The sequence below is a fragment of the Panthera leo genome, chromosome A3 (assembly GCF_018350215.1).
Source record: "Panthera leo isolate Ple1 chromosome A3, P.leo_Ple1_pat1.1, whole genome shotgun sequence".
Taxonomy (NCBI): domain Eukaryota; kingdom Metazoa; phylum Chordata; class Mammalia; order Carnivora; family Felidae; genus Panthera; species Panthera leo.
The window spans coordinates 11968281-12099208 of record NC_056681.1 but is presented as its reverse complement, the minus strand read 5'-3'; the positions used below and the strand labels follow the sequence as shown (position 1 = coordinate 12099208).

The 130928-nt window shown below is 46.8% G+C and overlaps 1 protein-coding gene and 1 long non-coding RNA gene across 11 annotated transcripts in view; both read right to left on the bottom strand.

Annotated features, from left to right (window-relative positions):
- Positions 1–32271: 32271 nt before the first annotated feature.
- B4GALT5 (beta-1,4-galactosyltransferase 5) lies at positions 32272–108551 on the bottom strand. Of its 9 annotated transcripts, XM_042930703.1 has the most exons (11): positions 105228–107392; positions 92136–92194; positions 87059–87176; positions 51521–51655; positions 41665–41778; positions 40922–41046; positions 39815–39931; positions 39036–39223; positions 38202–38324; positions 35891–35992; positions 32272–34933 (listed from the first exon to the last, which is right to left on the bottom strand). In XM_042930703.1, exons 3-11 carry the CDS (start codon positions 87090–87092, stop codon positions 34786–34788), a joined length of 1086 nt encoding a protein of 361 aa, XP_042786637.1. In that variant the 5' UTR covers positions 87093–87176; positions 92136–92194; positions 105228–107392; the 3' UTR covers positions 32272–34785. The 9 variants fall into 9 exon arrangements, with proteins under 9 accessions (XP_042786637.1, XP_042786639.1, XP_042786645.1 ...); XM_042930705.1 differs by lacking the exon at positions 92136–92194; XM_042930711.1 differs by lacking the exons at positions 87059–87176; positions 105228–107392 and adding an exon at positions 52319–52403 and having other exon boundaries at positions 92136–92433.
- Positions 108552–128645: 20094 nt separating this feature from the next.
- The window catches only part of LOC122215436, a 10428-nt gene continuing 8145 nt past the window's right edge, over positions 128646–130928 (bottom strand). For both annotated transcript variants that reach the window (XR_006200377.1, XR_006200374.1), the window contains exons 4-5: positions 130856–130928; positions 128646–129104 (exon numbers count right to left, since the gene is read on the bottom strand). The exon at positions 130856–130928 is cut by the window's right edge and continues 77 nt beyond it. This is a non-coding gene — a long non-coding RNA (uncharacterized LOC122215436). The remainder of the gene's footprint in view (positions 129105–130855) is intronic.

The following is a 130928-nucleotide window of genomic DNA, read 5'->3' as shown; positions in this document are numbered from 1 at the left end:
CTAGGGATGCAGCAGGGAAGAAAACGAACAAAAATCCCTGCCTTTGTGGATCTGACATTCTTGTGGGAGAGACAGACAAGAAATAAATGAGTAAAACCTCAATACATAAGATGGAGCAAATTGCTTGGAAGAAAAATTAGGCAGGGAAAGGGCTGGGGTGGGGGGCTCGGGCCAAGGTGGGGACTTTACAGCCTCAGTATAATGGTTTAATTTCTTAGAAGAAAAATAGTTCCATGTTGTTGACTGGTTTTAGATTCTTTAAAGACTGGGTGGGCCTGGCTCCCGGCAGATGTGACAGCCTTCATGGGATTGCACTGCCGTGCCTGAGAAGCAGCTGGCCCAGCGCCTCCTTCCTTCCCCACATCCTCCCAACTTTGGGCAATAAACCTGACAGATACCCTCAGCTGTAGATGACAGCTGTCAGGCCGGCCAGACACATGGAGACCTCATGGTGCTATAAAATAATACTAATGCTCCTTGGGGCCCTGAATGTCTGGTCCCTCCTACCCCTCTGACTTCATCCCCCACTTTCCCTCTGACTCACGAGGATCCAGCCATGCTAACTTTCCTTCTGCTCCTTGAATATTCGAGCTGGGCCCTGCCTCTGGGCCTTTGCACTTGCTGTTTCCTGTTGCCTGGACTGCCTTCCCCATGATCTTCCCACGGCCTACTGGTTCTCGTTAACCACGTCTCGTCTCGGATGTCACCTCCCCAGAGAGGCCTCCTCCGACCACCCCAGCCAGAAGAGGTCCGTCCTCCAAATCTCTTTCCACGGCCCTCTTCCCAGGCATGCTGCCTTCATTGGACTTGTTACTTGATGACATGATTCGGTTTGATTATTTGCTGGATGGTTATTGTTGGTGTTTTCCACTAGCATGCCTGTCCCTTAAGAAAAGAATCTTAGGGGCGCCTGGGTGGCGCAGTCGGTTAAGCGTCCGACTTCAGCCAGGTCACGATCTCGCGGTCCGTGAGTTCGAGCCCCACGTCAGGCTCTGGGCTGATGGCTCGGAGCCTGGAGCCTGTTTCCGATTCTGTGTCTCCCTCTCTCTCTGCCCCTCCCCCATTCATGCTCTGTCTCTCTCTGTCCCAAAAATAAATAAAAAACGTTGAAAAAAAAAAATTAAAAAAAAAAAAAAAAAAAAAAAGAAAAGAATCTTATCTCTTGATAAGGCATCCGAACAAGTGCCTGGCACATAGTAGGTGTTCAATAAATACTCATCAGCATATGAGTGAAAGGATGAATGAAGAAACAAGCGTCATCACAAGTATGATGACTGCCTATCGTATGCTGAGTAAACCTTCCTCTGTTAACTCTGGGTTCTTTTTGTCATTGTTTTGTCATATCTGTGTACTCTCTGTACTATTATTGCTTAGCATTTCTCTTTAGATCAATTCCTTGATTTAAAGAAACTGATAGAAAGGCATCTTGACAATAACACCCTGTAGGGGGGAGAATCACCATATACTTTCTATAAATAGCAGAAAAATGGCACAAATAAATTCCATGAAGACACAATAACATCATCAAATGTTGGACATTTGCTATTGCAGGTGCTAAGCCAGGAGCACTCTGTTGTTGTTTTTTAAATTTTTTTAATGTTTATTTTATTTTTGAGAGAGAGCATGAGCGGGAGAGGGGCAGAGGAAGAGGGGGACCCAGAATCCGAAGCAGGCTCCAGGCTCTGAGCTGTCAGCACAGAGCCCCACGCACGGCTCGAACCCACAGACCGCGAGATCATGACCTGAGCTGAAGTCAGTTGCTTCACCGGCTGAGCCACCCAGATGCCTCCGTTTTGCTCAAAAGGAGGCTGGCAAGTATCAGAGAGGCGCTGGAGACAGGGTGACCCCAGTCTGCGGCTTTCTCCTTGCCGCCATCAGTAGGACCGAAGGAGAACTCGAGTAGAACTGGCACCCTCACTGCACGACTTACCATCATGCGAAGTCAAATCCATAGACGGCCTCAGCCCGCCTACCACAGCGGTGGCTTTCGAACTTCAGGGAAGGCCGTGCTATCGCGCGTTACTTTATGAGAGGTTCCTTCCCCCTTTTACAGCCGGGGAGGCTGACACTCACTGGAGCCAGTCACACAGCCAGCAGAAGGTAGGGCCAGGATTCGAACCACTCAATTCACATCTCAAGTTCTTGCCCCATTCTATAGAAAGCATGACCTCTGATCCCAAGTGGACCATCTACTTTCTGACCTCTGAGTCGGGCCGGTCCCGGCTCCCCTGCTGTAGGACGAAGCAGGGCTCCAAGGGTAACTGCGAGGTGGACAGAACTGAGGATCTGGAGGTGCCCAGCCCTGCTGTGAACCTGGTTCTTTCCCTACCAGCTGCAGGGCCAAGAGCCAGGCCACTTCCCCTCAGCGAGCCTCCGCTCTCCCACCCTACACGGAAGCAGCCTCAGGACCTGCCTTGAGGCTTCTTGGGAGTGTGATGGTCGGTTCGAGACTCTGGTGCCCAGTTAGTCAGTCAAACACGGGCACAGATGGGGCTGCTGGGAAGGTGTTTGGTGGATGTCACTGGCATCTATAATCGTTCCCTATATGGACAGGAGATTATCCTGGATCATTGGGTGGGCCTGGTCCAATCAGTTGAAAGACTTTCAGAGTAGGTCTGAGGTTTCCCTAAAGAAGAAGAAATTCCACCTGTGGACCGGTGTCTGCTGTGTCTGCTCCTACCTGAACCTCCAGTCTGCCCTTCCTGATGTCCTGCCTGGCTTTGGACACGTTTAACCAGACTGCCACCACATAAGCCAAGCCCTTAGAGTCGACCCCTCTCTCACTCTCTCTCTTTCTCTCTCTCTCTCTCTCTCTCTCTCTCTCTCAATCCTGGATCTGCTTCTTTGGCAGAACCTTGACTGACTCAGGAAGGATAAATAAGATAATACTTAGAAGGTCTGGCACAGGGGCGCCTGGGTGTCTCAGTTGGTTAAGGCGTCTGACTTCGGCTCAGGTCATGATCTCGTGGTCTGTGAGTTCCAGCCCCGCGTCGGGCTCTGTGCTGACAGCTCAGAGCCTGGAGCCTGCTTGGGATTCTGTGTCTCCCTGTCTCTCTGCCCCTCCCCTGCTCGTGCTCTGTCTCTCTCTCTCTCTGTCAAAAATAAAAATAAACATGGGGTGCCTGGGTGGCTCAGTCGGTTGAGCGTCCGACTTCGGTTCAGGTCGTGATCTCGCAGTTCATGGTTTCGAGCCCTGTGTCGGGCTCTGTGCTGACAGCTCAGGGCCTGGAGCCTGCTTCAGAATCTATGTCTCCCTCTCTCACTCTTTGTCTCTCCCCTGCTCACGCTCTGTCTCTCTGTCTCTCAAAAATAAATAAACATTAAAAAAAATTTTTAAAAATAAATAAAAATAAAAATAAACATAAAAAAAAAAAGGTCTAGCATATGGTAAATGCTCAAGAAATACTTGTGCCATTATCATTGCTTATTCTCCCCTTCTCCCTCATCTGAAAGAGCAGACCTCGCTGAGGCCATTCTGAGACCAGCAGATGTGGCTGACAAGACTCTGACCTGGGAGTCGGAGGACATCGGCTCCGGCTCAGCGCCACCCCCCCACCCCCCGCCCCTTCCTAGCAGTGACCTCCTTTGAGCCTCAACCTCCCTCACCTGTAGAGTGACAACAATCTTACCCCCCACAGGCTTGCTGTGGTTTGATGTCACCCTGACTGTGTAGCACCTGGGACACCAGAGATACCGTGAAGAGGCCTCACGGGCCTCCACACCTGTCTGCTGACTCAGCACGCCATAGGCACAAGTGTGCTAGGCATTGTGGGGGATTACAACCCACATGGAAGTCGGGGCATCGCACGGCCCGTCTCTGAACTGAGACACACACAGATGTCTCTGAAGGAGCACACCCCTGTCCCTGGAGATCCTGGGATGGGAGAAGGCCAGGAGGGAGGGAGGTAGAGGTGGCCTGGGTGACTGAGGTTGGGATCATATGACCCATAATTTCTCTTCAAGATCAGTGTTCTCAAGATTAACTCCTAACCACCCAGCCACTGGCCCATTCATCAAACTTCCACCAAGGGCTTACTACCTGCCTGCACTGTGCAAATAAGGGACAGAATATGGGCTAGACAGGCCTCTCTCGACCCCGAGCCTCCTTCATCCCTGCTTCCGGTCTCTCCTTCTGGGGAAAATCCCTCTCCTGGGACATCAGGGGACAAAGACATCCAGGGACTAGGAGGAGATCTAGGGGCGGCCTCTCTGCGGAGAGATCCAGGCCCTTCCCACCATGTGGAAAAAAGTAAAAACCTGTGGTTTCCCTCCAGGGCCAGAGGCCAGGGCGCCTGGGGCTGGGGCTGGGCTCCTAGAGCGCCAAAAGTGGCTGGTGGTGACATTTCCCCTGGGAGCTTTCCAACGGGAGTGGGAAGAAGTAGGGGGGTGGACGGGGGAAGGGGGGCAGGGAGTACTTGTATCACCAGATGGGGGAGGGGGAGTAGAGGCTGACTGCGACTGAGAGACAGAGCCGGTCAGGGAGAGAAAGACTCAGGAGGACAGCTGGACGTAGAAATAGATCTGGGAGAGGGGACGGAGAAGGGGAGAGGCTGAGACAAGGAAGAGAGGTGAATCTCCACGGATTGTGAGGTGGTGCCCTGGGTCCTGTCCCTCCTGGTCTCAGGCCCCCCGGGACCCCCATGAACCTCAGGACAAGCCCAACCTCCCCTCACCCCAGCTTGTGCCCTGGCCCCTCCCAGACTCCCTCCTGCCCCTCTCCCCTCACACCCCAGCGCCTCACTGACCAGGCCGCCATCTCTCCCCGGCTTTTGGGACTTGGCCCAGGCTGTGCCCTCTGCCTGGAACCCTTCCCCTCCTCCTCCCCCTGCACATCCTGCATGTCTCAGCTCAGACCCTGCCTCTCCCAGGAAGCCCACCCTCAATCCCTCTCCAGGGGCAGATGTCCCCCTACCCCCGGGCTCCCACAGCCTCTGGGCTTTCTTCCCCCTTCCCAACACTGGCTTCTGTGTGGGGGGATTGTCTGGGTCCCTGTTTGTCCCCCCACTTGACCAGCGGCTCCAGAGGACCATGTCCTCTCCGTGGGCCTCAAGGTCAGGCACTCGGTGGGCGCAAGGGACTGGAGGGGTGACCGGGATGGGGTCACCTTTGGCTGAGGGGCTCAGGGCAAGCGTGCATGAGAAAGACGGGGAGAGAAAGAGAGTAAGAGACAGAGAGAAACAGATGTTCAACAAAGCCCGTGCTCTGGCAATCTGGCTCTAGAAACTACAGTATCAGCCCATGAAGGCAAGAGCTTGTCTGTCTGGTTCAGGGCCTTGGCCTGGCGTCGGGCCTATGGTCAATACTCAGTAGCTTTTGGCCAATTGTCAGTTGATCAGTCCACTGTGGCTCAGAGGCAGCCCCCACCACTGACTCTGTGACCCCGGCCGGCCACGGCCCCTCCCCGAGCCTCCCTTCCCACATCTGTAAGTGGGCACTTTAAGACTTGGCTCTTAGGTCCTACACATATTAACACTCAAGGACGAGCTATTGAGTGAGTGAATGGACTCCGAGCTGGAGGGGCCACGAGAGTCCAGGGCTGTGAACTCAATCATCCCGACATCACAGGACGAGAGTCACAAATGACCAAGTGAGCCGAGTGCGGACTGCCGTAGCCACCACTCAGCTCCAGTCACCAGCCACCGGATCTCCTGGTTTCTCAAGGGCAGCCGTAAATACAGTCTTACGAGAACTTTCCTAACTTTTAAGTGGTGACAACTGATTTATAACACTTAGACACATCTGTGAGCAGGATGTAGTTGCAGGCTGTTGGTTTGAGCCTCCCCAAAGGCCAACTGCTGCGGCTCAGAGGGGGGGCCAGGTCACAGAGTACAGGAACTGGAGGGAAAGTGGCCATCTTTCTCCCCAGGCCTCAGCCCCGCTGCCCAGGCTCAGGGCGCAGGCTGGACTACTTGGCCACAGTCCCGAGGGAGGCAGCCCTGCCTTCTCCACCCAGGCCTGGCCGTCCTGGGACGAGAGGTTACCACATTTCTGCCCACCCCACCTAGACCAGGCCGTATCAGGCACTGAGATCCAGAGAATAAGTCTAAGCAACAGGCTGGCCTAAGAAGCAAGAGCTGGGGTGGGCTGGGGGGTGGGCACATTCCTTCCTTACTTCAGCAGAGCTGGGAAAGGGACAGATCTTGGTTCAATGCCTGCTTGGAGAAGTGTGCTCTGCTTCCAAAACTGGACCCCCCCCCCACCCCAAGCCCAACACCACCTTTATAGATCTTGTCGGGCGATACCTGTACCAGGCCCATCTCACCAGAGCTCATTTGACCCCTACACCCTCCCTGACCTCCTCTCTCCATCTCCCCCACATCTGCCCCAGTCACAACAGCTAGTCCAGACATGCCCCCACCTCAGGGCCTTTGCACTTGCTGTTGCCTCCACCTGGTATACTTCCCCCCATTGTCCACATGGCTCATGTCCTCACCTCCTTCTAGGCCTCTGTGAAGTGTGACCTTCTCAGTGAGGCCCTCCCAGCCTGTTCACCCGGTTGAAAATCACAAACCATCCCAACATCCCCGTTCCCCATCTGGCTTTGTTTTTCCCCATAGGACGTCTCACTAACATCTTATACGCTACACTTGTTTATTTGTATATTGGTTTCCTGTTGCAGCTGTCACAAATCACTGCAGCTTTGTAGCTTACAACCGTGCAAGCTTATTATCTCATAGTTGTGGCGATCGGAAGCTCAAGCTGGGTCTCATTAGGCGAAGCTTAAGGGGCAGGAGTGAGCTCATTCTGGAGATGCAGAGAGAAAATCTGCTTCTTTTCCTTTTCAGCTGGCTACAGGCCACCTGCCTTCCTTAGCTCTGTCTTCCATCATCAAAGCCAGCAGTGGTGAGTCTGGTCTCTCGCGTGCTGCCTCCCTCTTGGACTTAGAGGGACCTTTATGATTCCACTGGGCCCACAGGATGGTCGAGGATCATCTCCCAGCTCAAGGTATGTTGATTCGCATCTTTGATCCCCCCTTGCCGTGTCACCTAGTGTGTTCATTCTCAGGTTCCAGAGATCAGGCCGTGGACATTGTGGGGTGGGGTCTCACATTATTCTGCCTAACACACACACACCCCAAATTGGCTCCAGGAACACACAGGTTATTGTCCATCTGGTCTATACTAAGCCAGTGCCTGGTGCTTAGTGGGTGCTCAATAAACATCTGGTGATGGATGGGTGGATGGATTATACTGTGGTGGCTGAAGGAATGACAGGCATGAGGAGATTCGGACACCCCAAAACTACCCCTATCTGACTCATGAGGAGACCTTGGCTCAGACGGACCCAATATGCCAAAGGTGAGGGAGCTCTGACTTAGCCTCTGGCCTTCCTACGCCAGCCAGAGCGTGCCCATGTTGTCATCCTGTGCCCACAAAGACGGGGTGGACACGGGTGTTTTCATTCCCTTATCGCTTAGCTCTGCCCATTCCAGGAAGGAACTGAGCTCCTTGTCCCCTGACAGGCTGTGGGCAGCGTGTGAGAGCCCCAGGGAGAAGGCCTGAGGTCTGGGCAGCTCAGACAGGGGAGAGGCGTGGCCCTGAGCCCACTCTCCAAATGCCCGCTTACGACCTCAAGCTCTCTCCCCAGGCCGTGCCAGGCTGTGCGTGCAGACAGCTGCCGGGGCCCAGCTTGCCCATCTGGGGGCTGCGGCAGCAGGTTGGGGGGGCTGGTTGGGGGGGGGGGTGCAACAGGACCCCACATGAGTCACGCAGGGAAAATCTCTCCCTCCCAGCCCTGCCTGTCTTCCCGACTTCAGAGAGGACGGGCTCGGGCCCAGGTTTCCTCATGACTGAAAAATGTTCCACCCCAAAGGACGTGAGCAATTGGGCTGCTGGAAAAGATGCAGAAATAAATGGCTTTTCGGCACCGGGAGGGATGCTCAGCCACATGCGGCAACGTGTGGAGACCGTGGGAACAGCATGTCGAGTCAAAGAGGCAAGAAACAGAAGGAGAACCTGTCCTAACGTAGAAACGCTCACGCAGAAAATAATACTGCTCGTTTCACAAAGACACGTATGCACCCAGGGACACATGTCATGGGCCTGGGCATCAAGAATGAAGGGAGAAATCAAACAAAATAAGATAAAAAGCAGTGGAAATCCCTGACACAAACCAATAATGACAGGTTTGACTCCACAGCTAAAAAGAGCTCCGCTTCACCCTCAGTTTATAAAGAGAAGTTTATGGGGCGCCTGGGTGGCTCAGTCGGTGAGCGTCCGACTTCAGCTCAGGTCATGATCTCGGGGTTCCTGGGCTCGAGCCCCGCGTCAGGCTCTGTGCCGACAGCTCGGAGCCTGGAGCCTGCTTTGGATTCTGTGTCTCCCTCTCTCTCTGTTCCTCCCTCGCTCACACTCTGATTCTCTCTCTCAAAAATAAATAAACATTAAAAAAAAATTTTAAGAGAAGTTTAGGGGCACCTGGGTGGCTCAGTCAGTTCAGGGTACAAGCAGAGCCTGCTTGGGATTCCCTCTCTCCCTCGCTCCCTGCCCGCCCCCCAACTCTCTCTCTCAAAACGAATTAAAAACACTTAAAAAGATCTTTAAAAAATAATTAAAGTAAATAAAAAGAGAAGTTTAAACTACATTAAGATACATGCTTTCATCTATTAGAGTAACAAAAAATCAAAAAGCTCCTAACGCACAGTGTTGGCAAGCTTATGGGGAAACGGGAACCCTCACACGTTGTTGGGGGGAGAATAAATTGGTACGACCTCTACAACGTGCAATTTGATCCTATGGACCTCAAATGTCAAATGCACAAATTTGTCCTAAAATCTGACCTCAGGGATTTTCCCCACAGATCTTCGCGCCCGCGCACACGCACGCACAAAGGCGTTAAAGGAGGAAGACAATGACTCTGGTATTGCTTGGAAATGGCAAAGAGCTGGAAATAACCGAATGGTTCAACAGTAAGGGAATGACTAAGGAGGATAAGGTCCCGCCACACAGTGGAATACTGCGCAATTGTAAGATAAGAAAGGATGACGCCCCCGCATAGGTGACAAATTAAGATCAACAAGACGTGCAAGGGCGCCCTCTGGTGGCTCAGTTGGTTCAGCATCTGACTCTGGGTTTCGGCTCGGGTCATGATCTCACGGTTCGTGGGACTGAGCCCCGAGCTGGGCTCTGTGCTCACAGCGTGGAGCCTGCTTGGGATTTTTTCTCTCCTTCTCTCTCTGCCCTTCCCCTGCTCATGCATGCTCTCTCTCTCTCTCTCTCTCTCAAAACAAGATATGTCATGTGAAAACAAGCAAGATGTGAGACAGCGGGAACGTCATGCTTCTATTTGTGTATAAAGACCATCTACGGTCACGTCTATTTGCATGCGTATGCTTTCTCTGGAAGAGCCCACAGGCAGCTGAGCACAGGCCTGCTTGGGGGTGGGGCTGGGAAAGCTGGCGGCTGAGGGTGGGGAAAAGACTTCATTTTCACTACATACCTTCTTGTGCCATTGGAATATTTTACCATTTACATGTCTTACCAATGTTTTGAGCATACTTTTTTTTTTAAGTTTATTTATTTATTATGGGAGGGAGGGGCAGAGAGAGAGAGAGGGAGAGAGAGAATCCCAAGCAGGCTCCATGCTGTCAGGGCACAGGCCGACACGGGACTTGATCCCATGAACCGTGAGATCATGACCTGAGCCAAGATCGGACGCTTAACCGACTGAGCCACCCAGGTGCCCCTGAGCATAATTTTTAAAAAATAGAAAAGCCACACTCATTTCTCCCCAAATTTAGTGAAATGCAGATAATATGAAACCAATCGTCTCTAACCCCTCCCCTGAAACAACGACTATTAACAGCTTTCCAGATTTAGTAAATGATCTCAAATTTTGACATGCTTCTGTATTGTTTGAACTTGTATGACAGGGGCATGACCCAAAATTAAACATAAAGTCTTTTCCCGTTTAAGTCAGAACAAGCAAGAAGTCTGTTGTAGTGGCAAAGGTGAGAGAAAATGGTGGCCTGGACAGGCCGTGGAGGCAAAGAAGTGGCTGGCTTCAGGAGACAAGCATCAGGGACAGTTGCACAGGCAGGCGAGCAGGGACGGTGGGCCACAGGCTCCCGCGTCCAAGTCCACACGGGGCTGGTAGGCCTGTCCCCGCCAGATGGGGCTGAGTACAGGGTCCCGGATAGGAGCCCAGACAGGATCACAAATTCAGGGATGGTGGTGGGTCTGGGGGCACGGGGAAGGGGTACGTGGGTCCTGGATATTAGAGTCTGGAACCCTCAAGCTCAGAGCAAGATTCATGGATGACGCACTCAGTTTCAAGAGTGAAACTCCACGGGTACATGGAGTTCCGGAGTCTGGACTCATTGCTGTGAAGTCTGGAGGGAGACGGTGGTGACAATAATATTAACGATCACAATAATAATTACAATAGCCAACACTTTGTAGCACTAACTAGAAGCCAAGTGCTTTATACGTGTTAACTCACTTATTTTTATTTTTTGATATATATTTTTACATTTATTAGAGACAGTTAAGTAGGCTCTAGAGCTCAGCATGGGGGTGGACACAGGGCTCGATCCCACGACCCTGGGATTACAACCCGAGCTGAAGTCCAGAATCAGATGCTCAACCGACTAAGCCACCCAGGTGTCCCTGTTAACTCTTTTAGTCCCCATAACCATTCTCTAGAGAGATGCTGTCATCCCCATTTCACAGATGAGAAAACCGAGGCGCAGAGGGGTAAAGCAAGTTGCCTAAGGTCACACAGCTTGTTGACATGCACACCACTCAGGGCACACCGCTGAGTAAAAAGGAGGTCCCTTCACCCTAGCGCCCCAAATTCCACCTTCCTCACTCTGCCTCTCCAGCCCACCACAGCGCGGACAACAGCAACAGCCCTCTCCTCGGCTGCCCGGCTTCTGCCCTCCTCCCCCATGGTCCCTTCTCTACCCAGCAGCCAGAGAGGCAGTCCTAAAGTGTAAATCTCCTCGTCTCTTGGCCTGGTCCCTGGTAGGGCCGGGGATTCAGGTGAGGCAAGGCCCAGGGCACATAAATCTCAGGAGACCCTCACTTTCAGGTGAGACCCTGCACCTGCCCGGCCCCATTAGTGAGGCCCCCTAACTTCTCACCCTCGGCTTCTCACAGGTCCTGGTCTTGGGCCTGCTATTCTGTACCCTTCTCTGGCTCCCCATGGCCTTCTAGAAATGTCCAAAGTCCTGAGCAGGTCTTGGAATTCCTGATCCGACCTGCTGGCCTGCTTCTGTCTCCATCCCCCTCCCTTCTCCTCTCCACTGGCCCAGCTCCCGGTGCCCTGAATCTCCCACATCCTTCCCACCTCTGGGCCTTTGCTCAGGCTGTACCCCGCCCCCACCCCCCGCCCACTCCACCTTTCTCCTGATAAAATACTGTTCAATGATCAACTGTTCCTCACTTGATATCCACCCCCCTTGTCGCCCCCCCCCCCCCCCGCCGTCCCCATAGCCAGAATTAACCTCTTGGCTGCATGGATCCCCCATGGGGTCTGTTCCCTGGGGACCTTCCAGAGCGTGAGTCCCATATTCCTCTGCGTCCTCTCGCCTCCCTGGGCCCCTGCACAGGCTCTGCTCAGAGCAGTCTCGGTCACCGCAGCAGGAACAGACCCTCATTTTACGTTCTCTCCCAGCAGAAGGGGCTTCTGAGGCACAATCTTCAACTCAGGGTGGAGAGATGGAGATCAGAACAAAGTCCGGGAGAGGTTCTCGGGCCGGTACCCTGGCCTGCCTCAGCCCTCTCCCCTCTTGCCCTCGGCCCTGGGCTCTTTCTGTAACCGTCTCACTGACAGAGGCATCCGGAAGGAAGGAGTGGGCTTCCAAGGTGGTGCCGGGGAGACCCATATATCCACTGCACCTGGCACTCCTCCCCCAGGCTCCCCGAGAAGCTATCCTGTGCCGGGTGGGGGACGGGGTGGAGAGGAGATGTGGGGGTGGCCGTCAGAACCCCCACCTGTATTCACTGGGCACTCACCAGTGCAGTCCACGCCCCAGTGCCCTGCAGCGGGCCCCTGCTGTCTCTTGAAGGCACGAGGCCAGCAGCCCTCGTAAACTAACAGACTCTTTCCCTACTCACCCAAAAAGGTCCCAGGGAAGATGCTCATTGACGTGGCTTTGGTCACTCTCCACGAGTTGCCAACCGCTCTGGTCACAGGATACTGACTTCTGGAGCCAGAGGTGGGTTCCGCCCATCAGTCTGGATCCCCGTGTCCTTGCCTAGTTATAAGTAAAAATTCAAAGCAAGTGAAGGCAAGCCAGAGGCTATACATCAACAGTGATTACTTCTTCCAACCTAGAGCCCAAGTTCTTACATAGAAGTTGTATTTTTTTTTTTTTTTTCTGATTCCCCTTGAAGCTCTTCAAGTTCCCCTCTCAGGATTCTTGGTTCTAATTCCCTAAGGTTCAAGTCTCCATCCCTGCAGGGGACATGAAAATAAAGCCCCCAAGTAATGATTAATTAAAAAGGGAAATAGTATTTACAGGAAAACTTTTGTTCAGCTTAGCCAAATGATCAAAGTGAACATCACCAATAAATGATAGCAATAATAATCAACAATCGTTGGGGCGCCTGGGTGGCTCAGTCAGTTAAGCATCCGACTCTTGATTTCCACTCAGGTCATGATCTCACGGTTCAGGAGTTCGAGTCCCACATCAGGCTCCGCGCTGACAGTGGGGAGCCTGCTTGGGATTCTCTCTACCCCTCTCCCTGTCCCTCCCCCGCATGTACACACACACCCTTTCTCAAAAATAAATAAATAAACTTTTTTAAAAATCAACAATTGTTAATAACAACCAGCATCCCGTGTCGCCTGGTAAGATGTACCCAGAAGGTTCCGACATTCACTCCACAGCTCCGGACAAAAGCACACAACCTGAGTCTACACATGAGGAAACACCAGGCTGACCACCGAGGAGGGACAGTCTGCTCAAGGGGTATCCAGATCAAGGACAGAATCTCTCAGATTCAAAGAGACCAGAGAGGCACGATGGCCAAGTTAGACTCGGGATTGGGGAAAAACTCGCTGTGAATGACGTTACTGGCACAGTTGGCAGAGTGGTTATGGATTTTAGATAGTATCTGTGCCACAGCTGCTGAATTTGATAGCTATGTGGTTGTCCAAGAGGATGTCATTACCCTTAGGGAAAACACCCCAAAATATTTAGGGGTAAAGGAGTATCCCGTCTACAATGTATTCTCAAATGATTCAGGGTGGGGGGTGGGGTGGGGAATGATCCCGAAGAGAGAAAGAATGAATTGTTAAGGAAATGGCAAGGTGGTAACAACTGGTAAGTCCAGGTGAGGGGTTTTAGGGTTCTGCATCATCACATTCTTGAAACCTTTATTTATCTCAGAATTGAAAGTCTTTTCACAAGTTCCTAGGATCCCTCCCTTGTCATCAGCTTAGGCGGCATTTTCTACTCTTGTGCCATCCATTTACAAGGCTACTTGTCACGTTTTATCCAGAATCCCTCCGTGCTCTGGCAGGAGGGTTTCCCAGTTCTCTGACCTGTCCCCAGACTCAGCCTCAGGGCTCCCTGAGGGCAGGAATGCGCCTCTCGGCAGGAATGTGTCCCTGTAGCCCCTGCAGCCCAGATGTGGGCCTGGCGAATATTTGCTGAATGAATGAACAAAGCCACTGGTTACCCGCTGGGTTCAAATTGCAGCTCTGTACTTCCCCACTGGAGAGCTTCTTTGCTCAGAGGAACCTCCCTTTCTCCCTCTGCAAGGAGGATATTTCCAGGTTTTTTTAAATCTTTTTTCTTTCTTTTTTTAAAAATAAACCACAGGTACAGAAAACCATGTGGCACGAATCAATACCTTAATAACTACGGTAAAAAGAATACACTTTCTTGAGATCACCTCCAGGTGGAGAACAGGACTCGGCTGGCTCCCAGAAGCCCCAGCAGGAGCCCCGTCCCCCAGCCCCTCCTCCCTCCCAGCAGGAACCACTACCCTGGTTTAGGGTCCTCACTTCTGCTTCTTTCTCTACGGAGGTCCCCAGACAGGACACTTGGTCTTGCCCATTTTGAAAAAACTCCGTGTCTTTTAAGTCTCTCTCCCTGTTTCCTGCCCCATGCCTTTCTCGTCCTTGCCATCTGTCTGCTGCAGCCCCTGTGCCCTGTGATCTGCAGACTCTCCCAGGGGCTGGGGGGCTGCCGGGGGGGGGGGGGGGGGAGGGGGCTGCTGGTAGCACATGCTTCAGCTTTGGCATTTCCTGCAAAACAGCAGCTGCATCCAGAGGCTTGATCAGGGTATTTGCAAGGAATGAGGGTGTGTAGGCAGTGCCTGGCTTGGGTGGGCAGCCCGAAAACCGAGACTATTTGGGGTGCCCACGTGGCCTGACCGCAGCTCAGCCAGGGCAGACATCCGGGCTCCACAGCCCCCAGCTCTGAGTCCTGCCCACCCCACCGTCGGCAGGCTTATCCCAGTGGGAGCTGGTGGCAGAATGGCCAGTAAGTTTAGCCCTTTCTCTTCCCTAAAATTATTTCTCATCTGGAAACGGTTTCCAAACCCTCCCCAGGAAGGAGTTAGTGGCACAGGAAACGTTTTTCTATTAAAAACCAGAAAAGAGGGGCGCCTGGGTGGCTCAGTCGGTTAAGCGGCCGACTTCGGCTCAGGTCATGATCTCGCGGTCCGTGGGTTCAAGCCCCGCGTCGGGCTCTGTGCTGACACCTCAGAGCCTGGAGCCTGTTTCAGATTCTGTGTCTCCCTCTCTCTGACCCTCCCCCGTTCATGCTTTGTCTCTCTCTGTCTCAAAAAATAAATAAATGTTAAAAAAAAAAAAAAAAAAAAAACAGAAAAGAGACACTGAGCACAGGGTCTCTGCATCCCCGGTTCTGGAGGACTGGCCAGCTTCTACCTTGCCGGAGCGACTCTGCCAGGGAGAAGCAGAAAGTGACCTCCGTTGCCAGGATCCCCCATCCCAACCTGGGCACGGACGCAGGGTCTGTGGGTGCAGGGCCTACAGGGACCAGAACGAGCTGGGGAGAAACATGTGGCCTGGGGTCGAGCGGCTTCCTCAGCTGCTGGGAGACTTGAGGACTGTGGATTGTTCTAGGTAATGTAGGGCATCAGGTCACAGAGGGGCTGTTTTCCCCACAGGGATTCTCTCATAGCTGCTCTGAGCATCTCAAGGAATAAAGCTCTCTTGCTGTTGGCATGTTCTTATCACCTGGATAACTAACCCTCTCTCGTGTCCTTTCTTTCTTTCTTTCTTTCTTTCTTTCTTTCTTTCTTTCCTTCTTTCTCTTTCTTTCTTTCTTTCTTTCCTTCTTTCTCTCTTTCTTTTTCTTTTCTTTCTTTCTTTCTTTCTTTCTTTCTTTCTTTCTTTCTTTCTTTCTTTCTTTTTCTTTTTAAGGTTTTGTTTTTAAGTAACCTCTACACCCAATGTGGGGCTTGAACGCACAACCCCAAGATCGAGAGTCACATGTTTCTCAAACTGAGCCAGCCAGGCACCCCTCTCATGTCCCTTTTCACAAAGCTCCAGCAGGCCTCCACTCCCAGGCCGGACCAGCGAGAGTATCTGGCAAGAATGTAATGACATTATTTCACTCTGACTGTATTTATTCCCACCTTTATCTTCGTGATAAATGACATGGGATTTCCATTTCTGCTAATGATATATAGTTTCCTTTGTACAGAAACAGATTCACCTACAAAAAAAAAAAAAAATGTGGGTGGGCGTCCATTCAAAATCTACATTAAAGAAGGCAGAGCACAGCACGAAACTCAGAGCCGACTGGAGATTGGACAACTGGGTGCCCCGGGTTAGAAGTCAGACTACAGAGCCTGAGGGAGGGAGGGCCTGGGCTCAAATCCTGCTTCTGACATTCGTGGGCTGTGTGATCTTGGGCAAATCACTTGCCCTCTCTGAGCATTGGTTCTGTATGTGTGAAGGAAAGGAAAGTAATAGCTCTTCCCTCATAAAATTATTTCTGAGGATCCAGTAAGACAACGCTGGGAAAAACACTCCACACAGCGGGGATGTGAAAGATTCAATAAATTCATCCATTCAGTCAGAGCACACTGAACCTCTCTCCTGAGTTCATAGTGTTTCCTCAAGAAGCCGCGAAGCATCGGGGCAGCTGGGTGGCTCATCCAGTTAAGCGGCGGAAGTCGGCTCTGGTCACGATCTCCCAGTTGGTGAGTTCAAGCCCCGCATTGGGCTTGGGACTCCCCCCCCTCCCCCCCTCCCCCCGCTTGCTCACTCGTGTTTGTGCGTGTGTATGCACGTGTGCTCCCTCTCTCTCTAAATAAATAAATAAGTAAAAACTTAAAGGAAAAAAGAAGCAGCAAAGCGTGGAGGTTTGCCCAGCCGGTTCAACCCCAGCCACTTCCTGGTTGTCTGGGTAACCTGCACCCGCCTCTCTGAGCCTCAGCTTCCCTGTCTGTAAAAGGGGAGGCTGATATCCCCTTGAGGTTCCCGAAGGAGGTGGAGGGCCATTTTCTGGGACCCCATGTCTCCCTGTGTGTCCTGTGTCTGACCCCAGGCCCTGCCTCTGCCGCTCAGAGAACTCAGCCCCACAATCTCTCTGCCCCATCCTGCCTTCTTCCCATCCTTTTTAAAAGTTTTTTTTTTTTTAATGTTTATTTATTTTTGAGAGACAGAGCTCGAGCAGGGCACGAGCAGGGGAGGGGCAGAGAGTAGGGGAGGCACAGAATCCCAAGAAGGCTCCAGGCTCCGAGCTGTCAGCACAGAGCCCGACGCGGGGCTCGAACCACCAACCGTGAGATCATGACCTGAGCCGCCCAGGCGCCCCCTCCCATCTTTTTATGCCACTTTAGCAGACTCAGCTATTGGGGCTCCTGGAGTCACCCCGGGGCTTCCGTGCGCACCGTCCCCTCAGCCTGAAGTGTCCCACGGCTTCCACACGGAAACTTGTTCCTCCCGAAAAACCCAGTGGGCTTCCCCCCTTCCCCTGCGGCATCCCCTGAGGCCGGGTGAAGCTGCCCCTCTCTGGGCCGCCCCAGCTCCCCGGTTCTCTGAGCCTTCCTGATTCCCCGATACGGCGGGCCCACAAGCGTGTTAAACAAACGACTGTGCTCTGCCTTAACCCACCCTCTTGGGCACAAGTGTCCGCCTCCCTCCCTGTGGTCAGCACGCGGATGCGCTCATCCCCTCCTCGCAGGGGACCTGCCTCCGTGCACCGTGGAAGGGCGTTGTGTCTGCCCAGGGACCTCACTCGCCCGGCCTCAGTTACCACCTCTGAATAATGGGGGCAGTGACAGTACCCGCCTCATTCCGGTCATCCTCAAGAAAGCTCATGCCCACAGCCCCTTGCTCTACGCAGAGCAGGAGGAACGCCTATCTGGGAGGACAGAGCCTCTTAGACCACAGCCTGGGCTAGTGTGAGGCGAGTGAGGTGCCAAGGGTGCAAAATTTAAGGTGGCGCTCACTCCTGTGGCCGTGCTGGTCCTGCGAGCCACGGTCGTCCCAGAGCTCCGTTCGCCCCCTGCTGGCCCCTCTGCAGAATGACATCCCTTCCTTCTGCTCCCGTGGGTCTCCCACCCTCATGGCCAGAGCTGGCTGGAAAGAGGGCACCTCACCAGCCTCTGCCCCCTGGGAGCCTCGGTTTCTTCACCCGTAGACCAGGAAAGCCTGCCTCACAGCGCATGACAAATAGAAGGCATGCCTCAAACATTTATGCGCTTCCCTTCCCGCAACACCACTATTTAATGAGCACCTACTATGTGCAAAGGACTGAAGAACATGACTGAGATTTGTCTTCCCCTTCAGGGGCTTAGGGCATGTAAGGCAAGGAGGCAGAAGGCTGGGAATGGTGACTGATGTGAGGCACTGTCTCTGCTGAGCATGTCTACAGTGCCACATACGGTTCTAAACGCTTGTGGATTAATGGTCTCAGAACACGATGAGCGGGTGCTATTGTTACTTCTTTTAGGAAGCTCAGGCCCAGAGAAGTTAACTAGCCTACCCAAGGTGGCACAGCCTTGGTGGTGGGGGTGAGATTAGAACCCACAGATTTCTAGTGTGAGGCTGTGATCCATTCAGCAAATACTTGTTGAGCACCTGTTGTCAGAGCTGGACATGGGGAGAGTGCAGTGACTGAGCAGACACACCCCTGCCCCCCAGGAGGCTGTTCACAAGGAGCGGGTGGGCAGGAGGGGAGATAAGTAAGCAAAACATGTCCCTGCCGATTCTTGCTGTATATAAAAAATAGAGGGCAGAGGGCAAGGAGGCAGGCAGGGATGCGTTTCGATTTTAAATAGCGGGCAGGGCTTTGGCTTTCACTGTGAATGAGGTGGGAGCCATGGGGGGTTCTGAGCAGGGAGGGACATGGGGGTGACCGAGAGGAGTGGGGACAGCTCCCTGAGCCTCCCTCCAGATGGAGCTGCCTTTGAGCCAGGGAAGGTGGGGAGTTTGATGGGTCCATTCTCGGTTGCCTGTTAGCGTGGGGGCGGAGCTTGGGTTTCTCCGCATGAAACACCTCGCATTAACCCGGCACATCGTGAGCAGCCGGGGGCGAAGCGGGATCGCTGCCACCATTGATACTTGTCATCACATGAACCCTGGAGGGATCGGTTCTGAGTCTTGGCTTCTCCCGAGGCTGCTGCATTGTCCCGCGGAGCCACCAGGTGGCGCGAGCGCGCGTGCCTCCCAACCAGCGCGGTTCGGGCGGGAGCTGTGCCCTGCGCGTCGCTCAGCAGCGTCTCTGGTCTCCACTCATCCCGGGTCAGCAGCATGCGCCCTCCTCCCGGCTGACAACCCAGACTGTCTCCAGACATTGCCAGGCATCCCCTGGCGGGAAAAATTCCCCGGAGCAATCAGAGCCGAGACCTTGGTGCCTGCTCCATTTACTGAGAGCGCCCACTGTGTGCCCGAGCCCGGGCTCGGCTGGAACTTGAAGCCCAGAGTAGGCTGCCAGCAGAGACCACGGCCAGACACAGCTGGACCCCAGGTCACGGTGAGGCCGACATTCAAGACAGTGGGACACCAGGAGTCAAGTTCATCCACCCCCTGGGGAAGAGGAGCCCTGGGTTCCATCCAGGGGGTGCCATCTATTAGCCACGTGACTCTGGGCAAGGCGCCGTAGCTCTCGAATTTCCCCGGAGGTAGAATGAAGCAGGAGCCCGTTTCGGAGCCAAGCCCCACGCCGGGGTCTGGGATCCAGCCGCAGGGAGGCCACCGTCCCCCTCCGGAGCCGACAGGCTTGGACACGCGGCATCTGCAGGGTGAATCCTGCTTGTGCCAGTGCCTGCGTGCTCCCCGACGCTCCCAGACGCTTCCCGGCCCGCGTTTTCTCCACTTCGTCACCCGACACACTGTTCTATTCACTCACTTCTCGGGTTTATCCCCAGGCTTCTATCTCAAGCGCGTGAGCTCCCTGAGGGCAGAGGTTTTTGCTACAGTGACTCACTGCCCTGTCTCCAGTGCCAGGACTGTGCCTGGCACACAACAGGGCCTTCATTTGGTTGGGTGAATAAATTCCCTTCTTCCGTTTTGGCCCCACCTAGTCCGTTATCAACAAGGCAGCTTAAGGGGGGCTGTGGAAACCCACCGCAGATCATGTTCCATGGAACTCTTCTCAGAGTAAAAGGCAATGTTCTCCCTATGGCCTGTAAGGCCCAGCATGATCTGCCCTCCCTCCCCCACCAATCTTATCTTCCTGACTTCATCTCCCGCCATCCTTCGCCCAGTCTCTCTGTGCCAGACACACTGGCCTCCTTGCTGTACCTCACACACATTGGCATAGTCCTGCCTCAGGACCTTTGCACTTGCTGTTCCCTCTGTCTGGAAATCTCTTTCCGCCAGATATTAGCATGGCTCCTCCCTTCCATCCAGGTCTCTGCTCAAATGTCACTGCCTCAGAGAGACCCCCCAGCCCAGGCACTGGTTATTTTTACAACACGTATCACTAGCAGAAAGGATTTTATTGGGATATTAACTTCTTTATTGTCAGTTTTCACCCCACAAAAGACAAACACCTTCCCTCTTGGAGCTCATATTATAGTGAGCCAGATGGTCAGGAAGGGCCTCTTTGAAATGGTGACGTTTGAATTGTGACTTGAAGAATGAGAAGGGACTGGTCATGGGAGACTGAGGAAAGTCTCTTGGAAGGAGGAATGGCAAGAGCAAAAGCTCTGGGGCTGCTCAACCCTCAGAGCCTGCCTCAGAGCAGGCTCTATCTAGGCGCTGCTCATTTGGGTGGTGGTTTCCCAGGCCAGGCCCACTTTTGGCTTGAAAGCCCTTAAGTCATCAGGAAGCCGTATACCGTGGACAGGGGCTGGGCCAGACCTGGCCGCACAGAGGCTTATGGACAGCCAGACAGGAAGGGCCTGAGGTGGCCCGAGCGGTGGCTCCTTCTTGCCAGCTCCCAGGATGCTCTGGCTGGAACAACGGAAAGCCTGGAGCTTCTCAGTAGATTTGTGTTTCCCAGAGTAAGGGAGAGAAACGCAGGTGGCCTGGTCCCTTGGACACACAGGGCGGGTGTGCAAGGGCTCTGAGTTCCCACGGCACCGTTCTAAGTCCAGCCCCGCCCTTCGCTAGCTGGGTGACCTTGGCCGCGCCCTCTCACTCTCTGAGCTTCAGTTCCCCCTCCCCAAAATGGGGTGATAAACAGGCCTGGCACTACAAGGATGGTGGAGGTCGCATGGGGGAGCAGCAGGAACCAGACATGAGCCGGGAGGTGTTTGACAGCAGGGGGTCCGCTGCGGTGGCCATTGTGGGGTAGGCTCCCGTGGTTCTAAGCATTAAGACCAGAGGGGAGCATGACTCGGGTTTCTGGTTTGGACCAACCTGGGTCCGGCTCAGGTTTCCTGCTTTCTGGCTGAAGGCAGGTATGATCTCCCCGGCCATGCCTCAGTTTCCCCATCTGTAAGGCAGGGATAACAGGAGCCTTACACGGGACAATGACTAAGGCAGCCACACTGAAGGCCCCCTCTGGTGACAGAGAACAGAGAAAGCATCAAGGCGCACCGGAGACGAGAGGAGAGCGCAGATGTACTCAGGGCCTGGAGGCAGGTGGGCGACCCCTGCACGTTCATGTGAACAGATGTACAAGCTCGACCGCAGGTCAGGGTGGTTGAGCACGTCTCAGGCTCGGGGAGCCGCAAGAGCTGAGACCCTGAGAACAGAAAGCCACACGGCAGCGGCCGAGGCCACGGGCACCTTGAGAAGTCCTGCTAGAAAAGTCGGCAGGCCCCAGGAAGGGGAGCGCAGACACCCCGAAATCAGGAGTGTGGCCATGGGGAGCTGTGGGAGGCTGGGGAACTGAGAGCCAGACCGTTGTGCCCTTGAGAGCTGGCCCAGAGAGGAGGGAGACCGCACTTCACAGCTTCGTCTCCAGCACCCAGCTCGGGGCCTGAGGGACAGCTGGTGCCCGGGGAGATGGTTTGGGATGAATACGAGAGTCAATGGGGGAGGGGGAAAGCTGAGCCTTCCCTGGCCCTTCTCCACCGCATAGCCCGGGGTACCTTGAAGGACTTAGCGGTAGTTTTTCAAAAGCTATAGTAGCTGCTGTTTGTAGAACATGGTTTACTGTGTATCTCCTATGTGCTAGGTATTGGCGAGAGCCAAGAACTAAGCAGACCTAGTCCCAGCACTGGTGGAGCTCACGGTTCAGTGACAGGTAAACCGACAAATAGGATGCCTTCAGGTAGAGTGCTCAGTGCTTGGGAAGAAGCAGGGTGGGCGTGTGAGGGAGCGAGGAGAGAGTTGAGGACACAGCCGCAGGAAGAGCTGAGGGAAAGGCATACCAGGCAGAGGGACCGGCACACGCAAATGTCCTGAGGTGGGAATGGGCTCAGTGAGACGGGAGGAGCAGCGAGGAGGCCAGGGAGGCTCGGCAGAGAAAACCAGAGGAGAGGAGCCTCGTAGGGTGACGAGATAGGAGGGCACTTCTGCAAGGTTTTGCACAGGGGAGTGAATGGCTTGATCTTATCTGCACTTTAAATCCTCCTTTCTAAGGGTTTAATCATTGCTGTCCCCATTTTACAGATGAGAAAACTGAGGCTGCAGAGTTTTCATGATTTACCTTAGGTCCCACAGCTAGTAAGAGGCAGAGCCAGGGTGCAAGCCCAGCCTATTTGTGTCTGGGGTCTGCAGGGATGAAAGGGATTAAAAGATGCCTGCTGTGCCCACAGGGCTCCTGAGTCATGGGTCTGGGCCTGGGGCTCACCTGTAGCAGCCAGGAACTGCCCTGGGAGGTGTCCCTCACAATGCGCCAGGGGTCTGTCAGGTGCTTCCACACCCTTTCTACTCTCCGGGCAGTTCCTGTCGCTGACACCAGCGCTGAATGCCTTGTAGGAGACTGAGTGACAAGCCGCTGCCCCATCTGCCCCCCTGCTTTTGCCATGTGGCCTTGAGCGAGCACCCCACCCTCTCTGGGCCTGCCCTGTGCCTGCTGCCTGGCCCCACCCAGTGCACCATGCCCCTCCCTTTGCACCGTGAGTCCTGGCCGATTGCTGATACTGGGTCCGGGCTGAGGACAGAAGGGCGGGGCAGATACATGCAGGCAGTGGAAGGCGCCCCCGGCCCCACAAGCCTAGATGCCTGTGAGAGCGGCCGAGGCTCAGGCCCCACCCGGATGACAAGACCCAAGAAGCGAGAGACTCCTGCACCGGAATTTGGCCGCCCCGTTCCTCCATTCGGTCCCACGTCAGGTTTCTGACCCACTTCTCACTCTACCACCCTCCTCAGCGTCCTCCAACCAGGTTTCCACCCTCTGTGCCACCAAATGGCTCTTGATGTCACAATTCTCGCTGCCAGGTCCAAACGTGGCACCCTGTGCTCAAGACATTCTTGCTGTGCTCTGTCTTTGGACCTCCTTCCATGTCCTTGGTGACCTCCCCCATTCCGCTGCTTTAAATAAACGTGCGTGCGTGTGTGCGTGCGAGAGATGACTCTAAGATTCCCATCAGCATCCTGATCTCTCTCCTGGACTCTGGACTTGAAACATCCTAAAAAGACATCTTAATTTCCCCAAACACGTATTTCCCTCCATCCCAGCCTGAGCCTCCAGTCTTTGTTCTTCTTTTGCTTCTGTCCAGCTCTGTTGCCACCACCCTGGCCCAAGCCACCACCATGCTTGCCTACGGCCCCCTTGCTGGGTTCTCTGCCGCCGGATTTGCTCCCCACAGCAGCCAAAACATGCCATTTCCCCGCTGAAACTTTGCAGTGGCCTCTGGCTGCTCTCCCCCAAGCTCCAAAGTTCCGGACGCGGCCTACAGGATCCCACCTTTTCCTCCTCCCCTCCCTTTCAGCCATACTGGCTTCCTCGCTTCCTTTCATTTTCTCCAACAAGCCAGATTCTTTCCTGCCTCAGGGCCTTTGCATTTACCCTTCCTCATCCTGTAACTCTCTTCACTTTTCTTGCCATAACCGCCTCATTTCTTTTATAAACCTCAGCTGAATCATTAGCTCCCCAGCGGTGTCCTCCCTGACCATCTAACCAAAGGAGCCTTACCTGTGTCTGGTCACTGTCAATGCCGTCACCCTGTTCATTTCCTTCACAGCTTTTAGCGTGTCTGGAACCTGCTTATATACTTCTATATTGTCTATCTACCCCTCCTCCCCAGACTGTTTGTTTGAACTGTCTTGTTCACTGCCAGAGGTGGAAACCAGGAGTACAGCACAGTATCTGGCACATAGTACATGCTCATTAAATATCTGTTGGATGCAAGGATGGCTACATGGATGGATATATATGCAACCAAGTAAGTGAACCTCAACTACACCTTTATTCATGCCACTCTCCCGCTCAAGAACATTCTTTGGCTCCTTACTGTCTATAGAATGAACAACAGATTTTTTGTGCATTCAACGCTTTCCGAATTGTCTCCAGATAGGATGGTTACTGCACCCTCAGAAGATAAATGATCCATTCATACTTAACCCTTAGGGAGTGGATCACTTAGCTCAGAAGATAAACGATTCATTTATACTAAGCCCTTAGGAAGTGGATCACTTAGCTCAGAAGATGAACAATTCATGCATACTAAGCCATTAGGGAGTGGATCTGCCTTCCCCACCTGGCCAGGAGCCATTTGAGAGCAGGGTCTTAGTACTCTGCATCTCTGTATCTCAGCATGTAGCCCCTGGCCAGCAACATCAGAAGTTTGACGAAGAAACACAAGGATCAGTGAGTGAGTGAGTGAATGAGTGAATGAGTGAGTGAGAGAGTGAGTGAAAGAACCCGTGGTGACCCTAGAAGCCAGCAAGCAGGAAGGCTCAGAAACAGAAGCTTCAGACCCAGACAGATGACCTTTTCAAATTTAGAATATGGGAGTAGTTTCGCCATTTCAGGTGACTGCTCCTGGTCGGGGTTTCAAAGTGTATAAAGCTGGAAAGTGTGGTGACAGGGAAACTTTGAAGCCTGCCTGAAATGAGGCAGGCAGTGTCTCCTCACTCTCTCGGGAGGGGATGATTTGACTAACAGCTCCGATGATAAGACCCCGGCGGCGCTGGTTCAGAAAAACACACTACGGCACCGGGAGCAGAGGTTCTTGAGGCTTCTGGAAGGTCTTGTGGACTTGCTTTCTGTCTTTGCATGCCTCTAAGCCTTTCAGACTCAATTCTTTGGTCCCCGGGTGGGGTGGGTGCAGCGCTGCGATGGAGGGCAGGCAGCTGGGTGACCGCGGGTGCGGCCTGGCCTCCTCTGAGTCACCAGCTCTGGAGAACGGACCTGCCCCACAGAGCGGCTTTGTCCTTTTTTATTGCTCGTTGGCTCAGTCCCTATCTTTGGCTGGGTTCACTGGAAGGCAGACTCAGAGACAGGTTTGCACGCAGGCCTTGTTTGTCAGGCCCTTTGCACCTGCTGTTCCCTCTGCCTGACGCTCCTTCGGATCTCCCATGGCTGATTCCACACCCTTCAATCTGCCATGTCCCCTCCCTACAGCCCTGAGCTGCCCGGACGTCACCACTGACCACCAGGAGAAGGAGGACCCCATCCCCCAGGCCTGCTTTGAGGCTCCTGGTGTGGGACAGACACAAAGGCTCCCCATAACCTGGCACCCATAATACCGCAGCCATACGTAGTCTGTTCCCCTAATGACCATGATCGCTGAGTAATGATTCATATTTACCATCATGTGCAAATTTGCTGTGAGGACAAACTCTTAAGGTCAGTTTATGCCACGTATGCGATGAATTCTGCTTATTGTGGGCAGAAAATTGCCGGGGAGGGTATGAACCGTGCGGCTCCCTTATGAGCACAGCCTTCCGCCCTTTTCTCTCACCCCTAAAGGCGGGCCTTTCCTCTCTGCCACCTGGCCCTGCCCCTCCACTCCCCACTACTGCTGGCCAGGCACCGACAGAAGCGGTGTGCTTTATTTCCAGAACACTGGTGGGTGGCTTAGGGAAGGAGCCAAATAGGAAAGAGGTCCCTGCTTTGCGGAGAGCCTAGAGGTAGGAGGAGGGGAGGTCGGGGAGTAAATCTCTTGCTCTTAATTCTAGAAAGAGCAGGGATGTGGAAAGATGTTTGACAGCGAGGGGCGCTCGGGTGGCTCAGTCAGTTAAGCATCCGACTTCAGCTCAGGTCACGATCTCGTGGTTCACGAGTTTGAGCCCCGTATTGGGCTCTATGCGGACAGCTCAGAGCCTGGAACCTGCTTCAGATTCTGTGTCTCCCTCTCTCTGCACTTCCCCCACTCACACTTTGCCTCTGTCTCTCTCTCTTAAAAATAAATAAACATTAACAACAACAGCAAAAACAGATGGCCGAAAGCCAGATTCTACCTTCTACAACCAGAGCTCCACAGCCTGGAGAAGTTCCTTCACTTCTCCGTTTCCTTCGCTGTTAGAGAAAGAGAAATTAGATAAAACCAGGGGTGGCCCATAGTTTTTGTAAGAAGGACAAATTGAAAAGTCTAGGAATCTGGGTAGATAGCCATCCCATCCCATCCCCCCCTCCTACACATACCTCCTGTCTCTCTTTCGGTTTCTCTCTCATTTAACACATTTTTTAGAGTTTATTTATTTAATTCGAGAGAGTGTGTGTGTGCAAGCGTGAGCAGGGGAGGGGCAGAGAGAGGGAGAGAGAGCATCTCAAGCAGGCTCCAGCACGCAGCCCGATGTGGGGCTTGAGCCCACGAACCGAGAGGTCATGCATGACCTGAGCCGAGATCAAGAGTCTGAGGCCTAACCGACTGAGCCTCCCAGGCGCCCCATCCTACAGATATTTTCACCCCATGTACTGGCACATGCAGCTGTGGATGATGGGGAGTGTGCAGCTTCTTTGTCGTCCGGAAGCTTACAGTGTCGAGGGGGGAGGCAGCTAATAAACCAGTGAACGACCAAATGAACAAGGAACTTCTTCTAATGACGTGGTGTGAAGAAAAACTAGCCAGGATGGGGACGGTCAGCTGTTTCAGACTGGGTGTTCCGGGAAGACATGTATCATATCTGAAATCAAAGAAGTGCTCCCAGCAGAGGGAGAAGCACGGGGAAACCCCCTGGAGGCTCATGTCCCAACGTCAGCTCTACACGCATTCCAATTCTTTCCCTACCACCCTGCACACGAAGTGTCGGGCTCACGTACAAAATTTAATACTTTGTACAGGAAATGAATCAGTTAGGCAAGAAACTGGCACAAGAAGCTGTCAAGGCCAGAGGGTAAACATTTTATTTTTAAATGTTTGTTTATTTTTGCAGAGGGAAAAAGTGGGAGAGGAGCAAAGAGAGAGAGAAGGGGACAGAGGATCTGAAGCGGGCTCTGTGCTGACAGCAGGGAGCCCGACGCAGGGGCTTGAACTCACGAACGGCAAGATCGCGACCTGAGTGGAAGTCAGACACTTAACCGATAGAGCCACCCAGGCGCCCCAATAGTGACTATTTTAGATATGGGGGCCATACGTAGTCTGTCACAACTGCTCTGTTCTGCCGCCCTCCCTTGAGGTCGCCACGGACAACTCGTAAACAGACGGGCATGGCTGTGTTTCAGTCAAAAGTTTATTTACAAAGTCAGGCGGCCGGCTGGCCATAGTTTGCTAACCCCTGAGTTAGGCTAAAAATATACAGAAAAGTGAGCGGTGAAGGAGGGATCACAGAACAAGGAAGGAGTCCAGGGAAAATAAACCCAACGATCTGTACTGGCTGGTTTATCACCGCGTAACACGTAACAGGAGTACCGTGGAAGGAAACTGAACCACCCGACAAAGAGAAGAAAGACAATTGAGGCTCTGGCAACGCAAGGGAAAAGGGAGCGACAGAGAAGAGTGACAGGTTACACAGAAACACGGAAAAGCCAGGCTGACGGGGGAAGAAAGGTCACACCACAGGAAGGACGTGCCCGTTAGAACATCGAACTGTAGCTTCTTTGATCCTGGCACGTGGCTGAAGAGAGAGCTACTGCAGATTTAGGGCAAGGAGGGACATGACTTCTGTGTCTGCCGAACCAATGACCAAAACCAGCGTCGAGGCAAAATAGATTTTTAAAAAATGTACCACTTAAGGGGCGCCTGGCTGGCTCAGTCGGTTAAGCATCCGACTTCGGCCCATGTCATGATGTCACAGTTCGTGGGTTAGAGCCCCGCATCGGGCTCTGTACTGATGGCCCAGAGCCTGCAGCCTGCTTGGGATTCTGTGTCTCCCTCTCTCTCTGCCCCTCCCCTGTTTGCACCCTCTCTCTCTCTCAAAAATAAACATAAAAAAAAAAAAAAAAAGTGGAGGTAATGGAGATTAATAAGTAGAATTTTATCATTTTTTAAATTGTGGTAAAAATATGCATAACGTAAGAGTAAATCTTAACCATTTTTACAATGTGTCTAGCTCAATAGCACGAGGTATATTCACGGAGGTGTGCGGCCAATTTCCACAACTTCATCTTGCAAAAATGGCATCGTACTATCATCGAACACCACTCCCCCTCACTTCTGAGACTCAAGGTGACCTGCTTATGTCCGTGCACGTGGATTTACACGCAGCCGTGTTCACTGTGGGGCATATGATGTGACAGTGGAAAACTGAAAACAAATTCCATGTCCTTCCCGAGGGAAAGGACTAAATAATGACATTGGTCCACACAGCGGTTACTCCATGTGGCCATTCAAAGGAAGAAGACAGCTACGTTCAACAAAGATTTAATGAGCACCTACTATGTGCCTGGGCCAGTTCTTGGCACTAGGGATAGAGCAAGAACAAAGCAGACTCTACTTGACAGGGACTACGTTTTAGTGGGTTGACAGTCAAAGAGCAAAGAACTCAAGAAAAATAATGGGATTCAGGGCAAGAAGTCTTGTGGAAGAAAATAAAGGAGACTAGGGAATGAACCATTTTAGCGTGGTGCTCACACAATGCCTCTCCGAGGAAGGGACACTGAGCTTTATTGGAGGAAGCCTTTCAATCACAGAGAAGATATCTCCAAAAAATAGTAGGATAGGGGTGCCTGGGGGGGCTCCGTCGGTTAAGCGTCCGACGTCGGCTCAGGTCATGATCTCACGGTTCGTGGGTTCGAGCCCCGTGTCGGGCTCTGTGCTGACGGCTCGGAGCCTGGAGCCTGTTTCAGATTCTGTGTCTCCCTCTCTCTCTGACCCTCCCCCGCTCACGCTCTGTCTCAAAAATAAATAAACATTAAAAAAAATAGTAGGATAAAAAAACAAAAGTTATTACAAGACAATTGATGTTGTTTTTCTAAGCATACATGTCTTTACCTCCCATACATACGTGTAGGCAGACAGGCATCAATATAGACACGAGCCAAACTGCTACCATTCAAGGGGGAGAAATTTAATACTTTTTCAGTGAGCACATACTCATGTATTACTTTTATTAATAAAAATATTTAGGGGCGCCTGGGTGGCTCAGTCGGCTAAGCGTCGGACTTTAGCTCAGGTCATGATCTCACGGTTCGTGGGTTCAAGCCCCACATCGGGCTCTGTGCTGACAGCTTGGAGCCTGGAGCCTGCCTCGGATCCTGTGTCTCCCACTCTCTCTGCCTCTTCCCTGCTTGCACTCTCTCTCTCTCTCAAAAATAAATTTAAAAACATTAAGAATTTAAAATATATATATATGAACCGTGTCTTAAACAAAAGCTATTAAGAGCACATATACAAAAAAGAAGTCGGACCAGAAGTAGCATAGGGGTTCAGAGCATTTACCTTGGGGTAAAAATGACCCCGTGTTCAAATCCCGGCTGTCTCCGGGTGCTAGTTTTGGGACCTCAAGTGAGCAGTGGCTTTGGTGGCTTCTGTTCCCCAGCACTAGGACAGCAGTGGCAGCCAAGGGATTCTGCTCTCCCCAGGGTCATTTGGCAATGTGTGGTGACAATTTTGGTTGTCACAACTGGGGAGGACGGGGTGCTGCTACTGGCCGGTAAAGGGTAGAGGCCAAGGGTGCAGCTAAATTCTCTGCAGTGCACAGAGCACAGCCACGGCCGCCCCCCACACCGTTGCCTGTACAAAGAATGATCCCGCCCCCCACACCGTTCCCTGTACAAAGAATGATCCCGCCCCAAATGTTAAGAGCCGAGGGTTGAGAAACCTTGCTCTAGAAAGAGGGACAGTCTCCCCTACAGGACTGAGGACTAATTGTGTACAATGTGCTGCGTTAGCACAGCCCCTGACACAGGACAAGCATCAATAAATGGGAACTACCATTTTTAGGACTGTACTTCCCCCAAATTAAAAAAAAATCATGAGTGGGGAGGAAGTGTAGTCACCAGGAATCAACTCTGCCTAATTCCAATTCTGGTGACTCACTGAAAAGGAACCTTGTTTTTTTTGAACAGCTGTAAGGATCTTTCACAGGGTGTCGGTGCCTGCCATGTAGAAATGACTAGGAAGGGGTCCTAATTCCTCTTGGGTTTTGTTGAGTCTCCCCCCTCCCCCGCCAGTAGCCCAGGTACATTCCTGCTAAATTAGCCCTTGTGCCTCGGATACTGAGCTCTCTTTCTCCCGTCGGCGTCTCCCTGCGGTTCGAAAACATACTCAGGTTTCTCTGGTTGGAAAACCAAAATAAAACCCTCCTCGAGCATCACACGCTTCCCTCAGCTACCAGCCTTCTCTTTTCACCCCTTCACATGGGATTTGAGAGATGCCTGCACCCACTGCCGCCTCGCCTTTCTCGGCCCACCCCCCGTGGGACGTCCATCGCCGGCCTCCTCCTTGCTCCGCATGAGTTTCAGGCCTCATCGTACATCAGGTCTCTGTTGACCCCTCGCCCTCATACATCTCTTCCCTTGACTTTCCCATCCAACCCGCTGCTGGTTCCTCCAACCAGTCTGAGTGAGCCCTGCTCATCACCTTCTTCTTCTCAGCCGGTATAAATGGAGCTCTTCGATGCTTGGGCCTACTCCTGCTCTACTCGGCACCGAACCAGCTGGTTCCACTCCTAGACCCGCACTCCTCTCCCACACGGGGGACTCCTGATCCATCCTGGTCCCCACTGCGCTTTGCAGTCCCCAGGCTGGAACATGTACAACTGCTTGTCGGCCATTTCGGCTTGGGGGTCTCAAAAACCCCCCGAACTCAACATGCTCACAACTGATCTTGTGGTCTTTCCCGTGAACCTGGTCCAGTTCCAGTGCCCTCGTCCCAGGGAATGGCCTTGCCGTCTACCCAAGTGGGGACGCCGGAGGCCAGGGCACGTCCCCCCAGCTGCCCCCCAGCCCCTCTCCTCCATACTGTCCCCGCGTGACTGCGTGCACTTACCCGATCCCCCTCCTTCTCCTTTGCTTCTCTACAGCACCCATTTTCCCTGCAGCCAGAACCATCTATCAAAATTACTACTGAGGGATGCCTGGGCAGCTCAGTTAAGCATCTGGCTTAACTGATCAGCCCAGGGCAAGATCTCATGGTTCTTGAGGTCCAGCCCGGCCTCGAGCTCCACACTGGCAGCACGGAGCCTGCTTGAGATTCTCACTCTTTCCTCGCTCCCTGCCCCTCCCCCGCTCACGCTTTCTCTCGCTCTCAAACTTTAAAAAAACAAGATAAAATAAAACTACTAATGACATCACACACAGCTCTATCTGCTGGGAACTCTTGAGGCCATTGCTCTAAGGACAAAACCCAATCTCCTTACCTCGGCGCACGAGGCCCCGAAAGGCATTCTGGCTTCATCCACCTTCCAGCCTAGCAGTCCCCAGGGCAGCCCTTTACTGTCTTCACCGGCCTGATGCTTTTCTGTTCCTGCAGTTTACCGGGTGACCCCACTTGTCTCCTCTGAGCTCATCAACATCCCCTCGGGAACGCCTTCCACACCTTGTGCTCACGTCCTTTGTAACACTCCTGTGGTTTTTAATTTTAATCATACCCTCCACGGGGGGGCGCTGTGTGAGGCAAGAGGACAGTAAGCTTTAGGAGGCCACTGACCCTGTCCTTTTTGCTAATCATTATATTCCTAGCACCTGGGCACGGAACTTTATACTCCATAAAGATCAGTGAGTGGTAAACACTCAACGAATAGAAGCTATGATTACAATCTCCAAGCGGAACCAGGCAGGCAGCAAACTGTGGACTGGCCCCAGAGGACCTTCGATCTGGACTCCATCAACTTTCATCCTCTCCGTGCCCAGGTGTCTTGCTCGACTCGATGGGCATCACCTGGGCCAATTCTGGAAAGACATTGTGGGAGGATGCCTGGGCAGCACAGTGGGGTTCGGCGCTTTTGCTCCAACGGCTGAGTTTCTCACTCACTGGTCTGGTCTCGGGGGTCGGGTGGGCAGGTTTTCTCTCGGGAGTACCCCGAGGCCGGCGGAGCAGCGTGTGGAAGTCAAGCTGCTTGAAGGAGCACACAGGAGCTGAGCTCCCATGAGAAAAGGAGAAGAAAAGCCCCCGAGGAGCCAAACGGTTCTAGGTAAAGACAGATGACCACCAAGGTTTGGTTCTTGAATATGTATTTTTTACTGAAAAAATCATTCATAAATTAACATACAAAAATGTACAAACACATGAGTAAATAATGTAATGACAAAGGACTATTTCTGTGAAAAGTGTTTTTAAAACATCTTTAGATTTCAGTGCAAAAATGTACCCCTGGCACCTCTTAAAACATAAGAGCAAGCTCAAAAAAAAAAAAAAAAATGTAGTGATGGAAGGGTGCTAGCTAGCTACGTTCAATGCCATCGTCAATGGTGAGTGGATACGATCAGTACATGTGGCTGCTGCTCAGCTATTAATGTCTGTGGCAAAGGAGCTGCAACAAAACAGTCCCTGTAATGTCAAAAGAAATATTTTTGCAATAACTCCTCCCCCCAGAAAAACCGCGTGAAACGAGAAACCTTTCCCTGCACGCAGCAATCAAAGACGAGACTGATTTAAGGGGTCGCCCGTCAGTAGCCTTAAAGAATTTCAGCTGCCAAAATACTCACAAGGTCACATTTGGTTCTTATTGTTCTTTTTCTTTTTTTTCTTTTTTTTTTTTAACATGAGACTCTTACACCATTAACAGCTCACGGGCCTGGTTGTATATTTTGCCTTTTATATTTCCGCACAACACTCCCAACTTGGTGGGTAAATGACTCAGCGGCACACGGGCAAAGCGATTTCACACTAAGAGAACAAACTCACATGTGATCGCAAAGACAGTTTCAGTGACCTTACTTCAAGCAGTGAAAAGAGACCTTTCCTCTTGTCCTCAAATCAGCATTTTCTTTTTAAAATCAGGTGTTTCACCTCTTGCCAACATTTTGTTCTCGGTGGCAAAGACGTTCATGAAAAGCTTCGAACGAGACCATTTTACGACACTGCTGGGTACACACACATCGTCCTTAACCAAGGATCGGTGTATCCCAGCAAATTCTTCCAAATGACATCATATAGTTGTGTCCCACTGAAAGCGGCTCACGGCCTTCAGTGACGAAGGAGGACAGGAGAAGGACCAGAAGCGTCAAGGCCAGCACACAGGCCTGGGGGAGGGGAGGGCGGAGAAATCTTTATTGCTCTATGCACCAGACTTCAAAAAGGAAAACCAAGTGAGCTCCTGGGTGTGATGTTCCCCCGTGAAGGTCTTTCAAAGCATGAGATGCTCAACATTCTTTTAAAACCTAGGATACAACTTACCAGCATTTTCAAGGGCAACAACCTGCCTTCTCATATGAGCTGATAAGAGCTTTGTAATGCTATTTTCTATATATACCATTCTATTCTTCAAAAGAACAAAAAAGCAAGAACAAAAAACAAGGCCCGGCCAATCACTCCCACAGCTTGTGGGGGTCATAAGTCCATGGAACCAACACATGCAACGGAGAAAACCCCCAACCCGCACGCGAATACACAAATATACCCCCTACACACACATTCATGTAAACCATGAAAATTAAGGAAGTTGAAGGCAAACAAGGCAATTAAAAAAAATATGAAGTACTTTTCAGGAAGTACTCCTAATCACGATATATAAATATGTTTTATGGAAAAGGAGAGGAAAAAGACTGGCATTTGTCGGCGTCCTGCAGAAGCCAACAGGAACTCTAACTTGAGGGATTTGGCTCAGGGAAAAACAGAGAGGCACAACTTCGAGGGCAATTTGGAATCTAACTTCAAGAAGTGCATGGGGTGTGAACACAGCGCATGGGCTTGGGTCCTTGCATCCTGGAGCTTTATTAGTCTGCTTTGCAAAGCTCTGATCGGGGCTAACCAGGACCCTAGCTAACCCACGGCACCCAAGTGTCACCTGCTCCCCAGCTGAATTCTTCATTCCATCGCTCATTATTTCTATGTACTAGTTCATAATGTTGACAAACAATCTTTCCAGAAACCCAAACAGGGAAATATTCAGAGGAATCACTGAAGCTAGTTAGTAATTTAGGCACAGATTTCAGGAATTGTGGCCAAGTTCCACAAGAGCAAAAACAAAAAAACAAAAACAAAGAAAAAAAAAAAGAGGAGAAAAGAGGCAGAAAACCCATCCACCCCACCCCATCCCCACCTCTCTCAGTGATGAAAGGATAAACACTAGAGTCCAGAAATCCAGGGGCGTGTGCACAGGGGGGCCCCCGAGGGCTCCTGTTCAGCAGGCGGCTGGATGAGGGCGTGCGTGCCCAACTCGGGAGAGCGCGTCCACAGCAGAAGTCAAGAGCAAAGACTTTCGGAAGAGGAGGATGGGAGGGGGCAGGAGTTAGCTACCAGTGACAGACTGGACCGGCTCGTTCTGTAGGTGACATGCCCTGCATCCTCTCCCTTCCAAAGTGACAGCAATTTGGGAGGGGACATTCTTCCACTTCCCCTGCGTTTTTAACGGAGTTCCTGCATTTGCCAACCAAATAAGTGAGCTAATGTAGAAATCCTCGGTTCGAATTGGAGCCAGCTATAAAATTAAATTTAAAAAAGGCATTTTACATGGCTTATTTACAATTATACTTCTTCAAGAAGTGATTGTTATAGGTCTATTTATCTTCCCCAAGCCCTCCCCCCCACCCTCAATCCCCACCCAAAGCAGGTAATTTACGTATCTATTTTTTTCCTTTTAAAAAAATGAAGCCGAAGAGAACACCAGAGATGGAGAAGGATGGTGTGTGGAGTTTCATTTGCGCTGCCCTGGGGTGGGGCTGCCTCTTTGCTCCAAAGGCCATTCGTAGGAACGGGCTCGGCGGTGGGACCGCGGCGGATCTCAGTTCCGGGTGGAGAGATCCTGGCTGAGACGGGACGCTGGGGCAGGAGACCGGGGGAGCAGAGCAGCAGGACAGACGTCGTCTTGTGAAAATAGAAAGCCAGTCCTCATGAAGGGAGTTCCCAAGCCACAGTGAAGGCGTTTTGTGCGTGGACACTGTTCACATTTTTTTTCCCCCTCGAACCCTGTGATCCTTCATCAGACACTGTATTTCTACTCTCTTCCTGTGTGGAGCCCCCAGACCTCACACCAGGCTGCCTTCTGGGTGGCGGCGGGGTAAAGCACATACATCCTCTCCTCCTCTCAGTACTCGCTCACCTGAGCCAGCTCGGGCGTCAAGTTGACAGTAATGTTTTTATACAAGGCGTCGTATGTGATGTTTGCAAAGTAGTTCAAGTTGTTGAGGCCGTCCAGCCCTTGCCGTTCTTTGGACTTCCTCAGCAGAGCATACCTGTTGAAGCAGAGAACAGAGGGGTGGCTCTGAGCGAGCGGCTAACCTCCTCCTGGCAGGGGATGGGGCGGGGCAGACACGGGAGGGGACACAACCCAGGGCAGCGTCCCCTGGCGGGTGACTGGCCCACCCGTGCAGCTGCTCCAGGCCAGATGCTATTACGGGAAACACCTCCTACTTCACGCCAGGTGCTTTCCTTATGACATCATTTCAGTTAACGTACCTGCCCCGTAGCAAATGAAGAAGCCAGGGCTCATGATGTTAAATGACTTGCCGAAGGTAAGGGCAGAGGGCAGAGGGCAGGGGGCAGGGGAGTGGCAGGTAAGATACTAAAAATCCATCAGATGAGAAGGTCAGGGTCGGCATTCGGTGCCTTTCTGCTCCCATGACAACAGAATGCATGCAGCGAGAACTGATGGTCCAGAGAACAGGCCTCCTCCCAGTTAACGAGACAAAAAGCTACTCCTGGAAAGGCAGAGATGTCCCTCCATCTATATGCCCCAATCAGTCCAGTATGGAAGCTTCTTATCAGAAGCAAAGGTGATAACAAAGCAAGTACAAACGGAATTTCAGGGGCCACGCTTCCGGAACCGGAGCTCGCAGGAAGGGCGCCAGTCTGCTCTGTGGTGTGGGTGTAGGTTACACAGAGACCTTTAACGGGAGTGGATTTTTCTCCAACTCCCTGAAGACTACAGAAGAGACCATGAAGCTTAAGTTGCCAAGTGACCGATTTCCTTAAAAGATCTATGATCAAGTTTTGCACCGATAATCTGATTTCACACAAGCGCCTGCCTCACGGGTAAATGAACATCTCTCCAGGAACTATTCAACAGCCACCAGAACCGGACCTTAGAGAGGAGGTGGGGAGGAAGACAAAGGGTTGCCACATGCTCTGGGACATCTGCAAATGCAAAGTACAGAGGGTATTTGTGAGAAGGATAAACACATTGCACCAACCTTCCAAGAAACTGGACTTCTCCTCGATGGTGATGAGGAATAGATTTGTATTTCCCGGTGTCGCCTTCTGGCCGGCTCACGGAGTAGCCTGCGTTCTGTACTCTGTCCGAGACAAAGAGAATGGGCTTTTAGACCAAATGATCTAGCAGTGCAGGTGTCCACATCTGTGCCGAGGCTGAGAAACCCCAAGGTGAACAACAGAACTTCTGCACCTAAATATTCAATTGCCTACCCTCTGGGCAAGTGCATGGTTGCAGACAAGAGGTCTACAATACAAAAAAAGTTTTGAGAAAGAAAAGAAATTTAAAATTCTCGAGAGTGAGGTGTGCTGCCAGGTCCCCAGGGACAGGTACATCGGTGAGCGTCCCCCAGGGGGTGAGTGCACACGCCCTCTCGGCCGGCTTGTTCGGATCCTATCAAAAATATTTTTCTCACTGGTGGACAAAACACTTTTCCTTTCCACCACCTGCTATAACGCAAGTCAGGAAAGTCAGAGTTGCACTGTGCTTTCCTGGTTGTGAACTTAATTACTCTGCCCAACTCCCCCGTCGCCACGGAGGTCAACTCATTTGCAGGACATCCTCTGATCTAGATGTAAAACTTCACAACACTATGGGGACAGCAGCATTTAAGGAGGTATTCGGTTATTTATCCTTACTATGAAAAAGATAGGATTTTGCAAGCTGGGTTTACTGGAAACCTGACGGGACTGTAAGAAACTATGAAAGCATGGAGGCAGACTTTGGAGAGCTGTGCAAAATTTACGGTTGTCTTCATATGTCAACACTGCGGGAGAATATTATTTCAACATCCTCCTCTTGACTCCAAATTACACTCTCCTTTTGATACAGGAAAGTGTGTTCTTACTCTGAGTTGATAAATACATACAGGATGCCTACTGTGTGCCTGGAATTGTGCAGCACACTGGGGGGAACCAGCCCCAGATCCTGCACCCAAGGGGGTTCCTGCTGACCTGGGGACAGTGCCAGCGGAGAACTGACAGATGTCCTGAATTGGAGTTTGACTGGACTCAAGGACCAGTCAACCAGTAGGTTTGTGGCAAAGCTGTTCATCCTCACCGGGTTCCTAAGAAACCCGAATTAATTAAAAGGATGAGATGCCATTTTTATCTCTCAGACTGAGAAAGAATTCTCTGGAGCTCCTCTGTCCGGTACAGCAGCCCCGGGCCACACGCGGCTGCTGAAGGGCCGAAATGTGGCGAAATGTAAAAGGTTGTTTATAGCCAATGTTGGCCGTGATGGAACGGTGATGCACCATGGCTTGGACTCTTTCTGCAATCTCTTCTGGAAGAAAATCCTGGCGATTACTATCCACATTCAAAAGAGCAACTTACTTGACTCTGCCGTCCCACAAGAAGGAATTTAAGCTACAGAAATATCTGCACACGTGAACAAGGATATTCAAAACTGCGAACAACAATGTTCATCGACGGGAGAGGATTAAAATAAATTCTCGTGTATCCACGTAAAGGCATACCATGCCGTTGCTAAAATTAAGGAAGTGGCTCTCTCTGTATTAACGTGGTTGAAGAAGGCATGGGCCTGGGTTATTTACGTAGGAACAGAAAAAAGTGGGGAAAGAAACAGCCTGTTCGAAATCGCTACTTCCTAGGAATGAAATAGGATAGCGGTGGGGGATTAACAATTACGCTCTGGTTTATGCACCTTTGTATTATGTGAATTTTTACGGGCAAGTATTGCTCTGTAATTAAAAAGCAACACGTAGCTTTCTTTTTTAAAGCCAATTTAGAAAGTAAACAGATACAAGGTAGAAATTCTTTTGCTTCTTTGTTCCTTACTAGGTTACTATTCACTTACTGTGTAAAAAGACTAGTTGACGTACTCAAATACAGCACCGTTCACCCAAACTTGTACAACGCAAGCCTGACCTGATGGTACGGATAAATATGTGTACACATCACTAATATGTGACCTCTGGTTTGGGGAGGTTTCAGTGAAATGTGCCAGGAGTGTAAAACAAATACCAGATTTCAAAGCTAGACGGGGGAAAAAAGATGAATGTGAAGGGTCTTGTCAACATCTTATACTGATTATATGTTGGAAGGATATTATTTCTGATATATTACGATAAATACACTGTTAACATGTTTTATTAATAAAATAGTGAAATTAATTTCCCGTCTTTTTCTTTTTTAACCTTTTTAAACGTGGCTGCTAGAACACTTCACATTACCTCCGTGGCTTGCACCCTATCCCTCCTGCGTGGCGCCTGTCTGGGGGAGCCTAAGGCAGTGTTTCTAGAAGGCACCGGAAACTGGAAAAGGGGGTACCTGTTCCATAAGTCATCATCTTCTCCACCCCAACCCCAGAAAGCGTTTGGGAAGCCATTGATCTTCCGGAACTGTTCCACCGTTAAGCCGCTGACTCCACCAAAGAACTCGGTGTAAGGAAGCCTGGAAGGAGACGTACAGCTTCAGTCATCTGTGCGTCCAAGGGTGGTTTGTCCCCAGGACAGGCCGCCACCTCACCGGAGAACCACACAACGTGAAACAGCGCTCTCCGCACTGCTGTCCTGACCCATCTGCAACCGTTTCCTTGTGCTGAGGCACGTCGCCCTCCGTAGCTAACTGCATCCTTCTCTAATTGTTTTTTCATAACAGCTTTATTGACACATAACTGGCGTTCCATATAATTCACGCATTTAAAGTACACAACTTCGTCGTTTTGGGACATTCACGGAGTCGTGCCACCACGACCCCACTCCATTCTAACACCTTTCATCACCCCAAAAAAGAAGCCTTGTACCCATCAGTGGCCACTCTCCGTTCCCCCTCCTCCCCTCAACCCTAACCATCACTGTCCTTTCTGTGTCTGCGGCTTTGCCGAATTCTGGGCAAGTCATGGAAATACAATCAGGCCAACACATGGCCTCTGGTAAGTAGCTCCTGCCTCGCACCAATGCTTTCAGGGTTCATCCACCTGCCGGCGTGTCAGGACTCCCTTCCTGTTTGCTGCCGAATAGCGTGCCATGCCGTGGCTGTGCTCCATTTTGTTTATCCCTTCGCCAGCCGATGCATGCTGGGTGGAGCTAAGTGGGTTTGGCCACCTTTGCATCTCTCAGCATCCTTTCAGATTTGACCTCTTCCAGGGGACGTGATACTCACAGGTACATATACTTGTCCAACTTGGTTGCGAAGTGTCTCGGCATCTGCCCGCATCCATAGTAGTTCCGATCGCTTTCTGGTATATGATCCACATCATGAAAAATAAGACAGTCCCAGTCCAGATCCTTCATTGCTTCTTGAAAACCGACGTTGAAAAGCATGGCTCGATTAAAAGGCTGGGTGCCGACCTAAAAGAAGCAGAACTTTATTTTTCTTTTGCTCCCGGAGCAAACTCTTTGCTGTCCCAGCCCTGCCTAAAGGAGCGCTTACTGAACCCGACGGGGAGGGACCCCTGGGGGCTGGGCCAGCACGCTCATCACTGCCTCACAAGCCACTTGACATCTCGCCCCGATTTCCTTAGAAATGAGAGGGGTGATGACTCTCTCCCAAGACTGTCCTAAAGGCAGACATTCGACCCATAACAGCATTTGGAAGTCCCGTAAAGGGAGGAAAGAACAATACAGCCACTTCTACTCACGGCTCCTTATCCTTATCTTAAGGGGAATTTCCTGGGTCTGGAGACTGAAGACACCACCCAAGGCAGCTCTGACTCCACCCCCACACAAGGAGCCTCTGTTGAAGGGCACACAAAGTTCCACCCTGGACTCGGGTCTGCCCGTCTCGAGTGACACCTCAAACCCAAACTGCTCTCTCTGCTCTCCCTTTCACCTCTGGGTGGCTCGATCGTCAGATTTCCGTTTCGCTGGCTCTGCACTCCAAAGGTGGACTCTAAACTGCCGCCTCGGAACAGAGAGAAGAGGGAAGGAAGGGCCACTCGCCTGTTCAACCACATAAAACGCAAACCGCAGACGCTGGCGCTGGAGCATGGGAATCAGGTGTCTGAGCAGGACTGGGAGGTGCTCGTGGCGGTTCCGGAAAGGGATGAGGATCGCCACCTGGAGAGGGTCACAGCGAGAGAAGCCGCCCCGTGAGTCCCCCCGACTTCTGCTTTGTGGCACGAGGCTGCTGCGGAATCGGGGGACCGGCTCTTGGGCTATTCTGGAAGGCTGCCTTGTCCGCAGCCTCTGCTGAGGGAGCAGCTGTGTTGGCAGGTGGACCCTCGGAAGTAAGGGGACTTTGTCCTCACACACACCACGCTGTGTACATAGTGCACCTGCTGAGTGAGTTCTTTCTAGGCCACAACCCAGAGGAAGACGTTCATCCTCCACCAAGACCGGTCCCACAAACACGTCCATGGACACAGAGGCGTACAACTAAAACACGCTCCACAAAACAGTACTTCCCCTTAGAGCGTGCAGTGCACTCTGAGATAGATATACACATATCTATCTCATCTCTTAGTGCTGGTCACACGCCCAGTGATGGGCTGGAGATGCCCGTCTATTCCAGATCTGCCTTGTTCCTTGCAGGACCGGCACAGAAACAGCACTTGAATAAATACTTGTTGAAACACTGGACTTAGGCCGGTGTCACGAGCCAGATCCACACGCTGATGCCTCCTAACTACAGTCATGCAGAAAAACAACCAGAAATTCTCAGTGTCAGGCTGGAGAACTCCGCTCTTGGTCGCACTAAGCTCAGAGTAACAACACCGAATGAGGCACATGCAGCCCCGGATTTGTGAAGATGGCTTTTGCTAACATGGCCCAAGAGACCTACCAACCCTCCTCCTTGCTTAGCCAAGACGCCTATAAAGAAGACCAAAGGGTCCCGCTCAGCCATGCGGACGACACACACTTCCGGGGCTGCAGCCTGTCCTTAGGGAAACCCACGCCTCCAAAGTGTTTCCATGAACTGCAGATACTTTGCATCGGGCAGTAGGGTGCAAAGCACAGATTATCACGGTCCGTGAATCCCACGGCGACCTGGGATGATGGCCAAGTCCAGGTGGGCCTCCTGGCATCTGGTCTGACTTCACAGCCTACCTTCCATCGAGGCATGCAATCCGAAGGCTTCCAGTGACCTCCGAGCTTGATGGCTGGGTCTTTGGAGAAGATTTCATGGATGTCGTCCATTGCGATTTCACTCATGTTTATGTCTATTGGGCCCTCTGAACACAGAAAGGGGTGGGGGGGAAGAAAAAGAATTAAGAGGCCAGAAAATGACAGAAGCCTCCCCCCCCATGTCCAGGGTTTCACTCTCTAGGGAGGTTCAATGCTTTTTCAGCTGACTGCCATCTTTCACAGTGCTGGGAGGCCCTTCCTCTGCTTTGCAACCCCCTGTATTTCACTTCATCACTATTACTGGGCAAAGCAGTAAGTCAAGAAGTTAAGACTTTAGAGCTTTGGCTCTGCCAATGGAGTGGAAAGAAATTGAGACTGAGTGAATGGCAGCTGAACGTCTCAAAGAGGAAGGAGGAAAGTGGCTGTGCTTGAAGCCTCTCTGAGGGCTCCCGAGGCGAGCACCCACGCACGGCCCCACCACCGATCGGTGATCCCGAGTGATCATGCCCAAACTCAAGACATTCATCTTCTGCTCAGGTCATGATCTCTCGGTTCGTGAGTTCAAGCCCCACATCGTCCAATCCTCTGCAGCCCCCTCTCTCTGCCCCTCCCCCACTTGCACTCTCTCAAAAATAAAACATTAGGGAAAAAAAAAAACCTCTCACTCTTATTTTAATCAGATAAAAAGACCCGTCAGTCTGCAAAGTCAGGGCGGCTCTACTCACTCATGGAAGGGAGCCTCTCAGGGCAGGTATGGTTTGCAAAGTAGGTGAAGTCTTCAGGAAGAAACGTTGTGGTTTGTAGGAAGGTTTCGCTGTGGTTCAAGTCAAGAGGATAATCTAGAGAGGTAAGAAAAAAAGGCACATGTCCTCAATTCTGCAATTCTCAGAGGCCTACCAGAGAAGTATTTTTCTTAGACAGCATTTTTTTGTTTTGCAGAATTGGGACTCTGGGCTAGCTGTTTACCGCAGCTAAAAATGCGAACACATCAATAAACAGGTTAACAGACGATCTTACGCTAACCGGTGTTTCTATTCTTATTGTTACTACAGTTTTATATGCACCTCAGTGTGCAAAGAATTCTAGAACATAATTTAAAAAAAAAAAAAAAAAAGAAAGAAATGAAACAGTGTCCCCCTCCCATGTCTTATTCTCTACAGGAATTATTTTCACTTCTTTCAGACAACTACTTCCACGGACAGCTGTTCCAGGAGCTTCTGTTTTAGGTCCGTGGGTTTTGCTCTCTTCCCTCCCTGCCCCCACGACACACACACTCTTTCACCCTCCCATCCCCCAACATATATGATCACTGTGGTTCACAAAATCCTTAGTATGTACACGGAAGGATTTATTCCTCAGATACTATTTGTAGCTAAGAAATGTGGAAGGTTAGGATTCCTTTTCTTTTCCTGCATAATTTTTTCCTGGAGCGACTGTTTCTGTTTGCTTAGTTATTGTTTTTTTTTTTTTTTAAGTTTATTTATTTCGAGAGAGGGACAGAGAGAGCAAGTGAGTGGGGGAGGGGCAGAGAGAGAGAGAGAGAGAGAGAGAGAGAGAGAGAGAATCCCAAGCAGGCTCCGCACTGTCAGCACAGAGCTGGACTTGGGGCTCGAACTCACAAAGGCACTGTCAGCACGGAGGCCAGTGTGGGGCTCGAACTCATGAACCGTGAGATCATGACCTGAGCCAGAGTCGGACACCCAACCAACCGAGCCACCAGGTGCCCGTTTGCTTAGTTTCATGTGGTGTCACAACTAAGCCGACACTGTGCCCTTTGCCACCACATTCCCACTTAAGACATTCACAAGCCTCACATCTTCCCTCAACTCTGTCATCCCAAAGAGGTCCTGCGCCTTCCGACCAGTCTGGACTGGCTCCCCGCTGTGCCCGCTGTGCAGATGCTGTCCTGGGGTCTCCCCTCCCCTCTCAGCAGGTGTGGAACCTCACTTTTCCTTGGCTCAATTTCTCCCTCTTTCTTGCTAGAACACATCTCCCTCTGGCTTCCTAAGCAGGGGAATGGAAGTACATCTGTTTCTAGTGTCTCTCCCTTGATCCATAGGCGGGCCGGGCTTACAGAATTCCGGGCTGGACACAATCCTCCCGGAGAACCGGGCAGGTGCTCGACTCCACGCCTCCTGCTGAACCTGGAGCCATTCCCATTCTGGGTCCCTGTAAAGGTGACCGGGAATTGCTTTCCCAGAGTGTGATGAACTTCCTCTGGGGTCAGGAAATGTTACATTTCTATTTTGGGGTCTATTGTCACCCGCTGTGTTGACCATTTGGTGGACCTTTACCGTGTAGAAATTCATGTCCTCCTGTTCTAGAATTTGGGGGCAGGAAGAATAGTATTTTTTTTTTAATTTTTTTTTAACGTTTATTTATTTTTGAGACAGAGACAGAGACAGAGCATGAACGGGGGAGGGGCACAGAGAGAGGGAGACACAGAATCGGAAGCAGGCTCCAGGCTCCGAGCCATCAACCCAGAGCCCGACACGGGGCTCGAACTCATGGACCGCAAGGTCGTGACCTGAGCTGAAGTCAGATGCTTAACAGACTGAGCCACCCAGACACTCCCCGCACCCCCCCCCCCCCCCCCCGCCTTTTAATGTTTATTTATTTACTTAGAGAGCATGTGTGAGTGGGGGAGGGACAGAGAGAAGGAGAGAGGGAATTCCAAGCAGGCTCTGCCCTGTCAGATCAGAGCCTGATGCAGGGCTTGAACCCATGACGTGTGACATCAAGACCTGAGCTGAAATCAGGAGTTGGACACTTAACCGACTGAGCCCCCGGGTGTCCCTCTCAACTCTTCTAACTCACCATCTTGCCACTTTTCTGCTCTGCCTTCTAAAAGGTTTCCTCGTTTTACCCAACCCTTCTTTTTAATTATCATTCCTGCTATTTTTTATTTTAACAAGTCCTTTTTACTTCTGAATGTCCATTTCTTACAATATACTTCTTTTCATGTTTGCAATCCCTTTCCCCACACCCTGGAGAACATATGTGATAGGTGTTCTGAGTTTTCTTCTGCCAGCATGGCCTGTTTTCTCCTGATTTGCTGCTGCTTGTCCGTTGTGATTCCTAACACAGTCTTCCTTGGTTATCCGCTAGTATTTCAGAGGGGACTAACCAGCTACCTGGCAGGGCTTGGACTGAGCTTCTGCGTTGCAGAATGTTGTGGCAAGAAGTCTGGTTTGGAAGCCTCCAGCATCAGTTCCTTAGGGGCTTTCTTCTTGGTCCAATCAGATTCCCCAGAGAACTCTATTCTTTTATAAAGATTTTTTTTAAAGCAACCTCTATATCCAACATGGGGCTCGAACTCACAACCCTGAGATCAAGCGTTGCACGCACTTACCAACTGAGCCAGCCAGGTGTCCCTAGAGGACTCTGCTAACCTCCTGGCAGAATGGTGCAGTCCCTGCCACAGGCACACTGGGACTGAGGAGGAGAATAGGGCACCTAAGCCAAGCCAGGTGCCCTCAAGTTGAGGGGCCTCTGTCTTACCACCTCTGAGGGTTATCAAGTGTCTAGTTCTTTGCCAGGATAGGGGAGAATCTGGGTTTCTGACTGCGTTTTAAATAGCTTTCAATCTATCTTTACCTAGGCTGCCACTTTTAGTCTTATCGGCAAAAGTACTTAATATTGTTAATTCCTGAGCTTCTGGGGGATTTTGGGGTCGTTATCGGCTTTCCCTGCAGCCGCATTATCAGTCAGTTTTCTTGGGTCTTTTGAGCCCTTTATCACCGGTCTGTCTGCTTTCCAACTTCCAAAATTTTTTGCTGTGGTCTCCCTTCTTGTTCTCCTCATTCTTCAGGGTTTATGCCATTCAACACACACACACACACACACACACACACACACACACACACACACACACACACACTGTTTACTGTCATTTTAGTGAGGCTTTAAGAGTGTGGAGTTGATGCCTCTTTCCTGGGGATCTGTATGAAGGGGGCCCTCCAACTTCTTATTTTTTTTTTACAGAAAAAGAAACCGTGTCTACACAACTGGTACAAGGAGACCTGGCCAGTGCATGGGTAACTCTGGGTTAGTGATCTTTCCATTACACTGCACTATTTTTTCAGAGTATTAAAATCTCTCTTACCGATCCTTGGGGATTCATGCAGCTTCTACGAAATTAAAACTTTCTACTCAAACTCACTTTTGTACCTGAGAATTATACAATCTTCAACTCATATTTTTTTTTAAAAACACTGTGAGATGGTTTCCAAGAATCAAACAGTGACTAAGTACAGGGAATCCTTTTATACAGGCACAGGGCTATGTACTCTATAAGCGCTCACAGGACACAACTCAGTGAGCGTTGACTTGAAGAGAATTAAATTTCTTAATAGGGGAGGAAAAGAACAAAATGCTTTCTGTCCTTTTCACTAGCAGCTTTCCTGAAAAACACCAAGCCTGCATCATATCGCCAAAAACAAAGCCAGCACGAACCCTAAAGGCAAAATCACATTTACAACAGAAATGAGTTCAAAAGTCCTCAGCTCATACATGTACACCTGTCCTAAACTGATCCTTTTTGAAAGTATTAACATTTCAAAAAGCTCTGTCAAGCACCTCCAATACTAATCATTACTCTGGATAATCCTGATTTTACTTCTTAATCATGTATATATATCTACATATACCTACATGTATATATATGTAGATATATGTAGATATACATATGTGTGTGTGTGTGTTTAAATCTATAAACGATTCTCTTTAAGAGAAGTTTTCATGTGTACTAGAAAATGTGTATTTTGTGATATGTACATGTGCAGAGGGAGAAGCTTCTTCAAAACAGCATCACAGTAACTACATTTGCCTCTCTGAAGGAGAAGAAATTCCCAGGGGCAATGTAATAGCATTTTCATAAGCAAATAATAGTAATAAAACACACACACAGAAGAGAATAATAATTCTGGGCAATGACAGAACCAAGCTTTAGAACTACAGCCTAAACAGGAAAGAAGAAGAAAAAAGATAACACTTACCATGATGTAGGAGAAGAGACAAGACACTTTCTAAACCTAATGATCCTATAAAGCCCCTTCTACTCTCTTCAAACACTAATAAACCTAGTAGCAACGAGCATGAAACAACCAAGACCAAATCAACATCATTCATTTTTTCCCTTCTGATTACTATATTAATAAACTATTTTTTTTAACCCCCACAAATAAACAACTCCTAAGTAGAAGTAACCTTGCCCTACACCGTGAGGGGAAAAAAGGCCCACAAAAACCTTCATTTCCTCATTTCTAACTTTAAATTTTTTACATAAACATTTAAGTAAAATTTGCTTTCTCACCGGTAGAAACCTTTCAAAGAAGTGGAAGAGGCAGAGGAAATTAGCTGCTCGTGACCTGGTAAAACTATGTAGTTATTACCGTGGGTGCCCAGTCCTCCTCTCCAGCTGCCCAGAAACGGGAGCTTCCAAATGACAGCTTCTTCCTCTTCCTCTTTTTGAAGACTTTATTTTTAAGTGACCTCTACACCCAACGTGGGGCTGGAACTCACAACCCCGAGATGAAGGGTCGCATGGTGCTGACTGGGCCAGCCAGGAGCCCCTTCCTCTTCCTCTCTGCTGAATGAGGGAGGGAGCAGCTGGGCGGGAAAACAAGCTGGCTGACTTTCTCTGGCCGAGGCTTTGTGTTTTCAGTCGAATCTGTTTTAAATCAGGACATATTCATCCAGCAAAGGAGACAGAAAGGCAAAGAAGGTACTGTTTTTGCATTTATAAAACGGGAAAACAGCAGAGAGCCTTCGTACCTACAAATTCAGATGGCCTGCTTACTCAACTTTGCTTTCCAGCAGGGCTTCGGCAGCCACATCTGCACATTAGAATTGTCTATGAAGCTTGTAAAAACCCTAATAACACACAGGCTGTTTCCCAGACTGATGAAGTAAGAACCTCTGGGGGAGGGGTGCAGGCACTGGTATTTTTTAAAGCCCCCACCCCTGGGAGTTTCCAGTGTGCACTCAGGTTGGCACGGCTACCCCAGTGTTTAGGAGGGGCAAACGTCTGCCCTCTCCCTTATCTTGTCAAAGCCAGTTGAGCTGGGACTGGGAAACGCTGACCAACAGATCCCAGGAAGAACCACCACTTTCCCCTTCCATTTGAGAAAAGACCAAACACTCCCCCTCTCTGCTTGAAAAATGTGGAAATGTGTATATACTAGCAAGCTGTCATCAGAACAAATATCTGTAAAATACAAAGAATTAGCATTTTTCACGAGTTAACAGGCCTAAGGATGACCTTGCACCTGCTGGGGGAGTAGACACAAGGAAGACCATGGACTGAGCACCCAAAAACCAGACAGAAAGAGGGGCGCCTGGGTGGCTTAGTCGGTTAAGCATCTGACTCTTGATTTCAGCTCAGGTCATTATCTCGTGGTTCATGAGTTCGAGCCCTGCATCAGGCTCCATGCTGACAGTGTGGAGCCTGCTTGCGATTCTCTCTCTCATTCTCTCTCTGCCCCTCCCCTGCTCGCATGAGCGCGTGCACTCTCTCTCTCAAAACAAACAAACTTAAAAAAATTTTCTTTTCCTAAAAAATAAAGAAAAACAACAACCAGAGACAAAGAGGTTAAGAATATCTAGCTCACTGAATCTATTGCACAGTGCCCTGGCAATGACTTTATTCACTTTATTTGCCTATGGCAACAGATCTGTTTCCAAGGATGTGGACAAGAGAACATTTTTCTGAGCACGTGACTATAAAGGGGTTGGGGCTGTAAGTGTGGGAAGGTCTGTGTGCATGTGCGGACACACGTGTGTACAGAGGCAAGAAATCTCCCTCTGGGTAAAAGTTACCAAGTAGAATGGCACCTGCAAACTCATATTTAAGGATGAGAAAGGCCCGGTCACCCAATCACTCGCCTCATTTATAAAACTAAGTGGGTGGGGACGCCCTGGCTGACTCAGTCAGAGGAGTGTGTGACTCTTGATCTCAGAGTCATGGGTTTAAGCCCCCATATCGGGCATAGAGATCACTAAAAAAGTAATAAATAAACTTAAAAACAATCCTAAGTGGCTAGAAGAGATGAACCCAGATGACCCATTCTGATGTCAATGTTCTTTGAGCATCTCCCCTACTGCTCACAGTAAATTCTGCAGGATTCCTGAGGTCACACACACACACGGCACCGAGAAGCCTCCTCTCCAGGTTATTGTTACTTCAGGTGTATCTCCTGGCTCACAGTCCTGATCCTGACAAGTGCATTCTTTTTTTTTTTAATTTTTTTTTTTTAATGTTTATTCATTTTTGAGAGAGACAGAGACAGAATGCGAGTGGGTGGGGGCGGAGAGAGAGGGAGACACAGAATCCGAAGCAGGCTCCAGGCTCTGAGCTGTCAGCACAGAGCCTGACGCGGGGCTCGAACTCACAAGCTGTGAGATCATGACCTGAGCCAAAGTCGGACGCTCAACCGACTGAGCCACCCAGGCACCCCTGACAAGTGCATTCTTATTGGACAATCACCACTTTGGCTTTCAAGGATAAAGCCAGCATTATTTAAATGCCACACTAAGCTTTTTAGCTACACTTGGCCTAATGAAAGCCTTTGAAGATGGGCATGGGCCCCAGCACTGTGTCCAGGGTGGGGCAGTGGAGCTCGTGGGCCACCTCCGTCCTGCTACCCTTGTCAAGCCCGTGGTGGGAGTGGTCGGGTCAGAAATGACGGTCACCCACTATCTCAGCAGGATCAGGTCGAGAGTGCCCTCTCTGCCTGGCACTGCTTTGAAATGAATAAAAATGGTGGGTTTTCACTGGATACCTTTCCAATGAAATGATATTTCCTCTTTAAAACTCACTCCCCAAGGATGTGCCAGGAACATGGAAGCCAATTAAGATGGTAATCTCAGAATTAGGTTACAACACTTAAAATGTTTTGTTAAATCTATTCACTCACACACCCAAAAACCACTTCCTGAGGGCCTTCTGGGTGCTAGGCGGTGTGCAACGTGCTGGGGCTTCCAGACCAGAGAGGCCGCGAAGGCTGCCGGCATCCGGAGGTCGGCAAGCCCTACCCCACAGCCCCACCGAGCCCTGTATTTTACCTTCTCATCCCTAAAGTGGGAACGCGGCAGTCGCCTTACTGAGTTCCTATGACGAGTCCATGAGGCAGTGCAAGCAAAGTGTCGAGCGCATAGTAACACAGCCCCTGACAGCTAAAGACTTCCAATTTATAAGGGAAACAGACACCATGGACACAAAATGGGTGATTATTCCCACCAGAGGGATGCTGGGAAGAATTATTTTGGTCTATGACAATTTGAAAATAAACACGCGCAAAGTCAAATCACAATGGGTCCCTGGATACGTCTTCCGAGGGCACCACTTGGTTTTCAAGTTTCAGGGTGATTAGTGAGATCCTGTGCTTGTAGGAAGGGCAGCTGCCTGTGGCCCTCTAACTTCTGAGAGAGAACAGACTAACTCACCAAATGCCCAGATGGACGTCCCAGTATCATCTAACTTTGGAGAGGCATGGAGACTTGGACCGGATAAATGTCATGACAGCACAAATGTTCCTTTTTTCCTGACTGATTCATCAGGGGGAAGGCTGATGAGTAGTCAAAGGACTCCCTAGTTTCATCACACAACGAAAAGCAGGTTTGGGGCAGGGTTCGGGCAAAGTCACCTGAACAAGTCACTCCAACGCTTCTAAGATTATTTGTGCTACCTGTGCAAAATGGAAGTAACATAAAATCCTGTCCACCTGACAGGACCATGCTTGAGTCAAGGGTGACGATGTTTGAGCAGATTATTTGCAAAATCTAATGTCATACACGATGAATTAGGAAAGTGTGCTCAGCCTTCTCTCATGCCTTTAGAAACTGTATGGATTCCTCTTCCAGATCTGGTTCAGGGCTCAGGCCAATTGTTTAATGAAACCACAATTTGGCCGAAAGGCTCTGAAAAGCCAATCACTTGCTCTTTGCAAACAAGAAGAAAGGAAGTATTAAAGCTTTGGTTTGCTAACTGTAGTCCTTTGTTGCTAAGTTGGCCAGCAGGCCAGACTGATGATAAACAAGGATGTGGTCAATTCTTTTAAGGATTTCACTTCCCTTTGAGAGGCAATGCTTTCTCCCGAGATCCCAAGCACCACAGAATTTTCATTTGCAGTGTTTGCAAAGCAACTTCACATTCTACAGTGAGCTCTGGACAATCTCAGAACTTAGAGAAGGCTGATTTGGAGGCAAGAATATTTCTTCAACTATACTCATTTTATGATATTGCACTAGGCTTGAGTGAAATTGGTAATAAAGCCACAGGAAAGCACATTGGGTCTCAGTTAAAGAAATACAAAGGCAAATCATAAATGCTTAGCAAAATAAAATCTCGGGGGTGTCTATTTTTTAAATAAAATACATCCCTGGCCAGACAAGAGACGCCTCACGACCGTCCCATTTAACCATCTGGAAATACTTTCTATGTTCAATTTTTGGAGGAGTTAAAAAGAGAGACCAAAAAGACAGCTTTCAAAGGTGAAGAACTTGCTGTGTATAGCCTTTATAAAAATAGTTAGAGTCAAAACCATGATTCAGGAACAAGCTCTTTTCATATAATGTTAGGCAAGCCATCTAACCTCTGTGTTCTTTTTTCCTCTTTATATAATTAGTGCTTGTAAGATAATAAAAGCCACAGGTAAAAGTTCCAAAAGACTGAGAAGGCAGAAATGTTCACTCTTGCGTCCATCACTGCTATCTTTAGCTGAATAGTCTCAAAAGCTTTCTGCAAAGCTGAAGGATTCTGACTACCAAACTCAGCCACGTAGCTGGAATTAAACCACAGGATGAAAACCACACCTGACTAGGGAAGATAAACCAGGCAAACTATTGAACATTTCTTCCAGAAGTGGCTGTTAATTTGCGGAGGCTGTCCCAGATGACGTGATTATTATGAAATGGAAATCTGTTAAGTCTCAATTAAAGCACTCATAACCAACGAGGTAAGCAAGTCCTATGGGGCTGGCGAAATTCAAGCACAGTCCAACAGGAAGAACAGAGTTGGAGCAACTCTTCCTGTTTGGCAACCACGGCCAGATTTACTTTGAAAATACCGTGGACCACCACTACGTGCAACTAACGAGACAAAACCAACCCACCAACCAACCAACCAACGATCCAACCAACCCCACAACGTTGAGCCACAAAATAAGCAAGTGTGAGGAAGTCCAACCAAGTTCTGTTTTTCCTCGTTGGCTGTATGGAACATTTTTTGAAATCAAATTCTTTCCAGAAACAACTGTTTTGCTGGTGTCCTAAACATAAGCTTAATTTTAGTCCCCTCTTAGAGGCTGAAAAAAGGGGTCTTAAAAGATATTCTTTACCCCCCCAACCCTGAAAAGTATCAGGAGCAAAACTGGAGTCATCCAGTCACCTTGAGTATAGTGTTGGCAACACGAAGAAGGATTCATTTTGCAAGAACCTCTTTTTTAGGAAGAAGGGAAGGCTCAGCCAAACCTTCTCTCTTTTACAATGCACTTTTTCTCATCACAAATAATTATTCGAACCAAATTTACCTCTCTGGGGAGGAGACATTCTAATCAGACCATCTCTTGACTAAAAATATACCTGAGTCATTCACGCTGCTGTTCCTCTTGGCATAAGCACTCCGAACCACCTGCTCATAAACCTGAGCTCCGATGGTTCTCATGTTGTCCCGGATCAGAATGCCTTGAGCCTGCATCATGAAGAGGTAGGTGTTCACTGCAGAAAACAGAAGAGAAGGGGAAAAGAGGTGAATTCAAAAGCCATCATGAAAACAAAACAAAATAAACACACATACTTTGGCTCACTTGCTTTCCTTCTTTAAAAAAGTTTTTTCAGGGGCGCCTGGGTGGCTCAGTTGGTTAAGCATCCAACTCTTGCTTTCAGCTCAGGTCATGATCTCATGGTTCATGGGTTTGGGCCCCACATCAGGCTCTGTGCTGACAGCACGGAGCCTCCTTGGGATTCTGTCTCCCTCTCTCTCTGTCCCTCCCCTGCTCGCTCTCTATCTCTCTCTCAAAAAAAACAAAAAAAACCCAAATAAACAAATAAACATTAAAAAAAAAAACAACCCACTTTTTTCAGCTCTGAAACCCCCAAATGCCTTAACTCTATTTTTCATCCTGGGCTCTATGTTCCTAAGACACCAACATTCCTTGGGTAGCTGAGTAGGACTAAGGGGGCATTTCTGTCAATATTCAGCAGCTTGAGGAAAAAAACCCAAACACATAAATTACAAAAATTATATTCCACCAGGTCTTCAAATAGCCAATCGGTATTCTAGCGCTGTGATGATCACAAAACCCTTAATTTAAAGAAGATCTCATCTCGCTTTAAGTTCACCTTCTCAACGCTCACTGGCTATGAAAGGAAACCACTGACCGCTCTGCCTACTGCAAACACTTAGGTCCAGGTCTGGTCTTGGCAACCTTCTGAAAGTGGTGTACTAAGGTCCAGCTACTTTTCTCTGGGGGGTTTGGAGAGAAACAGAAGACAGTGAAAGACTGCCAGCAGTCTGACTACCCGCCCACCCCAGCCCCGAAGTCCAAAGCAAATGGGAAACGAGCAGGCTGCTTGGTCCGCGTGCAACGGAAACGCACTCCCTTCGTACTACACACGAGTACTGAGCTACGGTGCGGCACGCCCGAGACACGTATGTCAATGACCCTCAATAAGACCAAACCAAAGCAAAAAACATAATCGTGACACACGATCATTCGCATTGACTGTCCAATCATCGTCATCTCTGGGGAGTGAGCTCCACTTGCGTTTTCTGCAAGTGTCTCTGAGATGTCAAACTGGGGAGTCACGAGTACGCGCGAGCACAGCGCCTGCATTCCCTGTGCAATCTCAACTACCAAGTCGTCCGTTTCCAAGACATGGTAAGGTTTCAAGACACACATTTGCAAATCTGAACTCCGGCCCGTGCTGGAGACCCTCTGAACACGTGGCTGCCCTCCCACCAAGCCCCAGACAGGTCCGCTACGTCTGGGCCACTTGGCCTCGATGCACGTGGCCTCGGGCACGAGTCGTGTTTTGTTGACACTGCTTCACCATTATCGTCTCGGTGTCCTGCGCACAATGGGCAGTAAATAAGGGCTAAATGGATGAAGCGGAGAAGTCAATTTATTGTATTTCAGGCTACTGTGTTTGCTGCTTGCACTGGTGACGGGGGTGGGGATGGGGACGGACCATCGGGCACAGCTCTCCATGAAAAACCCCAGGTGGCCCGTGTTAAACAGGGACATAAAACACTGCAAAAGATTTCAATGATCCCGAAGGTATATCCGGAGCCAGAAAATAATAAACAAATTAAAAATAAAGTCGATGTTCAGAATGCTTTCGGGAGAAATTAGGTAGTTTCAATGTAGGCCTTGCACCGACAGGAAGACAACCACACGTTAACTTCTGGCGTCAGCAGAGAGGAGATCAGAGTGTTTATTCTCTATAGCCAGAGGAGTTACGGCAAAAGATCCCTTCAAATCCTTTAAAAAGTGTAATTCCGTGAAGCCTCTGAAAGCAAGAGTCACATCCCACTTTCTTTTTACAGCAGGTAGACAGCACAATGCCCAGTCACAGGAGGTAGGCAGTCCAGAAATATCCCTAAACAGAAGATGTAAAGTCCATCCAGTAATAAATTTCCAATGTAGTTTCATGGTATCTTTTATTATTATAATATATACATTATACAGATTATATATAACTGTCCTAAATCTTCCTTCCATCCCCAACATACTACTAAACCAGCTGTCTTCAATAACATAGAAACAAATATTAATTAAACTTTGTGTGTACAGCTGTTAGTTCGTGGGCACTGCAAAAAATCACTGCTTTCCTCTCCCTAAATTTCACAACCTTCTCGGTGCCTGTTACCTCCTACACTGCAAAGGACACTGTTCTTGGCCCCTCTTTTAAATTCTCTCCCTTTCTTTGTTCTGGAATCCCAAGGGCAGGATTCCTCTGGGGCAGTTCTCAAACTTTTCCCTGCCCACCACCTTGCAGAGCTACTTGGAGCCTGAGTGGGGCCCATGAATTTGCACTCGCAGCAACCTCACCTCACAGGCGATACCAGTGTGGGGGTCTGAGGACATTTCCAGAACCAGGGCTCTAGGGAAGTGCAGCTACATAATAAATAGTTAAGTTGCATTCACTGAGCACTTCATTACATAATTCTTTATCTCATTTAATCCTCATAATTATCCTAAGAGGCAAGTAAGAACTATTCAACTTACGGTCAGTTTCTAGACTTCAGGTTCTCTATGCAGCTTCACCAAGGTCAGCTGAGCCACGGACCCGTACAGGTGCACCCATGCTCAGAGGACTGAGCTTTAGGACTTTGCTCTAGCCAACACCTCTCCCTCAAAGATTTCAGGTACCCACGTGGCTTACACGATTCCTGTTAAGGAGCTAGCTTTCCAGTCTTTATCTCCTACACAAAGCTGCCAGATGGATCTTTCTTAATTACAGATTTATCCACACTGCTCCTGCTCAAAAGCCTTCCATCCGGGGGCTTCTGCGCTCCTGTCTACCATGCAAATCTCATTAATCCTTCAATTCCCAGTTACACACTTCTTTAGTCCTCCTCGAATTTCTGTGGTACTGTTACAGATTATCAAAAATCTGCCCTTTGTTTATATTTTGTCTTAGTTTCCTAACAACTGTCTCATGTGTTGGTCTTCCCATTCAAATAACAAATTTACTCAAACCACCTATTAAGGCTTTTTCTAATTATCTACAGGAATTAGCACAATGCTGGGGAAAAAAAAAAAAAACAACAAGACTGAGGAGATACATTTTGCCAAACAAAAGAAAATAAACACGAATTCACAGACTCAAGATTGGATGAGATTTTGAAAAACACTCCTCAATCAATGAAACCAGAAGCTGGTTCTTTGAAAGAATTAACAAAACTGATAAACCCCTAGCCAGTGTGATCAAAAAGAAAAAGGAAAGGACCCAAATAAATAAAATCAAGAATGAAAGAGGAGAGATCACAACCAACACAGCAGAAATAAAAACAATAAGAGAATATTATGAGCAATTATATGCCAATAAAATGGGCAATCTGGAAGAAATGGGCAAATTCCTAGAAACATATACACTACCAAAACTGAAACAGGAAGAAATAGAAAATTTGAACAGACCCATAACCAGTAAAGAAATTGAATTAGTAATCAAAAATCTCCCAAAAAACAAGAGTCCAGGGCCAGAGGTTTTCCAAGGGAATTCTACCAAACATTTAAGGAAGAGTTAACACCTATTCTCTTGAAGCTGTTCTAAAAAATAGAAATGGAAGGAAAACTTCCAAAGTCTTTCTATGAAGCCAGCATTACCTTGATTCCAAAACCAGACAAGAGACCCGACTAAAAAGGAGAACTATAGACCAATTTCCCTAATGAACATGGATGCAGTAATCCTCAACAAGATAATAGCCAACCGGATCCAACAATACATTAAAAAAATTATTCACCACGACCAAGTGGGATTTATAACTGGGATGCAAAGCTGGTTCAATATCCACAAAACAATTAACGTGATTCATCACATCAATAAAAGAAAGGACAAGAACCATACGATCCTCTCAATAGATGCAAAGAAAGCATTTGACAAAATACAGCATCCTTGCTTGATAAAAACCCTCAAGAAAGTAAGGATAGAAGGAGCATACCTTGAGGTCATAAAAGCCATATACGAAAGACCCAACACTAATATCATCTTCAATGGGGAAAAACTGAGAGCTTTCCCCCTAAGGCCAGGAACAAGACAGGGATGTCCCCTCTCGCCACTGTTATTCAACATAGTATTGGAAGTCTTAGCCTCAGCAATCAGACAACACAAAGAAATAAAAGGCATCCAAATCGGCCAGGAGGAGGTCATACTTTCACTCTTCACAGATGACATGATACTCTATATGGAAAACCCAAAAATTCCACCAAAAAATTGCTAGAACTGATTTATGAATTCAGCAAAGTGGCAGTATATAAAATCAATGCACAGAAATCGATTGCATTCCTATTCACCAACAATGAAACAACAGAAAGAGAAATCAAGGAATCGATCCCATTTATAATTGCACCAAAAACCATAAAATACCTAGGAATAAATCTAACCAAAGAGGTGAAAAATCTATACACTGAGAACTACAGAAAGCTTATGAAAGAAATTGAAGAAGACACAAAAAATGGAGAAAGATTCCATTCTCCTGGAGAGGAAGAACAAATATTGTTAAAATGTCCATGCTACCCAAGCAATCTACATATTCAATGCAATCCCTATCAAAGTAACACCAGCATTCTTCACAGAGCTAGAACAAATAATCCTAAAATTTGTATGGAACCAGAAAAGACCCCAAATAGCCAAAGCAATCTTGAAAAAGAAAACCAAAGCAGGAGGCATCACAATCCCAGACTTCAAGCTATACTACAAAGCTGTAATCATCAAGACAGTATGGTACTGGCACAAGAACAGACCCTCAGATCAATGGAACCGAACAGAGAACCCAGAAATGGACCCACAAACGTATGGCCAACTAATCTTTGACAAAGCAGGAAAGAGTATCCAATGGAATAAAGACAGTCTCTTCAGCAAGTGGTGCTGGGAAAACTGGACAGCGACATGCAGAAGAATGAACCTGGACCACATTCTTACCCCAGACACAAAAACAAACTCAAAATGGATGAAAGACCTAAATATAAGACAGGAAGCCATCAAAATCCTTGAGGAGAAAGCAGGCAAAAACCTCTTTGATCTTGCCCACAGCAACTTCTTAACTCAACACATCTCTGGAGGCAAGGGAAACAAAAGCCAAAATGAACTATTTCTGCACAGTGAAGGAAACCATCAGCAAAACTAAAAAACCATTGACAGAATGGGAGAAGATATTTGCAAATGACATATCAGATAATGGGTTAGTATCCAAAATCTATAAAGAACTTATCAAACTCAACACCCAAAAAACAAATCATCTAGTGAAGAAATGGGCAAAAGACATGAATAGAAGCTTCTCCAAAGACATCCAGATGGCCAACTGACACATGAAAAAATGCTCCACATCACTCATCATCAGGGAAATACAAATCAAAACCACAATGAGATACCACCTCACACCTGTCAGAATGGCTCACATGAACAACTCAGGCAACAACAGATGTTGGCGAGGATGCAGAGAAAGAGGATCTCTTTTGCACTGCTGGTGGGAATGCAAACTGGTGCAGCCGCTCTGGAAAACAGTATGGAGGTTCCTCAAAAAATTGAAAATGGAACTACCTACAACTCAGCAATTGCACTACTAGGTATTTATCCGAGGGATACAGGTGTGCTGTTTCAAAGGGACACATGCACCCCCATGTTTACAGCAGCACGATCAACAATAGCCAAAGTATGGAAAGAACCCAAATGTCCATCGATGGATGAATGGATAAAGAAGATGTGGTATATATATATACAATGGAGTATTACTTGGCAATCAAAAAGAATGAAATCTTGCCATTTGCAACTACATGGATGGAACTAGAGGGTATTATGCTAAGCAAAATTAGTCAGAGAAAGACAAATATCATAGGACTTCACTCATTTGAGGACTTTAAGAGACAAAACAGATGAACACAAGGGAAGGGAAGCAAAAATAATATAAAAACAGGGAGGGGGACAAAACATAGGAGACTCTTAAATATGGAGAGCAAAGAGAGGGTTACTGGAGGGGTTGTGGGAGGAAGGATGGGCTAATTGGGTAGGGGGCATTAGGGTATCTACTCCTGAAATCACTGTTGCACTATATGCTAACTAATTTGGAGGTAAATTTAAAAAATAAAATTATAAAAAAAAAGAAAAGAAAAACACTCTTCAAGACCACTTAATACTTCCACACCAACCCAAAAGCTGTGCCTTCCAAGAAGACTGAATCAGTATGTAAAACAGAGCCATCTTCAAAGAAAATCCTGCTTTGAGTTGGGTCCAAAATGTTTCCGAATCACTTTTACCCACTGGTAAAATTCACATCTTCATGAAGTAGATATCATCCTGATTTTTTATTTTAGATAAGGAAGTCAAGTCCTCCAGAAGTCATTTACCCAAGGTCATACAATCAGTGAAGTAAAAAACAGAGACAGGTGAGGTTAGGTATTCTGTAACATTTTGATAAGCTTTTGGGAAAACAGTCCTTCCCAATAATATGGTCTTGATCAACAGTGGCTCAATCACAACTAAAAACAAAACAAAACAAACAAACAAAAAACAAATGAATTTATTTATTAGTATTGTTTTTTTAACCTGATTTAAACTGGCACTCTGTTGTTGAGTCCTCCATTGTGTTAACAAGAATCTACTGAGCGCCTGCTTTCCTGGGTGCTTTTGACAGGCAGTACTAGGTCACTGGGGGCCAAGCATGAGTAAGACAACACAGAGTAAGGTACAGACACAATTAAACAATTATAATGCAGTGTGATAAATGTCAAAATAACATTTACTACAAATTCAGGCATACTGTTAACTTTTTTACACTTTCACAAGAAACCCTAATTATTATCCAGCCCCAGTATCTAGGTTAAGGGATCTCTTATGACCATAAAGCAGTTGAGAAAAATGAGCCCCATTCGGGTGCACACAATTGGAAATTTCCATCCCCATGCCAGTGTAAGCAGCCTTGGGCCATGGCTTTAACTAGAGCGTTTCCGGAAGCAAAGCACTGGGTCTCCTAAACCGGAAGACATACTCTCTCCTCTCCATTAGAATTCCGATCAGCTTCCACATCCTTATGAATCAGGTAAATGATTTTCACTTGAACACACACATTAATAAGTGACTGTGACTCATAAAAATTCCTTACAAGATCTGAAATTCCAGATTAGGAGCAAAATAATTTAAGGAAAAGACAAAATAACAGAATTCTACATATTTAGAGAGTTCATAATTTTTTTAGGCTAAACATGTGTGTCCTTAATGTTGGTTACATCTGGCTTGGTAAGCTAGAAGTAGAAAGAGAAAGCCATTCTTTTCCTGACCGCTCTTGGAGACCTGTGTCTTACCCCCAATACCCAAACACCCCAACACACACACACACACACACACACACACACACACACACACACACACTTGCACACCCACAGCCCAATCTGCCTTCCCAGCTTTATTTTCCTGGTTGACACACTACACATTTTCTTCTTTGTCTTGTCTAGGCTACTTCCCTCACTAGAACGTGAGCTCCCTGAGGGCAGGGAGCTATGCCCCTGGTAGCTAGAACAACGTGTCTCGAACAAGGAAGGTGCACAACAAATAATGTAAATAAGTGACTAAATGAGGACAACAAACAGAAGAATCTTCTGAATGAGGCTGTGCCCAAGGAGGTACAGATACGGGATTCTCAGCCCTTCTCTTATATTAGCCCTTACTCCTTTATGAGAGAAACCCAAAATGTTCCCCAAACTAACCTGTTCCTAAGAAAAGTTCTGCAATTCCTTTTTACCAACTGAGCAGAGCTGCCAAATTGATTAGTTCTTCCCCCCAAAAATGTTCTCTGGGACTCTCCTTCCTCATGAAGTTGGGTTTTTTTTTTTCATGCTCCTAATATAACGCACGAGTTAATCAAAACCTTATACATTATTTGTAATAGAAAAACATTGGGAAGAACCTAAATGTGCATCCAAAAAAGATTGGTTGAATACATGACCATACACCTACGTGGATGGAGTACTAGGAGGCCATAAAGAAGAGTGAGGAACCATTAAAAATAGCCCCAAACTGGAAAGAACCCACAGGTCTATCTGCAGTAGAACAGATTAAAAATCTGTAGCTCATCTGAATCAGAATCTATACAGCAACCAGAATGAACTACAATTATGTGCGACCACACAGATGGGTCTCTCATACGTCACGTGGAGCGGAGAAACCAAAGAGCGTACATATCATTCCATGCACATGAAGTATAAAGTCAAAAACAGGCACAACTAGTCTACTGAGTAAGAAGTCAGGAGAACAGGTATCCTTGGAGTGGGCAGTGTGGTTGGAAGGGGGCTTCTGGTAACTTTTTAATTTCTTGGCCTGGGTACTGTTTACATACTGTGTTCATTTGGTGAAACTTTATCAAGCTGTTCACTTATATTGCTTCACTTATTTGTGGATTTCATTAAATGTATCCCCCCCCCCAAAAAAAAGAATGAAGACAATCCGTGAACTGAATTTCAGGATATCCTGTTAAATTAAATAAATAAATTAAAAAAAAAAAAAAAAAGCAAAGAGAAGTAACAGCATACACATGTGCACATGTGTGATTGTTTCTGATTGTTTAAATAATAAGGTGAAACTTATACACTTACATTTTTAAGGAAAGAAACACATGAAAGGGAAGCCATTATATACCTATCATGTGCCAAGAACTGCCCTCCACTCTGCGGATAAACAGATCACCATAAATAAGGTACAGTCCTTGTCACTGTCTGCAGTGCAGGACCCAGGCAAGGAAACCTGTAACTAGTCCCGTTTCCAAGGGACAGGAGAGCAGCCACTAAATCCCTCTGTGAGGGCAGGGTCAGGAAAACAGTCTCAAGAAGAGGAGAGTCGGGAAGAGCACGGCATAGGTCTAGGCCAGGAAGAGGGCCCATGAGGACAAACGGGCACCAGGGGAGACATATGTTTCAGGATCAAAGAGCAGCTCAGTATGGCTGGAATGAAGGGTGTGTATGGCAAAACGTGCGAGGAGGCCAGAAAAACAAAGGGGGTGAGATCACAAAGGGCTTTATGTGCTATATTTAGGGGCTTGACATTGAAGAAATGGTCCAGGGTCAGATTTCGGGTGGGCTGACTGGCAGGTATAAATCCAAACATATAAATTAGCCCTTACTCACTCATGGCTCCAGAAAAAGGACTCGTATTTTTAGTATCTACAACCTAAGTTCCTTAATCAAAGGAAGAAAATTCTTTGGATGAACTGACTAGGGTTCTATGTGCAGAATCCCACTTGGTTATTAAAAGCTGGGTGTCCAGGAGCACCTGGGTGACTCAGTCAGTTAAGCGTCCGACTTTGGCTCCGGTCATGATCTCACGGTTCGTGGGTTGGAGCCCCATGTCGGGCTCTGTGCTGATAGCTCGGAGCCTGGAGCCTGGAGCCTGTTTTGGATTCTGTGTCTCCCTCTCTCTCTGACCCTCCTTTGCGCGCACGCTCTCTCTCTCAAAAATAAACATTGAAAAAAAAAAAAAGTTGGGTGTCTAAATCTTACCAAAGGCCATATTTTTGCTCTATGTGAAGCAGCGGGGGAATGTCCTGTCTGCCAAAATCTGGGAAGCCAGCAGATGGAGCGAAGATGTCAGGATGGAAAGCTGGGGACTGCTAACACTAACCACACCCGGGGAGAGCTGGCGCGGGGGGCAGGCACCTGACAGGCAAAGGTGCCACTTCCCACTGGACCAGGCTGTCGGACCACGTGTTCTTTCCCTGGATTTACTCACACCGGGCATCTCTGCTCTGACCACCCTACAGACCACACAAATGTGTGACTTAAAACAGTGTCAAGGACATTCCAGGAAAACACGGTGACAAATCTATGAACAGATTATACCCCATTAACCCCAATAGGGTTATACCCCATTCAGATGCCCACGCTCTCAATATAAAATGAAGGCCGGGGAAAGGGAACAGAAGCAGAAAAGGAATTAAAGACAGGAAAACAGGAAGGTTGCTCACTTCCTTTCCCCTCCCCCGTATGTAAGGAACACACACAAGATAACAATGAAAATTAAGGGGAAACAAAGAACAGAGAGGTGTCATAGGAAGTTTGGACTTTGAGTTTTGCCAGAGTATCTGCAAAACCTGCGCCACCTTTTTTGACCAGTATTTTCTGAGAAAAACCAGAACCTGAAAAATAACTGATCTCTACCACCAAAAACAGAGATTACCAGGGTTCACTGCTCCGCACAGAGGAGTTCTGTAAAAGAATGCATTCACTTATTCTCCTTTTTTAAAAATGTTTTTAATGTTTACTTATTTTTGAGAGAGACAGAGTGAGAGTGGGGGAGGGCAGAGAGAGAGGGAGACAGAATCCAAGGCAGGCTCCAGGCTCCGGCTGTCAGCACAGAGCCTGAGATGGGGCTTGAACTCACGAACTGTGAGATCATGACCTGAGCCGAAGTCGGACGCTTAATCAACTGAGCCACCCAGGCGCCCCCGCTTATTCTGGTTATAATATCCATATAATACACACACACACACACACACACACACACACACACACAAGCCCTTACAAAGAGATGGATTCCTAGGAAAAGTCAAGCATTTGTTGAGCCCGTGTGCCAGCACTTTCCTGGATACCTGTGTCTGTCACCTCATTTCCACCTGACACTAAACCAAGGTCGGTTACTACCCTCATTTTATAGACTGAGGGGACTCAGGCTGGGAAAAGTAACTCAACTGTGTGTAGCCAAGATTTCTCTGTCGCCAGAGTCCAAGTTTTTAACAAATACTATGTTCCAGTTTCTCCGGTTCTCAAATGCCTAGAAATCTCTTGAATGCACACTTACTGTTCCCACGCTTTGCTTACAGATTCCTTTCATCTGGATCCGTAGGGTCAATATCTTACACCTGATTGGCTCCCAATATCACACTTCAGTAGTGGGTGTCCGTGCTCATGATATAGTGTGGTACGTCCCTAAAATTCTATTAAGTTTTATAAGAATGTACTAAGTTTGAGGCTCTAATGTGAATCCTGAATCTTTGCGTTTCAGATCTACTTAAATACTGGAGGCTTACAGTAGACATTGAGAGATAGAAAGACCCAAGGTGGTTAAGTACACTGTGGCACATATCTAAGAAAGAAAATATAAACTTTTTTTTTAAGATGCAAGGAATTTCTTGAAAATAAATTTAGTCTTTGGCACATCTGTTTTACTGCTCCAGAGCAACTGTGTGGCAATTTTCACACAAAAAGTATTTAAAGAAAACTGGGTGTTATGGGAGGGGAGCATTAAGAGAGTTAGGAATCCCCAAAATTATGGAGGAAAAATTTCAGTCCACAAATCTTTTGCTTTCCTAGTTCTTCCCATGTGAGGCAGAAAAACCACCAAGTCAATCGTAAGTTCCGTTTTTCACCCTCCCTGGTTATTATTCCCACCAATTAAAAAAAAAAAAGAGCAAAAAAAACCCAAGTGGTAAAAATTAACAACTATGAAATACTCTGTTAACGTTTCCGCTGCCCTGCTAGTGTATTAGCTGTTAAATTATTAAACTGTACATGAGATTAGAAATGAAAATGCTGCCTAAACAGATATTAACTAGCCAAGCTGCCTAAGGCAATCACTTAAGCTTCAGCTTTGTTCCCCCCAAATTCCTAATAGCACGATTACCAACCTTCAGAGGTACAGACCCGCAAGAGGGGCTCAGCAAACGCGGAAGCCCCAGTCCTGCACTGTGTAACCTGCACAGAACCCTGGGTCAGAGAAAACTATGAATGACCCATCTGGCACTGTTCCCATCCAATGCCTGCATCTACCCTGGCTCTGCCTTGGGGGTTAAGTTGCAGAGAAGGTGGAGATGTCACTGGGGGGGGGGGGGGGGGGGACCGACAGAGCAACACCGCTCTCAGCAGCTGACTCCAGCCAGACAAAGGCTCCGCCCACCTCTTGGGCCTACCCTCCCGGATGACCAGGCAGAACCCCACCTCCTGCTGCGGCTGCCACCTCTCCTGTCTGAATGTGCTCCGGTGACACTAAGCTTTAATGGCCCTTTTCACAGTGTTTCCTGATATCATTCCACCCCCAGGATTAGAATGGTCTTGGCTCTTTCCCAAGTGATACATAAACTCTTATCCATGACCCCATACCTGTGAGCATGGCTCTTCCAGCAGGCTGTGGGTACGTGTTACTCTTCCCACCCCCTCCCATCTATGATGTCTGACAAACAGTAGACACTTCACTATTTATTAAATTGATGAATTACAGCTTGGCACAGAGCATGCTGTTATGGCCATTTGGTGGAGGTGACCTGTTTTCTAAAGCTAGATGTACGCTGGTTTTTTTGCAGCCACACTAGAAAGATTCGGCCAGAAAAGGGCACAGTGAGACTTATCCTTGACCAACTTTGCTGCTCTAAGTGTAAATTGGTATAACCCTTTGGAAAAACTATTTGCAGATTCAACGAAGAGCCATAAAAATGCTCCCATCCTCTGCTCTAGCAATTTCAAGCAAACTATTCCAAACCTGAGGGCATTCTACACGCAGGGTCTTTTATTGAATTATTTCTCCAAGCAAAACTTAGAGAACAACTCAAAAGCAACAATAAAATAACAGATACGTTAATTGTGATACGTACTCTTGGCAGAACCTATAACTTTACAAGTACAAACTATGAAACCTTATACGCAGAACAAATGTAGAACACCTAACACAGACTATCACCCTTAACCTGAAACAAAGTTCTGTTATATTAGGTAGTTACTGCTGAGGAACGAGCACATGCATGAGGCAAAAGAAGATTAAAAGCAAGTTTACTAACAGGCTTAGGTGTAAACAGTATGTGATTTTATTTTTTCCTTCTATTTTTACAACTTTTCTCTACAACGTGTGTGTGTGTGTGTGTGTGTGTGTGTGTGTGTGTGTGTGTGTGTAATATGGGGGGAAAAAATCAAGGATTCCTCCAGCCAGAGTGAATTTATCTGACAAGAGACATTAATAAATAAAATATACACAATTTCATTCTTTAGTTGTCAGGCTGGTGGGAGCGGTGGGGGGGGCGGGTGGAGAAGCAAGCATATAAAGTATGTAGCTGTCATAATTGAATTACCCCCATATCACCATTCTGTTCTAGGAAGGTTGTTAATCACGGCTGCTCAAGTGCTCCCTACCTTGAAGCCCAGAAGAACTTCTTAGAACCAGAAATGTCTGCAGAAACCAAGAATTTACATACTGACAAGGAGTTCTACCTTTCTGTCTTTGGGGAGTAGAGCTTATGTGTACCACACAAATAACAGATATGACGGGAAAGGTTAGAAACCCCTCATAAATATCTTCCTTCTAACGGAAAAGCTGGAGGGGAAGTTCCTGAACTGGGGGGTCCTGGTTTGAGTCCTGTCCCTGGTGGCTCTGTGCTTTCTGGACCTTGGCTGTCCCATCTGTATCATGTTCGTATTGAACTGTATGAGGTTTTCTTAATCTCTTTCCAACCAGGCCACGACCCCCATCACTGATACACAGGAGAAATGCAGATACAATTATACTAAATGCATTCAAAATACAGAATTATATAATACTGAAAAATTCTGATTCTTCTCCCTTCCCTTGGGACCTTGAGAATCATCGAACTGCTAAGTCTCCTTACCCTTCAAATCTCACGATGGTTAAGTGTGTTGTTTTCTTTCTTCACTTTGGAAAAACTGGCCCACATACACCTCAGATTTACATTTTCTGCCTTCTCTCCTCTTCCTTCCCAGAGCTGGTTAGGGTTTGACTGTCCTACACTGTTGGCCTTCATTTCCAGAACATTGTGCTTCAGCCCCCTTCATGGTAAAGCTGGAGAGGGTGCTCGACTGGATGGGAAAGCACATTCCCAGGGCCACCTCCTTCCCCATACACACGGGTCAGGAAATTATAGTGGAGCTATCTACAATGAACAAGGGTCATAAAAGGGCTTCTAATTCTCTCTCTCTCTCTCTCCCTCTCTCTCTTCTCCCTCTCTTACCACGCTGAAAAATTATATTTTACTTGTGATTTATAAGAACGCAATTCTAGAGCAAAGAGTTGAATTTCTTCACCTCCGAAATGCTATCTGCCTACACCTAAGTTTCCTCTATCCTTTTGCAAATAAGAAACCGGACAAATAGGTGTGTTCAAGGATGTTTATCTCAGTATTATCTATAAAAACAAAACCACAAACCTACCTAAATGTGCAACAAAAGGGACTGGGGACAAAAATTATGGCCAAGTCAACGCCATGGAAAACTGAGCAATCATTATTTCATCTAAACAATCATACTGTGGGACAGTGTATGTAGTATATATCACATTTGTATTAAAGAAAAAGAAACACAGGAAAATACATGCATAAAACAGTGTTACAATTTGCACATCAAATGTTCACAGTGTCATCTCTGCTCAGTGGAATTATGGGTCATCAGCACTTTCCTTTCTCTGTCACCATGCAGCATTCCCATGGCTGTCAGAAAAACCCTCATATAATAAAGAAGTTCTCTGCTCCAACAGTGAAAGTTCTTGCAGCAACCAAGTCTGTTTGACCGCAAATTTCAAGTTTTCCAGAGTTACTGCTACAGCAAATACTCAGCACCCAGGAAGAGACAAGCGGGGAATCAGAAAAGACGGTTTATTTCACACCTGTGCCAGCCGAGTGGTGTCACCTCCAAAGGCTGAGCCCGAACCTCGGCCTTGGCCTTCTCCTAAGGCTGGGATGGTAGGGGGCTGAGAGACAAAAGAATAAGGGGAGGGGGCACTTATGCAGGTGGGTGGTACAGGCAGGAGGCAAGCAAGATTACAGAAGCCAAAAGCATGCAAGGGAGTATCCGCCGTGGACATCTGGCTGGCCCCTTTTATCTTGTATTTACTAGCTTTTCTTCTCATTAGTAAGAATGTCTTTTTCACATAGCACCTATTGAATATCTATGAACACACTCTAGGAATGCTGCCTTTGAATGTGGTTTCTTTCTTTTTCTTTCTCTCTTTCTTTCTTTTTAATCTATTGATTTTGAGAGAGAGAGAGAGAGAGAGAGAGAGAGAGAGAGAGAGAATGAACCCCAAGCAGGCTCTGTGCTGTCAGCAAAGAGCCCGATGAGGGGCTTGAACCCACGAACCGCTGAGATCAGACCTGAGCTGAAACCAAGAGTCAAACGCTTAACCAACTGAGCCACAAGCACCTAGGTGATTGTTTTTTTTAAAACAATCATGCATTTTAATATGGGGAAAAGGGGACACAAAAACACAGCTGAGCTTTTGCTCCCCCCTCTTTACTGCTCCAGACCCAAAGGATTTCTCTAACCCCACACCATCATTCCACCTTCACCTACACCCATGTGATTCCTAATTATCCTAAAATTTCTGATCCTTCTAGTTATAACTTCACCAAGCAAGCTTCTTCTGCCCAGTCTACAATCCCAAAGTATTCTTCACATACTCTTCTTTGGTCTCTCTCCTGATCCTCTCTTGGAAAGGAGATTATTCTCCATGTCCTATGGGGATAATATATTATAATCACATTACTGTTGGCCTGGAAGATTATAACACACTAATAGGGTTACCCACTCTTTAGGAATTTAAGGGTTTCCAAAAGGCATCATTCTAGCTGACATTAACACTCACATTGTCAGACACATGAAATCAGAGCCATGATTTCCATAGAAAGGCAAAAATTACCATAGAAAGCCCTTGAAAATGTCTGGACTCTAGGCATAAACACTTAGCAAAGAAAGATCTTCCCCTAACACCCTGTGGGTATGATACCTTCCTCCAGACCAGATGGCTGTCTTTAGCAGACATCAAATTGTAGTCCTAGAGAGGGGTCCTCTGAGCCATGCAGAATGCTGGGCTCAGGTCTCTCATCTATTATACTGTTTTATCTTTCACTTGATCCAGAATGATCACACATTAGCACTTCTTTCTGTAAGTGATGCTCACGTGCTTAAGCAATGCAAGACCTACCAGTGCTTAAGCAATGCAAGACCTACCAGACCTACCACGTCCAAAGAAATGGAAGGGCCAACCAAGAATACTCTGGAAAGAGGAATGCATGGTCAAAACTTGGAAGACTACTCCGGAACATTAAAAAATTCATCCCACAGATTACTTGATTACAAAGGGCAAAAGGTACATCTACAATGGAGAGTTCAGACAGGGACCACCTGACCAAGGGATCGAAACGGGCATTACTAACATTGGAACAAGCCAACATTACCTTGAGAATATTCTTGGCAGAGACTCATAACCTAAAACTAATCAAGCTTTCAGAACTATCTTCCAGCTTACAAAAATCAGGGGGTTAAAAAACACATCAAACGGACACCAAGCAACTCCAGAATGTAGAACATTCTATAAACCAGTGGCCTGGACTCTTCAAAGTTACTATAATAAGGGATATGGGGAGGGGTGGGACGACTACAGACTGAGACCAAAGAGACATAATCAAATATAGTATGCAATTTGAGGAAGGGTGGCTATAAATTGAGCACCACTGGGGAAATCTGGATATGGTCTGGATATCAAAAGATATTATCAAAGTACTGTTAATTTTCTTAATTGCAATAAAAGTATACAGGAAAATAATAGTATACAGGAACATATCATTTAAAAAAATACTTTTATTTTTGAGAGAGAGACAGAGACAGAGACAGAGACAGAGCACGAGTGGGGGAAAGGCAGAGACAGAGGGAGACAAAATCTGAAACAGGCTCCAGGCTCCGAGCTGTGATGCAAGGCTCCAACTTGCAAACTGTGAAATCATGACCTGAGCTGAATTTGGAAGCTCAACCGACTGAGCCACCCAGGCACCCTGAAAATATCATTTTTTTAAAGATTTGATTTTTAAACAATCTCTACACCCAACGTGGGGCTTGAACCTACAGCCCCAAGATCGAGTCACATGCTCCACCCACTGAGCCAGCTAGGCCCCCCTATCCTTATCATTTTTAAGAGATCCATGCTGATGCACTTAGAGGTTAGATGTCTTGATGTAGCTACAGTTTAATTTCACAGGGCTCAGGGAAAAAGAAAAAAGCCAGAGTTAAAATAAATAAAACAAAAGGTAATAACTGTTGACCCTAGATGAAGGGTAATGTATACATTGTATTATTCTTTAAAAAAAAATTTTTTTTTTAATGTTTATTTATTTTTGAAAGAGACAGAAAGAGACGGTGTGAGCAGAGGAGGGGCAGAGAGAGAGGGAGAATCAGAATCCAAAGCAGGCTCCAGGCTCTGAGCGGTCAGCACAGAGCCCGACACAGGACTCAAACTCACGAACCGTGAGATCAGGACCTGAGCCGAAGCTGGACACTTAACCAACCGAGCCACCCAGTCACCCCTCACTGTATTATTCTTTTAATTTTTCTGTAGGTATTAATTTTTTCAGAATAAAAAGCTGGGGGGGGGTGTTTGATTCTGGACGTATCTAAATTGCCAACAAGATCTAAATTAAAGTATATTAATACTATACGAAGAATCCTGTAAATGGATAAAAAATTGTAATACAGGGAGTAAACACCTAAGTAACGCTCATGTAAGAAGTGAAAACATTCAGCATCTATTTTATACAAAAAATATATTCTTTATTTTGTCTTTGAAACCAACAATTGCATTTACTCTTTACCTATAACTTCATAGGAGAGCTGAGGAGAAATTACAAATAAATTTTCCTGTTGCTTCCTCTATTTATATTTGAATGGCTTTCCACTGCCTCCAAGGTCAAGTTCAAATTCCTCATGCATTGCATGACTTAGGAGAATCCATGAAACTTGGCCTCTGTCTGTGCAATTTCAGACCTTGCCACTCCCCAATCCCACCCTTGATGGACATCAGCAACTCTCTGGAACCAACCAAGATCTCAGACAATGCCGCTCCCTCCTTTTGCCCAGAACTTAGAGACACAAAACCCAAGATGAAGACAAAGCAAAAATTCCCAGGACAAATCAACCATCCAAACAAAAGCAAGTGCTCAGGAAAAGGGAAGGGGAATGAAGATTCCAGTGAACACCAAACCCAGATGTGCTTCCCTCACTCTTTGCAAGCAGTATTCCCGAGCTGGCTTATTTGTAGCTCCTTTTCAAAATTACATTTGCAGGTTTACAGAAAGAAAAGTGACTAATTCCTGAGGTTGGCCTAACTCTCAGGCAAAAATTCGTAGGACTACACACCCTACAATCAAAAAAGAAAAAAAAAAAATTTTAAGCCTGGGTGGCTCAGTTGATTAAGCATCTGACTCTTGATTTCAGCTTATGTCATGTCATGATCTCACGGTTCGTGAGTCTGAGCCTCACATCGGGCTCTAAGCTGGCAGCAGGATTCTATCTCTCCCTCTCTCTCTGCTCTTCCCCCGCTGTGTCTCCCTCTTTCAAAATAAATAAACTTTAAAAAAAACTTTATCGGTTAAGAATTAAAACTCAGTATGCCCAAAGACTTTATAAAAACGACCCTCTGCTAACAACCACAGAGCACTGAAATGCCAGAAAAATTAAATTACAGGGCTTTGTAATAGATTCAGCACTTTATTTTTAAATATTAACAAGACTGCCGGAGGGAGTAAGTTTATCAAGGGATAAGAATCCTCGAAGCTCCTAGTTCACTGAGAGGCCAATTAACATTTCCCACCACGCCCAACACCTAGGCGTTCAAAGCGGCTTTAGGGCCCCGTGGGTTTTTCTGCAGGGGCCTCTGACCAATAACCTACTGCAATCAATGCTCTAGGGGCTCAGCGAACAGGAAGCCCAAACCTGAACTATCACAACCTTGTGAGCCGATTTCGTGTGCCTGTACTCTGGTTTGCTTCTTTTGCGGTCTGAAGACCCCAAAACCCAATAATGTGGCTCGTTGATTTTTAGTCTCTCTTCTCACCTTGGATTTTTCTTTCCCACAGTTATTTTGAAAATCATCAAATGCCTAACATTCATAAATTGTCAGTAGCCATCTGTGCTTTTCACAAGTAGATCACTGTTAAAAAAGAACAAAATTTTTAGTCCAGACTTTACTTCAACAATCTGGCAAATCATTAAGGGGGTAAGTGAATGATTCCATCTTTAGAGTGGGGTCACTGTACTATGAGGCCACCCTAAAAAAACCCAGTTCTTCAACAACTGCAGGTCCTGAGTCTTCTGGTTAGAGAAGGCTCCCCCAACCCCAAATTCAGCTCCCCAAACAAAGCTTCATACTTTCTGGATCCCTGCTCATAAAAAGACCAGTCCACTGATGGGGTAACTGCAAAATTTTTGAGGGGTTAAAAATAATACCAGGTAAAAAGCAAAAGTAAAAAGCAAAAACAAGAACAAGAAGTTCTAAGAAAGCTGTGAACTAAAGAATAGACCGAAAATTCACCTAGAAGGATACAAAAATGATCAAATAACCCCAACTCCAACCTTCTACCCAAATGACTCCTCTCAATGGATCCACAAAAAGGTTCTCTTGAAGTGTCTTTTGCTAATTCGTGGTTAGAGCACAACAAACTCAAGAAAATGATGCTCACAGCAGGCCACTAGTACCAAGTAATTTTATGAGATTATATCTGTGTCTGTGCAAATAACTTATTCTGGGAGCAGTAATAAGCAGAGATCAAGTTAAGCTATTGACTGAAGATACTAACCTTGTCAGAGAGAGAAAGACAGAGACAGAGACAGACAGAGAGGGAGAGAGGAGGATGAAAGGAGCACCTGAAGACCCAGCATGATGTAGCTGCCAAATGATCAACTCCCTCTGAAGTCCCGTTGCTCTTACAGACAACACGGTTTGCACCTGGCAGACAGATGTGCCTTGACTGCGGAGGTCCTGCGGTAGGAGGGCTACAGCAGGCATTTAGCAAAACCGCTAAGAAGCTGGCTGAAGGGAGGAGAGGCACAACTGGACAGAAGACAGTGAACAGCTGTCCTGGCCCGTTTTGCGGGAGGAAAAGGAAAACCCTGCCCAGCAAGTGTCTCACTCTTCAGAAGAACAAGGTTAAATGGCATTCATACTCCATGTTCACGATGACTAGACCTGCGGCCTTCTGGTGAGGAATGTGGTGGATAATGAAGGGGAGTCATTCTGAGGAGCAGAGAATTACTTCTGTGTTCCTCCACCTACAGAAAGGCATTGCCATCCCCAAATTATGGGGCTGGGGCATTTGAATACACCCCCTCCCAAGAAGTGCGTGTGCCTTTCTTTTAAGAGGTGCCATCGTTGTGCTGACTTCTTTGCTCCCTGGGGTCTTTCTGCAGCCTTTTCAGAAGCAACTTAGAGTGCCGGCCAGAGGGCACTGCAACCTTCTGATGTTAGTGGGGAGCATGGGCTAGAAAGCCACAGGGCTTCAAAGATGATCAGAACCACACCAGCTGTCATGGGAAGACGACCCACACTCAAGTCAACTGCTAGCTCTGCCTGAGTACGAGAAGTCTTAAAGTGACCTCCCTCCCCAGAGTCTGGCCCCAAGATAACACGACAGACGCACAGTCTGGTAAAGTGCGCGCCACCTCCTTCCACCCGTCGCCCCCGCCGGCACTGCACCTCGCTCCTGTTTTCCAAAGCAGCACTTCCGGGACAGCATCGCCCTTTAAGACACTGCAACTTCAACCGTCGCTGACGTGTACTATCATTTCTACTTTCTAATCCCCTTTCACACCAGTTACACTGTGAACACTGATCACTGATCCCAAATGCTATAGCTCCATACACTTAGTGGCATTCTGTTAAAGTGAGGCTTCTTCGATTCTATCTTTTTCTCACTTCTAAAGTGGACGGTCTGCGTAGGGAAAGAGGGGAGAGTGCTGTTTTATTATGCAGCTGAACGGATGAAACAAAGCTTAAATATAAGCAGAACGCAATACAAAGCAAGACTTACGCCCTCCAAAATTACATACAGATTTGGTTAATGTGATAAGTGAAATATCTTCTAAGTCATATGTTGGCATGTGCTCTAAAAGATATTTTCTATCACAGGGAGCCTGGCTGGCTCAGCTGAAGGAGCATGCAACTCTTAATCTCAGGGTCGTGAGTTCAAGTCCCACAGTGGATGTAGTAGACATTACTTAAAAATAAATGAATAAACATCTGGGGCGCCTGGGCAGCTCAGTCAGTTAAGCATCTGACTTCGGCTCAGGTCATGATCTCGCAGTTTGTGAGTTCGAGCCCCGCGTCGGGCTCTGGGCCGACAGCTCAGAGCCTGGAGCCTGCTTCAGATTCTGTGCCTCCCTCTCTGTCTGTTCCTCCCCTGCTCACGCTCTGTCTCTTGCTCTCAAAAATAAATAAACATTAAAATAAATAAATAAACAAATAAATGTTTTTAAAGCTATTTTTCCACCTTATGGCAGAGTCAACAAATTTTATTTCTTTAGAGCAAAGGAGAATGGCAAGGTAGAGAATCAGATGACATTGGAAGTGAGCCTAGATCTCACCCCTCCTGAAACGCCAATCAGATACAGCCTAGGGCTCCTGAGCTAAATTAAAAGATGAAGGTCAACTTGGTTACTAATTTCCCAGAAACAGCCCAAGGGAACCAAGAGAGAAAACCAGAAGCAACCCTGAACTCAAACAGAGTTAAATGCATGTCAAAGCATTATTTATAGTCCAGAATAAGTAGATAATAATTTGGCTGGACAAGAGTTTAGGCCTTTTCCTGAGTTGACTCACCTACTGTTCAAAGAATGTAGGTGCCTTCCTATTGTAGCCACAAGCTGGGCACCAGCCGTGAGTCCTTAAGCAGACACACTCAATGGGGTGGACACTGGCTCTGAAAGGCAAGACTTATTATCGGCTGGTCATGAGGTTTTGAAAAAGTCTAGAAATGCATGCTTGATAAGATACATGATCACTGAGCCCTGGAAGCCATCCAGGGGCACACCAGGGCTCTGGGAGGACAAAGTGAGGCAGACAGGTAACAAGGACACGTTCTTTTCAAACTTCTCCTTGCTCAAGCCTTAATCAAGAAGCAAATTAAGAGTTAAGGGGTTTCATTTCATTTCAATGAAGTATTATGATTTCCTAATTTTATAGGAAAACAGCTGAGAGTCAATGATTGCTTTGATGCGGCCTAAAAGCTCCCACTAAGCTTGCTCTAAGACCATGGCGATCCTGGGCCTTCGGAAGTACTTCAACACAGATTGTCACTGCTATTACAGCTAACGGGCAAAAATGAAAAGTTCTCACGGTTCATGGCACCCAAAGCAAAGTCCCCTCCAATCTCCCAGATATATTAATTTCATTCCTTGCCCGCTAGATGATTCCATAAAAAAAAAGAAAAGAAAAATTGTAAAACCTAGGGCCAGCCCGAAGACTAACCACAATTCAAAAGGAGAGAACAATGGCTACTTTGATCTTCCTTTTCAACTCCTTGCGGTGCACTGTTTTCAGCACTGCTGGCGTGACTCGATGAGCTTTGGGAAATGACCTGAAAGCTGTACCGGAAACAACTAAACCAGGACTGTGTCCTCAAAACAACCGCTTGCCTCTAATTTTCTTCTCATTTTTTTTTTTTTACACAAAGATTTTTTTTTTTTTTCAATTGCCAGGCTGCAAGTGAAGCTAGAAATTAATTTTCACTCCCCACCCCGCCCCCCATCATTCTTTGCCACCACAGGGAAGAACATTACCGAGCCCTGTCTAGGAGACTGAATGTTGGTTAAACAAACAACGCCTTGTTCAACACGTCAACTGAGCTTTCAGTGGACTTAACTCCTGAACCCCAAAGGAGGGCCAGGTTCTCCCTCAATGCACTCCCTGCCATGAATACCGCTGTTATCTAGCACAGAGCCAAGAGGTTATTTAGGATATGGCAAATAACACCACAAACGCCTGGAAGCAACAGGCGAACATTACAGGACTTGCCCCCAATCTTAGCAATTTGTTAAATGAGCAAGTTGTAAAGTTATGCTCTCCAAAATACTTCTCATCCCAGTTCCAGAATGATCTACTCTGCCATGATTGCCACCTTTAAGCTGTCACTTTTTGAGGTTTTCTATTTCAAATGAGACAAGCTTATCCTTTGATTAAAAATGACACATAAGGGGCACCTGAGAGGCTCAGTCGGTTAAGCATCTGACTTCAGCTCAGGTCATGGTCTCGCAATTTGTGAGTTCAAGCCCCATGTCGGGCTCTGTGCTGACAACTCAGAGCCTGGAGCCTGCTTTGGATTCTGTGTTTCCCTCTCTCTCTGCCCCTCCCCTGCTCATGCTCTGTCTCTCTCTGTCTCAAAAATAAACAAACATAAAACAACTTTTTAAAATAAAAATGAAGTAAAAATAAAAATGCCACATAATATCAAAAATTCATCAAGTCAGGTTAGAGGATAACTCATCCAGCTACTTGATATCACTGTCACTATTTTACTCGCTGCACCAGTAAGAGTGAGGGTTGCATGGGCCGATGGGGCACTTCTTCAAGTTCTCACAGCTTTCCAGACCCACAGACCCGGAGTGCTCTGGAACACAAGGCTGAGTCATTGAGACCTCTCAAACCCCTTTTCGAAATAGGACTCAAACAAAAAGTTTATGTTAATTATTCAAAAGAGTTAAAAAAAAAAAAAAAAAAGAATGAAGGCCCTGATAGGCTACAACACAGATGAACCTTGAGGACCTTTTAACCTAAGTGAAATAAGCCAGATATAAATGCAAATATTGTAGGATTCCACTCATATGAGGGACCTAGAACAGGCAAATTCATTGAGACAGAAGAAATGGGATTACCAAGGGCCAGAATAAAGGAGGAGCAGGGAACTGTTGAACAGGTGCAGAGTTTTTGTTCGGGATGAGAAAAAAGTTCCGGGAAGGGACAATGGTGACGGCTGCACAACGTTCTCAGTGAATTTTTTTTTTTAATTTTTTTTTTTTTTTTAACGTTTATTTATTTTTGAGACAGAGAGAGACACAGCATGAACGGGGGAGGGGCAGAGAGAGAGGGAGACACAGAATCAGAAGCAAGCTCCAGGCTCTGAGCCATCAGCCCAGAGCCCGACGTGGGGCTCGAACTCGTGGACCGCGAGATCGTGACCTGAGCTGAAGTCGGACGCTCAACCGACTGAGCCACCCAGGCGCCCCACGTTCTCAGTGAATTGAATGCACTTGACTCTACGCTTACCATGTGTACAACGGTGAATTGTATGCTGTGCGTATTTCATGACAATTTCTAAAAAGCTGTATGTAAGAACTAGAGTTAGTGAGGTTAGAGGTGGTAGATAGTGTGTCGACCCCAAGGGGCACAAACGTTCCATCCTTAAAACCCATTTCAGGATGAAAAGAACCACCACTCCGAGTGTAGTGACGCAGTCCAGACAGAGCTACAGCGGCTCCTACTTTCTCCATCCAGTCTCATGACCCTGAATGCCATTCGCACACTGAAGGCTCCCAGACTGAGATCAGCCGTGACCTCTCCTGGGCACCGACCGGTCTTGTAGGCCAACTGCACCCTTGACAGCCCCACCTGGATGCCTAACGGTCTTCCCAAGCTTGTCCAAAACCAAATCCCCGTCCTCACCTACCACCTGCTCTGCCTACTGCAGCCTTCCTGTCCTGGTTTAAGGGTGACCGTACCGTCACCTCCCCCCTCAACAGCCATTCTCAACCAGGCGCCCCGCGGCGTCCTTCAAGACACAAGTCAACTGATCTCACCCCTCTCTATTCAAAGACCTCCAAGGAATCCTCATTTTCTCTGGGAGTAAAGTCCAACTCTGGGCCACAGCTGCTCTCCTCAATCAAGAGTCGGCAAACTTGGGGGCCCAAATCCTGCCCCCCACCTGTTTTTGTAACATGCTATTATCGGAACACCGCCACGCCCGCGCGTTTTGCGCTGTCCAGGGCTGCGTCCGCCACCAAGCTACAAGGTAAAGTAGCTGCCAGCACGGACTGCACGGCCTGGAACACTCGAGTCTGCCCAGCCCGGCTCCACAAGTGTGTGCCTCTGCCTCCCCTCTGAGGGCAGCTCCGTTTCCTCTCCAACTCACTCACTTTGCTCTAGCCACACTGGCCATGTTGCTGCTCCCAGACACCCTGTGCAAGCGCCCACCTCAAGGCCACTGCCCAAGGGGCTCCCCCCCCCCCACAACCACCCACCCTCCAGGCGCAACTTTTCACTTCTGGAAGTATTCAGTCGTCACCTCAGGGAGACCCTCCCAGGCCACACAATGTTTAAAATTGCAACCCTCGGGGCACCTGGGTGGCGCCTCAGTTTTGAGCCTCTGACTTGATTTCGGCTCAGGTTCGAGAGATCGAGCCCCGTGTTGGGCTGCTCGCTGACAGTGCAGAACCGCTTGGGACTCTCTCTGTCCCCCTCTCTCTCTGCCCCTCCCCTGCTCATGCGCAAGTGCTCGCTCTGTCCGTCTCTCAAAACAAATAAACTTAAAAAAAAATTGCAACCCTTGCCCCACAAAAAACACCCATCTGCACTTTCCCTTTTCTGCCTATCCTTCTCCACAGCGCTAATCACTAAATATATATAATTTTCTTTTTTGTCTGACTTGACCCCTACACGCTAGAATATTAGCTCCACGAGGCCAGGGGTTTTTGTGATTTCTATTCGCTTATCCCAGGGCCTAACATACAGTAGCAACCCAAAAAATAAATAAATACTTAGAGTTGAAAGAGCGTGTGGTATAGTTAGCAAGCCTAAGGCAAAAATTCACAATTTCTATCTAATGGGGGGGAGGGGTCAAATGATTAACAGAAGAGGGGAAAAATTAGGATTCGTACTTAAAAAGAATCTGAAGACACGATTTTGGCTTATGCTACATTCCAAATATAGACAAATACCTCTAAAGTTAAAGATAAACTTCTCAAAAAAAAAAAAAAAATCAAACACCAGTCTAGAGTTGCAATTAAGTAATAAATACCATATGTGCTCATAATTTGAAAACTGTTTCAAGCTCTAGCTCTCCAATTTACTCATTTCCTACTGAGCTGTATTTTTAATCTTCAAAGTCCACATCTTCATTGATACATATCCTATCCTTCTATTCCGATGTCCTGTTAATACTGCTTTGCCTTTCACCTTCTGAGCCGAAATGACCAGAACTAGGGGGCGGGGGGGGGGAGATCCTGTTTGGATGAAGGAGGTTAAAGACGAGGGGTGTTAGCAAATTACACAAACCAACCCGACGCTGAGAAAACTGACAACTCTAGTTTTTATGAGCAATATTTAAAAGAAGAAAAACGGATCATGCAAAAAAGGTGAAAGATGGAGAATGGTAGTAAATTCTTTGCCCCACAATCAACGACATCAAGGAAATCTGTTAAGAAATTGGCCTTACGGACAGATAGCTTAATAAATACCATGTTGATATTTACAGCAAGAATAATACACCTGAAATGAACTCAAAAACTAATAATACGTTAGCTTATGTTCAGAGAAAAGCTTAGAAGAATATGCACCAGGCTGCTTAACGGCACTTACTTGGAGGAGGAGGTGGGATTGTGAAGGGCTTTTGATTTTCCAAGATTATGCATTTCTGTAATGTTTTAATTTTCTATACCTTCATATGCTTTTGTAAGAGAAAAATAAAGATAGAAATAATACAGAAGACTGAAAGAAGCTTGTATACAGCAGATAAAAACTCCCAACTAGCAATGATTAATGAAGCAGTTATGTTACAAATAAACTGTTTTGATCTCACAAATAGTTAACGTTCAGATGAGAAGCTACACAGTAGCCGCACACAAAGGTGTTCTGTTCGGCCTATTAGGTGTCTTCCGGTTTCCTTTCATCTTTAAACTGTGACTTAGCTGCCAGATAAATAGTTCGGTGGTTCAAAGTATTAACTTTTGGGGCGCCTGGATGGCTCAGTGGGTTGAGTGTCCCAACTTTTGATTTCAGCTCAGGGCATGGTCCCAGGGTCGTGGTGGGATCAAGCTCCACAAGAATCCTGTTTGGGATTCTCTCTCTCTCTCTCTCTCTCTCTTCCTCTGCCCCTCTCCCCTACTCGCTCCCTCTAATATAACATAACATACATAACAGTATCAACTTTATATGTAAACCACCTGTGGTTAAATCCTAGTTGGCCAAATGACCTTGGGCAAATTACTTAACCATTCCGTGCCTCAGTTTCTTTACCCATAAAAATAGGGGTAACAATATTTGTACCTCATTTAGGATTAAATGAGGTAATATTTGTAAAACACTAAGAAGAAAGCCTAGAACATAATAAGGACTACATTTATTTCAATGTTCGCTGTTATTATTATTCATCTAGAAAGCCAGATTTCTAGAGTCTCTTGAAATATTGATCTGGCAAAAACAAGCATGTAATTCCCACCTTGCCTCCCTGATGCAATCAATCATCAGGTGCTGAGTAGCCCAGTGGCTGTCTCCTTTTAACAGAATACAATCTTTTTAGTTGGCCCTAATCCCCCATTTATGCCCTCTGATCTAGACTGAAAAAGGAAAATACTTTATAAAATCAGAATTTCATGGCTTCTACCCTCCAAGGAGTTACTTTTATTTTTTTTTAATTTTTTTTTTTTACATTTATTTACTTTTGAGAAACAGAGTGAGACAAAGCATGGGGAGGGGGGCAGAGAGAGAAGGAGACACAGAATCCGAAGCAGGCTCCAGGCTCTGAGCAAGCACCTGACACAGGGCTTGAACCCACAAACTGTGAGATCATGACCTGAGCCGAAGTCGGACGCTCGACCGACTGAGCCCCCCAGGCACCCCAAGGAGTTACTTTCATAGTAATAGAGGCTGCTTTTAGGCAACAGGCTTGAGCAATGGAAACTTGATCAAGGCAAAAGGGCCCACGGTGGACTCCTGACTGAATACAAACTGGTCCATCAGGTGACCCACCCCAAAATACCCACAGGCCCTAACTGACCAATGGCCACATCCAGGCACAGCTCCCAAAAGGGGAAATTCCGTACGCCCTCATACCTGCTCCCCTTCCCGCTGGAAATACAGCCCCCGGCCACTGCCTCCTTACAGTCTCTGCTGAGCTGTACTGCCCGTGGCTTCCCTGCAGTGTGTTCAATAAACTTCTCTCTCCTTTGTTCGGCCTCAGCTGAATCCTTTCACTGCCATCACCACTGGCTCCCCGCCCCCCCACCCCCGACCGGGTCACCCCGCATCGGACACCACACTAACCAGCCTTCAACATGGAAGCGTCTACGATGGAGCAATGGCGGATCCAATGGCCGTAAAACAGGAGCGCAGCTCAGCGGGTGAGAACTAGTCTCCCAAATAAACTATGTGGACTCGAGTGCAAGCTGCGTCACATATTAACTGTGTAAACCTGGTGGTCAAGTTACTTAGGGTCTCTGTACCTCAATTTCCTCACCTAAAAAACAAAGCGAATAATAACTCCTATCTCACTGGGCTAGGAACACATACGAAGCGCCACGACGGGGCCGTGGATATGATTAACACTCGTGTCAGTTCAAGACGGACTGAAAGGAAAGAAATCGCTAAATTGCACACCTGAAACTAGTATTATGCTGCGTGTTACCTAACTGGAATTTGAAGGTAAAACCTTTTTAAAAATCAAGAAGGAGGGGCGCCTGGGTGGCGCAGTCGGTTAAGCGTCTGACTTCAGCCAGGTCACGATCTCGCGGTCCATGAGTTCGAGCCCCGAGTCAGGCTCTGGGCTGATGGCTCGGAGTCTGGAGCCTGTTTCCAATTCTGTGTCTCCCTCTCTCTCTGCCCCTCCCCCGTTCATGCTCTGTCTCTCTCTGTCCCAAAAATAAATAAAAAACGTTGAAAAAAAAATTAAAAAAAAAAATAATAAAAAAAATCAAGAAGGAAAGAAAAGAAAGAACAAGCTGGTCCCTGAACTGCCGGAGGCCACATAGGAAGAACAGAAGTGTAACCATCAGTATGTGCCACGCACTGTTATTGGTGCTACAACAGAAATCGAGGCATATGTACAGGCCTGAGCGCCACGCTGAAGAGCCACCTGTTCAAGCAATTACACCCCGGGAGACAGACAGGAAGCTAAATGGGGTGTGATTGGTCTTTCCCTCAGCTCAGAGGAAGGTCTGAGTCAGGACCCCGTGGTCCTGAACTTCTTACAGTCTCGTGAAGGTTAGAGATAACAGATGTCAGACCCCTAAGTTAGTGATTAGAACAGAGTAGACCTTCAGGAAGTCACAGTTATTATTCTTTTCATATGCCTTCTACTTTAGAGTAACTTTAGATTTACAGAAATAGAGGATTACATTACAACGCGTTCCCAATGATTACTTCTATCCACATTGTTATTCTGATCATAGAGACAGAAATCATCTCTATGCTACTTTTAAAACCCATGACGGCAATGAAGACTGACACTCTGGGAAAATTCTGATTTAAGCACTTTAAATAAATACACCAGACCACATCAGCGGACTGATTTAACAAGTATGTTTAGATGTGTCATGAGATGTGTTTCAAGGCAGATGTGAGTAAGAGGCTACGATGCTCATCACAGATCTAGCAACACCTTACCCAGGCTACCGTCTCCCACAGGAGCTTCGCAGGTATGGAGGGGTGGGTACCTCAACTAACGCCACAAACCCAGTGGCTTCAAAAGCTCCTCATATGCCCCGCGGGGCCCATCACAACACAGTATTTCCTAACCGACCAGAAAAGGAAAAACTCTATGGCCCAGACAGGCCTGTATTTGAAAGCGGCAGGGACAGCAGTGACTGGGCTCCCAAAGGTCAGACCATCCAGAGTGCTGTGGGCTGGCAAAGGTAGGGGAGAAAAATGCTGGATCTGAGCCTGGATCCAAGCGTTCACTGAACAATTAATTTCCAGGTCCTTTCCTTCATAGCTGTTTGACTCCTAGCAGATGCCTATCATAAAGGTAATGTGAAAATATCATTTTGTATTTTACAAAATAGAAATTACAGACTCAGGAGAGACATATCAAGACAGTAGCTAGAAAAGTGGGAAAATAACAGCTATTGTCCCAGAAATCGAACACAATTCGCGCTAACATTCAGACCAACTTTTTTTCTTCTTTTTTTAGACTCACTTTGAAGAGCTCTCAAAAGCTTCCTGTCATAGACCTCTCTGGATAGTTTTTAAAGCCTTGTTCTTTAAGAGTAAGAAGAAAGCATCCTCTGAATTGAAGCGTTAAAGCAATTCGTGTGAAATGCTTGCTACAAGATGTAGGTGCAAGAAAAATGGCAGCGTTTGAGCACTGCAGAGGGCTTTTTCTCCTCTTCACCGACGCTGGGGTGAACCCTCTCTGACTCAGCACCTAAAAAGCACCATGGGAAGGGAGTACCACAAAAAGCCATGCATTATTAATACGAGCCTCGGCATTAAAGCAGAGTGATTTGGAAAACAGGAAAATGTCTGCAGCATAACAGAAAGAGTAGCCAGCAGTTCAAATCACTTTTGGTAGTGTCATACCATTCAGAAATGTCCACTCCAAGTCAGTTCTCTTCTTAAGCAGGCTTTTTCTCTTGCAACCCTTAGTTTGAGCCCTAATTTGGATCCCTTTATGTCCTTCCTACCTTGAACTCCAAGCGGTTATTTATATTCTCTGGGCAGATTTCTCGGTGTTAATTTGCTCCTGTCGGCTACGTCAGATCACCGTGAGAAGAGATTGCAACCTTCTGCTCTGCAGAAGCCCGAGGAGATGCCACACATAGGCTGGGACGGTCCCCACCACGTAGAAATCGAGAATCTGTCCTCTCAACTCTAGGACAGGTGCACCAGTGACCTAAACTCTCCATTCACAGCAGGTAAGCGAGTGGTAAACAAACCCACATACTCTTAGTGCCATTTGAAGAGCCCAGGATCTACCATCAAATGATCAGGCAAGAAGGAGGCTGGAAAGCCATCCAATGATGAAAGACAGCGACCTGAGTAACTCAGAGTTCACTTCTCTGGCACTATACACAATTAGGAAAACGACTCCCTCCTCTTAGGTCAGTGCTTTTCAACCAGGGGTGATTCTGATCCCCAGGGGACATGTTGCAGTACTTGGAGACATTTTTGGTGGTCACAGCTCAGGGACCAGTGGGTAAAAAGCCAGGGACGCTGCTAGACCATCTGCAGGGGGCAGGAAAACCCCCAACAGCAAAGGATTGATTATCCAGCCCAAAGCACCAAAAGTGCCTGCAGGGCTACTCCCTGAGAGTATAGGCAAACCAGAGGCAAACCAGAGGCAAACGAGAGACAAATCAAGCCCTCCCAAAGCCACACCCTACTTCTGATGGCTCACTCCCTCAGAGGAGAAATGGGATCAGACCCCACACTATTTGCCTGGCAAACGGAGTGAGCCCACTCTAGAGGATGATGAAACCACACAGGACCACTGTAATTTTTTATATACAACATCCAGTTTTCAATCAAAATTACCAAGCATGCCAAAAGACAGGATCAAACGACTGAATAACAGAAGAAGAACCAGACAACAGGAAAAGATCCACAGGCGATACAAATATTGGAGTTAATGACTCTTGGGCTTTAACAATAACTGCATCTGGGGTGCCTCGTGGCTCAGTCAGTTAAGTGTCTGACTCTTGGGTTTCGGCTCAGGTCACGATCTCACAGGTTCGTGTGATCAAGCCGCATGTCCCGCTCGGTGCTGACAGCATGGATCCTGCTTGGGATTCTCTCTCCCCCCTTTCTCTGTCCCTCCTGCACAGACGCGTATGTGTGCATGCTCTCTCTCAAAATAAATAAACTTAAAAAAAAAAAAAAAATACATTCAAGAAAACAGAAAAAATAGAGAATAAAGATGTGAAGAAAATGGAGAATTTCATCATAAAATTGGACTCTTAAGTATCAAGTAAACATTCTAGAACTAAGAAATACAGCAACTGAAATTAAGAAGTTAATAGATGGGTTTAACATCGGATTCGATGCAGCGAAACAGGAAAATTAGCGAACTAGAGGTCAGGGCATAAAAAGTATCCAAACTGAAGTCTGGAGAATAGGAGAGAAGAGAAACATACAGATTTGTACTGAGCGTTAGCCTTAGAAAGTATCTTGGCAAAACACACGTATCCGTTGGATGTGGTATGTAGAAATGAACACAGATGCTAACTGTGATGATTATACAGGGCTTATATTACTTGGGTCATTTCTAGAACAGTAAAATAACCAGAACAGTAATCTTTGTACTCAATGAAGAAAGACACTGAGAGACCCCTAACATAGTAAAGATGAAGAATTCAACGATTCTGACTTCGCTATCAATCTCAAAGTGAAAAACATCAAGGCAGTGGTCAGATTCAAATGGCTCCATTTCTGCCCCATGGTGACCAGAATCTTACAACATCTTTAAAACCAACATTTTATTATGAAAAATTTCAAACATAGAGCAAAATTGAAAGAATTTTATATGTAAACCCATTTCTCACCATCTTGATTCTATTACCTTTCTTACCAAATATATCCATCTAGCCATCCATCAATTCATCTTATTTTTTTCATGGATTTCCCAGTAAATCGCAGAGATCAGCGAACTGCTCTCTAAATACTTGAGTGTGTCATTAGTAAGAGTTCAATATTTGCATAATTTTTCCCCTTTGGATATAAAGTTTCATGAAATGAGTGTCAATTTGCTGAGTTTTTATGAATGCACACCTGTGTAATCCAAATCCCTATCAAGATAGGAAACATACCATCACCTCTCAAAGTTTCCTAGTTCCTTTCTGGTCAATCCCAATGTTCATTTCCCCCTTCAGGAACAAGTGTTATTTCTAACCCATCCTTTTTCAGAAATGTATTTTGAACAATCTTCAAGTGTATGGGGTGAGGAACCAATCTTAGAAAAGCAATGTTTAAAAACGCCATTTTAATTATAAAATATTAGATGAAAGCACATTCCTGAAGTAAATTTATATGCTTATATATGTAAAGTTAGGAAAAAGTAACCTCTCTAAATTCCTGTAATTCCTTTACATTTAAATACCTTTAAATTCCATGTTAAGTGATATTAATCTAACAGCCAAGTTGCTGCCAGTATCTTTCAATGTAATAATATTTAGCTCCCAAGAAGGCACACTGATTGGTATGCCAACATATGTAGCCTTTATTTAACAACTATTCTTGTTTGCTGAAATTCTATTTTTATTAATTCATGGAAGCACAAAATAGTCTAGGGAAGAATCCTCAGCCACGGATTTCAATTTTATCCATAATTTACATTCCTTGAATACTTGGATTTCCTTTCTGCATATGACCAAAACAAATCTTGCTTGGCAAGAATGGATTGTTCTCTCTGCTGTGAACTATAGTTACCTGGCCTCATCCAGCAACCGGTTAATTTCACATACATTAGCAGACTGCTTGTGCTCTGGTCCTAGAATATTATTTAACAGCAGGTAAGAGCTATAACTGATCAAAACAGGGCTTGCTGAGTCAGGCAAAACTTCTTTGAGGATTAATTTATTATTTCAACTTCTGAGACTATTTACAGATGAGGAAATATGAGCCATTCTGATAAAACCAAGGTGTAGCTTCAGACATTACTACTATATAAAAACATACCAAAAATGTCCTTCTATGGCATATGACAAAGTCCACATTTTCATACGGGACTGAAAACCTGACACTCTGCCTCTAGATTATACTTTAACATTTTAAGTTAATATATAAAATCATACATACAATATGAGCTCAATTATGTTTCTGAACAATTACACACACACCAAAAAAAAAAAAAAAAAAAAAAGACAATTCCCAAAATGTGAATAGTAAATTAACTTTGGGTTATGAGATTTTGTGCTGTCTTTCTTTTCTTTATGCTTGGCTGTATTTTCCAAATTTTATACTTTCAGTGCATTACTTTTATAATCCAAAGTAAATAAGAACTACTGGGGAAAAACCCCAAAACCCTGGCAGTAACTAACCTGTAATGATCCCCATCCTATTCTGATTATGGAGCTACAGTGCCCTTTGTACGTGTTTTATCTCTGCTGCTCCCCCAAAGATGCACATAACTGGTTTTCGTAACAGCAAAACACCCTGACATCCCACATACCCCATGTCCGTAAGGACAGCACATGGTACTTGAACTGTTTTAAACCTATGCCCCTACAATCATGCTTTCTCACTATCTTCAGTGTATTCCCATCTGCCAAGTTTTTTTTTTTTTTTAACTTATTCACTGTAGTCTGCACTATAAAAACAATAGGTGTGTTGAGTGTGCTTTTTCTATTTATACACAAGCCTCTCTCAGCCTCGCCCCCACCAAAAAAAAAAAAAAAAAATCCTGCTATTGTCATATCATCATCATCCAATGCCACCTTTATGAAAATCCTTGGTTTGATAACTGGACAAGAAATGAGTTCTAGGCTTGGTATTGCCTGGGAGACTGCATAAATCCTTCACCATCTCTAAAATCCCATTTCCCCACCTGTAATATACAGAGGTCATTCCAGTCATCTTGAATATCCTCTCCCACTCTTTTATGTTGTAATTCTTCCATCCTGTTATGTTCCGTATATGTAGCCTGGTCCGAAAAACACATCTAAGATCAGAATCTCCCAAAATGCAGACTACCAATCACAGCTGTAGCCAACATTCACTGGGTACACCACTGGCAGGAACCTTGCTAAGGACTCCACTACGAGGTAGGAACTACGACCATCCCGTGAGAATGCTGACGCACACGCGAACAGAATAGTTCGGGAATTTGCCCCAAGTCACGACTCCAGCAAATTGCAGAGTTGGGACATGAGCTCAGAAGGTGTGGCTCTGGAGCTCCACGCAGTTTTTATCTCCTACGTGCAGGCAAATTCCCTCCGTCCTGAACAAAGCAGACACAGTACGTGGGTAACTTGGGTGTCTCTGAAGGTCTGCAAGCCAGATGATTGGGAGACCGACAAACAGATACATAGGGAGAGGAGAGAGAGAGAGAAAGCTAGCTAGCTAGCTTTCTACATCTCTGTTTCAAGGAGTCTAGGAAGTGAGTATAAATATCCTTACTATTCTCATGGTTACACGTCATTAAAAAACAAGCTTACTTTCCTCACCACTTTCAAAAAGCCTGGCTGACAGTATGTTTATTCTCAGATACGATTAGCTCAGCTCCACGGTTAGAGAGCAGTGCAAATGAGGTTACGGTGCCAATTCGACTCCAGGGCAGGCCTGCAGCTTTTCATAAAGAACAACTCTTTGCATAAGGAGTAGCCTGGGGGAAGCTCCCGGTCCCCAAACAGCGACCTCACAAAGGCCTGACACCAGTCACAAGGGACAGCTGTCACGATGGGGGACAAAGGCACAAAACAATTCATCCCTGCACCTAGAAAATAATTCAAAACCACACGATGGACACCCACTTTCAACTGTTATTAACGATGAGCCACATCACTCCACTCACAGAATAATAACAAGACTGAGACGGGCTGATAAACTGAGTAACCTCTAAGCTGCTCTTCCTTAAAAGCATCAGGTCTTTGTAAAGGACCTTAATATTCACATTCGTTTCCAAAGAGAAGTTAGAAAAGCTGTGATCCTCATTCTTCGAAGTGCCCCTCTGTACGAAGAGCACGGAGTTGTGGCCAGATCGGAGAAGAAGCAGGCTTATCCGGGGTTCACACCTACCACTCCTTTGGGCCCATTCCAGGAATGCCAGCATTTAAGTGGCACTGTTTCCAGGCAGCTAATGGCGTCTATTTTTCTTCTTCCAACTATAACTTTCAAGAGCTTATGCTTCCTCTTCCTAAATCAAAAGGAATCAAAAACAGGGATTGAAAAATTCAGCCTCCTCAAATTTATCCTAATCCTACAGAGGCAGCATCACACAGTCACGAGGACAGGCTCTAGGAAAAAAGCAGGCTTGGATTCAAATTATACTGCTAACCTCTTACAAGTTATGTGACCTTGAACAAATTATTTAACCCCTCCCACCCTTGGTTTCCTCACCTGTAAAACCCGTACATCTCACAGAGGTAGGGCGTTTTAATAGGGTAACACATGCAAAACACCTACAGAGAGGGCTCAGCCAAAGGGGACAGCACCTGCTGCCACTGTCATGGTGGGAGAGGGGAGGATGGGCCACTGAGCTAGAAGGGGAGACACAGAAATGCAAACTACGGACCAAGACCGTCACTTCTGGAAAGCAGGCTTTCTCAAACACCACAGTCCCCATCTATATCACAGGGAAGTCTGAAGAGGGGAGGAAAAAAAAAAAAAAAGACTCATCAGAATTACGTGGGCTACAGACTTCACCCTCTGGTTAGTTAAAAATGGGCAGCCCATAGGAAGAAATCAAGATGATCCTGTGCACCGAAAGACACAGAAAATGATCTAGGTGACATGGCCCTGGGTGAATAATTTTCCCCCCAAAATGTGAATTTACTTAGCAAAAAGTTTTATATAGACCCCTTCTGAAACAAGTCAATCCTTTTCTTCCAAAACACTTCAGTCCTAAAGCCGTTAGGTGGGACTGAGCTCAGAAGGGGTCTGTGCTGAGGTGTCTGGGGGTGGGGGGAACAGAACGCGGGCCTCGGATGGAGGCCTGAGCACTGCGGGACGAGGGCTGTCCTGATTGCAGTGTCAGAACCAGGAAGGGTGAAGAGGGCACTCAGCAGAAAGAGGGGGATGTCAGAGTTGGGGTGCCACAGCCCGAGCAGGGCTGAGAGGAGTGTCTGCCCAGGGAGGAGCAAGCAGTCCAGTCCACGGTGTCAGAACCCACGTGGGGCAAAGAGGGCACCCACGCTGGCGGAGAGGCTGGTGCAGAGCATGAGAGCTTAAGTGGGATAAGGACGGAGGAGGAAAGCCCAGCAAAGAGAACTGAACTGTTTGGGGTAAGAAGGATGTCCAAACAGGGACTGGGGATAAAGCAGCAAGGTGCATACAAAGAATTGATCAATTAAGTAAATATATTAAGAAAAACGGGAGCTGGGATTCTCACCGCCAAAGGAAGGAATTACAAATATGGAGAGGGAGAAAACTAGAATGAACCCTGAGGTGTTAGCTGTAAATGGCAGGTAGTGATGTGAAGTCACAACTTTCCATTTACATGCATGTAGAAATACAGATGCCAATGTGGGTATGTGTCCACATACACACATTCCATAGATTTATACACTGAGGCAAGAAGCCTGGACACTCCAATAGCAGTGAGGGCACAAAGGACCTGGATCTTCGCTTCTACATATTGATCCTCCACCAAAAAGAATCAGGATTCTTTGGCGAAAGAGCTGATTCCAGATCTGGGATAAGGAAAGCACAAATGTGCCTAGAACATGTTGTCATGCCAGAAAGTAAAAGAAGTGATTCTGAGCTGAACTATTTTTTTTAATTTTTTATGTTATTTATTTTTGAGAGAGAGAGAGAGAGAGAGAGGACAGAGTGCGAGCGGGGGAGGAGCAGAGAGAGAGGGAGACACAGAATCCGAAGCAGGCTCCAGGCTCCGAGCTGCCAGCACAGAGCCCGACGCGGGGCTCAAACTCACAAACCGAGAGATCATGGCCCGAGCCGAAGTCGAACACGTAATCGACTGAGCCACCCAGGCACCCCATGAACTGAACTGTTAATTATTTTGATATAAAAGACATTATTGGGGCAACTGGCAACACTCTAATGGGGACTCAAGGATTACATGGCCATGAAGTATCAATGTCAATTTTTTTTTTAATGCTTATTTATTTTTGAGAGAGAGACAGACACACTGCAAGCGGGGAAGGGGCAGAGAGAGAAGGAGACAGAATCCCAAGCAGGCTCCCAGGCTCTGAGCTGTCAACACAGAGCACGACGCGGGGCTCGAACCCACAAACCGTGAGATCATGACCCAAGCCGAAGTCAGACGCTTAACTGAATGAGCCACGCAGGCGCCCCCAACAGTTTTTGATTGTTGTGTACCTAACTTCATTTTTTCCCCATAAGTTCTACGGCTTTTATTCAACAATTTTGTGTAGCATCGTGTTTTTTAGGAACGCTTAAGTCATGTTATAACAGAACTAACTGTATTTAATATAACCACCTTAACAAAGAAGAATAAATTGCATGACATCAATGGTATCCCTATTCTGCACCTACAGACGTTAAAAAGAAACAAAGAGGATGGAAAAAGAAAACATCCCATTTAGTTGCAACCTAAATTTCCAACAACTCGGAAGCAAAGGAATATCCTGAGTTTTCATTCTGTCTAATGGTTCCACATGGGATCGTCCAACAGGCTAGGGAAGCCCGGTCAGCCTAGAGAAGGCCACACAAATTAACTTTTTTTTTTTTTTTAACATTTATTTATTTTTGAGGCAGAGAGAGACAGAGAATGAACAGGGGAGGGGCAGAGAGAGAGGGAGACACAGAATCCGAAACAGGCTCCAGGCTCTGAGCTGTCAGCCCAGAGCCCGACGCGGGGCTCAAACTCACGGACCGTGAGATCATGACCTGAGCCGAAGTCGGATGCTTAACCAACCAAGCCACCCAGGCGCCCCAAAATTAACTTTAACTACATATCTAATTCCTTTAACTACAGATTTAGAGGGCACGCTGTGTCACACAACTACATATGAAAAAACAAAGGAAATAACGGCAGTAAAGTATGTGAATGTTTAATGTGGTCGCAGCAACCCACCCTACCCCCTTCGTTTTAAGCTGCTCTGACCTACCTTTGAGTGCCTTCTCAATCATTTCAAGTTTAGTTACTGCTGACAAGCTGGAGAAAACAATACCAGGCTGGAGAAAAATAATCACTAAGTACAACAGCTTTCTGAGAAAGCCTTTCTTTCTGCTTTGTAGAATCCCATCAAAGTAGGAGCCAGATTGAATACTACACTTTCACATTAAATTAGCCACACTGGTATATGAGTTAATGAAATATAAAATTCTTCCGCTTAATTTTTATTCGTAATATTTAGGAATGAGATTAAATCAACCTGACACCAAAGGGGCTACAATTTCCTATCTGGTTTTCCATATATCAGTAAACACAGCAAGTATGTTTTCTTTATAGCTCTCCTTTTAAGAACCCCTTGCCAGAAAAAGATCTTTTTTTTTTTAATGTTTATTTATTTTTGAGAGAGAAAGAGAGAGCACAAGTGGGGGAGGGGCAGAAACAGAATCCCAAGCAGGCTCCAGGCTCGGAGCTGTCAGCACAGAGCCTGATGTGGGGCTTGAACTCATGACTGTGAGATCATGACCTGAGCCGAACAAAGTCAGGCGCTTAACCGATGCTTAACCAACTGAGCCACCCAGGCACCCCCAGAGATAATCTTATAGCGAGACGTTATGTTTAGTTAGAGTGAGGGAGAGACAGAACTAACCAGGAAAAGATGTTACAGCAAAGAAACTGCAAAAGGGTAATCCAGCACAAAACAGCATTTACTGAATTGCTACCCTTCTCTCCAATCAATTCTCTCAGACTAACAACTCCTAAGGTGCAAAATTTTCAAATATCTGAGTGTGTATAAAGATGAGAAGGAAAACCAAGAGATGAAAACATTTGTGAGGAAAAGATTATGAATAAATTATTGTAATTTCCTTCCTGCATTGTTCAAGTGGGTTTAATAGTTTAAAAGTGTTGTTCAACAGCACAAGGGTGGTAACATTTGTGAGACCCTAATTAAATATGATTCATTCTGGAATGTTTCCGGTGACACAAACTCACATAAATAATCTACTGGTACGTTTATTCAGATGTCACAATGAAACGAGTCTGTTTTTCACACACACAAAACAACCCCAAACTGTAGCTTCCGTCTATGCACACTGTTTTACTATTTTATTTATAGAACAATTAAATTAATAAAATAATATTAAAATTAAATTGGTGGCAGTGATGTTTAATTTGTGGATACTGGGGAATGTTACTGAACGCAAACCACAAAACCTAAGCCAAAACTAGTCCTAAGAGAGGTATTTTTCCCACTTTCCCTTGTAAGCTTGGTACTTCGCTTTGGTCAAAGCTGACATAAAGAGCTACAGAAATCAGCAATACAGTCTCAGAAAATAAGGCCACGGAACCCAGAGAACACAGGTGGAAGACAGGCTAGCAGTTAGTGGCGTGCTCCCAGGGGACCCTAGGGGCCTTCATCATCCTCAGCCATAGCACCTGCTTCTCAAGCTCAGCAGAACCTTCCAGACAACATCACAGGATGAAAAGATTTATCCTTTGCAAACCTACTGACCCTTGTCCTTCTAGCTTTAAATTCTGAGGGTTCAAATAAGAACTGGGTAACAGAAAAAATGAGACCCTCCAGAAACTTTGCTGCAATCAACTGCTTCAGCCCTGGTCTCTACTACGTACCCCTTCACGGGAATTGGTAACCCTAGCAGGGAGTTCCCCACTTTCCCTTCCCCTCTCTACTCCAATAGAGCACTGCGATCAAGGGGCTGGGGAAGAGGTGGGAACGGTGATTTGTTGAACACCTAACTGGTACCAAGACTTGCAAACGTGATGATATCCCTCCTTTATCGTCACAATAATCCTGCATTTATGTACCGCTCATCTCCCGTTTTTACATATTAAGAAACACTCATTTGGGCACCTGGATCAACAAGACATCTAAACAAAAATGAAATCGAATTATCCAAAAGCTTTAAAAATCAGCCTGCCCTTATGTTTTGTTTTGGTTTTGGTTCTTTGTTTGTTTTTGTTTTTTGGAAGGGGGAGTGTTTCAGCCCTTTTACCTTTACAGTTTTCAGAAATACAAAGGTCACATCAAAATATTACCTTTGTTCATGGCGGTCCAGTATACTATTCACACTGCTTTTGTACAGGTTTGAAATTTTCTGTAATCAAATAATTAAGGGAAAAAAATTATCTCAAACATAAAGCAGACCAAAAAAGTAGCTTCTTACCTACAATTAACTGCCAAATGAAGTTTGAATAAATGCCAATCTTCTAACCCACCCAAATCTTAAGATTTCTCAATACTTAAAACCAGAATGAAGATAAGCCAAGTCAACAATAAAAGAGAAAATCAGGCCAACACCAAAACAAAACATCTCACTTGCCCTATGCCACATACATTCTCTCTCTCTCTCTCTCTCTCTCTCTCTCTCTCTGACACACACACACACACACACACACACACACACGCAGAAGAATGAAGGATTCCAGGGGCGCCTGGGTGGCTCAGTCACTTGGGCATCCGACTTCGGCTCAGGTCATGATCTCACAGTCCATGAGTTCGAGCCCCGCATCAGGCTCTGTGCTGACAGCTCCGAGCCTGGAGCCTGTTTCAGATTCTGTGTCTCCCTCTCTCTCTGCTCCTCCCCTGCTCACGCTCTATCTCTTTCCTTCAAAAATAAATAAACATTAAAGAAAAATTTTTTTAAAAACGAAAAAAAGAATGAAGGATTCCAGTTGCCCCTTCCAGGCAAAGCAAATGATGGGTGCCAGCCTAGCACAATCAGCTCAAGTTTTTATCGAAAACATAATCTTAGCAACAGAGGCAAGGTTATTCCCGCTTTCCATGCACAGAGCACAAGAGACTAGCTACTTCTCAATCACAGACTTGTGCTTCATGCCGTCCGTACGGTCCAGTCTCAGAAGACACTTCGTCCTCATCTCTCCTTGGATCAAGTAAAATACAAAAGTTTCTCATTTCCTACGCGAAAACTACCTCTCAAAATGAAAGACTGGCCAGCAGAGCCAAGACATAAAGGCATAACTTTTATAAGTTTAAAAACACCAAAGTCATTAACCTAGATACTTTTCTAATTAAAAAATTAGAAATGGGGCGCCTGGGTGGTTCTGTCAGTTGAGCATCCAACTCTTGATTTCGGCTCAAGTCACGATCTCACGGTTCATGACATCAAGCCTTACATCAGGCTCTGCGCTGACAGCACAGAGCCTAAATGGAATTCTCTCTCTCCCTCTCTCTCTCTCTCTCTTCATCTGTCTCTCTCTCTCTCCCTCCCTCTCTCTCTTCCTCCCTCTCTCTGCCCCTCCCCCACTCTTGTTCTTGCACTCTCTCAAAATGAATAAACTTAAAAAAAAATTAGAAACAATGTTCCTAGCAATATATGAGAATCATCGTAGCTGCCCCATCCTAAATCAATCAGGACTGTTTTTCATCGACATGTCAAGTTTACGCACAAGACAAACCATTAATAAATTCATCTGCGACTTCCAATTTCAAAGCATTATCACACACAGACTAGGTAAGACACAAAATGCTTACAAGGGTTAAAATCCTTATTGAATACCAAACGGGCAAAACCTAAAACTACCACTTGTCAGCTGCCCACACACTAGGCCCACATAAAACCAAACATCTAACTGTGCTGGGCATAATTAATATAAAACCGTGCTCTGTGTCATAGTTCAATTATAATGAACATTTTTACAAATCCATCATGTTTTTATTTGATTCTTTTAGTTCCTCACCCTGAAGTTTTCTTGGTTAGCACGGCAACCTTTAACATTCCCATATGAGCAGGGAACTAGCTAGTTGTACTTTTCAGCACCTCAGATCTGTCCACCTCTCCTTTACTTCCCTAACTTAACAAATAAATAGTGGGGCGTCTGGGTGGCTGGGTGAAGCCTCCGACTTCAGCTCAGGTCATGATCTCGCAGTTCGTGAGTTCGAGCTCCATGTCAGGCTCTAAGCTGTCAGCACAGAGCCTACTTCGGATTCTGTGTTTCCCTCTCTCTCTGCTCCTCCCCTGCTCATTCTCCCTCTGTCTCTCTCTCTGTCTCTCTCAAAAAAATAAACATTAAAAAAACACAAATACATACTGACTGCACACCTTCTGTGTGACAAGACAGTGTTCTAGGCAGGAATACAACAATGAACAAGAAAGGTAAGTCCCATCCATTTAACACTGAATGAGAGAGAGGTCTGAAGATGGGCAGGAGCACAGAAGTCAGCCAGTGAAAAGGAAGAGGAAAGTCTAGTCTATGTTGGAGGGACAGGAGAAGAGTGGCATAAATGAGGCTGGAGAGGGAGGTAGAATCAGGTAAGATAGAAGGCCTTACAAGTTACGATAGGGAGTCTGAACTTTATTCCAAGAGTAATCAAAGTCACCGAAGGGTAGGAGACAAATTCATTATGTCGGACAAATGCCTCCTGAGCACCTACTCGGTGCCAGACTTGTATTCTAAAACCGACACTCTTCCAGGTGGAAGAGAAGAGGCCTCGGCATGTAAATGTGTCCCTCCTCCACTGGTCCAGAGAGCACTGTTCTTATTGAGAAACATCAGGTCATTGCTTACCACCATCACCATGACTCCATTCAGGAGACACACAGCAGCCACATTCCCTGTAAATGTGACCACCAACCAAAACCAGGCACAACCAATGAGCCCAGTGGGGTAGGAAATCAAATGTGTTTTCAAGAATTTAACTTTTCTGGGGCGCCTGGGTGGCGCAGTCGGTTAAGCGTCCGACTTCAGCCAGGTCACGATCTCGCGGTCCGTGAGTTCGAGCCCCGCGTCAGGCTCTGGGCTGGTGGCTCGGAGCCTGGAGCCTGTTTCCGATTCTGTGTCTCCCTCTCTCTCTGCCCCTCCCCCGTTCATGCTCTGTCTCTCTCTGTCCCAAAAATAAATTAAAAAACGTTGAAAAAAAAACTTAAAAAAAAAATAAAAAAAAAATAAAAATAAATAAAAAAAAAAAGAATTTAACTTTTCTGCTGTCTTAAATACCACGGTCTTAAATGTCTTAAATTATATGCACTATTATTTCTGGCGATTAAGGAATGTTAACACCAACTGAACAGCAGTTGAAACTGATCTTCAATTAGACACATCCATCCAGGAGTATCAAATCACTCAAAATTGAAAATTTTTACTACAGGGGAGCTGTAGTCCCTAGCCGAATACTTAAAAAGTAACAGAGCTGTGGTGCCTGCCTTATTCATTACCGAACCCCAAAGCCCAGCACACTGCAAGGGTGTAACACAGAGATTAAATTAATGAAGTTATAGCTCTAGTAGCCAAAGTAGGCAAATGAAAAGCCAAGTTTATGTACTTTTTTTTTCATCACAGAAAAAAAATTTTCTAAGGACCCACCTGTCTTTAATCACTACCATTATCACTCATGTTTACATAAATACATCTGCAGCTGGCACCGGGCACAAAACAATAAAATTGCCAAATTTTACCTTGTCAGAGGTACAGGAGTTCAGCAGGTTTTACATATTAGGTTTTCCCTTTTGCTCATTCTTTACACTCTGCTCATATTCTGATAATGTTACGAAGTAAACAGGATGAAAAATAAAAAATCCTGTGTTCACACCACACCCCTCCTCATCATGCAGTGACCATCCTGGCAGCGTGTGCCTCACCTCCACCTGCCAGCCTGGCCTGTGCCGTTGACCGGGAGGCACGGGGAAACAGAACGCTCTGGTGAATAAGGAATTACCAATTTTCAACGAATCAGAAGACAAAACAAAAACAAACAAAATGACCCCACATTTCATACCAAACTCAAAACCACGCCTCCATTGTCTTCATTCTAACCACCAGCACCTACTATTAAATAACCAAATGTAGGGGCCTCTGGGTGGTGGCTCAGTCGGTTGACTTTGGCTCAGGTCATGATTTCCCCGTCGGTGGGTTTGAGCCCCGCATCAGGCTCCGTGCTGACAGCTCAGAGCCTTGATCCTGCTTTGGATTCTGTGTCTCCCTCTCTCTCGCACTCTGCTCTCTCAATCTCTCTCAAAAATAAATAAGCATTAAAAAAATAATAACAAAATGTATAAGGTGCTGATTAATGGAGATTTGGGGTCAACCAAATGCCAAGTAAAATTTACTTTTCCCTATCGTAGAAGTCATCAGCCCCTTTCATTTCTGTATGGAAAATAATGAGCCCAGTGTTTCATTAACTATGTTCACCAATCTATAATATTTTCCAAATTTCTCTTCTGTAGCAGATGTTCAATCAGTAAACTGTATTGTCCCCACCACCAAAAATGTGGTATCTCAACATCTGGCCTTGCCTTTACACGGACTTTCAGAGAACCGCGACTCGAAGCAGAAAACGTTTAAGTTATATTTCAGTCCCGCTGGACAAAATAACCAATAAACAAAAAACATCAAATAAGACGTGGATAGTCCCCCTTCCATCAGAAAAAGTCACAGGACTCTTCTAACACTTGAAATACTTAACACAATCCGCACAGCGTGTCAAGTTTAGCAGAAAGAGTAACTATTTTAAAGACAGAGTCAGAAGTCAAGCAAGCAGCATCACATTTAAAGAGGTTAAGAGCAAAATAAACCAAAAACCTGTGACTCCTCCTTTCTCAGTAACCAGACCAGTAGTAGCTTGTGCAGGAAATGCACGAAATGCCTTCTGGTAACTTAAGCATTACAAACGCCTATCAGACCTTCACAGGCAGAAAAAGGAATGGGCACGCTGAAGAGAGCAAAAGTTAGCAGTACATTTTTTTAAAGTGCAAACAAAAGAAAAAAAAGAGACAAATTGAACCTCATTAAAATTAAAAACTTTTGCACACCAAAGGTTGCTATCAAGGGTGAAAAGCAGCCCACAGAATGGGAGAAGATATTTGCAAACCACAGATCTGATAACAGCTTAATATTCAGAAAATAGAGAGAGCTTCTCACAACTCAACAGACAATCCAATTAAAAAATGGGCAAAGGACCAGAACAGACATTTCTCCAAACAAGATACACAAACGGCCAATAAACCCATGAAAAGATGCTCATTATTCGTCATTAAGGAAATACAAAGCAAAACCACAATGAGCCATCATTTCACACCTAAGATGTTTATACTCAAATAAAAAAAAAAAAAAAAAAAAAAACCACCCAAAAATGGAGAATAAGAAGGGCCGCCAGGATGTGGCAAACTGGAACCCTCATACACCGCTGGTAGGAACGTAAAATGGTGCATCCACCGTGGAAAAGTCTGGCCGTTCCTCAAAAAATTAACTAGAATGACCATATCGCTCAGCAATTCCAATCCTAAACATATACCCCAAAGAATTAAAAACAGAGACTCAAGCAGATATTTGTACACTAAAGTTCACAGTGGCATTATTCACGTACCCAAAAGGTGGAAATAATTCAAGTGCTCGTCAAAGATGAAAAAACCAAATGCGGTGAATACATACAATGGAATATTCTTCAGTCATAAAAGGAACAAACTTCTGATCATGCCATCACATGGATGAGCCTCGAAAACACTACAGGAGGTGAAACAAACCAGGTACAAAAAGACAGTATTCTAGGATGCCACTTATGTGAAGCATCTAGAAAAGGCAAATTCATAGAGACAGAGAGTAGATTAGAGGGTACCTGGGGCTGAGGAAAGAGGAGAATGAGGAATTACTGTTTACTGGGAACAGAGCTTCTGCTTGAGGTGATGACATTTTTGGAAACGGTGATGGGTGCAAAACTTGTGAATGTAACGAAAGCCACAGAATTACACATTTAAATTACTAAAATACAAGGCAAACTTTATGATATGTATTTTTCTACCACAAAGAAAACAAGTACAAAGTAGTTTGGGGCAAAATGAATGCAAAGCCACTTCAAAACCAGGATTAACAGAAGAAGCAGTCCTTCCCCCAGAGTGAATGCAATCCCACAACGAAAGGCTGATTGATTTACCCGGACGACAGTTTCTTCATTCATGCCATCAAATGCTGAAGTGCATACAACGTGCCAGGCACTATCCTAGACCCCCCAAAAAAATCACAATCCAGAAAACTTCCCCATCAGGACTCTACAGATTATGACGATATGGATAAAGTGAGTTTTTCTTAACAAGTTAAAAGATTAAATGCTTTTATTTAAAATACACAGTTTCATAATAAGTACATCAAAACTCCTAAAACCAGTCTGTTACCATTTTGGCCCACGTGGTTTAATTGAAGTTACCAATTTGTCACTTTCTTTTTTTTTTTTTTTAATTTTTTTTTAATGTTTATTTATTTTTGAGAGGGGGGAGACAGAGTGCTAGTGGGGGAGGGGCAGAGAGAGAGGGAGGCACAGAATCTGAAACAGGCTCCAGGCTCTGAGCTGTCAGCACAGAGTCTGATGCGGGGCTTGAACTCACGAACAGTGAGATCATGACCTGGGCCGAAGTCGGACGCTTAACCGACTGAGCCACCCAGGCGCCCCCCAATTTGTCACTTTCTAAACTGGAATAAAGGACCTTTCTTTCTTTCTTTCTTTCTTTCTTTCTTTCTTTCTTTCTTTCCTTTCTTTCAACAACCCAAACATGATCACAGCGCAGCATTTAAGAAAATACTATTTTCTGACCTTCACAAGCCAATGGGCTACCACTCGGAAAATATATACATCACAATCCTGAGTATAATTTAGGCGTGGTGCCTAAAAGCAGAACTCCTCAAGATGGGATAATTAGCAGTTCTATGAGGGAAAAAAACAAACAAACAAACAAACAAACAAACAAAAAACTCTTGTTTTCCCATCTTTCCCAGCGCATGGTTGTTCAGCAATGAGAACTAAGCAAAAGGTTTAAATGACTATGAATCATAGTTTTGGGACCACCTGGAGGGTGAAGAAAACAGTTCCCCCTTTATGATATTTAAATGGTTTACAGCTCTTTAATAAAAAATAATACACAGTCGTGCTCACTAGCATAGCCTAGATTAATTTAAGTTTTAAAGCACAACACTGAGCTGTCCTACGACCCACGCCTGCTGGTACCTGACGCTCCACAGCATTTTCATCACCATAATTAGGCCACTAATCGCCTCAGAGAACTGTTCATAATTGATGACGGTAACTAAGGTAACTCAGAAACAATGACCAGGTTGCCTTCTAGTCGCTGCAAAGTACCTGGGTATCTGTAACCTGGGAAGGAGCAGGAACAATGCCTACCGTCTAATAATTGCTTACTCAAACCAGCAAAGGGAGGGGAGGGAGGGACACTGGAGAAGAGACAGCATTTTAAATGATTCAGGGTGACTCCCGTGCCTGGGAAAACACTGAATTCAGGGGATCGGCAGGAGGTATGAATGTTCTTCAGGATAAAGCCACAACATAAAAAAGAATTTACTGGGTCAAAATGTGATATTCATTTCATTTAGCATCCAATTACCTAGAGGACGGAGGACGGAGCGGGAGCTAATGAGTCCGGGGCTATCTCACACTTGAAAGCAAAAGTGTGATACTAGGGAAAGGACTGATTTAGCAGATTAAAACTTAAAAGGATTTCCCCAAGGACAAAAAAAAAAAAAAGAGGCGGGGGGGGGGAGGTTTTAACATCCCCAAGATATTCCCCATAAAATTCTTTTTAGTTTTTTTCCCTTGCCCAAGACAACACACAATTTTTTTTTTCTTTTCCTTGTCATAGTAATTTCAAAGATACAGACTTGAGTGCAAAAATTCTTCTTTTTAGGGCAAAAACTGTCCCAAGACAACAGCACTGCACACAGTGAACTTCTCCATCACCCCAAAGGGGGAAACTGCGCAAACACTTCGCCACCCCAGCAGTGCCACAGAAGCCACGGCTCAGCACCTCACCGAGGGTTAAGCAAGCGGGAAACCCAAATTTTAAAAGATGGGTGCCTTTACGCAACACAAGCCATTATTCCTTCTTCCACATCAAGGTGCCATCCACACTCGCCCAGAATCCTGTAACCTCAGATCTGACAGCATCCCTAGAATCTGTACCACCATCCGTGCCCTCAGTTTACAGACGTGAAGACTGAATACCGCTTCCTGTCTAGTCACCGGTGATGCCGGACTAGAGCCGCGGTGGAGGACGTCTCCCACTTACAAATAATCGTTACAAACCTAGGGAGCTTGGTGTCAAGCTCTGTGCTAAGCCCTTTTACATACATGCTCTACTTAATTCCCACCACAACCATGAGAAAGATAGTATCTTCCACTTGGTAGATAAGAAAATTGAAAATAATTTGCCCGGGGGACCTGGCTGGCTCATTGCATAGAGCTTGTGACTCTTGATCTCAGGACTGTGAGTTAGAGCCCCGCTCTGAGCCAGGAGGAAAAGGAGGGAAGGGAGGGAGGGAGGGAGGGGAGGGGAGGGGAGAGAAGGGGAGAGGAGGGGAGAGGAGGGGAGAGGAGGGGAGGAGAGGGAGGGAGGGAAGAAACAATGTGCACATTCAGTGTGTTGATTCAAAACCTAGGTCTGGCTGACTTCTAAGCTAATGTTCAGTCCTATTCTCCAGTCCTTACCATGGCTACAGGGTCCTACACAGCCTGACCCCTCCTACATTTCTGAATTCATCTCCTACCACTCTCCCATCTCTTAAAAAAAATCCAGTCAGGGCCCCCGGGTGGCTCAGTCGGTTGGGCATCCGACTTGGGCTCAGGTCACGACCTCGCAGTCCGTGAGTTCGAGCCCCACGTCGGGCTCTGTGTGGACAGCTCGGAGCCTGGAGCCTGCTTCGGATTCTGTGTCTCCCTCTCTCTCTCTGCCCCTCCCCTGCTCATGCTCTGTCTCTCTCTGTCAAAAATAATTTTGTTTTTTAAATCCAGTCAACCTTCACTCAAACTCATCCCTGCCTCAAGGCTTTTATACATGCTGGGTATCCCCATCCCTACCCCCACCACCACCCCCAAACCTGTCAACGATTCATTCTACCCCTCCAAGACAAGTATCACCTCTTCAACAAGGCTTTCCCTAACCACTCAATCTAAAATAGACACTCAGGGGGCACCTGGGTGGCTCAGTCAGTTAAGTGCCTCTTGATCTTGGCTCAGGTCATGATCTCAGGTTGGTAGGATGGAGTCCCACGTTGGGCTCTGTTGGGCTCTGCACTGACGGTGTGGGGACTGCTTGGGATTCGCTCTCTCCCTTCTCTCTGCCCCTCCCCCCACGCGTGGGTGTTCTCACTCTCTTTCAAAATAGCTAAACTTAAAAAAATAAACAAATAAAATACAACAGATACTCCGTCACTCCTACAGCTATCTGAAATCTTCTTGTACATTGGTTGTCTCCTTATTAGGATAAAAGCACCACAAAGGCAAAAACCTCTCACTGAAATAAAAGCGCCAAGATGGCAAAATGTTCTGCCTTATTCATTTCTAGACGACCCAATACCCAAAAGAGCATCAGACCAGAGGAGGCTCTCAAAGGAACCACCAGTTGAATAAAGGAATGAATGCCTTTATTCTACTTTTCCCTAGTTGTTTCTTGTGATTAATCTTATCTTTTCAACCATACTGCATGTGCCTCAGGGATATCTTACAATTCTCACTTTGGGCAAGTTAATGACTCAACCTGGGCTTATACAATCATCTAGAAAGTGAAAGAAGCAGTCAGTCTGGAATTCAGGGGTGCCTGGGTGGCTCAGCTGGATGAGCATCTGACTCTTGATTTCAGCTCAGGTCATGATCCCAGGGTCGTGGGATCAAGCCTTGTGTGGATCCACACTCAGCGTGGAGCCTGCTGGGGATTCTCTCTCTCCCTCCCTCTGTCCCTCTATCCCTCTCAAGCGTGTGCACACTCTCTCTAAAATAAAACATCTTGGGGTGCCTGGGTGGCTCAGTCAGTTAAGCATCTGACTTCAGCTCAGGTCACGATCTCACGTTCCGTGAGTTCGAGCCCCGCGTCGGGCTCTGGGCCGATGGCTCAGAGCCTGGAGCCTGCTTCTGGTTCTGTGTCTCCCTCTCTCTCTGCCCCTCCCCCGTTCATGCTCTGTCTCTCTCTGTCTCAAAAATAAATAAACGTTAAAAAAAATTAAATAAATAAATAAATAAAAAATAAAATAAATAAAATAAAACATCTTTTGTATTTAAAAATGTTTAAAAAGAAGCTTAGAATTCAAATATCTCCCACAGCTGGTAACATAACAGGTAGATACTGAAATACTCATTATTGACCCATAGATCTTAAATTCCTTTCATTTTCTCACATATTTCTACAAAAATACACCTACTGTGCAAAGGCAAGCGCGCTTACTTAGCTGGCATTAGAAACTAAGGAATAACTGGGGCGCCTGGGGGGCTCAGTCAGTTAAGCGGCGACTTCGGCTCAGGTCATGATCTCACGGTCCGTGAGTGCGAGCCCCGCGTCGGGCTCTGTGCTGACAGCGCGGAGCCCCCTTGGGATTCTGTCTCCCTCTCTCTCTGCCCCTCCCCCATTCATGCTCTCTCTCAAAAATAAACACTAAAAAAAAAAAGAAGAAAGAAAGAAACTAAGGAACAACTACCCTTACACTAGCAGCATACGCAGGCCCGCCTCTTCTCAAGAGGGCTCCGTTCGCCTCTTTCAAGCCACACCCAACCTGTCTGCTTCTGATTATCCTTTATCTTGACCAGTGTTAAGCTCCAGTTTTCTCTACTTCTTTGACAGGCCTCAGCAGCATCACATTCTTTTACTTCTTGCCTGCTAAAGTTTTGTTTGCTTTAGACGGTTGGATGTGTCCAACAGATCTCCTATGATCAAAAAAGCTCCAAAATTAGAGCAGTCAGTTGCATTTTGGCTTCTATGGTTTGGAATTTCTACTCTCCTGAAGAGTTCCAAAGAGTCTTAGCAACACAGAGACCCTCCTTCCTGGTAATGTATTATATGCTGCTCCGACTGGCCTGTCAAGCTTGGGGTGGGGGGGGGGGTGATGTCAGGATTGGGGCGGGACCATCTACTGGCTACAGTATCAAAGGCCTGGAACCATATCTGATACCGTGTGAACGGCTGCTTCTAAAGATTGTCCAAGATGAGCATATTTTCACTGTTAAAGACATTTCATCTCCAAACCCAGACCTTGTTTCCAACACAGCAAAATGCTGCAGGGGAGACATGAAACGTCGCCAAAGTCCTGGTCAAAAATGTGCTGTTCCGGGGCGCCTGGGTGGCGCTCAGTCAGTTAAGCGGCCGACTTCGGCTCAGGTCATGATCTCACGGTCCGTGAGTTCGAGCCCCGCGTCGGGCTCTGTGCTGACAGCTCAGAGCCTGGAGCCTGTTTCAGATTCTGTGTCTCCCTCTCTCTGACCCTCCCCCATTCATGCTCTGTCTCTCTCTGTCTCAAAAATAAATAAACGTTAAAAAAAAAAAAATTAAAAAAAAAAATGTGCTGTTCCGTTTTATAACTTCAACCTGTTCCCTAAAGATGGTTTCCTTCTAAGACAACTGACCGGACTCAAAGAAAATATTTGAGTGAGTTGAGTGTGAAAATGAGCATGAGGGGGTGGCAATCTTTAACAGGATGAGGTTTTTTTACTTTAAAAAAAAAAAAATAACCCACATTCCACCATATGTATATCACTCCACAAAAGCTCAAGAACTACATGCACTGTGGCATTTAGGGGGCATTTTCACATAGGGTACAAAAAAACCCCACAAAAAAACAAAAAAACGAGGCTGTTTTCATACCAAACTGGGGGTTCTGAAATTTTCCTATGGTTATTAGAAAAAGTTGCACTTGACTACATAAAACATGTATCTTATCTAAAATCTTAGGCCCAATATTTGTACAGAATATGAATGAATTATCAACTTTCTGTATGTGAAAACATCTCATTAAAAGTTGGTTAAGATGGGGGCACCTGGGTGGCTCGGTCGGTTAAGCGTCTGAGTTCGGCTCAGGTCATGATCTCACGGTCCATGAGTTCGAGCCCCACGACGGGCTCTGTGCTGACAGCTCAGAGCCTGGGGCCTGTTTCAGATTCTGTGTCTCCCTCTCTCTCTGCCCCTCCCCTGTTCATGCTCTGTCTCTGTCTCAAAAATAAATAAACGTTAAAAAAAAAAATTAAAAAAAAAAAAAGTTGGTTAAGATGAAGTTCTGGTTTTTCAGACAACTTTGGGGTTTTGTCAAGTATAAGATCAGAGAGAATCAAGTGACTTGCTCAAGGTCATTTGGTCAAATCAGGTGGGATTAGCATTACTGGTTCCTGCCTTCCAAAAGCCAACCAAAAATCAAACTTTTCTTGGAACTAAGCAAGCCAAAAGGGAAAAATCGTTCCCCATTTCCTCTTCTCGGTAATCCAAGGACAAACGAAAAATTAGTTTCAATGGCAGAACCTCAATTAATAAAGTTTCGTCAATACATAGATTATTACCTCCAACCATGCATGGCACCTCTCTCAAAATTAGTAACTATTTTACCAATTTGAAAGGTCAGTAACCTCTATACAACCTTCCCATCTAACAGCCCCATAAACTTACTAAGAAGCTTTTAAATCAGCCTTTCCTATGTACACCTATAAATAGTTCACTTCTCTTATCTTCTATAAGATCTGGTCAGACTGCAATATATAGATGTACTCTGAGCTGTTAGATTTTTTTTTTCTTGAAGTTAAAGGATCATAAATAAGTTCAAAGTTTTCTTCAGAACTCTGAAAGGAATAGGGATATTTCACCAGGACGGGTGAAACAGCGATTAAACACACGGGAATCGGTCAGGCTGTGGCTGGGGCAGGGCTAGAGAGGCTCGTACACATTTTGATCACCAGATCAGCTGCTGCTTCAGACATTTCAAATCCAGCACCTTCATCACATTTTCTGCCCCATCCTTTTCATTTCTACTTTCAACCTGCTGATATAAAACACTACCCTTGAATTAATAACAGAAATGTAATACGCAGTGAAGCCATATTTTGAAATCACTAACTGGACTGGGATAGGGATATTGAAGCAGCTGGGAACTCTTTGTACTTATTACAAGCACAGTGTACTCATATCTAGCAAGGAACAGTCCTCACATCCAATTTTCTAAGTCGAATGGTGCCATTACCCCTATTTCAGATGACCCTCAAGTCCGGGATGTTGCCCTTTGCCCTCGGACGAAAGGTCACCAATATTAAAAGCTGGCATGAGAACTCAAAGATACTAAGTTAGTGGGCAGGCTAAAATTGTGGCTGGATTCTATCATATATGAACAACTTTAAAATACTTATAACTAACATTAATTTTCTCTTACCTCAATTTCAATTCAAGTCTACTTATTTCTGAATATAGTTGTAACACACTTTTTGGACTGATGATTTCTCTTTAGGCCTTTGAGCAAAACGTGATCACTGGGTATATAAGGCAAATCAAAAGCAGGACTGGAAAAAATTAAACCCGGAAGGAAATGTAAGTCACTAACACTTTCCATTAAGCCAGAAGTGAGAAATGTCATTATTTGGAAATGAATCAGGTTAAGCTATTATCACACTGCCAATATACAACTGTTTTTGACCTGCAAAAACAGAAATTTCATATGGTTCAACCTAATGTTATTTTCTAAGCTCATTTTAATAACTGTCTCAAATTAAGGTGTTGACAACCCAAGGCCCATAAAACCTTCTATTTCTCTAGATTGCCTTAACCTTTGGAAAGATTTGCCACCCCACTGTCCAAAGCTGGCCATTGGAGAAATTAAGTGTATTAACAGGAAAGCCAAGATTTAGAAAACAAAACAAAAACAAAAACAAAAACAAAAACAAAAACAAAAACAAGACCAAAAATCCCACCAAACAGCTGACTATAACTGTGCCTACAAGAACCCTAAAGCCATTCCACATCTTTTGTGCAGTTCACATTCTCCACTAACAGAAGTTGAATCCTGAGAAGATCTGCCCTTTGGAAGACTTCCATTTAAGGAAAAACCAGTGAAAATGTAAGTGCACCGCATCTTTTTCAGTTTTCAACGATACAGGAATCTAAGCATGGTAAATGTTCATCATTTTACACTGGGGTTCCACTGACCTAAAAATTTATTGTTGAGGAATTCTAACTGAGTTGGTGAGTTCTGCTGGAGAATGTGCCTTCTAACCTTTCTAATCTCAAGGGTGATCACCATCCCAGTGGGATTATTCTGCTATTTGGATATGGTTGATTTATGTACAAACAACAGAAATAACCTGTCACGGAAAGTGGTTACGGCTGCAAGAATACATCTAGGTCTAAATCTATATCATCTCACACCCATTGTTAGTAAGTCTAATATCTAATATGCTAATGACCTCTTTTCTCAATTAATTCCACTAATTACTCACCTGTTCTCATTCTGCCAAAATTCCTATCTCCTAATCTGATCCATCAGACCACATACTATACTCTCCCAGAGGGATGTTTTTTCCCTAAGATACTTCATAAACTGTTAGGACAATCAGATGGTGCCTGTTCTATCTTTCCAGGTTTCATTTATAGTATACAGCAGCAATATTAACCAGCAAGTGAAATACGCTCTTAAAAAAAAAAAAAAAAAATCAGGAGAGAATCTCCTGCTCTATCTGGAAATTTCTCTATTCAGCTAGTTCAGTGTTGACAGGTCAACAGAGAATGGCACTAGGCATTACTACAGTCCTAAAGGGCATGCCCCTATAGTGAACCCATCAACCCTTTCCTAACATCCAAATGACCCAGACTTTTTATAGCAGAATCTACTCTCCTTGCCCCAGCCCCAACAGCATCTTCTGGTCATTTTTCACCCTGAACTAAAGTTTTCTCTGGAGCGTGTGGTGACACCCTGTCAGTCAAATACATTCTTTAAACCTTCCATCTACTCCCTTCTTTCTCCAAAGTTGCATGTAACTGTTTTTTAAAAAAACACGTACAAAAACTCCCTGTGCATCGTAAGTGCTTTAAAAAAGAATTTATCTACTTCCATCCTTAAAACCCTATGAGGCTAGGCTTAGTACTCCCATTTTACAGAGGAGAAAAGCTGAGGCTCAGGAACTTGCCCAAGGTCATAAAGGGCAAGGATTTGAATTCGAGTCTGACCTCGGTGTCCTCTGACCTTAACCCTCATGCTGCATTTCCTTCCAATCTCTTTCTTCATGTCCTTTATGTCTGTCTGCTCTGTGGTCTTACAAAGTCTATGCTTGGGCAGTGTTCAGTTTCTCCCGGGGCTGTCTTGCCTTTAAAGGACATGCCTTCCAGAAGAATGAGTACCCATTCCATTTTTTCTCCATGCTCCTCCTTCCCACCTGGCACCATTTCCCCCAAGGCTCTTATCACATCTCCTCCTCTGGGGCCAATTTACGTGTCCTCTCGGTCCCTGAGCAGGCACCACTGAGCAGGCACCACAGGATACTGAAGGGCCACCTTCTACCCTCAAGGCTACGAGAGAGAAGTAAAAGGGTGGAAGGGTCCAGACAGCCCCTCTCCTAAGTCTTCATTCAGGAAGAAACTGCGGCCGAGGACCGGAGGGGGGGGGGGGGGAGAATTTGGGGAAGGAAAAGAGGTACGGGGCGGAGTAACAAGGGTGTGCCCTTGGGGGTGGGGGGTGGGGAGATGGAGATGGGGAGGAGGCGTGGGACGCTCAGGGTTTAACAGATTGAATGGGAGGGGGGGTGGACCGCCATAAGGTGGGGGGGGGGGGGTGCCACCCGGAGAGGAAAGGGGCCACTTGGAGGAGGAGAATGTGTGCGCTGGGGAGGAGAACCTGGAGGTGGATATAACAGGAAAGTGGAGGGAATAAAGGGTAGGGAGGGGGAGCAGGAAACGGTGGACTCACCCGGGAGGAGAGAGGGGAAGGATGGATGGGAACCGGGAAGGTGGGGCGCCTCGAGACCCCACCACCGAGGCTCGGCGACGAGGGGCGGGAGGGCCGAAAGGGTTCGGGGTCCGCGGAATGCCGGGAACCGGGGCCTCGGGAGACCCCGGGGGAGGAGGAGCGGGAGTTCTCGAGCCGAGCGGCGGGAAGGGGGGCTCGAGGGAGGCAAGGGCGGGAAAGGGGGCGTCCCGGCCCGGGGGCTAGGGGCGAAGGTATCGTCGGGCTCGCCAGGGGATGGAGTAAGGAGGGCCGGGGGTGCGCGGGAGGCAGGCGGGGGCAGTGGGTTCCGGGGCCCGTCGGGGTGCAGAGGGCGGGAACGTCCTGGCGTCCCCCGAAGGCCGGGCGTGGGGTCTCCCGAGGGTCGGGTCGGGTCGGGGTCCCCGCAATCTTCCGCGGCCAGGCTCCGGGCGGCCTCCGGCCGGGGTCTTCCGAGGGTCGGCGCGCCGTCAGGGTGGGGCGAGGGGTTCCCGAGATTCTCCCCCGCTCCCCGAGGCCGGAGCGGCGCCTCCCCCCCAGGACCCCAGGCTTCCTTCCTACCTATGCCGGGCGCCACATAGACGAAGTAGAGCAGGGAGGACGACAGCGAGAAGAAGAAGAGTGCGGCGAGCAGCGAGCGGCGCGGCAGCCGCAGCAGCCCCCGGCGGACGCGCATTCTGCAGCCGAGCCTGCTCCCGCCGCTCCCCGTCCGCCGCCTCCTGGGCTGCCGCCGCCGCCTGGGCCTCGGCCACCACCTCCCGGGCCTCGCGGGCCGCCGCTCGCCGCCGCCGCCTCGCCGCTCCCAGCCGCCGGCCACCGCGGGCCGGGCCACATAGAGCGGGCGGGGGCCTGAGCGGCCCGGAGCGAGCGCAGCGGCGGAGACGGGGCGGGGCGGGCCGCGGGAGGCGGGCCGGGGGCGGGGCCAGCGCCGCCGGGCACCGTCGCAAAAGACCGGCGCGCGCTCCCTCGCCGCCCGACCCCCCGGTTCGGCTCCCGCGGCGGAGCGGCGGCCCGCAGGGAACGTCGCTAAATGGCGACAGCCCCTCTCCTGGCGCGGCCACCGCCCAGGCTTTCGGGGAGCGTCGCTCAAGTGCCGGTGGGCTCCGCGCAAGGGCGCCCCTAGCCCGGGAGCCAAGGGGCCGTCTGCAATGTCTGACGCTGCTGGTCGCCTACTGCGACAGTGGAGCGGGGATTATAGGCATAAGGGCTCGGCATACACCTTCACTCATTCATTCATTAATTCACCTCACCATTTATTAAAAGCCAGACATCGGCCATAGGCCAGACACTGTTGTTGGTGTTGGGCATGCTACAGAGAACAAAACAGACAAAATCTGTCTTCATGAACTCACGCTCGAAAGCGAGGAGGAAAGGAGACAAATCAGTTCATAGTATCGGGTACTGATAAATGATATGAACAGAATAAAACACGAGAACGTATTGGAGTCAGGCTAGTGTGGTTAAGGAAGGCCTCATTGACCAGGTGACATGGGATGAGACATAAAAGGGTGAACAGCAGGCACAAAGGCCCTGAAGTCAAAAAGCCTCCTCTGTCCCCAGGTTATCCAAACCCAGGATAAAGGTTAGATCTCTAGGCAGGGTCCACATCCCACAGAATCATAAGGAGTGTAATGATAACAATTATCAACGTGAGGACTTGGGTTGAGAGACGCTGGGCTTTACTTATGTCGTTAAACTGCCCCAGCAGCCCTGCAGTCTGTGCTCTTATAATTGCTATTACACAAATGAGGAAACTGAGGCTCCTAGGGGAAGCAATTCCCCCAAGCCTTGCAATAGGGCCTCAAATCAAAACTGACCTGTCTCCCAAGGCAGACCTGTGACCACTAGGTGGTAACTTACCTCAACATTACATCTGGCTACTAATTCGCACCCTGCAAGTTGGTATCCTACTCCGTAGGATAGTGTGTGTGACCATAACCAAAAGAATGTTTTAAGATCAGCCCCAGGTCAGAAGAACCAGCCCAGCTTCAAGAACCTTCCAGCTGAATTGGAGAGGAAAGTGGTCCTGGTGTAGATACATCTCCCAGGAACTGTGAGGCTGTCTTGGAATCCCAGAAGCAATCAGGAGGGATTCTTTGAGAGTCAACAATAATCCCACTTTCTATTCCTAAGGTAATTTATACTTTTTGCAGTGTCTGAGCCTGTAAGTGAGGGCTCTAGAGCCAGACTGTCTAGGTCCCATGGCTCCTATCTCTTCCATTCTTAGCTGAGTGACTTCAGGCAAGTTGCTTAACCTCTCTGTGCCTCTCAGTAAAATGGCGGATATTATTAGTAACAATTGCATCCAGTTGTTGAGAGGATTTGAGTAATCCATGGCAAACCAGGCACGTGGTAAATGCACATAGCTCTCACCTAACCAACACCCCTGGAAAATGGGATGGGGCAGAAGAAGCTTAAACAACAAAATTTCTCTGCTTTTCTCGGCAGGGAATTTTGACTCGGATTTGGGTTCAAATCTTGGCTTGGTCTCAGCTAGCTGTGTGACCATAAACAAGTCGTTTACCCCTCAGATTCTATTCATTGCCTACAAAATGGACCCAGTGTTGCCCACCTCTACAGGGACGTGATTCAGAGTAAGTGAGAGCTGAGTTGAGGCCCTAGACCAGAAATCTCAAACTGGCTGGAATAATCTGACCTGTAACTCCTTTTTGTTTGGCCCACACCACAGCCCCTGCCCCACCATGATCTCGCAGTTTGTGAGTTCGAGCCCCACATAGGGCTCTGGGCTGACAACTCAGAGCTTGGAACCTACTTCGGATTCTGTGTCTCCCTCCCTCTCTCTCTCTCTCTCTGTCCCTTCCCCACTCTCACTCTGTCTCTCTCTCAAAAATAATAAACATTAAAAAAAATGAACAATCGGGGCACCTGGGTGGCTCAGTCGGTTGGGCATCTGCCTTTGGCTCAGGTGGTGACCTCACGGTTCAAGGGTTGGAGCCTGCATCGGGCTCTGCTCTGTCAGCACAGAGCCTCCTTGGGATTCTCTCTCTCTGTCTCACTCTCTGCCCCTACCCTGCTTGTGCTCTCTCTCTCTTTCTCTCTCTCTCTCAAAATAAATAAATAAACTTTAAAATTTTTTAAAAGAAAGTGAACAATCATACTGTAATATGCTGTAATAGCCAGTACATTCCCAAATTTCCCAAATTTCCCCAATTGTTTAAGGAATGTCTTTTATAGCTGTTATTTTTTTTCAACAGCATCAAATCAAGACTTACAGATCGCATTTGGAATTATTTCCATAGTATGTACTTACTTACCTACAACCGTCTCTGTACCTTTTTTCACCATTTCTCCCAATATTTTATTTAAAACATTTTTAAACCTATAGGGAAGTTGAGCAAATGGTACAGGAAACACCCAGATATTACCATGCAACGTTTTGTTTAACCGAACCAGTGCTGGACCCGTTGGATTTCCATGGGGGGAAAAAAGACTCTTCACTCCTACCTCACACTATCCACAAAATCAATTCAAGATGGATTGTAAATCTAAATGTGAACGATCACAAAAAAGCTTTTAGATGAAAACAAAGACTATTTTCATGTCCTTGACGTGGGCTGAAATGTGTCAGAGGACACAAACACCAACCAGGAGGGAAAATTGTGATAAATGAGGCTGCATTAAAATAAAAAATTCTCTTCATCAAAAGACACCAGAAAGAGAAACAGAAATACGTAGCTTATAAAGAACTCATATACAGAATTAAAAAAAAACTTTTTAATGTTTATTTATTTTTTCAGAGACACACACACACACACACGCAGGGGTGAGTGGGGGAGAGATGGAGACACAGAATCTGAAGCGGGCTCCAGGCTCTGAGCTGTCAGCACAGAGCCAGACGCGGGGCTTGAACTCACAAACCACGAGATCATGACCTGAGCTGAAGTCGGACAGTTAACCGACTGAGCCACCCAGGCGCCCCCAGAATTTTTAAAAAACCCACAGACATATAGAAACAAGACTGACAACCAAATAAGGGGTGGGCGGGGGAAGACTTGAACAGGCATTTCATAAAGGAAGGTATCTAAATGGCTAATAAGCATATGAAAAGGTGCTTAAAGCTCTGAAAAAAGCAGAGGAAATCCACACCTCCAGAGCGTGTGTGGGCCGCTGGTTCTGAACAAGGGAGGGACAGCTTACAGCCAAGGCTTGAGGGCGCTTCAAAGGGCAGAGCAGTAGGAAAGTGAGGCTGTCAAGCTGACAGAGAAGGAGGAGCAAAGCCGGGAGGCTGAGCGCTCGGTGCCTCTGTCCCTGTGAGTAGGCCGACTTGTGCACTTCTGACCACGCTGCGGCAGGGAGAAAGAGGGTCCAGCCCCCTTGGATGACACAAAATGGGCTTCAATTAGGAAAAGGCTGCTGGAGACCCAGCCCGCTTGAACCAAATGTCTCTACAATTGGATTCCCTTACCATCCACCCCCACCCTCGCCTGGGTGGGCAAGGAGTTCAGCTGTTCCGCTGTGAAAGAGACAGGAAAGCCTCCCTACCCCTGGCCTAGGTTCTGATGACCAATCTCTACCCCTACTACTCCATCTGAAATAACAAGATCTTGAAAAAGATTGGGTTTTTTTTTTTCAACTTCTTTCTTTGATTTTTTTTGGAGCTTGACACTTTTTTAAGTTTATTTCTTTATTTTGAGAGAGAGAAAGGGAGAGCACAGGGGAGGGGCAGAGAGAGAGGGAGACAGAGAATCCCAAGCAGGCTTCGCGCCATCAGCGCTGAGCCAGACGCGGGGCTCGATCTCACAAACCGTGAGATCATGGCCTGAACCAAAATCAAGAAATCAGGATTCTAAAGCTTAACAGACTGAGCCACCCAGGCGTCCCCGGGGTATTTGTGTGTGCATGTACATGTGTGTGTGTGTGTATGTGTGTGTGTGTTTCAACCTTCTCATTTCTGAGTTAGGCTTCCAACTCACTCAAATACGCATTCATTCATTATTAATTTCCTATTCAGCTGCTCAAACAAGCTCACTGCATTCTGATCTCTGCTCAAATGTCACCTCTTCTAAGAGACCTTCCCTCTAAAATATCTTCTTCCCCACCCCAGGACTCTCTCTCCCCTTACCCAGCTTTATTTCTCTTCATAGTACTTTTCATTCCCGACATTATATTATACACGTGTGTGTTTGTTCGATCATTTTCTGTCTCCCCTGTCAGAACATAAGCTCTGTGATCTCAGAGATTCTGTTTCATTCTCTGCTACATCCTTGCATCTAGCACGGTGCTCCGCATCCAGCAGGTGCTCAATAATTGTTGGAGGAAAGGTGAAGGAATAGCAGGTGTGCACTAAGCGTGATGGGCAGGTATCCAGGGGCTTTTGCAGCCCAAGGGCAGCACTGACAGGAAAGTGGGTAACTGGTATGAGGTGTAAGGATAGGACCCTTGGGCTATAGCAGTCAGGGGAGCTGTTCTGTGAGATTCTAGATGGTCTTTTTTTTTTTAACATTTTATTTATTTTTGAGAGACAGAGCATGAGCGGGGGAGGGGCAGAGAGAGAGGGAGACACAGAATCCCAAGCAGGCTCCAGGTTCCGAGCTGTCATCACAGAGCCTAATGTGGGGCTCGAACTCACGGACCATGAGATCATGACCCGAGCCGAAGTCGGTCACTCAGCCAACTGAGCCATCCAGGCGCCCCTCTAGATGGTCTTTGAAAGGGAGTTGAGACAGGCTTGCTGCCTGCCTGATTGGAACAACCTCTCAGTCCAAGGACAAGGAAAAGACGAAGGGTGAGGCTGGAGGTGGCTTGACCCCATGGCTCAGTAGGGGCCCCTGAATTGAATCGAAAAGACCTGGAGGCCAGCCAGGCCTGCCTCTTCCTTGTTCTCTCCCTGTGATCTGGGCAAGTCTTTTCACCTCTCTGAACCTCCATTTCCACATCTGGTTCCTTCTTCCAGGGTTTCTGGGAGGATTTGAGATAGTACCTATAAAGTGTCTGGATGTAGCAATACTCAATCACTGTTGGTATTCTCACACTTTTTCCTGTGGGCCATAGGGAGCCCTTGAAGGTTTTGGAGGAGGGGAGTGACCTAAAGAAAGGAAGGCCCCTGGAGAAATCCCAGAGAGCACAAGTTGGCCCTCATGTCTGCTCGTCAACACCTAATTAACAGGCTTGCCCAAAGCAAACACATAAAGAAGAGGCTCCACAGCCTAAAGTAAAAGATACCATGCCCCTCCTACCCCCTCATACTTTACTGGAAAAGATTCCAGGAACCCGCCCTGAGGAAGATATTGCATAATCCGTGGACAATAGTCACCAGTAGTGTGATAACATCATACACTTCAAACTATCTCAGGTCAAACTCCCAGAGGCGTGAGCAGATAAATATCATTGACTTGTGCATAACTGCTCTCTACGTCCAAGGAGCCCTGGCATTAGAGCCGTGAGCAGATAAATATCATTGACTTGTGCATAACTGCTCTCTACGTCCAAGGAGCCCTGGCATTGAGTCCTTCCGTCGCCAGGGATGCCTATTGGCCGAGCATTGACTGGGTGGCTCACCCTGGTAAGCTTTAGCCAGGCAGTAGTTAATCAGCCCCTTTCAGAGAAACTGAGGCTCAGAGCAGAAGTGACTATCACTTCCTGCCAGCAGCTCACGGAGCCAGTGTCCTTTGCTACTCTTTTCCCTCTGCCGTAATAATGAACAATGTTCTGCAGAGCTGAGGCCCCACCAGCTGACTTCCAGAGTGAGGAGGAAACTCCCCTCACCCCATCATGATCAAGAAATAAGGGGCTCCTGGGGGGCTCAGTCAGTTAAGCATCCGACTTCAGTTCAGGTCACGATCTTGCGATTCCTGAGTTTGAGCCCCGCGTCGGGCTCTGTGCTGACAGCTCGGAGCCTGGAGCCTGCTTTGGATTCTGTGTCGCCCTCTCTCTCTGCCCCTCCCCTGCTCGCATACACTTCTCTGCAACATGCTTTCTCTCAACATTATTTTTATAAGACATGTCCACAGGGAAGCATGTAGCTTGAGTTTATTCATTTTCACGGCTGTGTAGCATTTCACCGTATATTGAGGCCTGTTTTTAAGTCCTTTTTCCTGATGAGGTCTATTTAGGTCGTTTCCTCTTTTTTGCTACTACTGGTCCATAGATTCTTAGCTAAAGTTCAAAATCCAAGAAACCTAAAACCTAAAAGCTTTTTCGTAGTTTATTTCGCAGCAAGACCTGACCTGACCTGAACATCTTTAGTGGCAAAACTTGACCTCAGTAGACAGAAAGCTGTCTATAATCTTTATCTCACTGTGAATATCTGCATGTTCCCCTGAGGAAACATGTAGATCTTCCTTTACAGAGTAGCCCCCATCCCTCTCAAGAGGTGTTCTGTAAATATTCAGTGTATGTCTCATATTATCGTTTTTATTTTCATATTATCTTTCAAAATTCTGTGATTTTCAAAATTTCCAAACACATCTGGCCCCAAGGGATTTGGGAAGGGGCTGTGGACCCAATTCACACAGTGGTGCAAGGAACAACTGCGGCAGAATGCATTTTCCAAAGATGGTCTCAAAAATATTTTCCATCCTCCTGCTCTTCTAGAACTTTCTTCATTTCCCCCTTCTTTGCAGCTGGGTGGGGTTGTGAGTCATTTATAGCCAATAAAAATGCGTGGAAAGTGACACTACGCAGCTTCTGACTTGTTGGTGGGGACACACATCTCTGGAACCTCTGGCCACCATGCGTGAGGAAGCCACACGGAGGGGCCACCTATGGGTGCTCTGGTCAACGGCCCCAGTGGGGATCCCAGCCCACGGCGGGCATCAATCACCAGACGTGAGAGAGAACAAACCTTTAATTTTTTTTTTAACATTTATTTATTTTTGAGACAGAAAAAGAGCATGAACAGGGGAGGGGCAGAGAAAGAGGGAGACACAGAATCTGAAACAGGCTCCAGGCTCCGAGCTGTCAGCACAGAGCCCGATGCGGGGCTCGAACCCACAGACCACGAGATCATGACCTGAGCCGAAGTCGGATGCTTAACCGACTGAGCCACCCGGCGCCCCGAGAACAAACCTTTAGATATTCCAGCCCCCATCTGTGACCTTCCGGTCTTCTCAGCTGAAGCCCCCCGACATGCTGTCCCCACTGTGCCCTTCCCAAATCCATGAGCATAATAAAATAGTTACCGTTTACACACAAGTCTGGTTTGCTACACAGCAGCAGTAACTCTAACACCACCCTCCTGTGCAATCCTATGCATATGGGCAAGAGTTTCTCCAGAGCACGTACATGCAAGAGTGGATTTGCACATCTGCTTAACTATTTCTGAATTGCTTTTCAAAATGGGTGTACCCATTTAAACTCCCGGCTGCAGTGAATGAGGGTTCCCGTGACTTCCTGCCTCACCCACAATTGCTATGATCAGACTTTTCCAAGGTTCTGTCCCTTGGCCATGAAACGCCTCTATAGAGACAAAGATATGAGGAACATCCCTTTTAAAAATTCTGCCACTGTCTTTCTCTCCTGGACAGGTAGGCCAAAGGCATAACAGGGTTGCGGCCGGGGAGTATTAGCTGATAGAAGTAATTTTCTCATTCAACAAATATTTATCCAGTACCAAACTATGTGCCAGGCACTTTTATAAATGCTAACTGGAAAAGATGATGATGATGATGATGATGATGATGATGATGATGATGTCGTCCTGGTACCAGGCATTTATTGACCTTCTATGGTCACTTAACATTCATTCACCTTCTGCAACAGCTCCGATTGCCTTCACCTCTTGCTTTCATTCTGCCTGGTGCTTTGGGGTTGCTGACTCCATTTCTACCTTCAGACTTGTTATGTGAACCAGCCTGGTCAGTCATAACATTGTATTCCTCTGGTAATAGTGACTGGTTTGGAGTTGGGCGGACTGGTCAGAACCAATGAGACTCAACTCCCAGAAATTTAAATTTGTGCCTTTGGAGAAGCCAACCATGTCTTTCACACTAGACTTTAATATGAAGCGTTGTAAGCCTGGAGCAACGGCAGCCATTTTGTCAGCATGCGAAACCTGGGAATGAAGCTGGTGTATGCAAAGAGACTCATGTAAGCAACAAGGAGAAATTGAGTCCTGATGACATAATTTGAGCCCTGAATCCACTTAGCCCTGGTGGCCATCATTTCACCCCCACTTTGTACCAGCTGAGGTTTTCCTGTTTTGTTTTAACTGAAGTATAACATGAATACAGAAACATACGCATATCACAGACATACAGCTCTCCTACATAGGGTGACTGTAGACACCTCTAGCAGAGCACTAGTCACAGTGCTTCATATGGGGATATGTGCACAAGGATGTAAGTTCAAGTGTATGTACATATTTAAAGAAGCACTTAAATAGTACTTACTGGGTGTCCGGCACTGTTCTAAGCACTTTATACACAGTTACCTCACAAAAACATCTTGAGGGAGGTACAATCATCCTCATTAGCAGAGAAACTGAAATCTAGAAAGATTAAGGCACGTGACCAAAGTCACAGAGCTGGTTTCTTTCTTTCCTTTTTTTTTTTTTAAAGAGGTGGGTTTTTGGGGTGCCTGGGTGGCTCAGTGGGTTAAGCATCTGACTTCAGCTCAGGTCATGATCTCACGGTTTGAGGGTGTGAGCCCCGTGTCGGGTTCTGTGCTGACAGCTCAGAGCCCGGAGCCTGCTTCGGATTCTGTGTCTCCCTTTCTCTCTGCCCTTCCCCCACTCACATTCTGTCTCTCTCTCTTTCAAAAATATACAAACATTAAAAAAAATTTTGTTTTAATCAATAAAGAGGTGGGTTTTTTGTTTTGTTTTATTTTGTTTTGTTTTAGAGACAGAGCTCAAGAGCATGAGCAGAAAGAGGGGCAGAAGCAGGGAGAGAGGGAGAGAGAGAGAGAGAGAGAGAGAGAGAGAATCTCAAGCAGGCTCCACACTGATCATGGAGTCTGACGCAGGGTTCAATCCCACAACCCTGGGATCATGGCCTGAGACAAAGTCAAGAGTAGGACACTCAACCTACTGATCCACCCATGTGCCCCTCACACAGCCAGTTTCTTATAAATTATGTGACAGTTATGGCTAAGTTACACATTTCCTTGAGGGCAAGAGCTGTCTCTTTTCCATCTTTGCACCCCCAATACCTAAATCAGGGCCTGGCATAATGTAGATCTTGGGTAAATATTGGTTGAATGAATGAATGATGAATGAATGAAAGAAAGAAACTTTATGAATTCAACTGAGTCTGCTGTGAGAAAACTTTAAAACACCCAAAAAATCCAAATATTTAAAAAAGACTCCAGGGTGTTTCTTCTCCCACTAGAGCACAGATAAGCAAACTTCTTTAGTAAAGAGCCAGATAGTAAATGTTTTTGTTTTTGCAGGCCTTACATTCTCTGTCACAACCACTTAATTCTGCTATTGTACAACAGCTAATGTGGCTATGTTCCAATTGAATTTTACTTTCAGAGACAGGCAGTGGGCCAGATTTGGCCCTTGGGTTGTAGCTTGCTAACTCCTGCTCTAGAGAATGAGTCTTTATTTTATCGAAGTATTCGCTGTTGATTACTGCAGTTAGTAAAATCAATCAGTACCTTGATTTTTGCTTTGCTTTAAGAAATTATGTTTAAGCCACTGCCTTCCAGTTTATCCCATTTACTTCCTTCACTATGTTAAGCTTCCTAGAACATACTTCTCATCATGTCACTGTATTAATCAAAAAACTTTAGTGGCTCCCTATAACTTATAGAAAATGGCCTCTCTTCCTTTGACTTTTAAGACCCCTCCACGATCTGGTCGTGACCCTTTGCGACTCTTCCTTCTCTCCAACAGGTAAGTGGGGGTGTAAACATCTCAAGTTTTACAGTGGGGAGTGTGGTTAGTAACATTCTATGACTGTAGACCGTAGGGCACTCAGTCAACATTCCAGGATTCTACACAGAAGAAGGGGGTTCAGCTAACATTCCTTAAGTCTATACAGATAAGGAAGCTCTATAGACATTCCATAATGATTAGCAAAGAGGCTCTGCAAACACTTGATGATTTTGTAGAGACAGGCATCCTATAAGTAATATAAGATTCAAGCCACAACAAGTGGCTTTGCAAGCATTCCATGATTCTGTGGACCTGAGGGTGTTCCTCAAAGACAGTTCATAATTTTATAAACAGGAAGGAAAAGATGTTCAAACACCCTCAAATTCCATATACAGGGAGTGTTCTGTAAGCATTTTATGATTTTCTACCCAGGAGGAGACTACAAATATTATTTAATTCCATAGAGAGAATAAGGCTCTGTAGATCTTCCTTGATTTTCCAATGTGCTTTGCAGATAGTTAGCGATCCTTGAGAGGGCTCTGCAAACAATAATTCTACATGGAGGAGAGTGTTTATTCCCTGAACAGGCTTTCTAGGTAGATTCCTATGGTCGATAAAGATTCCATGGTCCTAAACAATAGGAAACTCTGCCTGCGGTTAGTGATGGTACAGATAGGACAGCATTCTGTGAATATTTCTTCTTTTAATTTTTTTTAAATTTATTTATTTTGAGAGAGAGAGAGAGAGAGAGAACAAGAGGGGGAGGGCCAGAGAGAGAAGGAGGGAGAGAATCTCAAGCGGTCTTGATGCTTTCAGCGCAGATCCCCACGTGGGGCTCGGACCCACAAACTGTGAGATCGTGACCTGAGCCAAAATCAGGAGTCGGACACTTCACCGACTGAGCCACCCAGGCGCCCCTGTGTAAAGAGTTCTTGTTTTCACACAGAGGAGGGGCAGGGAATATAGGCCATGACAGTAAACAAAATGGTATTCTGCAAATAACTCTTACGATTCTATACATAGGAGAGAGCACAACACATTCCCAGATCTTACACAGGTGAAGGGGGTCCAGCAAATACTCCTTGAGGAGTATTTGGTCCTCTACCAAGAGGACCAAGAATCTCTGCGAATATCCCTTGGTGTTACCTATAAGATGATTTGGAAGCAGGTCATGATTTAATACACAGGAGGGTGCTTGGCAAAATCTCGGGGATTTTGTGGGCTCTAGTGGGCTGGGCACATCTGGTCTTACGAAGGAAAGCTGGGGGCTGGGCAGTTTTACCAAAGGACACAAGAGGCCAGAGGCCACAGGCCAGAGTCTGCAATTGTTTCAAGTGCACATAAAAATGTGTTAGACCTAAAACACAATATTGACTCCAGAATATAAAAAGGAAGCTCCAAAAGTTGAAATTAATTGATGTTTAATTAAAATGTCTACAAAATAGTAAATCAACTTATCAACTGCCTCTGAACTCACGTGATTACATCTCACGTATCTAGTGGGCCATGGGGGTACATTTTCTTATGCTTAATAGGATATGGGTGGGCCTTAAAAACTCAAGACAGAAGCCCAGGAAGATCCTAAAATGGCCCTAGGCTTGGAAGGGGCTGGAAAGTTCATGTGGGAAGGTCAGAGGACTCTCCAAGCCACCTGCTGCCCCTGTCCGGCCTCGTTCCTGAACAGGACACTGACATTCCAAGGCTGGGACTCTCCCAAGAGATGGACTGGGCCCCAAATATCACTGCTGATTAGGGGAAAGGCCGCCCATGTCAGCAACAGGGAAAGCCAATTAGCCAAGGACATTATGTTGTGGCAGGTGTCTGGAAGAATCAGATATTGTCATGGTCTCTCTGTTTCTGTTTCTCCTCCATCATCCCGAGTCCCAGGAGAGGGCTCTGAGCTGGCAGCATTACTTGGAGCAGGGTAATGGGGGCCAGAGCAAGGATGTGTGGCCATAGGTAAGCCCCAGAGTCACAGGCAGAAATGAAGAGTGTTGATCAAAGACAGTGAGGGAAAATCTGAGTCTAGGGTCTTAACATCCCAGAGCCCAGCCATAATCAATCAACCCACGTGACAGCAAATGTAACATTGCCCTGAGCTAGAGGCCACGGGATGGCAGAGGTTATAGCTTTGTTTCTCAGTTTTCTTAACCCATACCCCATTTCAATGAACATAAAAGCATCTCAGTCTCCTTTGACATCATTTTAGATTATAAAAAAATGTTTTTTTTCTTCGAAAACTCCAAAATGATTAAAGGAACACATAGAAGAATATCTTTATGACTTCGGAGAGAAAGAGAGTCCCTAAAATGGCACAAAATGCACAAACTATAAAGGAAAAGATTAATATACTGGAGTACATCAAAATTTCCTCTATGGCAAAAGACCTCACAAAGGGGAAAAACAAGTGACGAGCCAGGAGAAGATACAACCAATGTAACAAAGGAATTAAATCCAGAGTCTATAAGGAACTCTTGTAGATTAATAAGAAAGAAAAGATAGTCATCCCAATGAAAAAAAGCACTAAAGGATTTGAAAAGGCATTTCTGCGAGAATAGAAAGCCAAAAGGGCCATAAACATATGAAAAGAGGCTCCATCTCAAGATTAATCAGGGAAATGCAAATTAAAACCAGAGTCAGACACTGCTTTACGTCCAGGGATTGACAGAAATTCTACTTCTAGGTATGTGCTCCAAAGAAATTCTGGCAAGTGAGCACAAGGAGATATACATACAGGGTGTTCGTTGCAGCATTGAGTACAAAATTTGCAGACAAACTGAATTTCATTATTAGGGGAACAGGCTAATAAAATACGGTTTCACAGGGGCGCCTGGGAGGCTCAGTCGGTTAAGCATCCGATTTCATCAACTCGGCTCAGGTGACGATCTCACAGTTTATGAGTTCGAGCCCCGCGTCGGGCTCTATGCTGGCAGCTTGGAGCCTGCTTTGAATTCTCTCTCTCTCCCTCTCTCTCTCTCTCTCTGCCCCTCCCACCACTCGCGTGCTCTCTCTCTCTCAAAATTAATAAATAAATTTTAAAAATATAATGCTTTTACTAGTGACATGATGGCGTGCTATGCAGCAGTTAAAACGAATAAACTAGAGCTTCTCTGTGTATCAATGTGAGAAAGCAGCAAGCTACAGAATGAGACACATGGTTGGATAACATTGGACTGAACTGTAAAACATATAAACAACGAAACCATAGATACTATGAGAAAATATGAAAGAGGGCTTTCTAACCATGATTTAAAGTCCAGAAGCCGTAAAGGAAAAGATTAATACACTTGACTACATTAAAAGAAAAAACCTTCTGGCAAAAACAAAGTAATAAAGAGAGAAAAGAAACAACCCATCCTATACAAAGTCAAAACACACACGACAAACAGCAGAAAAATTCTTGCAGCTCATATCACAAAGAGTTACTTTCCCTCATGTCTGAAGAGCTCTTAGAGGCAGATAAGAAAAATGGACAACAGCCCGATAGAAAAATGAACAAAGGGTGTAAACAGACAGTTTATAAAGAAGGAAACTCAAGTGGCCATTAAACATGAAAAACGGCTCCATTGCCACTATGCTCCATCTGTCACACTGGGAAAGTTCCAGAAGCTTGATAAGACTTCGAGGCCATAGAGCACCTCCATGATTCCCGGTGGGGCATCAACTGGCCCAACCTTTCTGAAGGGCAGTTCAGCAAAGTTTATCAAAATTAAAAATGCGTAGACCTCTTTGATCCAACAATTCTATTTCCGGGAGTTTGGCAAATAATCCCATGTATGTGTGAGATGACATTTGTATGGAATTACTTATGGAAAGTGTGGGTTATAACAGAAAAAAAAAAAAAAAAGGAAAACCATTCTCTGTTATGAGGAGACTGGTAGCATAAATTGTGATCCACCAAATCATAGAATATTATGCAATAATAGGAAAAAGAATAATGATGTTCCCTACACATTGATACGGAAAAGTGTTAAAGTAACACTGATTGCTGTGTGGAAAAGCTACTGTGACAGTATGTACCTTGCATGAAAACAGTAGGAAAACAAACACGTGTGTGTTTGTATTTGTTTATGCATGCAAAAAGAAACTCCAGGGGCGCTTGGGTGGCTCAAACAGTTAAGGGTCCGCTTTCAGCTCAGGTCACGATCTCATGGTTCGTGGGTTCGAGCCCCGTGTCAGGCTCTGTGCTGACAGCTCAGAGCCTGGAGCCTGCTTCGGATTCTGTGTTTGCCTCTCTCTCTGCCCCTCCCCTAGACATGCTCTGTCTCTCTCTCTCTCTGTCTCTCTTTCAAAAATAAACATTAAAAAAAAGTAACTCCAAATGAACACATAAGAAATTAAAACACTAGTTACCTGTTGCAGGGGGAGGGGGGCATATGAATTATCATCCACTTAGGGATTAAACGTAAAAACAATGAAAATACACATTACACACACACACACACACACACACACACACACACCTCTAAATCAGTTTGTTTCTTCTCCACTTAAAAGGCTCCCAGAGCTGTCCCCTGACATCACAATAAAATCCAACACCTGACTGTGAGGCCTCCCAGCCTTGCATGATCAAGTACCAGCCTTTCCCTCCCAGCCCATCTGTTCACCTTTCCTCACCTCCTTCTACCTAGATGCTCATACAGTTGTGTGTCTCAAAAAACCAGCAGGTATGAAAAGGCATCCGCAAATCGGAACACTTACATGCAGCTGGTGGGAATGTAAAATGGTGCTGCCGCTTTGGAAAACATTGTGGCAGTTACTCAAGATGGTGAAACATAGTTACCATATGACCCAGCAATTTCACCCGGAGGTATATATACAAAAGAATGGAAAACACACATCCAGGAATGCCTAGGTGGCTCAGCGGGTTAAGCATCTGACACTTGATACTGGCTCAGGTCTTGATTTCAGGGTCATGAGTTCAAGCCCCGCACTGGGGCCCTCACTGGGTGTGGTTGCCCACTTAAAAAAAAACAAAACAAAAAAACCCAAAAATGTGTCCACACAAAAACTTGTACACAAATGTTCATAGCAGCATTAGTCATGCATTAGTCATACGGCTCCAGAGTGGAAACCTTCGGTGCAAATTACTAAGTGAAAAAGCCAATCGGAAAAGGCTGTATACTGTATGATTCCAATTATATGACATTCCAGGAAAGGCAAGACTATGGAGACAATATAAAGATGAGTGGTTGCCAGGGGTGAGGAGAGGGGGGGGAGATGAAGAGAGCACAGAGAATTTTTAGGGCAGTGAGAATACTCTGTATGTTAACGATGGATATACGCCATTTCACATTTGCCCAAACCCATAGAATGTATAACTCCAAGAGTGAATGTTTAACTGTAAGGTAAACCGGGGACTGTGAATGACTATGATGGGTCAGTATAGATTCATCCTAATAGCAGAGGCTGTGCATGAGACGGGGCAGGGGCTATATGGGAAGTCTCTGTACCTCCCTTTGAATTTTGTTGTAAACGTGAAACTGCTCTTAAGAGAACGCGATCTTAGGGCACCTGGCTGCCTCAGTGGGTGCAACATGCAACTCTTGATCTCAGGGTTGTGAGTTTGAGCCTCACGTTGGGTGTAGAGATCACTTAAAAATAAAATTAAAAAAACAACAAGATCTCAAGAGTGCACACACACACACACACACACACACACTTTCCCCAAGACAGAAAAAGACATGTATATTTTTAATGTTTATTCATTTTTGAGAGAGAGAGAGAGAGAGAGAGAGAGCATGAGCAGGGGAGGGGCAGAGAGAGAGAGGGAGACACAGAACCTGAAGAAGGCTCCAGGCTCTGAGCTGTCAGCAAAAAGCCTGACGCGGGGCTTGAACTCACAAACCGCGAGATCATGACATGAGCCACCCAGGGGCCCTGAAAAAGACATAATTAAACAAAAAATTATTGAATGAGTTATTGATGGAAGTGAAACTGAAGGCCACCTGTAGCCAAACCAGATGGCAAGCCAGGAGGAGCAAAGTGCCAGTCCGAAAGACGGAGTGAGGGAGGGAAAGGCAAATCCCAGTGTGCCCTTCCTTCTCCACCGCCCCCCACCCCACTTCCCCGCCCTCCACCTCTCCTGCCCACATACACACCTTTTCTCTGAAAGCCTTCTCACCCTCCTAGGCTCACATACACCTACACCTACACACCTGCCAGCCTCAACTCAGACTTCACCTCCACCAGGAAGCTTCTGTGATAGAGGTTACAGCTCACACTAGAGCCCAGGGGAGGGACCAAGGTGGTGAGTCGGGGCAGCAGGGAGGAGGTCAGTGTGGCTGGAGTGGAGCTGGGGGGAGCTGGAGGAAAGAGATCAGAGGTAATCTGATCAGGGAGGGTGATCACAGAAGGCCTTATGGATCATAGTAAGGCTTTTACTCGAATGAGGTGGGAGCCACGGGTATTTTGAGGGACACCGGCTGGCTTAGGATTCCTTTGCTTCTGGAGAGTGGTTGGTGACAGCAGAAGCAAGAAGCGACACCCTCAATCAGAATTGGGGCGCCTGGGTGGCGCAGTGGGTTAAGCGTCCGACTTCAGCCAGGTCACGATCTCGCGGTCCGTGAGTTCGAGCCCCGCGTCGGGCTCTGGGCTGACGGCTCGGAGCCTGGAGCCTGTTTCCAATTCTGTGCCTCCCCCTCTCTCTGCCCCTCCCCCGTTCATGCTCTGTCTCTCTCTGTCTCAAAAATAAATAAACGTTAAAAAAAAATTAAAAAAAAAAAAAAAAGAATTAATTGGCGATGTACCCAGACCACATGCGTGAGCTCCTTCGACCAAGCGAAAGCCTTTATTTCTTCTGTTTTATGTTCCAGTTGACTATAAGCAGGTGTGAAGCACGGTGGTTAAGACCAAGGGCTCTGGAGGCTGGCCTCTGGGTTGAAGCCCAGTCTCCCCCATCAAATAGTCCGGTGTTGTTTCGTTCGTTGGAACTTCGGGTTTTTTCATCTGTAAAATGGGGTTGATAAATTGTATTGACCCCCACAGACTTTTGAGGATTAAATGAGTCAATCTACATTAGAGGATGCCAAGAGCACAGTGAGTGCCCAGTAAATATTAGCTATTATTAAAAAGCGTCTGTCTGCATGACTGTAACCAGAATTTCTCAGGAACTCTGTACTGATTTAAACAGGTACACTGAGGCAGCCCTCGGGGGAAGCTGGATGGAGAGTCAATTCTCTACTCACTGCAGAAGGTCTCCCTACCTCCCTCCTTTACCTCCCCCTGTCCCTCCTTCCCCTCTGACCCTTCCTCCCCCTTCTCCCCCGGGTTTGTTCTGATTCTTGTACCAGGTTCCTGCAGACTCTTTACCTGCTAACACTCCCAAATAACTCCGCCCAGCAATCCACGCGTCTCTGGACAGGTGGAGAGACTGATGGAGCCATTCAGTCACACGGTGGAGGGGCTGGCGGGGCCTCAGAGCCCTTGTCTCATGCGCATTAAGGTAAAGAAATGGAGGAACAGAATGGTTAAGCCGCCACTTCCTGCACGAGTTAGGAACAGAACCGGGGCAGAAATACAAGTTTCCTCTCTCCAGGGCTGAGGTACTTTTGTTTCCTTTTATAAATTTCTCACTACACAAGTAAAGCAGTCTCCTCATAAAAAAAAAAAAAAAAAAAAAAAATGCAGGTGAGGGGCACCTGGGTGGCTCAGTGGTTAAGCATCCGACTTCTGCTCAGGTCAATATCTCCCGGTTTGTGAGTTCGAGCCCCGTGTCGGGCTCTGTGCTGACAGCTCGGAGCCCAGAGCCTGCTTCCGATTCTGTGTCTCCCTCTCTCTCTGCCCTTCCCCCCATTTGCAATCCTTGTGTGTATCTCTCTCTCTCTCAAAACTAAACAAACATTAAAAAATAAAAATTAAAAAATGCAGGTAAGTGTGAAAAATGTCTTTAATGATCACCCTGTGCCATCTGCTAGCATCTTTATCCAAAGCACCCATTCCCACGACCTACCACCCGCTGGAACAAAACCCCCAAGAGGGCAGGGAGTTGGGTCCATTGTGTCCACAGCTGAGGTCCCAGTGTAAGGATAGTGCCTGGCACAGAGTAAGTGCTCAATAAACACCTGCTCAAAGAATAAACGATATTCTTCAATCCTTCCTCTCTCCATGTCAGGGTAATTGCTATTATCAATTTGACTTTTTTTTTTTTATTCCAAGTTAGTTATTGCATATGCAGTAGTTTCCCTCAGTTTGGCTTTTTTTTTTTTTTTTTTTTTTTTACCCATCCAGACCAGCACCATCCGATAGAATGTACTAAAGTGATGGAGATATTCTATACCTGCACCGTCCAATATGCTAGCCGCTAGCCACTGGCCACATGAAGCTACCGAGCCCTTGAAGGGTGGCTGATACCACTGAGGAGTTGAATTTTAAATTTTAGTTAATTTTAATGACTTTACATTTAAATGTAAATAGCTGCCCGTGGCTAGTGACAGCTGTAGCAGACTACTGCTCTTCAAGATGGGTTTCCTGTGCATTTGCACATGTACATTACCGATAGACGGCTTTGCATTTTTGTGTTTTGCGTAAGTTTTCAGGCTTTTTGTATCCTTCTGCTTCTTGGTTTTTGTTTTTTGTGTTTTTCTGGCTGAACACTAGATTTTAGAAGTTTTTCCTATCAGGCCACACAGCTCTGCTGCACTGTCTTTTAACTGCTGCACAGGATTCTATAGTGTGGATGTGCCATAATTGGTTCAGCCATTTCCTACTGAGAGATATTTAGATGGTTTTCAATCCGTCACTATTAAAAGTCACGCTGCAATGAATGTTACTATCCATATCTTCCTGGGCATAAAAGTGACCTTTCTCTTTTGAAAATTAACAATAATAGTTATTGTTATAATAATAACTGCTTGTACTTATTCAGCCTTTATTATATGCCAGGAATTGTACTGAACCTTTTCCTTGTATTAAATGATTCAAATCCTATTTCAGTCTGATAAGGGAGGTTTTGTTATTCTCTCTGCTGTACAGATGCAGAAACTGGGCACAGAGAGGTTCAGTAATTTTCCCAAAGTCACACAGCCAGTAAATGGCAGAGCCAGGATGTGAGCTCAAGGAGTTGCCTCCAGAGTTGCACATCCAGTCTCAGTTTTCCTAGCCCCTGCAAACTACTCTGCAAAGGGTAGGGAGGTTGTGCCAGTGTCCACACAGCCACGGGTCCTTCCCACCAGGGTGAAATGTCACCCTAGGGATCTCTTTTCTGGGATGAGACCCTGGGATCCTCATTCTAGGGTCAGTCACACATCCCTGGAAACTGGAAACCTGGCGGGGCCACGCTGCTATTTGGGTCTGTCTGGGCAGCAGCAAACTCCTGCTGATATGCCCTGTGTCTTCCTCCCAGGCTGGTGTGAGCTCCGAGCGGTATGGAGACAACAGCAAGAGAGAGACAGTGCTAGCAGCCGGCAGACTTATGCAATCCGGTGATACAGGCCGACTGGCTGATTGGAAACAAACAGGAAAGGAGTCAGGCAGAGCTTCCTGGAATCCAGGTCTGGGAGCTGCCGAAAGCAGGCCTCTTCTCTTAGGAACAATTGAATGTCACTGGGGTAACTGAACTCTGCTGGCAACAGAGGCCTCCTGCCCACGGCCTCACAGAGCGGCCTGTGTGAGCCAGGCCGGGCTCCAGAGGAAAAAAGGGCCTGGCAAAGTGCCCTGTGAGGCCATCTGAGGAGACACTGCAGTCTCTCACGCTGGACCGGCCTCTGCTGTAGCCAGGCTGACGGGCCACAGGCGTGGGGATTCCCAGGGCGAGTCTCAGGCACAGAGACAGCTCTCGGGGAGGGCCCTAGCCCAGTGGCCAGGCCCTGAGCTCAGGAGGCAGGACGCCTGAAAAGCAGAGACAGTAGGTATCCGCTCTACCACCCAGCTGTCTTTATGTGAGAACCGCTGTTATCATGCCAAACACAGGGCAGGAAGTGCAGTGGCTTCAGACATTTCTGGAACTGGCGTCTGAAAAGTCACCTGGAATTGTGGCGTCTGTATTCTGTGTTCCTTTACCACTCTGCCCACAGATTCCTTCATCTCTGCTCTCTGCTTCTCCTCCCTCTCTCTCTCCTTCCCCAAGCCCATGACCAACTATGGCTGCCTCACAGCACCTGAGGGTGCACCCATCCCGTAAGCAACAGCTCACGAAAATCACTAGATCATAACCCCAAAATCTCAGGAGAGAGGATCCAGTTGGCTCAGTTAATCAGGTCCCCGTCTTTATCCAGTCAACTCCGGCTGGAGGGTAGGGTTGTGCATTTGTAAGCATGACTCCCTAGGGCGTCCACACCTGTTCCAAAGAGAGGGGTCACCATGGACTGGCCCAACCCCACGTAATGTGCCCGTGATGCTCTGTACCTGAAGGAGACAATCCACAGAGAGATGGGAGCCAAGTTGCAGAAGCTGTGCCAGCAGCCAGGAATTTGTTTCCTCGGGACGAGACCGAGTCCTGCCTCTGGGGAAAGGCTGAGGCTGCCTGCCAGAGCACAGGACCCAGCTGTTGGGTGGGGCTCTGCAGGGCCCGGAGGAGCATCCTACCAGAGCCTCATTCCAGCAGGAAGCCACAAGAACATCTGCAGGAAACCGAAATCATGACAATATAAAATGGTGCTACGAGCAATCCTTAGTCAGTGCTACGGCAGGCTTCGGGCAGGTATTGTACACGCTTCACATTTTTAATCCTCACGAGGATACAATAGAGTAGGTCTCAAGCTTATTTACAGAACACTTGTCGAATGACTTAGCACTAACTGATCACTTGTCTCCTTTGTCCATTTAGTCCTTCAATCACTCCGTGAACGGATATTTAACGGAAGTCAACTCTATGCCAGACGTGTGTTGCTGGGTGTTGGGGCCACAGTGGAGAGCAAAAATGATCCTGCCCTCACAAAGGCTGGAGCCTCTGAAGGACCGATAGCCACTAAGTAGCCATAGAGGGAAGGGAACAGCATCCTAGCACAGGGAAGAACATGTGCTAAGGCCCCGTAGGGGGAGGGAGGGTGTGAGGCAGCAGGAATACTGTTAGACTAATGTAAACCAGGTAGACAGAGAAACAAGCAATTTACGACAGCTAACTCTCTGAGCCCTTACGATCCCGTGAGATTGTTTTTAATCTTACTTTGAGAGGAAGAAGAGAGGGCGAGAGAGAAAGAGAGAAAGAATCCCAAGCAGGCTACACACACTGTCAGCACAGTGCCCAGCGTGGGGCTCGATCTTACGAACCATGAGATCATGGCCTGAGCCCAAATCACGAGTCAGACCCTTAACTGATGAGCCACCCAAGCATCTCAATCCTGTGAGATTTTTTAAAATATCACTTTGAAGATAAGGAAACTGAGGCACAGAGAAGGTAAGTAACTTGCCCAAGAACACACAGCTCCATCAGCAGTGGGAGAACCGGGGTTAGAACCCAGGCCTCTTCGACTGGAATCCCAAGCAGCTCTAATCTTTAGTAAAGAAGGAGACATTCATCCAGTGGGAGCAGGTGTGTAGTCTGGGGGCCCTCCAGGACTATTTTTATTTGCAGCTGTAGCCACAGGATTTGTGGTTTCCATAACAGAGGGGAGAAGAGTGCATACAGCCTTTCTCAGCCACGGACAGGAATCCTTTCAGGCCCTTATTGATATTCGGCTGCAGGAGATGCCACAGGGAGACACGCGGACGAGCCAGCCCAGGGAGAGGAAGTGAGGAGACCGGCATTCATCCTGGAGGGGCCCGTTTCCCTTTCCGTTAGGGGAGAGTCTGTTAGAATGGAAGGAGCTTGGACTCTGCAGCCGGGCCAGCCAGCGTCTGTTTCAAATGACAGCCCCTGCCACCCACATGCTGTGTGGCCTTAGGCGAGTTACATCAGAGCCTCCATTTATTTCCTTGTACAAGCAGGATAAAAGGACCCAAAAAAAGTAAGCCTCTCTGTCTCTCTTCCTTCCCTATCCCACTTCACCCGGTCCCCCACCCCAGAATGTATGCATCATTGCTAGGTTCGTATGTCACCTTCCAGGTAAATTTTAAACCAGAGATACATGGATAGATAGATGATAGATAGATAGATAGATAGATAGATAGATAGATGTACACCTATATATAATATATAGGGGCGCCTGGGGGGCTCAGTCAGTTGAGCGTCCAACTTCGGCTCAGGTCATGATCTCACAGCTTGTGAGTTCAAGCCCTGCGTCAGGCTCTGTGCTGACAGCTCGGAGCCTGGAGCCTGCTTTGGATTCTGTGTCTCCCTCTCTTTCTACGCCTAACCCTCCCTTACTGAACACCTGGTTGCTCAATCCCAAAGGCTCATTAGAATCACTCTCGATTTCTCTCTTTCACTCACTTGTTACATCCCGTCCAACAACCAGTCCTGCCTGGCTTTCCTGTAAACCCAGAGGTAGATCTGCCAAGAAGTG

What these genes read in the sequence shown, in the direction of transcription:
- B4GALT5 (XM_042930702.1), bottom strand. Translation starts at nt 108,441, where the DNA reads ATGCGCGTCCGCCGGGGGCTGCTGCGGCTGCCGCGCCGCTCGCTGCTC. An exon ending in CTATGTGGCGCCCGGCATAG is followed by an intron (nt 51,656 to 108,326) that starts GTAGGAAGGAAG and finishes TGTTTTCTGCAG; the next exon opens with TGAACACCTACCTCTTCATG. An exon ending in CAGCAGCGTGAATGACTCAG is followed by an intron (nt 41,779 to 51,520) that starts GTATATTTTTAG and finishes TTACCTCTCTAG; the next exon opens with ATTATCCTCTTGACTTGAAC.